The sequence below is a fragment of the Zeugodacus cucurbitae genome, chromosome 5 (genome assembly GCF_028554725.1).
Source record: "Zeugodacus cucurbitae isolate PBARC_wt_2022May chromosome 5, idZeuCucr1.2, whole genome shotgun sequence".
Classification (NCBI taxonomy): Eukaryota; Metazoa; Arthropoda; class Insecta; order Diptera; family Tephritidae; genus Zeugodacus; species Zeugodacus cucurbitae.
The window spans coordinates 19298364-19441808 of NC_071670.1; the positions used below are offsets into that span (position 1 = coordinate 19298364).

At 35.5% G+C, this 143445-nt stretch overlaps 14 protein-coding genes and 3 non-coding genes across 28 annotated transcripts; 8 read left to right on the forward strand and 9 right to left on the reverse strand.

Annotated features, from left to right (window-relative positions):
* Positions 1-1050: 1050 nt before the first annotated feature.
* On the reverse strand, positions 1051-17958 carry LOC105215185 (uncharacterized). Of its 2 annotated transcripts, none has more exons than XM_029042247.2 (5): positions 17820-17958; positions 15667-16161; positions 9908-10019; positions 6015-9466; positions 1051-5956 (listed from the first exon to the last, which is right to left on the reverse strand). In XM_029042247.2, exons 2-5 carry the CDS (start codon positions 15818-15820, stop codon positions 5415-5417), a joined length of 4260 nt encoding a protein of 1419 aa, XP_028898080.1. In that variant the 5' UTR covers positions 15821-16161; positions 17820-17958; the 3' UTR covers positions 1051-5414. The 2 variants fall into 2 exon arrangements, with proteins under 2 accessions (XP_028898080.1, XP_028898077.1); XM_029042244.2 differs by lacking the exon at positions 17820-17958 and adding an exon at positions 16709-17194.
* LOC105215186 (DNA replication complex GINS protein PSF3) lies at positions 17928-18851 on the forward strand. The gene is made up of 3 exons (XM_011188981.3): positions 17928-18073; positions 18135-18529; positions 18589-18851. Exons 1-3 carry the CDS (start codon positions 17971-17973, stop codon positions 18733-18735), a joined length of 645 nt encoding a protein of 214 aa, XP_011187283.1. The 5' UTR covers positions 17928-17970; the 3' UTR covers positions 18736-18851.
* On the reverse strand, positions 18832-19554 carry LOC105215187 (39S ribosomal protein L14, mitochondrial). The gene has a single exon (XM_011188982.2). The coding sequence runs from the start codon at positions 19426-19428 to the stop codon at positions 18907-18909; it is 522 nt and encodes a 173-aa protein (XP_011187284.1). The 5' UTR covers positions 19429-19554; the 3' UTR covers positions 18832-18906.
* A 235-nt stretch (positions 19555-19789) lies between these two features.
* Positions 19790-23017, forward strand: LOC105215206 (zinc finger protein 569). Of its 2 annotated transcripts, XR_008471204.1 has the most exons (6): positions 19790-20608; positions 20666-20761; positions 20816-21066; positions 21135-21990; positions 22068-22726; positions 22792-23017. XR_008471204.1 is itself a non-coding variant. In XM_029042248.2 (5 exons), the coding sequence occupies exons 1-5, from the start codon at positions 19959-19961 to the stop codon at positions 22534-22536; spliced, it is 2322 nt and encodes a 773-aa protein (XP_028898081.1). In that variant the 5' UTR covers positions 19790-19958; the 3' UTR covers positions 22537-23017. The 2 variants fall into 2 exon arrangements, 1 of the variants encoding a protein (XP_028898081.1); XM_029042248.2 differs by having other exon boundaries at positions 22068-23017.
* A 1370-nt stretch (positions 23018-24387) lies between these two features.
* LOC105215188 (protein regulator of cytokinesis 1-like) lies at positions 24388-27012 on the forward strand. Its single transcript, XM_011188983.3, has 2 exons — positions 24388-24548; positions 24617-27012. Exon 2 carries the CDS (start codon positions 24641-24643, stop codon positions 26711-26713), a length of 2073 nt encoding a protein of 690 aa, XP_011187285.1. The 5' UTR covers positions 24388-24548; positions 24617-24640; the 3' UTR covers positions 26714-27012.
* A 2735-nt stretch (positions 27013-29747) lies between these two features.
* LOC114804345 (DNA-binding protein K10) lies at positions 29748-33203 on the forward strand. The gene is made up of 2 exons (XM_029042242.2): positions 29748-31014; positions 31898-33203. Exons 1-2 carry the CDS (start codon positions 29989-29991, stop codon positions 31970-31972), a joined length of 1101 nt encoding a protein of 366 aa, XP_028898075.1. The 5' UTR covers positions 29748-29988; the 3' UTR covers positions 31973-33203.
* Positions 32032-35946, reverse strand: LOC105215189 (protein crooked neck). Its single transcript, XM_011188985.3, has 3 exons — positions 35790-35946; positions 34762-35734; positions 32032-34669 (listed from the first exon to the last, which is right to left on the reverse strand). Exons 1-3 carry the CDS (start codon positions 35823-35825, stop codon positions 33585-33587), a joined length of 2094 nt encoding a protein of 697 aa, XP_011187287.2. The 5' UTR covers positions 35826-35946; the 3' UTR covers positions 32032-33584.
* A 309-nt stretch (positions 35947-36255) lies between these two features.
* LOC105215190 (fumarate hydratase, mitochondrial) lies at positions 36256-41370 on the forward strand. 4 transcript variants are annotated; one of them, XM_011188986.3, is made up of 5 exons: positions 36256-36461; positions 39624-39755; positions 39815-40015; positions 40107-40911; positions 40974-41370. In XM_011188986.3, exons 1-5 carry the CDS (start codon positions 36360-36362, stop codon positions 41234-41236), a joined length of 1503 nt encoding a protein of 500 aa, XP_011187288.1. In that variant the 5' UTR covers positions 36256-36359; the 3' UTR covers positions 41237-41370. The 4 variants fall into 4 exon arrangements, with proteins under 4 accessions (XP_011187288.1, XP_011187289.1, XP_054088221.1 ...); XM_011188987.3 differs by lacking the exon at positions 36256-36461 and adding an exon at positions 36889-37089; XM_054232246.1 differs by lacking the exon at positions 36256-36461 and adding an exon at positions 39011-39029.
* Positions 36260-38259, reverse strand: LOC105215191 (uncharacterized). Its single transcript, XM_011188989.3, has 2 exons — positions 38108-38259; positions 36260-38027 (listed from the first exon to the last, which is right to left on the reverse strand). The coding sequence occupies exons 1-2, from the start codon at positions 38133-38135 to the stop codon at positions 37507-37509; spliced, it is 549 nt and encodes a 182-aa protein (XP_011187291.1). The 5' UTR covers positions 38136-38259; the 3' UTR covers positions 36260-37506.
* LOC105215192 (zinc finger MYND domain-containing protein 11) lies at positions 41152-48603 on the reverse strand. 2 transcript variants are annotated; one of them, XM_054232245.1, is made up of 8 exons: positions 48467-48603; positions 44755-44879; positions 43996-44697; positions 43718-43922; positions 43003-43666; positions 42862-42943; positions 42663-42806; positions 41152-42594 (listed from the first exon to the last, which is right to left on the reverse strand). In XM_054232245.1, the coding sequence occupies exons 1-8, from the start codon at positions 48585-48587 to the stop codon at positions 42445-42447; spliced, it is 2193 nt and encodes a 730-aa protein (XP_054088220.1). In that variant the 5' UTR covers positions 48588-48603; the 3' UTR covers positions 41152-42444. The 2 variants fall into 2 exon arrangements, with proteins under 2 accessions (XP_054088220.1, XP_011187292.1); XM_011188990.3 differs by lacking the exon at positions 48467-48603 and adding an exon at positions 44942-45297.
* Positions 48136-67222, reverse strand: LOC105215193 (insulin). Of its 2 annotated transcripts, none has more exons than XM_029042225.2 (3): positions 67081-67222; positions 50294-50522; positions 48136-49125 (listed from the first exon to the last, which is right to left on the reverse strand). In XM_029042225.2, exons 2-3 carry the CDS (start codon positions 50520-50522, stop codon positions 48971-48973), a joined length of 384 nt encoding a protein of 127 aa, XP_028898058.1. In that variant the 5' UTR covers positions 67081-67222; the 3' UTR covers positions 48136-48970. The 2 variants fall into 2 exon arrangements, with proteins under 2 accessions (XP_028898058.1, XP_011187293.1); XM_011188991.3 differs by lacking the exon at positions 67081-67222 and adding an exon at positions 57008-58721.
* Positions 67223-67445: 223 nt separating this feature from the next.
* Positions 67446-79736, forward strand: LOC105215195 (uncharacterized). Of its 2 annotated transcripts, none has more exons than XM_011188993.3 (4): positions 67446-67763; positions 79003-79057; positions 79163-79314; positions 79379-79736. In XM_011188993.3, the coding sequence occupies exons 3-4, from the start codon at positions 79163-79165 to the stop codon at positions 79620-79622; spliced, it is 396 nt and encodes a 131-aa protein (XP_011187295.1). In that variant the 5' UTR covers positions 67446-67763; positions 79003-79057; the 3' UTR covers positions 79623-79736. The 2 variants fall into 2 exon arrangements, with proteins under 2 accessions (XP_011187295.1, XP_054088222.1); XM_054232247.1 differs by lacking the exon at positions 67446-67763 and adding an exon at positions 67809-67963.
* Trnam-cau (transfer RNA methionine (anticodon CAU)) lies at positions 77786-77857 on the reverse strand. The gene has a single exon. It is a non-coding gene; the product is annotated as a tRNA-Met (tRNA).
* A 10977-nt stretch (positions 79737-90713) lies between the features above and the next one.
* LOC105215196 (uncharacterized) lies at positions 90714-95578 on the forward strand. The gene is made up of 3 exons (XM_011188995.3): positions 90714-91273; positions 94310-94469; positions 94530-95578. Exons 1-3 carry the CDS (start codon positions 91015-91017, stop codon positions 95203-95205), a joined length of 1095 nt encoding a protein of 364 aa, XP_011187297.1. The 5' UTR covers positions 90714-91014; the 3' UTR covers positions 95206-95578.
* A 9992-nt stretch (positions 95579-105570) lies between these two features.
* Positions 105571-109475, forward strand: LOC105215197 (uncharacterized). 4 transcript variants are annotated; one of them, XR_003752552.2, is made up of 4 exons: positions 105571-106069; positions 107258-107739; positions 108779-108984; positions 109331-109475. XR_003752552.2 is itself a non-coding variant. In XM_029042228.2 (3 exons), the coding sequence occupies exons 1-3, from the start codon at positions 105943-105945 to the stop codon at positions 108842-108844; spliced, it is 675 nt and encodes a 224-aa protein (XP_028898061.1). In that variant the 5' UTR covers positions 105571-105942; the 3' UTR covers positions 108845-109458. The 4 variants fall into 4 exon arrangements, 2 of the variants coding, with proteins under 2 accessions (XP_028898061.1, XP_011187298.1); XR_003752551.2 differs by having other exon boundaries at positions 108779-109032; positions 109331-109468; XM_029042228.2 differs by having other exon boundaries at positions 108779-109458.
* A 16072-nt stretch (positions 109476-125547) lies between these two features.
* Positions 125548-125621, reverse strand: Trnai-aau (transfer RNA isoleucine (anticodon AAU)). The gene has a single exon. It is a non-coding gene; the product is annotated as a tRNA-Ile (tRNA).
* Positions 125622-130974: 5353 nt separating this feature from the next.
* On the reverse strand, positions 130975-131048 carry Trnai-aau (transfer RNA isoleucine (anticodon AAU)). Its single transcript has one exon. It is a non-coding gene; the product is annotated as a tRNA-Ile (tRNA).
* Between the last annotated feature and the right edge of the window lie 12397 nt (positions 131049-143445).

Consider the following 143445-nt stretch of genomic DNA (forward strand, 5'->3'; position numbering starts at 1 on the left):
CACAACACACTATCTGTGTCTGACGCCTGTTCTCAGTAATATGCATTGTTTTAACCAACACGATTTGAGACCATACACATTCGAATTTGACTTTAGCTCGAACATTCTAAACGCTTTGGTGTAACATATTTTCTTCCATAAAGTAACATATTTTTGTTTCAATATTTTCTAATGCATACACATTGAAAATATGTATATTTATTTTTTTATATTTCATGCTAGGTATGATCTTCAAAATTATTATACTTCAATAAAAGTTTAGTTAATTGTAGAATACATATATATGTATGTATGTACGAAGTGTGTTCAAAATATAACGGGACATTTCGATTTTTCAAAAATAAATATTTATTAATTCGTCTACATTAATATTGTCACCTTTATAATGGTATTCATTCGATATTAAGCACTTATGGCAACGCTTCTCAAACTCGATTTTTTGGGATAACCTTTGGCTCTTTCAGCGATTTCTCATATTGTTGTAAAACGAAGTCCCTTTAAGGTGCAACTTTATTTTTGGAAATAGAAAAAAGTCACACCGAACTAAGAATGCAAGTCAACAATTGGACTATCCAAGCCCGTGAAATTTTAAATTTTACAATTCCCGTTATTTTTTGAACACACCACGTATGTAGATTTGCTTTTTTTACAGACCATCGCAATTTGATTGATTGGATTTATTTATGAATATATTTAATATGCTATAATTTATGATCCACAATGCATTCCAGCATTGCAATGCGTATAAAGCTCCAAAGTACACACTTAAATACAATTTAAAATAACGTTATAGTCTAAATTAAATTATCAAGTGCAGCACAAATAAGGCAAGGAAAGTTTAGCTTTATGAGTTACGTTTTCTAATTTCTAATATACATACATACTTATGATAATTGTTGTACATATACAGTTCAAATGAAGACATATTGCGACTCAAGATTTTACACATACATACATTATTTGAAATATCACATTTTTAAGCAACTCGCATAACTATACATATATACTTATATAAAATTAAGGAAACAACGATTTAAAGGACGGTAAATAATTGCTTTACATGTGCACACATGGATATAATACAGTATACTCGTTGTTTTTGAACAGTTTGTAGAAGTACATATTAGCGAAAACACATAATAATAATAAATAACAAAAAACAAAAATACCCTCACAAATATTTGAATGAGATGAGAAAAATCAATAGATATATAAGTAGAATATAAATTACTGAACGAATAAAATAATCAAATTTCATTCGACATTATAAGGGTTAAAATAATGTTTGAACTTAATATAAACTAGAGAGCAAGAATCATCTCCCAACTCCTCGGTTCCTCCAAACTCTATAGCTCTGTAAAATTTGAAATTTACATTTGAATAACTTGCTCAGAGAAGATGTTGATAATTTTTGAAACCTCGATTAGTTATTAGATAAATGAGCTTAGAGTAGTTATTAAAGAAAGTGTGCTTAAGAGAAGTATTTTCAAATAATTATAACCTCTATTTGTTCAGTATTACTTTGTATTACAAGGACTTTCTATAATGATATGGGAATCAAATAAATATAAAGTTATGAAATTCGGTTCTTGGTTTCTAAAAATACTAGTATAGCGAAAGTGTATAATAGTAGAAGGCAATCGCAATTGTAACTAAATATTTAGAGAACTAAGAAATAAATATTTAATAAAGGAAAGTTGGATATGTCATTTCCGGACTTGATTTTAGAAACAAAACTGATTGATATTGTAGCCAATACTCTATAAATAAAATACGATAATAAAATATATTTGAAAAAAATCCTGTGATTTATGCTCTATATCATTTAAAATCTACGACAATGAGTGTAATGTTAGAGACAAATTGACGAGACAACAAGTTATGAACGAAACGAACCATGGAAGTTCCTCAGTAAGTGTAAGCGAAGCTTTCACTCTGCATAAGGATATTTTTATATATGTAATTTAAGACGATTGTTTCTAAACTCAACAGAATTTATGTATTTATATGGAATAATCTAAATAATTATAATTTTGGTCTGAGCAAGTTACTAAATATATGCCTGCAATTCTTAAGGCATTGTACAATATTAATTTTAATTTTAAAATTAAAAAGCGTTAAACATGTAACTAACCTAACTTAAATAAAATATATAAGCATTTAAATGCATTTATATGTATGTGCATATATTAAGTATTTATCGCTGTTAAACATGAGGTAATTAAATACGGTTACTAAAAGCTTTAGTATTTTTCATACACTATATGTTAATTAATTTAATAAAAAAATATTTTTATAATTCATTTAATGACAATATTTTAAATTATATTAAACATAGTAATCATAAATTTCAGCTTCTTCGAAGTTATCTTTCTTTTAATAAAATTTTGAATAAATATAATTATTGTATTGAAGCTATATTTTAGGGGTTTCTAATCGTAAAAAGTTATAAGTATGAAGTCTTACAATTTATATTTGTTGCTGGTATGTTATAATATTTAAGTTGGATATCATGCCATACACTATGGCTTCTCACAAAGTTTTATCAAACTTTTGCTTCTTTTAATTTTTCACTTTTAATAATTTTAAATATTATATTTTTTTAGTTTTTTAACATGAACTCACACCTATAACTAATTAATTTACTATTTATTTATGTATTTTTAATATAACTCCACAAATCAACAATAAATTTGTGCTTTTCTCTTATAAAGCGATCTTCGTTGCTTCACAGCTTTTCAATTTTACTACGCTTCTTTGTTTTGGAACAATTTATTTTGGTATGTTTCGTAGAATTTGAAATTAATGTTTAAAGATTTATTGATTTTCTTTAAGTTTATTAGAAATATTCAGGCTACAAAGGTTTTATGGAGACTATGTGTACTTTTGTATGTCGGTATGTTTATACATATACAACGTATAAATTCTAGTTGTAGTTACTAAAAGGGAGTACAAAGAAATACTTAGCACTAATCAGACATGCATACAAATATGCAAGTTAAGACATACTATAGTTTCTTTGGATTCTGTGTTTTTTAAGTTAAGTGCTTGAAAATATTGAAGTATTAAATATGAGTACATGAATTTCACGCGTTCAGTCTAACCGGTACCAGTTCATGGGGATTCAATACATACATAATTAGCTTGAAACCATTATCTTTAAAATTATTATATAGGTTTGGTTAAAAAGTAGTTTTCAAATAAAAAATAAAAATTTCAATAAAAAATCATTCAATACTCTCTACTAATGAATAAATTACTTTGCACTCGTACAATGTATTCCCAGACAGCATTTTTTATTCCAACTTAAACCTTCTTATATGCACATAACACTGGTCCTTAAATATAGAAACTATATTTTTGTTCGAAAATTTCAGAGTCTCGGTACTACTTTAGTCAAAAAAATATATTCACTGTGTAGATATATAACATTGGGTTGATTCATTGATGTAAAATTGTAAAAAGTTAAAGCTATGTATACAATTCTTTAGTTATTTCATTAAGGTGTTAGGTGGATTTCAAAAATTGAAAATAATTTTTTTTGTTGTATTAAATGAATACATAGTGTCTTTTTAAATGGGGGATATTTACATTTTTATTTTTTTAACTAAGAATGCAGCCTTGTCCTTAGTGCTATACAAAATGTCGTCATTTGGATTATGATCTGAACGAGATAATTTCCATGTAAAAAAATATTTAAATGTGAACGTACGTTTCAAAAAGGGCTATTTTGTTATTATTATAGAGCATTATGATATTTTCAAGTAATATGATGAATTAAAAATACTGGGAGAAGACTGGATTCTAAAGAATAAAAAAAGCTTGGAAGAACTGTCAAATTGAAGGCCTATGAAAACTATAGATTTGAATCTGGTAGAGAATAACCAATGTCATTATTGAAAAGGAGCAGACGTCGTCATTTGACTTTAGATATTTTGGATGTAGTACAACGTCCGCTGAAAGAATGCAAGAAGAAAGATATTTCCAATTCACTCAAGAAACACAAGAATGATACAATTTAGATGTACCGAAGTGGTATAAAAAATTAATAATTGAGAATTTAAACTGCAGCTAAGAAGAACAGAATACTAAAATGGAACATATTTTGCCAAAGAGGGGATATTTACTACATAGTACAAAACTAAAGCGGATATTTAGAAAAAAGTACAACAAATAGGGATATTATTTAAATTTCGTGTCAAAAGAAGATATATTTTTATTTTTTTGGAGTACTGTAGCTCTAAATTGCAATGCCCTATTTTTGTTAAATTGTATAGTTATTGACATAGTTCGAAATATTTTTGGTTTATTGATTTAAGATGAACCAATAATGAGTTATGCTGTCCACGGCAAAACCTTTTTCTGTTATGTTATGTTATGGGAGAAGTGATACAATTGGCAGAGTTTGTAAATAAAAATTTCACAAAATACTGTTGAAATGAAATACATATATGATTGTACATATTAAAAAAATGGTAAACATATTCTTGTTTTCAACCTAACCCCTTAAGTGAAATTTAGTACGTTTAAACATGTAAATACTGCACAAAGTATCATACAGTATGATAAGAATACCAATTGAAGGCTGGATGGTTATCAATTTTGATATTAGTTCATAAAAAAATCACGTTTTGAGTATTCGCATATTTTAAGTAAGAACTGTCTCCGATATTTAAAAACATAATGCCGTTGAAGTATAAAATATTGTTAGTTTCATTTTAAGAACCACTTTACATATGTGGGATTTTCCTTTGGAACAATACTGAATACAAGTACTCTGAGTATTACATACAAATTTTAAGATTGCTTCTTCAAATAAATTACATTTTAATTTGCAAAGAAATTATTGGTTAAATTGAAAGAAAGGAACATAACTCGTCTATATTTAATATTTGATATAAATATTTAGTTAATGTGGTGAAATATTTTTTTCCAATTTAGAATTTCGCTTGTATTTGCTTGTATTCACTTAAAAACTTGAGTTTCGGCCAAATTTCTCTAACTTTAACTATTTGTCTTACTACATATTTCTCTTTCCTATCACAAGCAAATACATTTCTTTGGCATCAGAACTTTACTTTTATATAACTTCGGTACGTTTTTATTACAAATACAACTATTATATTCAATCTTTTAGTTTCAACAACGATTATCTTTGGTTTTGAATAGGGATCTGATAAAACTTTATGTAGACACTTTCGCTACAAAATGCCTTAAGTTTTTGTAATAAGTAGTTTGATCATTGCAATTAGACTTTCTTTATACTCTCAGCAGAGACTAGAGCATGCTATTCATATTCATAGAAATGCTCGTATTTAGCACACTTAACGCACTACTTGCTTATGACCACGCATATTTTCGTCTTAAGCCTTAGGTTCCTGACTGCGCCAGCAGCAGAAAACATTGTATCCTAATTATAGATTAGTCTGCGTAGCCGTGCCGCCGCCTCCACCAGTTGTGGCTGTTGCTCCAGCACCAGCAACGGCACCGGCAGCGCCAGCAACACTGCCAACGCATTCCCTAGGATTAAGAATGCTCACTGTATTCACACCCAAGGCACAGCTTGCCAAGCCTAAACCACCATGTTGCATAGGTATACCAATGTTGCCGCCACCAGTTAGTAATTCATGTTCGGTTTTGGCTTGCCGCAGCCAATTGCGCAGATCTCTGGTACGCTCCACAAGACTGGTGGTATAGTTAACGGCGCGTGGACTTTGCGAAACTATGGTATTTGCGGCGAGTATAGCGCCGCCCATAGAATTTTGCATGCGTCCACTGGCCAATTGACGATATGTCTCCAAGCGATCAGCCAGTGTTGGTATCGATTGCGGTGCATGCATAAGTGTAGCGGTTGTTCCAGCATTTTGCAGATTTGCTGTTGGTGTTGGAGCTGAGCTGATACCGGCAGAGAGCATGTGTGACCAATTCAACTCGGAGGGTGAGATCATGGGTATGCCTGTAAGCAAAAAAGAAAATGTTCACACCCAATTGTAAAATTCATTGAAGTTCATTACCTCCGTGTTGTTGACTTTTTCCAAGTATATCGAGAATCTCCCGAATTTCCGCATTGAGAATTTCTAAATTTTGTATACATTCTGTTGATTCCTGATGGTAGTTCTCCTTCCGTTTGTGCAAATTGTGAGTGTCGGCGCCACTGGCGAAATCTGTGCTGCTAAAACCTGAACTTGAATGTGATGAAAGATCACTAAGCGTGGCATCATCTTTCTGTTCTATACCCAGCAAATCCATAGTTGGTTTCTCCTTTTCGTAAATTCTTAAAAGGCTTTGTTCTAAGTGACGTAAGCGTATTACCTTTTCACCGAGTAACGCACGTGTGCGATGCAAATTCACTTCCATTTCCGTCAATTCCTTTTCCTCTTGTATAAGCTGATCCAGTGTGTGACGTGTGGTGGAAGCCTTATGACGCTGTTTGATCTCACGTTGTCGTGCGCGAAAATTAGTACGTTGCGTACGTAATGATTCCTTGGCGCGTCGCACACTATCACGTTCCAAATGTATGCGGTGTTTAAAGAACTCAAGCTCTGAACTGTTGCCAGCACCGGCACGATCGTTGGATATATCTGAGAATGGATAGCGTAGATGATAAGTGGTGTCGAGTGTATTTTCTGGGAATTGATCTTCTAAATCTTCCAGCTTTTGTAGTTGGTGGCGCAAATTTTCGACCGGTGTGCAAGGTCGATCGTTTTTGTAGTTGTCCGAATTTAAACGTGATGTTGAAGCAGACTTCAAGCGTGAGAAGATTTTCTTTCGTTGGCTATTACCACGACCGTTATTATTGTTCTCTTGATTGCATTGGAAAGCTGCCTCTGAATCGGAGTTTCCATTGTCGCTTAATATTGGTGCGGGCAGATAACGTCCCTTGCTATAGTTGTTCGATATGGTCGTATCTGACTGACTAATCGAAGTGGTTGTGTCATCTTGAACTTGCAAGTGCTTAATATATTTTGAGGCGATACCCGGTTTCCGTGTCATCGGTAGTTGCGCACGATCATTTGAACGTTCGCGTACAGAATTTCCATGCTCCGCACTGCCGGGCACAGACGTTAGATGGGTTTTAGGTGGTAATGGTGGTTTGGCGCCCTTACCACCCAATAGTGCATGGGGAACTGCACCGATACTACCAGCACCACCATGTTCTTGACAAGAATTCGACAAGGAAAGAGAACGATTTTCGTTGGTTCCAATAGATGGCTTGTTTGATATAGACCTTTCTGTCTCTGAGCCCGTTGTGGTAGTATTTGTGTGTAGACTTTGTTGGTGTAGTGCTTGCGCTTCGCGTCGTCGATTCCGACGCTCCAATGAGAGTTTAACGTCAGTTTTTAGGCGCACATACTTCTCCTTTAAACAGCGATACTTATCTTCTAATAAGCGCTTTTCGCAACGCACTTTTTCATACAGTCTATCTTCCCCTGTTTCACGCATACGCTGACGTTCCAACTCTAATTCGTGCGCCAATTTATCACGCATCTCAGCGTGTTTACGTGCATGCTCTTTCTTGATGATTTCCTCTTCGCTTTTTAAGTCTCTCTCTAGATCTTGTAAAATTTCGGTGTGATTCTTTTGTACTGTGGACATATGAGCTTTATGCTCATCTACAACAGCCTTTCGCTTTGTGTTCAACTCTTCCTCCAGCTGAACCCGATATTCATTCAAGCGTGCTTGGAATGCTAGTTCTATCTCCTGTCGGTGTGATGTCAAGCGGGAATCGTACTCTTGTCGAATACTTTTTAATTTGTGTTCATGCTCAATCTTGATGGCATCTATTTCTCTTTGAAGCTGGTCCTCTAAACGTTCGCGTTCCTCTTTAAGTAGCGCCTCTTTCTCAGCCTTATGTTTTTGAATTTCGTAGTCTTTGTCATTTTCTCGGTCATAAGTTTCTCGCTCAACTTTATCAGTATCTTTTTTTAGAAAACTAACAAGTTTAGACGCCACCTTTAAGGTACGCAAAACTGGTTTCTCCACTCCCTGTTTGATCTCAGTTTGCTCTAGCTCACAATTATTTTTAGTAACATTCTCATCGGTTTCAAATGGATTAACTGCAGGTACAATTGAATTCACAGAATCCTGTTCGGATTTGTTTATAATGAAACTACGTACGGAACTACCTTTTGATTCTGAATCAGTGTCTTCGTACATTGGTTTAATCGTCGTAGAATTGTCCTTCAATTTTTCGAGGTAGCTTACAACAGAAACTGGTTGTGGTATGCTGCCGGATTCAGTACTTTGTGACCGAGCCAACTCTGAGAGTTTGGCACGATCACGTTCAGGCAAATCCATGGAAAAACTTTGTGCCTTTAGCATTTGTATAGTTTGTGCCTTAGGTACAGATATAACTTGTATCTCCTTTCTTTTGGCTTCATCATTAATGAGGAAGGGATTAAGACTACGCGGAATACCACCTTCTGCGCCAAGTACATCGTAGCCAACGCAGCCGCCAATCTCGTCGTCATTGTCATCATCCCAAGGATCGTCATCTTCTACATCGTCGTCATCTGAATATACTGATGCTTCTGGGCTTTGGGTTAGCTTGCGCGAACTGCTCGGCTCTTCCTCCGGCGATCCTCGTATTTTAGTTTCGTCTAAATTAAAACGTACACTTTTCTTATCTTCCAACCCGTGATTTTCTGGATCGTCCCTTTCAAATCTGCGACGCATATCCGTTAAGCTTGAATCGCGCAATATACCCTTAACACCCGGTGGTGTGCCTGCCGTGCCCTCAACAATGATATTACCCGAATTCGAATTCATTAACATAGTGGCAGTAGCTTGATTCAGTCCAGCTTCCATTTGCTTGCGCGATTTTAGAAACATCGCACCAGTACCGGACAGTACAAAAGCGCGTTTATCTGCACCACCTGCCGCCCCAAAATCCGTTTCCACTTTATTCGCAGCCGGTAACTTTGAAGGAAAACCTTCGCCACCGCCACCGAATTTCATTGCTAAAGTTATTTGAGGATTTGTTTTCGATACCTCGAAACGAGAACCTTTCACCGGCTGAAAGTTCAGACCAAAATTCTTACTTCTGGATTCCAGAAAACGACTAACACCACCACTAAATCCACTAGTGTTTGTGCTATTCGAAGTCGAGCCAGAATTGTTGGCTAATCCGACGCCCAAACCGTTCACTCCTACACCAATTGCAGCAGCTACTGCATTATTCACGGACCTTGCAGTGCAATTTGTATTTACATTGCTTACTGGTGACGACATTTCATTTGTGTTGTTTGTATTGTCGCATTCATCATTGCCTTGTAGGCTACGTATACCTGAGTCCAGTTGCGACGCATCGTCTGAGTTGTCGATGATAGGTGTGGCCGCTATTGCTGTGTGCTTTTGCCGCGCCTGTTCTACTAATTCGCGGTACACCGCGTCTAGTGGATGGTCCCATTGTGACTGCTTCGTTTTGAGATTGTAATAATAGTGTCCACATTTCTCCTCGGAATAACTGCAAAAAAATATTCAAATGAGCCAGAGTGTTTTAAAAACAAATATGGAAGCATAGTATTATACAGGGGATCAAAATCGTACATTTGTACCATAAATATGGTTAATTATATATCTATATATTATACATATGTATATGAAACACAATGTATCCAGTAGTGAAACATTGAAGTTGGCAGAAAAAATACCATTTCACAACAGTAATTATAACTGAGTAGAATTGAATTAGTTAGAGAAGCATACATTACAAATTTAATTATGTCATTTAATATATGTATACGGAGGATCTCCAACTCAACTAGTTCTGATCGATTGACGGACAAAATATTTACATGTGCGTAAACTGCGGTTATAAATTGTTCAGAACTAGTTGATTTTACTGCTGGGTATGTGTATATATTACATGAATTTTATTCAAGGGAGCGTGTACATACAAACATACCATATTTTCCAATCGGTTGGCAGCGCCTGCATCAACCCCTCTTTGGCCAAATAAAGTAAGTGAGGTTCTTTAACTGGATCAATGCCAACCATCATAGCATAATCATGTATTTCTAGAAAGAAAAAATAGTTTTTTTTTATATTAAAAAAATGTATATAACATAGAATATTGATATGAATAAAAGCATATATAATGTATGAGTGTCAAAAGCTTGTCCGAGCATTTCATATTAAATATTATATAATATTTAATGAGCAAAGATAAAGATAATAAAGACTTGTCAAACTTATCGGAGGACCGTCCGATAAGTACTTAATCTGCAAAAGAAGAATTAAAATATAAATAGATATAAATCTCGATAAATTTGGCTTTTAGCTCCATTGCTAGGTTCCCGAATTTTTAAAGAAAAAACCACAGAAAATTAAAATTTAATCAGGAATCTTTTTTATCATTCGAAATAACATTCTTTGGCATTTATTTTTTAAAGATTATCTCGTTCGAGCATTTCGATTGGTAACTAGCGAATAAAACGTGTGATGTTTTGCTCCAAGACCGGAATCGAAGCGGAATTGTCCGCATAAACTTTAGATTTTACATATTCCCACAGGGAAAAGTCTAATATTGTGATATCACACGATCTTGGTGGCCGATCGACCGGTCTAAAACGTGAAATTATCTGCTCACCTTATCTCTCAATAAATCCATTGATGCGATGTGTGGGAAGTGACACCGTCTTTTTGAAACCAAATGTCGTCGAGATCACGAATTTAAATTTCAGGCATTAAATAGACGGTTATCATGGCGCGATAATGGATCAATAATTTCCACCGGCCCACAAACCCAACCAAGCCGTTGTTTTTGCTTGTTTACATACCCACTGAGCCAGAAATCATCGCTGAACAGAATTTGGCTCGAAAACTTTGGATCTTCTTGGACAAGCTGTATTTTGTACGCTTTCAATTTAAGATCTGGACGCAAAATGCGCCAAGTCGTTCCATACGTCAGTCCGAGTTGCTGCGAACGGCACCGAATCGACTCTCCACGGTCTTCGTGTACACTCTCAGCTACGACTGCTATATTTTCTACACTGGGTCTCAAGATGGATGATGGTATGGCGAATACTACACTCAGTAAGCCTATTATGTTGACCATAAGTTGAGCGCAGATTCTTTAAAGAACGTGAATTCTCGGAATTAAATTGAACAATTTGTAAACGTTGTTCAGGCGTAAGTATTTCCATGATAAAATGCCAAACAACGGTGAACAAAAATAGCATGACAACTTTACACGAATCACTCGTGATCTGTCAAAAAAAGTTATTAAAAAAAGTTCCTCTACTTGGATCACCCGATATTATTGTAAAAATTGTACAAAAATATAAATATTTTAGATACCCAACAATACTAGAAGTACATATGTGTACATATACATATATATGTAATTATGTAAATGTTGAATCGTGTCAACTACCAATTAAAGCTTGAAATTCATAATTACTAAAAAAGCGAAACTCACTCAGGAAGGGAACTGGGAGAGTTATTTAATAACGATTTTTAACGTTCTTAGAAGCGCTAAAGTGAAAATAATAATCGAAAGGAAGTCTAAAATTTGCTTAGAACAAATACCAGTGGCATTATTTATCCTCTATCGCTTCAATTTGGTAAAACAGTTGACAGGCTTTTGCCAGAATTAAAAATATAATCCAAATTATTTTAATTAACAAGAAACCATGAAAACTTCTGTAGAATTTTTATAAGAAGTGTTCCGTATATTATTGGAATTTGAAAGAAATTACAGTTTTATATTTTGTTGATTAACCATAGTTAAGCCAGGCACCCATGGCATAGTTGTAGCAAACTAAAGATTCCACTTGAACAGATAAAAACAATGGTAAAGTGCGATTATGACAGCACGCTGACGCTTGCATTTTTAAAAACAAACCAGGGAAAAGTGTGAAAGTAAAACAAAGTATAAAGTATCATAAAATAGTAAAGAGATGCGAACAAAAGCACTCTAAGATACAAAATTCTTGCTGGTATGTACTGACAGTCAACAACTTTGCGTTTCTCTAAACGTAAGTGTGCTAGTTTTCATTATCCTACCAGTGTGTAGTGTTTACAAACTTATTGTGTAATGATGTTTCTTTCATTACGCTTCGCAAGTTGTTTACACTGCAGATAGAATTCTTAATATCATGTCTACCTACAAATCTACGGAAGTAAAAATCTTCACAGAAATTCATACTTTTCAAATCCACTGTCACTTTGCATTTGTCACTAAGCCTAGAGAAATCAATTAAAATTAAAGAGTATTTATAACATATGAAATTGGGATTATAGCAATTGTAAAATTAGGTTAACTGTATTCATAGGTTAAAGAGTAAAATTGAGAATTAAATTCTTTAGCAATCTGAATAAAAAATACGACAGTTTAAAATTAATGAGTCGACGAAAATCAGCATATAAGCTACATCGGGTGAGTCGACACTCGAGTTATTTACAAAATATACACCCCTAATTTTTTATCGTTTTAAAGAAAAACTCAAAATGCTAATGTTACTAAATTTCTTTGCAGCGTGTCTTCAAGTAGGATAAAGTCAGCGGGGACCACAATACATCAAAATCCGGCTTCGTTTAGTTAATGATGCAGTCCATTGTCTTGATGAAACCTCTTCGTCAAAAAAATTAGTTATTTCAAAAGAGTTCTCAGTTAACTTGCTCCTTTATTATAACGGCTGATCCAAGTAGAGGTACTTTTCGTGAGTCATGTCAAGCTGTCATGTTATTTTTGTTCAGTATTGTTTCGAGAGAAAGGTTTTGCGTAAGGTTCATGGTCCTCTGAACATTGGCAACGGCGAATACCGCAGACGATAGAACGATGAGCTGTACGATTTATTCGACGACATTGGCATAGTTCAGCGAATAAAAAGACAGCGGCTACGCTGGCTAGGTCATGTTGTACGAATGGATGAAAACACTCCAGCACTCTGAAAGTGTTCGATGCAGTACCCGCTGGAGGAAGCCGCGGAAGAGGACGACCTCCACTCCGGTGGAAAGACCAAATGAAAAGTGACCTGGCTTCACTTGGTGTTTCCAGTTGGCGCCAAAAAGCAAAAAGGAGGAACGAGTGGCGCGCTCTGGTGGATTCGGCTATAATCGCTTAAGCGGTTTCTACGCCAAATATATACATATATATATATTGTTTCGCATTTCATCATGGAAAGACTTACGCCTGAACAACAATTACAAATTGTTCAATTTTATTTCGAGAAATCACGTTCTTTAAAGCATGTGTTCCACGCGCTTTGCTCAACTTATGGTCAGCATAAGTGGCCCATTTCCGACTCAATGAGTATGTAAACAAGAAAATGTATGCATTTCGGACAAAAAGCAACCCGAAGAGATTCAAGAACTGCCATTTCATTCAAAAAACAACAGTTTGGTGTAATTTGTGGGCCGGTGGAATCATTGGTCCATATTTCTTCAAAAATGATGTCGGTGAGAAGATAACAGTTAATTGCGACCTTTATCGCGCCATGATAACCGACTATTTAATGCCTGAATTTGAATCTCGCGATCTCGACGACATTTGATTTCAACAAGATGACTCTACTTTCCACACATTGCATCAATCAATGGATTTAATGTAAAATCTAAAGTCTAGGCGGACAATCCCACTTTGATTCAGGTCTTGGACCAAAACATCACACGTGTCGCTAGTAGCCGCGGACAACTTTTGAAAGAGATAACCTTTAAAAAATAAATGTCGAAGAATGTTCTTTCGAATGATAATAAACATGCCCCATTAAATTTTATTTTTCTGCGTTGTTTATTTGAAAAAGTAGGGAACCTCGAAATGGATCACCCTTTATATTGATATACCAGCTGGTAAAATACTCATAGCTCATAGCCAAATACTTTTCTCCTTTAACATTAAATACCATGTGAAAACAATACTTTGTCCGTTTACTAGTTAACACCTGAACATACACTTGACACGTCTATCGATCCACTTAAGACACGTATGTAGAAACGAAGGTCTGGACGCTGTTACACAAAGCCGCCTTGCCTCAGTTGTCAAGTAGTACACGATACAGCAGAGGCTAAAGTTAAAAGCGAGAAGTTCAAAATTGCCAGTGAATAGTTAATAATAAAATTAAATATACTAAAAAATATAATATTTATAATCTTGTTTTCGCCCAAGTACTTGTAAGTGTATGTGTATGTAAGGCACACACATAACTGGGCCTTGTTACTGACCTGCAAGTAAGCAACCTAGGCATATTGGTAGCTGTGAATATACATACATACATATAATTTTACAGCCATCAACGCATAAGGGTGCCACGGCAACGACCAGCACTTTGCTTGTACAGAGATCCAAACAAATTTTTACCGCTTGGGCAGTTTAGGCAAGTAAATCTAATACATATATAAAATAACTACTGTGTTATTGTAACATCCATAGAAACGAGTTGGTATCCCACCACCCACATAATGCCTGATTGGTAAATTAAGTAATTGGAGTATGTATATTGTACAAGAAAACCATATATGTACATGCATATCATAAATACGAATATTTTATAAATATCTTTATGAAATAGTCAATACTCTGAGTTAAAATACTAGAAAAATATAGAAGAGCCACTTCTGAAGCGTTATTTTCAAATCATGCGATCGGACTCTAGACAAAATATAAACAAATAAACTCAATGGTCAATTTTGTATTTTTTCAATATGGATGGAGGACATAGTGTATAAGATAGGCATCATTGGAAACCAAAGGCAGTTCAGATCGGCTTTGTAGTTTCATTAATTGCTTAAATGAAGTTCTCTTTTGACAGATTCTGTAAGAGAAATGTCAAACACGGTAGGGGTTGAACAACGACCAGTACCTATCGCAGGAGAGTTATTTAGTCTTAGTAAGGTTCAGCTCGCCGTAATGATAGAGTTCATTACAGGACACTGCACGATGGAATTACATGCCGTTAGGCTAAATATCCTGTGGAGGAAGGGGAGATTAACACATCGAGACACTTTCTCCTTCATTGTCCAGCTTTCACCAGACTGTGGCTCAAAAATCTTGACAGGACAAACTTTGGAGAACCAGTTGAACTGTCCCGATTTAAAATTAGTTGCCAAATTCGTGAAAGGCTCAAAGCATTTTGTCGTCACTTGAATGTCTTGGGCATCCATTTTGAAAAGTTTGCGGCATCCCAAAAGACTGACTTTCCTGTCCTAGTGGGATCTGTAGTGCCCCAAAACTCTCATTTCATCATCTGAAGGTATCTCAATCTTCCAATCTCAAGCTGATAGTAGATCATTCCCTATTTGTGTGTATGGTTTACCAGAACTATTCAATGCGATAGATGCCTAGTAGAAAATCACGTACATATATGACAGACTATTGAAACATCACTTCCCACATTTTTTCATTCATTCTTTTGGTGGAACTCTTCATTTTTACCTTTCACCAATGATGAAGAATTACTCAAAATTCTTACAATGGAATTGTCTTTGATACAGCAAAATCCGATAAATCATCAAAGTCCAGAGCTGCTGAAAATATACTGCCATTGATGATTGTACATTCTTTCTAATGGGTATGGAAGAGATAGATTGCACGGAGTCAGAAAATTCGTTTATAACTTTTTAAACTTAAATCCATCGAAAAATGTTTCAGACCGTTATGATTTATAGAAAACAACTTATTACATAGGTATGTATACTACAAATATAAATTATTCTTAGACATACCTTCAGCACTTGGTTCGGTCTCATCAAAGACCTCTTCACATATAACCGATGTAGAGGGCGAGCCATTACCCGTATTTCCAGAGCTCGATGTCGATGTGGATGCCGAGCCTGACGCCGACACCGATGTAGATGCCGCCGATGTTGACATAGCCATTGCGTTCGATTGACCGTCTTTAAATTTTCGAATTTCCACGTACTACAATCCAAAATCGATTTTCACTTTATTTCAGCACTATAACTTCAATTATGCACGCTTCCAGATTACACTGACTTTGAGGCTGACTGCAGCTCAAGTGCATGTGCACGTACAAGTGCTCAAGCGTTGCGAAGGTTTCAAGAATAGATTTTCTGCGACTTTTCGCATGCACTCACATTTATTCCTGCTTTGCCATTATCTTCGCCAATGTATGTAAAGTTGTGTTCGTACGTACATACGGATGTGTATTGGAATTTTGAAGACGAGCGACGTACAAGGAAGAATAATGCACCGCTGACCTAAAAAGGGGGGCACAATGGGTGGTTACGAAATATCGATGCTACAATATGTATGTATGTAGGCATTTATGCGTGTATGCATTATTGTTTTTTTGTTTGTATGCGAGTGTGCACTATGGTTTGCTTTGTTATTGTTACTGTCACCGTTGTTGCTCGGAGTACTCTACCGAAATTGTGTTGTGATTGGAAGTACTGGGGTAGCTGATGTGCACCCTCAGAAAAACAAGCACATCGCACTCTCAATGCATATATGAGATACAGAATTTCGCCCACGCTTGGCAATAATTTCGGTAAATGTGCCCTAAATTTTTTATAATTTTTAAATTATTTAATCTTGCAATTTTTTCTATCTATTTTCCTAAATCTTTGTATGCAGAAATTTTCATATGTTTGAAATAATTACTGCAATATTTGAAAATGTGTGTAACTGACCACAAATATGGGCTAAAAATGATTATTGATTTTCCGTATAACCAAAACTTAACTGTTTACTTTTTAACACAAAATTAAAATTATTAATCACACTCAATTATTTTTGTATACGCACTTTTTTTAGTAAATTTTAAAATTTCCAATACTTTTTACTTTGAAGCTCAGTATTACTTCATGGACTGATGCCAATTGGAATTTTCATTCTTAGAGAAATTTTCACCGTTTTTCCTAGAAATAACGTTTATTCTTCGGAAACTTCTTAAGCTATACTGATTTTTCGAAAATGTGCAATCATCGTTCGAGCCGCTTTCACTCTTCTATTTAAAAGCACTGTGTGTACAAAAGTACATGTGAGCATTTGTATGTATGTAACGATTTTCGAAAATATCCTTTCGTCGAAAGCTTTGCGCATGTCTCGTGGGGGTTGTATTCGGTTGCAGTCATATGGTTTTCCTTTCTTTACATTTGCCTTTATTTTTGTTTTCATTCAGTTTTCATTCACATCGCTGTTATCTGGTGATTTAGTTAAATTTAAAGTATATGAATGTATTGTATGTATGTACGTATGTTTGAAAGCGCCCATACATGTGTGTTTATTTTATTTTATTTTATTTTATTTCATTTCATTTCATTTCATTTCATTTCATTTCATTTTATTTTATTTCATTTCATTTTATTTTATTTTATTTTATTTTATTTTATTTTATTTTATATTATTTTATTTTATTTTATTTTATTTTATTTTATTTTATTTTATTTTATTTTATTTTATTTTATTTTATATTATTTTATTTTGTTTTATTTTATTTTATTTTATATTATTTTATTTTATTTTGTTTTATTTTATTTTATTTTATATCATTTTATTTTATCTTATATTTTATTTTATATTATTTTATATTATTTTATTTTATATTATTTTATTTTATTTTATTTTATTTTATTTTATTTTATTTTATTTTATTTTATTTTATTTTATTTTATTTCATTTCACTTTCATTTCATTTCATTTTATTTTGTTTTATATTAAATATTAACATATTACCCATTTGTTCCCCAGAGTATATATTTCAGTAATGGTCTAGGGAATATCAAAATAGAGAGCTTATCTCATTATACAGTAGTTGCAAATTCACTAAATTCTCTAAATATTCAAATGATTGAATTCAAATTGAAAAACACAACTAATCGATAACCTAGTAAATATGTTCCAATACGATACATACCTTATTACATATGTCTGTACATATTTCGTCAAAACATCTGTTTCAGTTCCACAAACACAATTGGAAATTACTCATTATTATGATTTAAGTTAAAGCGCGCCAAGTGTACACAATTTGGAAAGTAATTAAATGAATGTAAATACTAAGCAAAATGGACAATCAAAGTTATTTTCCAAATTACTATGCCGTTGAAGATATCTTTGTTACACAGGAGAAGGTCGAATGTAAAGTGAACACGAAACTATTGAAGATGGGTAAATTCGTGCAAAGTAGACTGCATTGAAAATTTGTAATAATTTGATTTTTGTTGCATAGGCTTCCTTGATCCAGGCGCTGAGACAGATGATTTAAATCCTGGTCGCACAGTGAATCTGCCATTATGGTACATAAAAGAATTAAAGGTCAATAATCCCTACTTTACAGTGAACGTTCCAGACATCTATAAAAATGTGCATAAGGCGGTATGTGAAGCCGAAACAACACATATTGAGCTTGGTAAATTGCATCCATATTTTTATGAATATGGTCGTTACTTGACGCCGTACGACCGCAATCATATTGTTGGTCGTATTGTGTTTGAAACAATGCGTCAACGTGTTCGCCATTTGCTTGACATTTCTAAAAACACTACAGAAGATGGAAAACCAGAGCATCGCTTAGACGACATCGAACAAAAGCTATATGAATCTGGTTTGAAAACAAATGCATTGGTAACTTTACGAATAAGAATTTAAAACCAAATTTAACTTACTATGTTTTTATATTGTAGTTCACGAACTGGCTTCAAATGAAATCTAATAAAATACGCGTCAGTGAATTAGTACATGAGCATAGCAAGAAAAGAAAACGTAATCAAATGGATTGTGATGGGAGTAGTACATCACCAGAACAACCGAAAAAACGACCTACTATTTAATTTCTAATTAAATAAATATTTAAGGATAAAACAATTGACTTTAGAGCTTAACTGTATTGCTGAAAATCACGTGAATAATGTTAAGACAGATATAAATACATATTCATATTATTTTATTTAACGAAACAAAATGTTTTTGTTCATTTACAAGTAAATTTTATTAACATATTTTTAAACAAATCTGCTTGCTATAGCTAGCACCTTTGTGTAATCCGCCCCTTTAGCTTGGGTTTTTTCTTTGAGTATGGTGCGAAGTATCGTTGGTACGGGTACGTGAATGCGAGTTCCTAGTGGGCTGCCATTGTCGTCGATTAGTACAATATTGTTGCTATCAAATTTCGGTATCTTTAATTTTTGGTTTTGCTTTAATCCAACCAAGATACCTTTCTTCATTTGACCCTTAATGGCTACAAGCACTTTGTCACCAATAAATCCCACAGAGCGCTTATTATATACATGAATGCATCTAGGTGGTTTTCCCTCTGCCATGGCACGTTTTCCAATTTCACTATTGTCTACAACACGCAGCCGTGCCAATTTTCGTATTTCATTGCATGTTGACGTAAGATGAATCTGTTGCCGGCGCTCCACATGATGCAGGACTGGCAGAATAGGTGGTGTATTTGTACTTAACGGAGAAAGTAAATGTGTGACCGAACCAGGTTTCAAATTCGTCAGTAAGAATCGCGACATTGTGAAATAACTTAGTATTATTAGTAACCAAAGTAATTCACAAATATGTTATAATTATTATAAAATAAGGTATTGCCTAAATTGAAAAGCACGAAACAGCTGATTTTGTTCCACAAAACATATCCATCAACAGGGTGGTCATAGTTTTTGAAAATTGAACTTCGAATATGTCGACGATTTTATGGTGAATAATTTATGGTAATGAAAGAACAATAAAATAAAACTGATAGATTGTGAACTGTAAATAATTATATACAGTTTTGACGATAGTTTGCCACAGATGTCCCTTCGTGTGTTTTGTGTTTTTCTTATTTCAGTCAATTTCGATTAATAAACAAATAATAATAATAATTACACATCCCTTGCAAATAGTTATCGATAAAGATTAAATTCGTTAATTTACACCTGAGGGCATAATTGGTCGTAATAAAACTAAAATATAGTTTTACATTATGAAGATTTCAAGATAAAAATAGTTAAAAGAAATAATATGATCCCACCCCTTGTGATTTAAATAGTAATAAAATATAATGGAAACTGTGAATAAAGTACATGTTGTTGTGAACCCAAACCACATTTGTCGGATATGTTTACAAGAAAATGTTGAATTGTATTCTATTTACCAAGAAACGCATAAAAGTGGTGTAAGTATAGCGCATATAATATCCGAGTGTTCGCGATTTCCAGTCATATCAACTGATAACATATTACCACAACAAATCTGTTCGTGCTGTATGGGCAACGCACGGGATGCTTATGACTTTAAACAACGAGTGGAAAATGCCTATATATCATTAAAAGGCCTAGAAAATGATGTATTTCTAACTATTAACAAAAAAGAACACCGAAATATTTCGTTCAGTGAACGAAGGGATTATGGTACACAGACTGATAAGCTGAGCTTACATCCATGTGAAATGTGCGAAATGAAATTTTTTGATTTGATGGAATTGCGACAGCATCGAAAACAAGTGCATCACAATAGTAATTTGCAATGTCGTATATGTGGTATACGCTTCGAACGTATTAGCCAATTGCGAAGTCATTTAGTTCACAAGCATCCCAGTGTAGGTATTGTATTGGATACACAATGTACAATATGTCGAAAGCGTTTTTCACGCAGAGAACATTTAAATCGTCATATGCGTAATGTCCACCACCAACCTGAAGAAGCTGCAAGGTAATATTTTTATTAAGACACTTTTTCAGTAAGCAGTTAACAGTATACCTTAAACAGTCCTAGGGTGTCGCTAAAGGAACCGGAAATTGAGCTTTCAACTCATATATCCCAAAATAATGAAGAAAATGAATTAAAATATATGGAAACGAAAAGGTATTTTAATTATTTTTTTATAATATTCTGTTGTCAATAAAATTCCATATTCAGTTCGACAATAGATACACAGAAACCGGAAATTTTCCTTAAGTCTGAGAAAATGTTTAATGCCATCGATAAAGATAGCTTTGTGGGTTCTTCTCATTTTCTTGAATGTGGGCAAGACGTAGCAGATGAAGTCGAGAGCGCTATTAATATGGATACCAACCCCATTTCTATTGATGACGAAGAGCACAATGGGGTGGAATTTCCGGAAGATATATTACCTCAATTGAAATTAGAGAGTGAAACTGATATCAAAGGTTGGAAAGTATATAGTTTTATTTTATAAATGATTTATATATATTTTATAATCTAAAATTTTTCATAGTGAAATGTGAACTGGACGGATCAGTGGATGATTTCGACAACATGCGTATGTCGCCCGATTGGGATCAATGCAGTTCACCAGTATCAAATATTGGCATAAAGAAAGAAGCTGGATTAATAAATGACCGAGATATAGAAAATTCAAGTGTCGTGAGACGAAAGTCAAGCAAAACTGAAGACCGGGAAGATGACGCTGCCGAACGACGCCGAATCACAGAAGTTGTTGATGAATTTCTTGCACAAAATTCTGCTGTGGATCAAACTGCAAATTCTGAAAATAGATGCACAAAGTGCCAGCGTACCTTTTCGCGTCATTGTCATCTACGTCGTCATATGTTAACCCACGTCGAGGAGAAAGCGCACGCATGTAGCTTTTGTCCAAAGCGATTTGCGCGAAGTGATCACTTAAAGAAACATATTATAAACTTGCATCAAACGAAAGAATTTAAATGTGATCAATGTAATAGCGCATTCGCACGTTCTGTAGATCTGACAAAGCATATAGAAACGCGTCATGGTAGTGATCCTCAGGCTCATAAGGTTCACAATTGTGAATATTGTGGGAAAAAGTTTACAAGTCGAACGTACCTTCGTAAACATGTACTGATGCATACCGATCGCGTATTTGCTTGCAAATTTTGTGAAGACACTTTTAAGGAACGCAAAGCTTTGCGTGAACATGAGAAGGGTCATCATAGTGATCGTCGAAATTTTCTTTGTTCAGTATGTGGTGAAAGTTTCGTACGCAATGATTATCTGCGTGTACATATGCGGCGTCATAATGGTGAGAAACCATACAAATGTCAATACTGTGGAAAGGGCTTTCCACGTGCCACCGATGTTAAGATACATGAAAGGTATTTTTTTATATTTTTCTCCAACTTCAAAAATGTAGTAATATTTTCGTATATCTATCCCTTTAAATATATTTCAGATATCATACGGGTACTAAACCTAACTTGTGTAATCTATGTGGCAAAGGATTCCATCGTGTTTACAATCTTACCATTCACATGCGAACACATACCGGAGAACGGCCTTTCAAATGCGAGGAATGTGGCCGTGGATTTGCTCAAAGCAATGATTTAAAAGCTCATATTCGACGACACACAGGTGAGCGCTTCAAATGTTCTGAATGCGATGCAGGATTTCTGCAAATGTATGCACTACGGCAACATGCACATGCAGTTCATGGTATATACATGGAGCCTGCAACGGGTCGTTTACAGAGATTCGCCCCTGGTGAAACGTCGGCACCAGTTGTGGGATCAATTGACACCAATGATATGGTACAACCGCTAGGAGATCATATAGAAATAATGCAACAACAGCAACACCAGCAAATAGCGCAAGCAGAAATGACAAGTAGTTCTGTTATACCACCTGCGTCTTCTTCAGTGTAAGATCAAATTTTAGTTACCCACGAAGTCAGTTGATGTGACAAGAATTGTCGATCTCATGAAGGCTGGTTCTACCGTAAACAGATCGACTCGCTGAACAGTCATTTTAGCAATTTCCTTACTGTAAAAGGAAGAAAAGAAAAGAAAAAAGATTATAAGATAATTACTGCTTTAAATATAATTTTTAGTGCACGTGAGTTAAAAAGTGAGTTAGTTATAAACATTCTAACTTATATTTTATTTCCAATTTAATTGTAGTGATTAAACAAATTTCTGACTACCTAAGTATATTGTAAATATAAAATTCGTCAGTACATTTTTATAACGGCAGTTATCTATCAATATCACCAACTTGTGCACAGCCTTAACATTAGAAGAATATCGCTACTACCACAGGGAAAAACTGAAACTTTCTCTCTTTGAAGACAATTTCAAAATAAAAGATTGTTCACTGTCACAAATACTGAACTGTTCATATTAAAAACTAACTAATTATTTGTATTCATGCAGGCCAATTATGTTTATGTACCTTACATAATTATTATGTATGTATGTATCTCTTTAAATCTTAGTATATCATATACATATATGTATAAATATATGCTTTTATGTAAATAAAACACAATAAATTGTATTTATTATTTAAAAATATGTATACACATTAACGTTTTAAAACGAGGAACCAATTTGATATAATTTATGTTTTGTATATTGTTTTTGGGATTTTTGAAGTGGGTAAAAATCGAGAATTGTGACTTATTTTAGATGTATGGATATACATATAGTATACAAGATTATCAAATATTAGTAACTACAACGCCAAAGTTTAAATTTATCAAATTATTGACTGAAAATTTTCATGAAGATTAACAACAAGTTATCGAGTTGAATTTGATTATTAAAGTGATATAACTGCTATTTTCAAAGTTACCAAGTGTAATTTTACACATTGGGAATACATAATTAAAATGACAAAAATTTTAAAATAATTATTATTGATTTTAACAAGAAGCATCTTTTTAATATCTGAAATTGTTTATTCGATTGGCAACTCTCCAACGCTTTCCGATTGGAAGTAACTTATTGCGGCCAACGTTTCATACCTTTCAACTCGCTAACTTTGTTTGTTGAAGATTTTTGGCAAGAAATCAGCTCCTAGAGAAAACGAGCAAAGAAAGGGCAAATCAATAGATTATTGAAGTAGCTGAATTATAAAAAACACGAGTTAACACTTGATAAGATAATTTTTTACCGCCTTTATAACAGGTAAAGGCGTTAAACAACAGATAGAAGCCAACACACTATCCAGGCGATCAAACAAACGTGCCTGTGGTGCAACCCTGCTATAAAATTTCTTTTTAGGCATGCGCAGTTGTGTTATGTTTTCTTTGGTGGAGAAATACTTAAATCTGCGCAATAATTTTTGTTTAATCAATCATAAAGTAAAACAACAGAAATATACATTTGCATTAGTCCTTTTATCACTAATTTACCCTTTGAGTTATTTTTATCATTGTGAATAGCACAAATGTGGAAAACAAAATTCGCACTAACGCAAGCGGCGATAGAAGTTTTTGTGAGATATCCGCCTGCTCTCTTCTACGAATTTAACTGGATAACTTTTTTGTTGCTTTCACATGTAAAGAGTACAGATCGCCAAGCGTTCAACTAAACGAGCAGCACTTGAATGCAATTCTGCACTTACATGTCTTCTGCGCCATACAATTTTATTTTACCCCTTCGTTTCCACGGCGAAGAAAAGTCGTGAGTGCGAACATAAGGTTAGCTTTAAATTCGATACAATGGGGATATACTTCTAGGAAAACTCAAATACAACCCTGTTTATTAGCAAATGTGTATCGATATTTTTAGTGACATCAACATGTTTGAAATCAAATTTACAACTGAAAAGTCATAAAACGCGCTGAATATTTTAAGTTGTGAATTTTTGTTTGTAGTAATTTTATGTATACAAGTGTTCTTATTATTAAGTTTCTATATATTGCTAGTAAAGGGTACGTTTCAACGTTTATTCATTGAAAAATAAATTTTAGCGATATAAATAAATATATTAATATTTCAGAACTAACGGGAGAAAATTAGTAAGATGGCTGACTTTGAAAAGGAAAATTTGGAACTACAAAGGCTAATGGCAGAAAATGTTAATGATCTCGCTTCAATATGGACAGAGATGTTTGATGAAGAAATGTGCTTATTTAATTTTAAGAAACTAAAGGAACATGTGAAGACATTTTTTACAGAATTGAAAGAAGAGTCTTTACAAAGACGTGGACTCATAGAAAATGAAATAGAAGAGTTAAACAAAGAAGCCGATATGCTTTGTCGCTTATTAAAAACAAATGTGGAGTTACCAAGAATTGAAGATCGAAATGTACCATTGCTCGTTCTTCAGTCCAAAATGGATAAAAGTTTAACCGATTTGCGAGAACAGTTACGGCGGCGCCGTGAGGAAATTTGCGAGCTTTTACTTGAGCAGGAAGGCCTATGTGAGGAGTTGGGCGAAGCTCCTCGCCCTCTTTTAGCTGATCCTTTACCTTCAGAAGAGGAAATTTTAGAATTTCGTAGTCACTTAGACCAACTAAAGATGGAGCGAATGGAACGCTTAAACGAGATGTCAGTATTACGACGGGAGATAAAAAATTATTTAAATATATTAGAGACACAAGTAAATACAGACACGGAAGACAGACTATTGAATCACAGACAAATTAAACTGAATGAAGAGACTTTTAAAGCACTTAGGCGTATGCAAGAATTATATGGAGCGCGTGTACAAGCTTTGTCAGATCGCATAGATAGTATGCGTAAGAAATTAGATTCACTGTGGGGGCGATTAAAAACGTCTCCTAATACGCGCAATAAATTTAAACGTCATACAGAATATAACCACCAAACATATAATACACTTAAAGAAGAACTACATCGATGCGAATCTTTACAAAGTCAGAATATAAAAGAATGTCTCCAACAAATACGTACAGAAATAGTAGAATGGTGGGATAAAACTCTAAAATCTGAAACGGAGAGAAATCGTTTTTCCAACTTTCACAATAATTGCTATACAGAAGATCTATTAGTATTACATGAAATTGAGTTGGAGGATTTAAAAAGATTTTATGAAAATAACCATCAGATATTTGAACTTTACAATAATAGAAGATTATTATGGGACCGAATGATTGCTCTCGAGGTTAAAGCTTCAGATCCCGGACGTTATAACAACCGTGGGGGCCAATTACTCAAAGAAGAAAAAGAACGGAAAACAATTGCTACAAAGTTACCGAAAATTGAGCAACAAATTCGAGAATTAGTTGTTGCTTTCGAAGAAAAAGAGCATCAGGAATTTCGTGTTTATGGTGAAAATATTTTAGAGTTGATGGAAAAGGAATGGGAGAAAAAACGTCAAGAAAAAGAGAAAATGAGCAGTGCACGGAAAATAGCTCAAACTCCTCATCCAATTACTGGTCGAACACCCATGTCAGGAAAAAACGGTTCAATGGTTTCAATGCGTAAAGCTACCTCTAATACTAACTTATCGACATTACCGTCTGCGTCTGCCAACTCAGCGAAGAAACGAAAGCTGCTTCAAAATGAAAGAAATACACCATTGGCTAAAAGAAGTTTGGTTTTTCCTCTTAACAGCCCAATGGTTTTTTCTAAACCAACCGTAAATGCACGAAATACAGCTTTATCTGCGGGAGTTAAGTTACCGACAAAACCTTCCTTCAAATCACCATTAAAGAAATCGCGAGTTATTGCAACCACAATTCGTCGTAGATCGGGACGTCAAAGTACTGGAAGCAAAAAACGTTCCTCCTTGAATAAGAGTGTTAAAAAAAAGACTGTTGCGACACCGAAAATTCGTATCAATGATGGGTCAGATTGGAATACGGATGAAGCTACAGATGATGCTTATGAATCCTTCCAGAAAAGCATTGATCCTGATTCACGTTCATCCATAATACACACGGCATTTTCGCGTGCTGCATCGACATCGACTATGTCGACTCGGTCCAAACGAATGCATCCAAGTGACAGTCCTGTTGTGCACTTGCCTAATCCTCGCGCTGGATTTCACCATCCACTTACACCATCAAAAAGATCACCCGCAGCAAGCAGCCGAAAACTTACCACAAAAAATTTGCCTATTATTATTTAAAATATAAGAACTAATTTTGTTAGACGTTAGAGATTTAAGTTTCTTATATATTTTATTAATTTTCGATGTTAATTCCCAGACAATTTTGTATTTTTTTTATATTTAAGATTTTTATGAAATCATCAATATTTCGATTCTTGGACACTTGTTATTGTAATGAAGTTTTTGTCATAAGGCTTTCGGTGATTGGACATAAAAGGGGCTACACAATAAAAATATATATTTTTGATTTTCAAATAAAAGTTTACGCAATCAATGTTAAATATATGAATTTATACGAATGTATATTTAAAAATAAACACCTTTTTTATTATTTAACTTGGCCGACATATATGTTCATATATATGAAATTTAATAGTAAATGCTAGACGATATTGGCTGTCATCGATTTCCTATTCCTTATAGAAAAGATAATAGAACGCACTATCCAGTAATTCAAACAAACAGGTAGCAATGTCCTCTTAATCATGCGCAATAATGCTCCACCATTTTCTTAGGTGGAGAAATACTTAAATCTGCACAAAAATATTTTTCTATGACTTTGTTTCGAGCTGCGTCTATGCTTTATGTGTTATTTAATAAATTAAAATAAATTTCAAATTAAAAACAACAAACATATATTTGTATTGTCATTTTTGTCTACAAGTAGATAATCGCCCCTATTCCCGTTGTCGTTATCGTTTTAAAACGACTTCAGAACGCCTATTTGGCATTCCTGTTGGCGTTAACGACATTTATCGAAAATAAATTGAGATTCCCCAATTTGAAACGACTATAGAAACGACATAGAAACAGACGTTTTTTGTCGTTGCTATAATTGTGAGCGACATAGAAACGACGGGGTTGTTTGAAGGAATATTTAAAGTGAAGATGAAAATTCCAAATCGGAAACAGTTTGAAAATTTAATTTCTGAAATACCGTATCCTGCATATGCCAAGGACTTTAGAAAAGGGATAAATCCTTTAAATTTCGATTTTTTGGGAGGGATATTTTTTTTTTCTAAAAAAAAACCTAAATCCATTCCACCGACATCTCGCGTCGGAAATTGTTGGCATTAATAAAATTGCATTTTTATACTAAGAGTATATTTAAGAAATGAAAGGTCTTAAAATTCAAAACGAAGAAAAAAATAGTACTCCAACAAGACGCGGAGTTAATAAACAGATACCCATGTCTCCTTTGGCTGTGTTCGGTAGAGTAGTCGGATTAGCCAGAAGCAAGGAGCATGAGACGATGGAAGTATAACATATTTTAGAAGAAAGATTGGAGGACGCAGATGTCACCACTAATTCTTTTAAAAAATCAAATAAAGATGGAAGACTAACATTGTTGTACGTAAGTACAATAATTACAGTGATAACGTTGTTTAGAGTCAATAGAGAATAGCATAAAATCCATTAAGGACTGCTTTAAAAATGTGTCTCGTTAGATAAGAAAGAAATTTTTATATGGGAAAAGAGCTCCTTAAAGTATACTATATAAAATATGTAGACAAATTTCGATAACTTTTCTTAGGCGTTACGATATTCTTCAAGAATACCAATTTAGGAACGAAACGACGATAAGAACTACGACGACTTAGAAACGACTATTAAAACGACAACGACAACGGGAATAGGGCCGAATCTAAAATACATATTGTCTCTAAAATACATAGAATAGCATATACAATCGGCCCTATTCCCGTTGTCGTTGTCGTTTTAAAAGTCGTTTTTAAGTCGTTGTCGTTCTTATCGTCGTTTCGTTCCTAAATTGGTATTCTTGAAGTATATCGTAACGCCTAAGAAAAGTTATCGAAATTTGTCTACATATTTTATATAGTATACTTTAGGGAGCTCTTTTCCCATATAAAAATTTCTTTCTTATGCAACGAGACACATTTTTAAAGCAGACCTTAATGGATTTTATGCTATTCTATATTGTCTCTAAACAACGATATCACTGTAATTATTGTACTTACGTACGACAATGTTAGTCTTACATATTTATTTGATTTTTTAAAAGAAGTAGTGGTGTTATCTGCGTCCTCCAAACTTTCTTCTAAAATATGTTATACTTCCAGCGTCTCATGCTCCTTGCTTCTGGCTAATCCGACTACTCTAACTATTGGTCCAGCCAAAGGAGACATGGGTATCTGTTTATTAACTCCTCTTTTTGTTGGAGTACCATTTTTTTCTTCATTTTGAATTTTAAGATCTTTCATATCTTAAATATAAAAATGCAATTTTAATAATGCCAACAATTTCTGACGCGAGATGGCGGTGGAATGGATTTATTTATTTTTTTGAGAAAAAAATATCCCTCCCAAAAATCGAAATTTAAAGGATTTATCCCTTTTCTAAAGTCCTTGGCATATGTAGGATATTTTTCCATTTCAGAAATTAAAATTTCAAACTGTTTCCGATTTGGAATTTTCATCTTCACTTCAAATATTCCTTCAAACAACCGCGTCGTTTCTATGTCGCTCACAATTATAGCAACGACAAAAAACGACTGTTTCTATGTCGTTTCTATAGTCGTTTCAAATTAGGGAATCTCAATTTATTTTCGATAAATGTCGTTAACGACAACTGGAATGCCAAATACGGGAATAGGGGCGAATGATTTATATTTTGAGTCGTTTTTATCAATCAACTATAGAATTTTTAATGAGGTATTCACATACTCTCCTGCACGAACTCAACTAGATAACTTTGTTGTTGCTTTCACATGTAAAATTTTTGACAGGTCGATGGTTAATTGTTAAAAAGTACCAAAATTCATTGGCAAACACTACTTGAAAATTTGATAATAAATATAATTAACTGAAGAGAAGTTAGATTTTCATATTGCGATTCTTAATTTTATTACTGTAACCTTTGTTTTCAATACATTTAGAAATTTTAAATTCAAATAGCATATAATTAAATATAATTTACACAATGTATTGTTTTATTTAAAAAATATTTTATTCCAGCCCGTTTCCAAGAAACTTTTTCATATAAAACTCTCTGTGTTGTTCCATTTACTTTGTTTCGGAATAACCTTAACTTCAACCCTACTTTTCTGTCTACATTCTCTGCATTTGATAAGTGAGAAAACGTAACGTTACAAAATAATTTTATAGTGCTTTAGAAACCATTTAAAACTGTATTTTGTAGAATAAATTCGTTTCTATTTATCAAGAAATATATTAATTATACATTGTGGTCCAGGAAGTTATAGATAGTATATATTTATTGAAAAACATTGCTGAAACGCGAATTGTATTTTTTCAAAGATCTAGTAGTAGAGAATGGCGAAGAATTTTCAAAATGGCAGACCCATGCACAGAGCTGCTGCTATACCATATAAAAAACCTTTTAAGAACCTGGGGAATGGCGGTGGGGGCCTTGGGCATCCAGGCAGAGTCAATCCGATGATGTTTAATGGCAGTCAAATTCCCGATAATCCTGGTTACTTAGATTTCAATAATCCGTCGCCACCGGTAGGTATTAGCGGTGGAAATGGGCTTGGTCAAATGCAACAAAAGAAGAAAAATAACAAGAATAGGCCAAAGGGAAAACCACAAGGACAATTTCAACAACCATCGGTAAACCCACAAGCACAGCAAAATGGTAGTGGAAATTGGAATAAAAATAAAGGAGTTCAATTTCAAGGTCCCAATACTATAACAAACAACAGATTCAATGGCAGAAATATAGGTGGCCCAAGAAATTTTAATAATGGTGCTCCAATTCAGCCAAATGGTCCTAACCGACCACGTCGTATGGGTCCCCCTGGCCCAGTGCCAAGAGGAAATGCTGCAATGCCGCCCATGCCACCACCGCACGGATTCCAGCCACCGATGATCCCACCGATGCCACCAATGGGTCGAGGTCCAATGCCTCCGCCAATGGGTATACAACCACCACCATTTCTCAGACGTAGTGGACGTCTCGGACCGATACCACCAATCCCCCCTCCAATGCCGCCAATGATCCCACCGCGTATGCCTCGTGCTATGCCGCCAGCACCATTTAATAATGCCGGCAAAATTAAAAAACCAAACACGAAATTGGTTAAAAAGGTTATAAAAGGAAAGAGTACCATAAAGACACTGAAAAACTTAGTGAACCAATATCCCATTGAAAAGCCTTGGGTTACGGATGAAATACGAGCTGAGCATGACAAAAAAGTTGATATTGAAAACAGGCTCAAAGGCAATAAAAACGATGATTTATTCGCACAATTTAAGGTGCAACGTGACAAGTTTGTATCTATGTACGAAACGGCACGGGAGGAATATTTGAAAAAGGAGGCCGAGGCCGTTAAGGCAAAGGTAAAGTCTTGAAAAGGTTCAATGGTATAAGATTGAACAGAAAAATAATTATTGTTTATTCCTAACGTTATCGCTGTTTGCATAAAATATTTGTGATGGATTGGATTTAAAAGGACTCACTATAGTAAAAAAAAACCGTGAAAGTGTGCTCAAATTACATAAAAAACACAAGGAGATGTGTCACTTTGCATGCACGGTAACAACCAATCCATAACAATGTTTCGGCACACGCACAAATGCAAGTCATATTGAAACTTTTCATTAGGCACTTCCATGAACTAATGAATGGTTTCTTTTTGATTTAAAAAATAACTACATATTTGTATAACAATATCGAAGTGAATCAATGATGCTTAGTCTTAAAGTAATGTTCTTGTAGCGTTCCAATACTGTTAAATTGTCATCAACATTGCAAACGTTTTGTTCGTTTAATAAAAATAATTTTGTGGCTCTTGTAAATTTACATTGCTTCGCTTCAATATTGTATATATTATTTACATATGGTTTATATAACTATATGATCCTAAACGCCTACAATAATTAATATCCGTCTGTCACACGTACGTTGAACGGTTGCTTAGTATAAATTGCCAACTTATCGCGCAAAAATGTATTTTTGGCGCCCTTACTATCACATCATATCGATGTCATGTTATTAAAAGTGTTTGTATTACTTTAAAGAATTATACTTAAGCTATATTTATAAAGATATAACTTTTTTTAGCACTTTGCTAATATATACTTTGTAACAGTGTACATACAAACACTTCACATGGCTAATATGCTGTTCTAGTATAAACTTGTCTCTTGAAATAATGAGAATGTTTAATATGGAAATTTTTATTGTTTTCTTAAACTATGCTTTGGGCGCATTTATTTACAGGATGCTAAAGACAAACAAACAATTAACAAGACCGCCACAAAGGAAGAAAACAAGAATGATGCAAATGCAAAGTAAAATATTTCACATCAAAGTTGATTTATTAAAAACTAAAAACTAGTAAATATTTGAATGAGTTTCATTCAAAAATTTGCAAATGAAACAAATTAAATTTATCTTTAAATAGCAATCTGATTATTTAACATTGGTAGAATGCAATTAAAAGGTCGCACACTTAAATCAAAAAATAAAAATCAAACAAAATGGTTTATGTGAACTGTCCAGACCTAGTGTGTAACTAGAATTTGTTAAGAGAAAATATTAAAAATAATAAAAACTTGTAAGCACGTTTATGCTGTTTAAATTAATATACAAAATTAGAGTCTAACCAAATGTTTAAATGATTTCTATATCAAGCAACTTTGCTAAACACAAGTTATGTAACTGTTAATAATTTTGAAAATATTTAAAGTTGATTAAAACAAAACTACCAAATTAAGCTAAACCAAAATAATTTATGAATCCAATTTGTGCACACGATAATTAGATGACTATTATTTGTTGTCTACTTTGCGTTAAACTCCTAAAAATAAAATTCATGCTTACCATATTAGTGTGTGCAATTGTATTTAGTAACACAATATTTAAAATCATTTTTCACCATTCTCAAAAAATTGTATTTTTCAAACTTTTAAAGTTCATTCTTATAGTCTATATAATATAAGTTCAGCATATCAGTAGATTGTCGAAATAACAATTATATTGTATCTATGAGTAACTAAAATAAAACATTTCATGTATTTGCTTTACAATTAATTTCTGTATATACAATTGTATATGAAAATCATTACTTTAGAGCAATTTTGATAAATAATAAAAAATTTTGTAGAAATGTATTTGAAAAGAAAAAATTAACACGATTAATTGGCATAATCGTCATAAATTTAACAATACTTCATTATGAATAAAAAGAATGTGCGTTGAACTTATCCGAGCAGATGCGGACGTGTGTAAACGGCGATATTTGTTTGTCTTGTATTAAATTGCAGTTTGTGGTATATGACGTTTGAACGATCGACCGTTTGTTTTTTGTTGTAACAACAATAAACAGCCGGTTACCTGTTTGAGAGTCGCTCACGCGTCATTACCACAGACATCTGTAGAATAGGATAATTCAACAATGATAACCCAATGAAGTTTCAACAGAAACCGAATGACACATAATATATATATTTATAATTATTTACGTATGTAGTTGTAATAAATGTCTATTTCAGCATAAACACTTAAATAAAATCATAAAACTGAATTATACATTTCATTTATCTAATTAGTCTGGCTATAGGTAAGTATATATTTTAAACAAGTCGACTGCTTATTACAGATAAGTTACTTTTGTCTCTAAAAATATTAGGCCAAGTTCACTTTGAAGGTACAATCACACAGTATAATACTATTGACCTCACTGCTATAAGTAAAATTTATATAAAAGGACACAAACTTGTATGTTCTTTCTAGAGGCCTTCGGCGTATAAAAACCGATGCAAATCCGTCAATAAAGTGGCAGCTATTTAGGTATTTAGAAAATAGTGAAACGCATTTAATTTCTCTTAAAAAATATTAGCAAAGCAATCATATCTTTTGTTTATTTAACGTCGCAATCTACAAGTACATTTATTTATTTCTTTAGTTATGTCAAACTCTCAGATCTATCTTTTTCTGCGTTTATATCATCACTCAAATCACTTGCGGATAGTTCGGTATTAATAGATTCCTTTTGTTTCTTCCACATTTTGGCGGCAGCAAGCAGTTTCAAATTAGGACGCGCCATTTCATCTTCAGGAAAGATGTAGTCAAACACTTCTTCCCAACCTTCTTCCACACCACTCTCTGACACAATCTTCTGTCGTTTCTTAACACGACGTGGCATTTTCTCCATCACCTTGTTTAATGTGTGATTGTCGCCCGATTCTCGTTCAAAATCGCGCCATGCTTCCAGCAACAACACGCGGGACTCCTTGTCACTGGCATTACGTAGCGTATCGTTAGCACGTTCATAAACGCGTCTCGATAATTTTATATTTATTTCAGGATCATCTGCGAGTTCGGAATCATGTTGTAATAATTCGAATTTTGCGTATGACATCCAAACTTTAACGTGATGGGTACGTTCTAACAGTCGTTCGTAGAGTTGACGTGCCAATTCCGTTTCACCCTGTGACACTTCGAAGTCTATGTAAGCTTTCCATAACAGTTCTGGCATGTCAAGACGCGGTTGCTGAACTGCAAGTTCGAAAATTGCACGTGCTCGTTCGGTATCACCAAGCAAGTTTTCAAGCTCAGCAAACTTCATCCATGTCACACAATTTTCGGGGCCAAACTCCAGAAATTTTTCATAAAGCAATCGACAACGGTCAAATTCACGCAACTGTATTTCTATTTCTATGTATCCACGGAACAGTTTATCGCGCGGACATATGCCGATCGCCATTCCCAAAGTCTTCCGCGCCTTTTGTAACTCTTTACAACGAATTTCAAATTGTGCATACATTAGCCATATTTTACTAAATGTAAATTTTTTGTGAGGTATAAGTTCCAGACATGTCTTATATATTTGTCGGGTGCGTTCCAAATCTTCCGCTTCAAGTTCTTCGTAGAGTGCATAATTTATCCATAAGTAAATGTAACGACGCCAATAATTTTTCTCATTAGCAGGTGGAACGTTGGAAATAGCACGTTCGTATGTTTCGCGTATAAGATCGACATCGCCATCACCTACCCAAAAAAAAAAAATTAGAGAATATAATTTTTAATGAATACTATCAGAAAGAAAATGTGTAGCTTCTTTTTAAATTATATATCGTCACCTTCAATTAGTCGCAAGTAGTCAAACCAAGCATCATAATTTTGTGGATTCGCTGCTACCTCTTGTTCATATTGGAATTTGCGCTTTGAGACAATAACATCTTCAATACCAGCCCTGTCGCCGTATTTTTTCTCATGAATTGTATAAGCTTTATAAAGTTCCTGTGTTCGATCTTTCGATAGATGATCCAATGCATATTTGTAAATCACACGCGCCCTATCATGTTCTTTTTGACCTTCTTCAAAACGTGCAAATGCAATGAATAGCCGTTCATCAATATAATCATCGCCAAAGAATTCAACCGCTCGTTCGAAAACACGACGTGCACCATGTACAAATCCATGGGATTCTTCGAAACGCGCAAATTTAATCCAGTTCTTAACATCGGGATGAACATACACGAATCGTTCGTAGATTTCTCGCGCACGATCGATTTCTTTGTAACGCAACTCAAAGTTAACATAGGTTTGCCATGCTTGTTCTTCGGGCTGCCACTCCATCCAACGCTCGAACACTTGACGTGCCCCCGCGACATTATCCAACATTTCTTCCATATACGTATACTTATACCAAAATTGATTAACACGCGGCATGATTGTAACAGCCCGATCCCATAAATTGCGCGCATGATTTACTTGTTTATTCTTCATCTCCATTTCGGCATACTTTAGCCATATAGTAATATTCCGGTGTTCATTATCCAGTGCTCTTTCCCATATTGAACGTGCCCGCTGTATTTCCTTTTGTGACTCCTCCCATTGTGCATATTTAATCCAGTGACTTACTACCATGCGATTTTTACGAAGATTATCCTCAAACACTTTACGTTTGCGTTGCTGGTAGTCTGCTAATTCTGCTGGATCAGATATCTTTTGTTTGGGAGGTGGTGGTAGAATTTCCAGATCACGTTCTTTAGCTTCACGGAGCAATTGCTCAGCAGTAATCTGGATCTCTGCTGGGGCTTTATTTTTCACCTGAAAAAAACGGTATAAGTACGATATTTATATATAATATCAAATATTAACTTACCTTGGCTACTTTGGGCATTTTTTGTGGCCTTTCCATTTTGATAAATGTGTTTTAACGCAATTAAGAAATATAATTTGCAATAGACAAAGTAGTCTGTAAACAAATTCTACGATTATCTTGACAAATGTAAAGTTAGCAGCAAACAGCTGCGACAACAGGGTTGCATTAATATGGAACCAAATCCTACTACATTAAAGTATTATATTTGGAATGAAAATAACCTGAACATTTCATTCAAAAATAACTTCGTGTAAAGTATTCATAGCTTCTATTAAAAAATTTGTTTATCCTAAATGTCAATAACATGTACTATATTATTTTTTAGGTATGCGTAATTTTGCGAGTTTTTTATTTAGAACCGTTTTTGCAAGGTTTACTGTTGTCAACTTTCTACATTTTATGTTCCCAATTCGCTATTTTCTGTTTTCTCTCGTTCTTAAATTCATCAGCTGACGATTCGATAACAAAACAAATAATTTCACATCTGTAGTCGTTTTAAGTAGTGGATTTGTGCTGCTACTAGCGTGAAATTAATTAAAAAAAACACTTGTGTATTCATTCTTAGGTAAAATGGTGCTTCAAGTTCTGAGACGTTCTGCAACTCTAGCGCGCAGTCTGCAGCAACTGAGTCGACGCAATTGGGTGATTTCACCCCTAGTCACTAGGGGATTGGTAAGTAATTTACCTATTGCCACCAAGTATGCAACCAACAACCGGACAAATTTAGCAGAGAGATGGTTATGTAATGTTAATTATAATAATAACTTTGCCCAAATTATTTTTGAGACTACAACTATTGTGCTTTGTCAATAAGCGTTTAATAAGATACATATTTGATTATTCCAATGGTATTTAATTAAATTATTTCTAAAGGATAATACATAAATATGTGAGGTTAGATTTAATAATGTACTGTCACAACAACCTTCACTAGTTTCGGTGTATATTTATATATATATATATATATGCAACTTATATACAAATTATGATATATTAAACTCAATGTTTTGCGATTTGAGATTGCGCTCACATTACTTAATAAACTACACTAAGTCACCGCATCGATGCCGGTTTAATTACCAGACCACATAACATACCCCTCAGTCTTGTTTGGCTAGCATTAGCTGTCGGTTGTGTTAAAAGTACTTTAACGTATACATAAGTAGTGTCACCTCATACATATAACGTTTTGTGAAAGTAGTTTTCAGCAGACTAGTTGCCTTTGTATGAACCAAAAAAAAACAATAATAGTAGTAATAACCAAACTGTGAAAACCTTAAAAATAAGAAAACGTATAATGGTGAGTGGATTACATACATATGTCCATTTGATTGTACGTCGTATTGATTATATTAATTCGACATCTTTGAATTAGGAGACACTAAGATTCATACATACATTCAATGAAAAAAATTTGGTTGTCCAAAAAAATGATAATGTGCATATAGTACATTACATACATATGTATATACATTACACAATAAATATAATATTTGAACTACAGTAATGAAACAATATAGATAATTAATGTCCACAACTTTTTTTCATAAAAACATTTAAAATAATACAAGTGTAAAAACAAATTAGTTTAGTGTGTTGTTAATGTATGTACGTATATATCATTTCGTTCATTATTCAATATTAATTGGAATAGCTGACACTGTTTTAGGACAAATTTATAAAACAAATTCTTCATATTATTTAAACCACATTCAAATTAATACATATTACCCGCCATTTCAACGGCTTTAAGTAATTTCGCGAGGTGTTCAGGATTTCTAATGCCTAGGTACTCTAAATCCTTGCAAGTTAATTTTTTGAACTTGTTAAAATCTATGCCGTAGCGCTTTAAATAATCCCAATATTTCAACATTCCAACTTGCTCTAAGGCAAAGTGCATCCTTGAGATTGTTTTCAAAATAGCCGAATATTCCTCACGATGTCCCAAAGACGGGGGGTGTATATTTAAGAATAAAGCCTTACTTTGTGGTAACGGAGAATCTATATGTGTCGCCGCTACGCATGCACAAACTTGACGTTTTGTTCTAATTGGATTGGGATTTCGGTATACTTCAGGTGGGCAGCACGGCTGTCCTTGATGTGGTTGCTGTAATTGAAGCTTTGGTTTGACTTCCAGTTTACCACGATGAGGCGTCAAGGAACCATCACCGCCCATTTGAAAGCTGAAATCTGCATTAACCGAAAGCGGTGTTAGAGGCTGTAAGGGCGAATTGTTATCTGTTTGAACAATAAAGCGCAATTTAGTTTAACTTTTATATAAGAATTATACTTCAATTGCCTATTAGCAAACTGAATACCTCTGTAAACTCTTTGATTGCCACTCATCCTTAAAAAATAGTATAAATCAAACACTCCGCTTGTCAAGTTATTTGTTGTCAATTACATGTGCTTAATAACGGATAAATATAAGTGCATTTGTTTATGTTTATATACAATGTATGTAGCTACCTGAAGACTATTGGAAATGTACAGCAATTTTTTAATGCACTTTGAATAAAATAGTACCCTGTACATATGTGTGCAGTATGGTAAAAAGTAAAGTGCTTACGTAAAAATACGTATTTAGTATTTTTAAATGGTAATCGGAACGAATTTATTTGTCTACATACTTATCTACATATATAAAAAAGTTGTATAGTCTAAAAGGGCTTACCAAAGTTGGCTACTATGTTTGAATTTTGTGTTTCGATTTTTTTTAATTTTTTGTTGCACAAAGCATTTAAGTAATATAAATCCATAACAGCATATTGGAGTACAACTTTCAAGGTTACTCCGTTATTCGGTTCCAGGTCCTTTTTGCTAGTGGGAAATTTTTAAAATAAATTTAGAAATGAATGAGCTATGATTTATGGTTACTTATGGATTCAATGTTAAAATTACATAGCTACGTAGTTAGTACTGCTTTCTCAAAACTATTCGAAACAATGTTAAGCTATCCTTATATCGAAGTCTCTCTAACTCAAAGTTTTTCTTGTGGATTATGGTGATTCGAGTTAGAGAAGTTCCACTGTATGTAAATGTTCTGCATACTATGACATAACATACCTTTAATCCATGCTAACGCTTTTGACGTGCTAATTGAATCTATTTATTGCCGTTCTCACCGTAAATGCATGTATAATGATTTACGATGTATGTATATGTATCTATGGCAGATTGACTGCTAGTGAAAATTTAAAAGCCGTTTAAATTATAGCTTTTATAGTCAAAACGTTTATGGTAATTGAAATTCGTAATACAGTTTGAAATCTCAATATAACGCGTTTTGCTTTCCGTTTATTTAAATTTTGTGATTTAAACTGCAAAAAAATATACAAACACACATACAATGTGTTGTTGCAGATCCTGTACTGTCTATACATACATAAATAGGAATATACATTTAATTGAAATCGAGTAGTTGTATAAATTGAAATTTTATTTCAATTATCATATTCTTGTGCTTTTGTCAAGCCTCCAAAGCTTCAAAACGTCGAAGTTGTAAAAAAAACAAATATTTTATTTAATCATACATATGTACATATGTACATATAAGTATTTACATATATAACAGGGAACTAGCGTTCATACATATTTATGAGTCTTTCTGATGATAACAAGTTTTGCTCAAAACACGAAAATTATTTATTTGCTTATCTGTGTACATGTGCACGTCGAAAAGCCCGTCAAATTTATTGTCCCGATGTGTTATAGTTTCAGTAGGTGAGCGACAGCGCTAAATAGCACACATTCAAAATGGTATTGTGTATTTTTTTCTTGAGACATTTTAGCTTATGTAAGCGTATATGAATCAATAATATAATTGTTTTGCAGGCCTCTGAAGCTTATCGTGTAGAATCGGACACATTTGGCGAACTAAAAGTGCCAGCTGACAAGTATTATGGCGCTCAGACAATGCGTTCCAAATTGAATTTTCCCATTGGTGGATCTTCCGAGCGCATGCCGGTAAGCTGTCACATATATTAAACGTTGTAAAAGCGCTAATTGTTTGCATTTGTATCTAGCAACCGGTTATTCAAGCGATGGGAATTTTAAAGAAAGCTGCCGCAGAGGTCAACAAGGAGTTCGGTCTTGACGCCAAGGTTAGCGACGCTATTTCCAAAGCTGCTGACGATGTCATATCCGGTAAATTGTATGAGGATCATTTCCCCTTGGTGATTTGGCAAACAGGTTCAGGCACACAAACTAACATGAACGTCAATGAGGTGTGCATATAACCGTTTGAAATTAAAAGTCATTTGTTGATTGATTGTTATAATTGTTTAGTTAATTGCATATTTTTTATTTACTTTTTAGGTGATCAGCAACCGTGCCATTGAATTGTTGGGCGGTGAATTAGGTTCAAAGACCCCCGTACATCCCAACGATCATGTGAATAAGTCGCAGAGCTCTAATGACACATTCCCTACAGCTATACACATTTCGGTTGCATTGGAACTCAACAATAACCTGAAACCTGCCATAAAAATTTTACATGATGCGCTCAAAGCTAAATCCGAAGAATTCAAGGATATCATCAAGATTGGACGTACACATACCATGGATGCGGTGCCACTGACGCTGGGTCAAGAGTTCAGTGCTTATGCACAGCAAATGGCTTATGCACTCGATCGCATCGATGCCGCACTGCCGCGCGTCTACGAATTGGCTTTGGGCGGTACAGCTGTTGGCACTGGTCTTAATACCCGCATTGGTTTTGCGGAAAAATGTGCCACACGCATTGCTCAACTTACCAAATTGCCATTTGTATCAGCGCCGAACAAATTTGAAGCCTTGGCAGCACGCGATGCCATGGTGGAGGTGCATGGTGTTTTAAATACGATCGCCGTTAGCTTAATGAAAATTGGTAACGATATTCGTTTCCTCGGTTCTGGTCCACGTTGCGGGTTGGGTGAACTGATGCTGCCCGAAAACGAGCCAGGCAGTTCTATTATGCCAGGAAAGGTGAATCCAACTCAGTGCGAATCGTTAACCATGTTAGCGGCGCAAGTTATGGGCAATCATGTCGCGGTGACTGTTGGTGGTGCCAATGGACATTTCGAATTGAATGTTTTCAAACCCTTAATCGTCTCCAATGTTCTGCGTTCCATACGCTTGTTATGTAAGTGAAAATGAACACATTAAGTGCATACTTGCTTATTTATAATTAAATTGTTCTAATAGCTGATGGCTCACGCACATTCACTTCCAACTGCGTCAACGGTATACAGGCGAATCGCGATCGCATTGGCAAGATCATGGCTGAATCTTTGATGTTGGTGACTGCATTGAATCCCCATATTGGTTACGACAAAGCTGCCAAAATTGCCAAGACTGCCCACAAAAACGGTACCACTTTGAAGGAAGAAGCCATTAACTTGGGCTACCTGACTGCCGAGCAGTTTGAGCAATGGGTTAAACCAGCTGAGATGTTGGGACCCAAATAAACATACCGACTTTAATTTTGATATTAAAAGTTTGTATAAAACGAATTGAATTCGAACGATACTCTATATGATAGTCATGTTGTGAAACACTATTTAAATCTAAAAGAATGAAATACACAAGATATATAAGACGATATTGGCGTAAGCTTCTTTTTGTGATTTAAATTGTCTATAATGAGTATACATCTGTACATTTTATCTAAAAACGTATAAATTTCAACTGCTTAAATAATTATGAGGCTCTAATTTAATAACAGGACACACAAAAAAAAGTTAACTATGTAATAAACCTCTCAATAATAAACTAAGAATCCTGGTGGGACTGTATACAGGTCACTGTAAGCTCAGGAAGCACCTATACAATCTCCCCTACGCCTGCTATTAGAATGTGTGGCCTTTCACAGAAGCAGGAGTACAATTTGGGTATTTAGCAACCCAACTGGCTAACGCATTGAATCTCTCACTCCCAGCACCTTTCTAGAATTTATAAGAGTGCTGGGACTGATGGAGTTGATATAGACATAGAGAGGGCACAATAGACCATAGGTCGCAGTGCATTCCTCTAAAACTTCTATTCTATTCTATTAATAACAGGGTTTATTAGCATCACATATTTCTTGTTTACTCAGTTAAAAATTTGCAATTATCCGTTGTTTGCAAGCTAAACTTCTACCAAATCTATCTCTATTCCACCTCTTCACCCCAGAAAAATAAATGTTTTTGTCGTATACGGTTCAGTTTCTTCATTTATTATTCTTAACATTAGTCAATTGTTTTTTCACTCGTCTAATTCACGTTCTATATGTACATTGCAAAAATATGTATTTATTTCCCTTGCTAATTTTTAATATCAATATTGGTAGATATTGCGACATAATTTAACTTTATGTAGTTAGTGAACTACTAACATTTTACTTCAAGTTTAGTGATGCATTTGTTTTAGATCTAAGCATAAGCGATTCGTGTAGGTAATATAAATAGTGTCATTAAGTAAAACAAAAACGTAAAGAAAAGCAATTTCAAAGAACTAATCAAAACAAACTCCCATTTTAGGAGGAGCAGTAATGAAATTTCACTGTGTAACTATTTAAATCGTTCAAAAGTGATCAAAAACGATTTGTTAAACATAATCAGAGCACAACTAATACCAATGCGTTTATATAAATATGTTTAAAAACTTAACAATGTAGCTTAAAAACATTGCAACTTTATGTTGTAGAGCTTGCTTGGCGTTGATCAGTTTGATTTCGACAAACTTTACTGTGACCGTCCTTCCAGTGACGTGATTGACAAACTTGCGAACAATACGCAGCACGAAAGCAACATAAGTAAATAGCTTCGTTGAGGCACCAATAGCACTACAAAAATATAAAATACATTAGCAATGTATAAAATAAAAACTTTCTAGTGTGTGTCATGCACCCACCCATTGTTTTCGTTTGAGGATTTTCTTCTCATGTTCGTGTTTTTTTATGGATGCCTTTAGCTTTTCTACATTTGCGAGCAATTTTTCATTTTTCTTTTGAGTAGCTGCTACCACTTTTAAGGTGTCATCAAGTTGATCTTGAACCTAAATTTATAAAACTTTCATATTGCAGATCTGTTGAATATCTCATTTCGCATACCTGCTTCAAATCTGTCACACTTACTATTGTATTGGCTGAACGTGTTAGCCGTTTTGGTGATATTGTATTGTCATATTGAGACCTAAAAATGATCATGAAAATGAACCGTTAAAGAATAGTACATATAATGAAAATATTAACCTTCTCATTCTAGATCTGGTTTCAGTATCATTTAGGAATCCGCTGTCACTCAAAACTGGCGGTTCGACGTTCGGCAAAGACACAATATCATCCGTGATTTCCAAACGAGCATCCCTGCCAATTGGTGGACCGACGTTACAAATGGTTTGACGACGTGTGAGTGGTTTTCTTGGCTTATTGGTATTCTCCAAGAATTGGTTTGCCGTTCGTTGTAAAGCATTTCTGATAATTTCTTCCATTTCCGTTTTGTTTGCATGAAAGGAAAATATACTAGGTTGATATGCGGATAAAACTTGATGTATACGCAGTTCTTCCAGTGCCTTTTTAATGGCTGGTTTATTGCCGATCTTTAAAGACTTTATATCTGTATCGATCGGTCGAATTAAACGTGATTCGATGAGTGCACGCGAATGATTGCCGCCGAAGAAACGAACATCATATTTTTTGTTTGGTAGTAGTCGTATCACTTTGGCCGGCCAATATGTGAAGCCACTGTGCTTTGCAAACACCAATTCATGGCGTTGAATGCATGGTTTTGCAAACCAAACGTTAGAATGCTTTTCATGTGAATGCCGAAAACAATCGGGACACCGACGAATCTCAGCCATATCGTAACCAATATCACGTACCATCCATTTTGTAGCTTCCATTTCCATACTATTGGCTATAAGGTACAACGTTAATTTTTTTTTAATTGGTTTATCTGATTACTTACGACCAAAAAATACACCAATATTATGCTGCAGGTCAAGAATATCAACAAAGAATTCAGTCAATAGATTATATTGCATATCTTTCAATTTAGCTGCTATGGATTCCAAATTTGTCTCTGGAAACTTAAATAGTAATTTTGAAACGACCGTTCTCATGCGTACTGGTAACTTTATTGACTCTAAGTAGCTCTGTACATCATTTTCGACCTTTTTATGAATAAAAGTGGTAAATTTTTAAATCAATTAAAAAATAAATACAAAAATAATTTTATTTACTCACCCACGTGCGATTACGCTCAAAAGTAAAATTAATTAAGTAACTTAATTCGTCCGGCTGCATATTGGGAGGATGTCGCAGCTCAGCTGTTTTTAATAGTCTACAACACGTACAAAGGTCCAAATCGGATTCCAGTTCTTCATTTAAGCATATTTCACTTTTATACGACACATTTGACGTGAGCGTGCGAGGGCGCTTCCGTGTTGGGGGACGTATTTCACCCATGCATACAACTTCCACTTTAGTTTTTGACTCTGTTTCAAAATCTTCTCGGTAGATTTTCTGATTTCCAATTTTTATTGCATTTGACGTATTTGCCACTTCATCTTCAATGTTGCACAAGTCTGCTTGAATAGGTGAGGATGTGCTGTCAACCGTAATTTCTTCGGTAAATCGCTGCTGACCACCGCTGTTAGTAGATCCAGTATCTATTTGCAACAAAGATGATGATACCCTTACGTCACTCTCATAATCAAAAGATGTATTTTCCTGTAATGTTTCATCGGCATCCGAGTCAGCATCTGTGTCTGAACTGAAGGCTGGTGGACGATTCTTTTGGAATTTCCCTGAAGGTACCGTGTAGTTGGGTCGTTCTGAATCTTTGCGATAACAGAGACGGTGAAACGAACGTGGGCACTGCCGGCAGTGCGTTAAGGCGCCCGGTAAATGACACTCAAAGCAGTAGAAGTCATGTGAACTATGCTCCTGTCAAAGTAGCTAAGCCTTAGTTTTTGATATTTGTAGAATGTAATATAACATTACCATGATTTCTGCAGGCTTTGGCAAACGCAATAATCGCGGCACTCTCGATGATCCCGCATTGTAGTGCAACACCGGTTTGAGTAGACCATCCTTCAAAGCATTTTGTACCGTTTCGGAAGCTAGCGCTATTAAACAGATTTATATTATTTTAAAAATTTATTGATACTTGACATATTTGATTGAATACATTTCTCATAATTGCCCATATCTACAAGCAAACGAGTAAGTTCCTCAACTTGGCCAGAGTTCGAACTCTCTGAACTTAGTTTAGACAGAAAGTAGCGAAGGCAATCCGGTTGTGCTTTTCGAGACATTTTATCACTATTTGATTTTGCAACACATTCAACGTTTATATTTTCTTTAATTTCGCATCGTATGTTCTGTTTTAATGAATAATAACAAATAATTTTGCAATATTCTAAATTTTGAGGCTGTAACAAACAAAAATAATGTAATGAAGAGTTGCATTGGATACATTAAAAGTGTTCACACTACGCTTTTATCGCAAGAATTGTTAATTGTTGTCTTGATAAATATTGTAGAGCCCATCCGAAAGGAAATAATAATTTCTAAAATTTAAAATTGTAAATGTTAAGAAATAATAATTAATTATGACAAATTCAAGGGATCACTGATTATCGGATATTCATTTTATTGTAGCTTTTGTAGTATCAGAAAACATTCCTGAAATATTTTTTATAAACGCTGTCGAGTCCTTATATATATATATATATATTTGGCGTAGGAACCGCTTTAAGCGATTATAGCCGAATCCACCAGAACGCCCCACTCATTCCTCCTTTTTGCTTTTTGGCGCCAACTGGAAACACCAAGTGAAGCCAGGTCACTTTGCACTTGGTCTTTCCACCGGAGTGGAGGTCGTCCTCTTTCGCGGCTTCCTCCAGCGGGTACTGCATCGAATACTTTCAGAGCTGGAGTGTTTTCTTCCATCCGTATAACATGACCTAGCCAGCGTAGCCGCTGTCTTTTTATTCGCTGAACTATGTCAATGTCGTCGTATAAATCGTACAGCTCATCGTTCCATCGCCTGCGGTATTCGCCGTTGCCAATGTTTAGAGGACCATAAATCTTGCGCAAAACCTTTCTCTCGAAAACCCCAAGAGTCGTCTCATCGGATGTTGTCATCGTCCACGCTTCAGCGCCATACATCAGGACGGGAATAATGAGCGACTTATAGAGTTTGATTTTGGTTCGACGAGAGAGGACTTTATCAGTCCTTAGTCAGCTAAACATACGCATATTTGACCTCTTGAGCTTAACCGGACGTTACACGGGAAAGAAATTGTTATCAAGTTGCCACAAACTCACACTCTTTTACTACCATACTCTCACTTTCCGAACTTGAAAGCCACCTTGATTTCAATTTTTGCGAGCAAGAAGTGTTTCAAGTTGATGATCAGCTGAGTGCAGAGTTCTCCAATTTTTAAATTACAAGTATGACAATTTTAAAATCAATTACGAATAAATTTGAAATAACTGAATTATTCCCTTTTACGAAATTGTACACAAACACTGCATTTTATGGAACTTGCATCTTCCGACGTATCTACAGATTAATTTAAAAATAAATATTTATAAATCCATTTTAGCGATAAATGGAAGCAGTTTCCTTGACGACGGCATCTCTGTAACAATAATTGAATATCAAATTGCCTGCAGCCTACGTCTTTCAATTTATGTCAATTTTGACAATTAGTTCGACTTGAAAGCAAGTTCTTTCCCGTGTAACGGCAGCGTTACGCATGTTATGTAGTTTTAGCTTAATATATGAACTATGCCTTAAACTAAGGTACATATAAACAATTGTTCACCATATTTTTAACATGTAATCGGATTTCCACATGAAATTACTATATAAAACTGAATACTTTTGTTTAACAAAAGTAAAGATAAGCTTTTTCTTACATAAACTCGAAACAATTAAATAATCTTGCTTGCATATTTCTTGACTGTTTGCCCGAAATTGAATTCGGTGCGTAAGCTTAAATATTCTTATAATTTAAAAATTGTTTAATCAGTTCAGATGACTTTGCTTATACATAGATACATATGTACATACTTACATTTGCTAGGTAAAGCAACAACAGTACAAATACGGTTTTTGTTTATTAGTAGCGGAGATAATCATGTATTTCGAATGATTACAGTTTTTGTTTTAGTCTCTATGATAAGGAAACAAATCGGAGTCCCAACAGATAGAACCCCTGGAGGACTTTCACCCAAAATAGTAGAGTAACAATAAAAAAACGCATATTATCTTTTCAAATACATTGAATGGGATAAAATCTTTCAACTCTCAAACTCAAACAAATAATCAACTCTCTTTTACAACTCTCAAAACAACTCCACCTTATTTGCATTATGTATAAAATTTCATTGAAAAAACGTATGATTTAAATACATAGGTTCCGCAATCCAAAGCATCAGGAACCCAATTTTTGCCATAAAGAGTGAAGTAGGGATAAAGGGATGTTCAACTTATTCCAGGGACAGAAAAATATTAATGTTTAGACATTTATGGCGGTTAAAAATTATTATATACTGAATGTTTAATATAAAAAGTACTTATTTAAATTTCATTTAAATACATTGTCTGTATTGTAATATTTTTAACAACATTTTAATCTGGCCGTTCCAGCCTTCCCAATTACGAAACGTCAAAACATCCTCCAACTGTCTAAGTCGAGGAGGCTTTGGCGTTTGATATAGCGCTCGCACTTCCAGGGGCATCTGAGAATAAATGGGTCTTAACTACTAATAGTTGCTAGCTATCAAGAGGAAGAAAAATTCGAAAATTGCGATGTTACTCTCATAAAGAGCGAAAAAGACACGTAAACTGTCATTGGTTTTTGTTGTTGTAACGATTACCCAAACCTGCCTGAATCGGCAAGCACAAGTCAATTGTCATCGAATTCATCTAACGATAGGCCTAGGAAACTAGCTGTTTCGACGGGGACGGACCATAGGGAAAAGGGTGTTAGATGGGTGGGGTTAATTGGGTATGGAATGAGGTTGTTATTGTATCCAGTATCCAGAACGAAGTTGCGCGAGGCAACTCGATCTCGATGTCTGCATTTGGTGGTGATTTGACTCCAAGTATCGCATTCACGGGGAGGGAGTCAAGGAAGGTGTTAACAACTCCTCTGTGTTCTGCATTCAGTGTTTGTCCGATCGGTATAGTTCTGTAAATCGTCGACGTAAGTGACAGCAGTGATGGTTTCAGCAAAAAGTTGTATAACCGTGAATAGCTCCAATGACATATTATTGCAAAAAATGAAAACACTACTGTTACTCTCCAACGCTTGGCGAATCGTTCGTGGATAGTGTTTGGCAGATCGGTTAAAACAATAATAATTTGAATTTGAATTACATAATTTTTCTTTTTATTAGTCATTAGTACTATTTTGTATTTATGTACATAAATTAGATATTTGCAAAAATTACATACTATGTTTTATAGCGAGCAATTTAAAATATGTTAAATTGTAAAAGATAAATGATTTCACTAACTATAAATTCCGTTGTTTCGTACGTTATTTTTTGTTTATCAATTCGACTAAATTCAATTTAACTAGAAATAATGCGTTTTAGTAGCAATAAAACAAAACAAATAATTTATTCATTAATTTCAACAAATACTCGTAATATAAAATTTGTAAACAGCACAAGCCACGTTTTTCAATATACTTACAAATACAAAACAAAGCACAGCAAATTAGCAGCTTTACTGGAATCATGAAGTGATCTATTAGTGATTTCGAAAAGCTACATGAGCTATCACTTAACCAGTTAAGCTTTGTTGTTGTCCTCATGGTTTTATAAAAATAATTTAACTTCACGTACTTATATCACATGGGTCGCATTATCAACCTATAAATTCTCCCGGTTTCACTATACATAACTACCGCACAAAACACTTATATATACATATATGTATGTACATGTCTATAGCAATATATGCAAGTGTACAAATAATATCCGAGACATTTAATTCTTAAACTAAGCTAATATGGTTTTAATTAAATTATTATAAAATCGTTAAGAGAAATTCGTGCGATGCAAATGAGTGAGGTTATGGCTAATACATATGTATGTACTGATGTATATATGTAAATGAAATTTCGCGTGCGCGTAAATCAGTTGATTTATTATATTACTGAACTTCTCGCATATGACGTTAGCACATCATTGAAGATCAGTAATCGGGATCACAATATGATTTGAGTTCCGGATAACCGCACGGCCGACGACAGCACTCGTGTATGGCACCTTGAAATGGTTGCCGATACTCGCCTTCTTCACCGGCTAACCGTTTCAGACTGGACACGTGCCCCATGCCCACACTATCGGCTGCATAAAAAAACAATATAAAACATAAGATGAACATTAAATTATTTTAACAAATGTATTTATGTACAGTGTCGGACAAAACTCATTGGACTAAATCGAGTCTCAGACATATTCCGTCATAACTTTTTACATGGATGCATTAGAAGAATAATTTCGATCGAATATTCTATATTAAGAAACAATTCAATTTTATTTTTCAACTTTTATGTACAATTTATAACTTATAACATAAGGGAAAAAAGTAAAAAATTCTCGCGACATAACTCATTGGACTTTAGCTGAATATGAAAATAAATTCGTTTTAAATTAATATTTTATTGGGTAGCCATTATTTTTAATACATATCACATGCAGAACTCAGATGGAATGACACGTGTAGAAAGACCAACAGGAAAGCGTTTAGACCGTCGATACTTGCAGGGTACCGTAAGGCAGGGTGGGGGTAACATAATGGTGTGGGGATGCTTCTCTGGCAGGGAGTGGGACCTATTTTCAAAATAGAAGGGAAAATGATAGGTTCCAATATAAAAATTTACTGCAAACCCAAATGTTACCCCACGCTATCCAAAAAATGCCGCCTGATTTGCAGTTCCAACATGATAATGACCCCAAATACACGTCAAAAGTTGTGAAGGATTGGCTTTTGGAAGAACAAGTTTGTGTTATGAGATGGCCCGCCCAGTCTCCTGATATAAACCCGGTTGAAAACTTATGGGAAACAGTCAACAGGCAGATTAATAAGGAACAGGTCCGCGGTAATAAAAACAAGCTATTTGATGCCCTGAAACAAGCCTGGAATGGAATAATTGATGCATATATTACTAATTTAATTTCATCTATGCCCAAAATATGTGCTGCAATCATTAAAAGTAATGGCTACCCAATAAAATATTAATTTAAAACGAATTTATTTTCATATTCAGCTAAAGTCCAATGAGTTATGTCGCGAGAATTTTTTACTTTTTTCCCTTCTGTTATAGGTTATAAATTATACATAAAAGTTGAAAAATAAAATTGAATTGTTTCTTAATATAGAATATGCGATCTATCTTTTGCAAAAAAATATTCTTCTAATGCATCCATGTAAAAAGTTATGACAGAATATGTCTGAGACTCGATTTAGTCCAATGAGTTTTGTCCGACACTGTATGTGTGTCTGTATACTTACGAAACTTTCGAGACAGTGAGTAGTAGCGACCGCCGCAAATGAGACGAATGGCATCTGAGAGATTAGTACTACAGTAGCGTTTGAACTCGACATCATTACTGCCACCGGCAAGCAGGGGTATAGCTTCTGTACAGTGCGGCGTTAGTGTCACACAAAGTACAAAACTGATAACGACCAAACTAAAGCATATCAGGTTAGGAAAATTTACGGTGTGTTGAGGAAACATCATCTGTAAGAAAATAACATAAGCATGAACTTATTGCAATATTTTTTTGTTTGAGTCTCAAAACATAACTAGTCTGAGATAAAGCGGAATATACATAGGCTATATATGTATATTATGTAAGCATAATAACCAAAAAATGTTTTCCTCAAAAGAAACATTATAATCAATTTAATGGAAGGTATATATTCATACATATTCCGAACTCGGGGTGATCAAGGCTGGAAAAGCGTATATATATCCTCTGCCATCCGAATGTCAACCTCAACTACGCTCGGTGTCCCCTATTTTGTTAGCAAACGACCTCTGTAGCTCTGGCGACCGATATCTCGATTCGGATGCTGATAACAATTCGATCTTAAATCCTTCTTATCAACGAAACTACATATGGCCCTTTGCTTTCCCGCCGGAGCCATAGATTATACATATACATACATACATATTTATTTATTGCTCGAGAAAACAGTAAATGAAAACAAGTAAGGAAAGGCTAATTTCTATCTATATTGGTTCCTTATGAATATATTATAAAGTGAAGAATAAGATGTAATTCAAAATTGAGTTATATGGGAAGTTTTCGTTGTTGTGAACCGATTTCATCCATTTTCACGTGTCATCATGGTGTCAAGAAAACATTATATACCGAATTTATACCCATAAGTGGGCGATGCTACGGCCATTTCTCATTTTGTAAAAAAATCTGAGTGCAGCTTCTTTCTGATATTTCTTTTGTAAAATTTAGTGTTTCTGACGTCTTTCGTTAGTGAGTTAACGCACTTTTAGTAATTTTCAACCTAACCTTTGCATGGGAGGAGGGCGTGGTTATTATCCGATTTAAACTATTATCATGGTGTATGGTGGGGTATGCAAGGGAACAGACTTCAGAAAGTTTGGTTTATATAGCTTTATTGGTTTGCGAGATATATACAAACAACCTATTTAGGGGCGGGGGCACGCCCAGTTCCCCCAAAAAATTACATCAAAATATGGCCCTTATTAGGACGATCCTTTGTACCTTTAAGAACTTTATTTATGGCTAAGTTATGACACTTTATGTGTTTTCGGTTTTCGCCATTTTGTGGGCGTGGCATTGGTCCGTTTGACTCCTCTCACGGTTCCAAGGAACATGTGTCCCAAGTTTCGTCAAGATATCTCAATTTTTACTACAAGCTATCCGTTGCACGGACGGACGGACAGACAGACAAACATTCGAATTTTGACTCTTCTCGTCACCCTGATATATAACCCTAAATCTAAACCGTTTAGTTTTATGACTTACAAACAACAGTTATGTGAACAAAACTATAATACTTTCAGCAACTTTTGGTGCGAGAGTATAAAAAAAATTATAAATATATGGTTAAGCCCGAGATCTTGAAGTATGTGTATATTATGTTTCCTATGGCGGACTGCAATCAGGTCGAGACCATTTGTTGGCTGTGGAATCGACCACGTAGCAAAGATATTTGATTTTTTATTCCTTTTACTTTGTCAAAATTGCCGCAACTGGCAAATGAGATGCAATGCACAGTTGAAAAATTTTAAGAACAAAAAAATTTTATTGGATGACTTCAATGAAAATATCCATTTGCTTTTTTAACGGGATTATAACTTAAGACAGTGATAAACTGTAATTTTGATAGTAATTGTATACAAATTAACAACACCAATAATGTCAGCCTAGAAATCCAACTACTTTGGACTGAGGCAATTGAAATGTAAATTGCTCTCTCGGCGAACTAAAACCAAACTCTTCACGTCGCTCATCATTCCCGTATTGCTTTAAGAATAAGGAGAATACCGCAGACGATGGAACGATTAGCAGTATAAAGTTATAGACGATATAGACATATTTGACATATTTAGTTCAGCGCATAAAAAGACAGCGGCAATGCTGGCTAGGACATGTTGTCCGAATGGGCGAAAGCACTCCAGCTTTGAAAGTGTTCGATGCAGTATCCGCTGGAGGAAGCCGAGGAGAAGACCACAACTCTACATAAGTATAGGCAACATTGTACATACCGGCTTCTAATTCTTGTTATTTAAATTTTTTTGACCAGCGATTTTTTTCAATTATGTAGACTTATGTGTTGTGCAAGTTTACAGGTTTCGCGAAAAAAGTTATACTAAAGTGGCTATACAAAAAGTGTTCAAAAACATAAAAATAATTGTTTTATTTTAAAACAAAGTGAACTATATAAATGAATATAGATAAGAGAGTTTAAAAAAAATAGTCATGATAAAAGCGTTTAGGTTATTTATAATAATTTAATTGTCGCCTATAGGCAACACCCTGTAACTAATAAACCAGGATACAAAGGACTTTGAAATTTTTATCACTTCATATTTGACTTAAGACTAATATATATCTGTACTAAAAAAGTGTTAGCTCCGCCCATTTTAATTCGGGCATGAGAGGGTTACGTGTCTCTTAATAATTTTTTACATTGCTGAGTATTGTCAAAAGGAAAACATATACCTATTTTTATAATGCTTTTTCCCATATTTATTGTTATTAATAAGTATTTTTATTATTCATAAGAAATAAATGTGACTTTCATTCAAAAAGAAAAAAATTAGAACGAAGTACTTGAGAAAAAGTTTGATAAGTACATCGAGGCACTTAAGCGGAATTCATTTAAGTGCTTTTACCGCTTAAGTGTCTCAAAAGTCTTGCATGTTAAGAAGGAGCACATAAGCGGGGATTACTGTATTTTGCTCTCAAACGCGCTTTATAAGATAAAGAGACAAAACTGCCGTAATCTATATTTCCTAGTACAACTTAAGACACATTCAAATTTATAGAACAGATAAGATATATAGATAATTCCGACAGCCAAATTACTAAAGATATCCAGAAGATAGATGTGACCTATAAGTATATGGATATTCAAAATCTAAACAGATTTTTGGTGTTTACCTTTAATATGGACGATCTGTACTGTAGACAAATTTGAGACTACGCTCGCTCTCTTCGTTGAAGGACAAATCTTGTATACAAGTTCATATGTGTATTATATTGCATCAGCGGGTACTTGGGTTTCACACATAATGCTTGTTGTTCTCAATGCCGTCAACAATAAAACGCCTACATTGGTACACATAAATTGGCACAGGAGGTAGATAACCTCTTGATTCCTTGTAGAATGCATTTTTTAATTGTCAGATATGTTACATATGAATACTACGAGCACTCAATATATCGATATACAAATTTAAATACTCATATGTGTATGTACGTATGTATATCGTTTCAACGCGGTAGACGATAATTTATTGAAAATAAATATAAGCAATTTCATATAATTGTTTTTAATTCCATGCATGTGTATTAAAATAAATTTCAATGTTTAAAAATAAACATTTATGTGTATATTTCCATATATACACACATACAAATGTTTACAAATAACTTTGTTGGAGCTGACTCAATGCATTTCTTATCATTTGGGACATGGATTTGTTGTTGTCGCCGCTACTCTTGGCTTTGTAATTAAACTTATTGTTGTTTACATTTCATTGGTTGACTTCAAAGGCGTTGGCGTAGCGTTCTCACTTGAGTTAAGTTTTTTGCTTAAAAAAAGTAACTAATCTATTTTAATAAAGCCACGAGCACTTACAACAAACAAAAAAACACTACAACAATATAAAATATAAAAAACAAGAGACTATGGCCGCCCAATGGGGAAATCGGAACCCAACAGCAGCAAACAAATGTATGAGTAAATAAGTAATTATTGCCTGCAAAAATTTGCGAATTTGACGACGCAAGCCCACAAGCATGTATACTAAGCACAATAATACAATAACCGAGAGGACGCCAGTGTGCGCCTTGCTTGCGCTTTCGTAGAAATCCGTACTTAGTACATACATATAAGAATGCAATTAAGCACTTAAGAGAATAAAATACAAACTATAATAAATAATACTGACTGCATACCAAGCAATTACTACAAGTATACGGGTATATATGTATGTACATATATATAGCATAGCTCGTATTTAGAATTTATATTTGGATCGGTGGTATTGCATTACCCCACATGTGCTTGAGCTTCTAAACAGAGATAAGCTTGACTTAATTCATTCATTTAAATTGAAATAGTGATCCGAATAGATTAAAATCTTTATATTCAAAGTGTGTTTGTGTCAAAAATTATGATTGACAGTTATTATGAAGGCGCCTTCTTATATCATTAACTCTAGGCGGGTTATAGTACTATATTGTATGTATATTTGTACACAGTTATGTTCACAAGAACAGTAGTTTCAGTCGGTACGTGCTATAATAATAGACATTGATCTATTTTCAAAATACGTGATTTCTGATCATGTATTTCAGCTTAATATAACGGTATAAGATATTAAGATGTTTTCGGATTTATTTGTGGTAACTGTAATATCTCATGACAGCCCGAAACTTGATCAGCTGGTCGAACAATGTGGCCGATTTGATAACGCCTTTACTTTATTGCAAGCATAATGACATTTTCTTTAAATTTTTTTTTTCATTCTCCTTCGGCGTCCAACTGAAGTCTATATTTTATTAAATAAAATGTTGACGACGCATCATATACTACATATATGTATATGTGTGTTCATTGTTTTTAAGAAAGTAGTCGATTTGTTACTCTAAACTTGTAAAGTAAAAATTCCGTACAACTACCAAAAACCTAAAGGTCACAGGTCAGGAGAGTATTGTCAAAAATACGATAACACACTTCGGGTAAAAGCAGTCGCAAAAGTCGCAGTCAAATGTTATATGTTCCAGATTTCTTTACATATTGCTTTGTTAGATTGATGGAGATCATATAGAATGAGAATTATCTGATTGAGATCATATAGAATGAGAATTATCATTTGTGTTCTTACCTGCCAGACCATTATCCAGGAAAATATTTTCGGGTATATTGCAAGAAATTTGCAAAATTTAACGAGTCGGGGCATAAGTAGTGCTGATTAGACTATTTTAATTTTAGTGTAAAGTCAGTTATGGGTTTAAGACAGATGATGAATGCAATACAAGATTTATAAATTAAACCATAATTGTGTAGGTCTACTGAAATATAGTCTCCACTGTAATGGTTTTGGCTACTGAATCATGATTTCATATTACGATAGGCTATTTAACCTGTTTGAAATATTTGACAGCATTGCTCAAATTTATGCAAGAATTCAAGAAACGAAACATAAGGACAATGAAGAATTACGTTCATTGAAATTTAAAATCGTGATATTTGGTAAATTTGAATCAATTAATTTGTACGCTTGTCGAGAAATTACTGATTTTCTGTGTCTTAATGTATCTATTGCTCAAGTTGATTGTTATTGGCAATTTTAAAGAATCCAAATAATTATGTTCTATCAACTTACAAGTAAGCGCCGTTTAACACAATTATTAGAAATACAAATAACAGTTTAATAATATGTATACATCAATACAAATTTTAAAGTCTGTAAAAAAAGTATTTCGTACCAAAAATCATGAAGCGAAGCAAAAAATTCGTTTGAAAAATACTATTTCATCAAGTTTTTAAAGAACAACGATTTTTTGGACATTAATTTACGTAAATTATTCTATTGGAAACATTCGTAACATAATTTAATATATTATAGATCGAATCTAGAAAGCTCACAATATACAGTTCGCACTTGGTCTTGGGCAGTAGCCTGATTTTGACATTTTTGGATACTATAATAATGGTTGAAAGTAATAGATAATATGCAACAAAGGCCACAGTCGACTGAGTAGACTTACGTAATGTATTTGTTTTTTCAATTTATTACTCAAGAATGTTAAAGTAAAATTGCACACAGTTATAATTATTATTTCATTGTAATCGAGCAACTTAGATTTTTTTAACTGTTTACTTTTGGCCGATTGCGACTGTGGGAATTAAATATTACTCATACGTCACGTTGAACTCAAATAGTAAAAGAGTGCCTTTCTTCATGACTTTAATAATACGTTGGAGATGTAATCAATACATTTAATGAAAAAATTAAAATCTTATTATATCCCTGACTTTTTATTTTCGGAAATGAACCGCCGAAAGTACTAAGCGGTTGGACATTTTTAATAAAATCTTAAATAAACAAACAAGAAGCTTAGCAGTAAGCAACTCTGCATTCTTTTAAATTCAAAGTAATTTGTGTTTTCTTCCAGCAGCATTATTAAACCTAATTTGTATTTAAAGTGGACATATTAGATTTCATAAACCCAACTAAATAACCAATTATCTAGTTCTTTCAACTCATGGCATTGGCCGTAAAGTGAATGCGCGAAAAGACATTGACATTAATTTAAACGAGGTCGTCAATGTACCACAAAAAAAGAAATTTGCCCAATTTTTTGTTTGATTTTTTGACTTTCACTAAAATGTCAATGCGTTTTCAAGAACAACCAAATAAAGCACTTCAATTCGAAATAAAAAAGGGCCTGCCATAAATGTTTTAGAAATACCTAATGTCTTATATACATTTATACTTACTTTGTATGTTTGTTGTTGTCTGTCCGCTACGTATATGAGTACTTAAGCGATTTCTAAACATTATATGCTTATAGACACAAATAAACAAACTGACCGCTTCCGCGTCGACTACACCAGACTTTGCCGAAATTTGCTGCAGTTGGGTTATCTATGTTTTCTAGATGATCACGTAAGTGGCAGTTCCGTTTCAACGCTTAAATGTTAAGTTTCGCTTCTTTTCAGCGAAATAACCTTTTCAGGAACTTTTACTGTTTGAGATAACTGTGTTACGATATTAGCCGAATTTATATTTTAGTTAAACGCGTAATTGAAGATCACAAGTTGCACATCACTAGCAATTTAAATTATGTATAAAATTTATTTTTTACGTTTTTGCAGATAACTTTTTAAAGAATTTTTTTGTTATTATTTTTTTTTTTTGACGATTACTTATTTGACTAATAATAACAGCACCGTACAATCCAATGCTTTATTTATGTTTATTTATTGGCGTTTGCGGTGTTGTGGTGCGCGCTTCGCACTGTTTCGGTGTGAGCTCAACATCGCTCTGGTCCAAGCGTTCGTGCGCGAGGTGCTTTGGAGTCTTCTAGTCGTCCGCAGTGTTGACTATTTTTTCATTGCACTGCTACCGCTGTTTGTTATTAAGCTTGTTGTTTTTGTTGTCTTGAAACTGTGTCCACTTACAATTGAATCTATGCTCAATTGCAGGGAATATTGTTGTTTGCTGCTGTTGCTGTTGATTTTTTTCACCTTTTTTGTTTGTTAGTCAGTTAGTTGTGCGCTGTGTGTTGGTGTCAGTGTTTAACACGCGAGTGACTATTTTTGGACCTGTTTTGCCAACCACACAGTCCAAAATAATAGCCGTGCCACCTATCTTCAGCAAGCGTCCAGCAACCGCTAGCCACAAAGCGCGAATGAGCGTCGCTTCCAGTGCAATGCAATGCTTGTAGCTTGGAGTCCCACTGCCCGCCTATTCTGCTTGCCCAACCGTGTCAGTGCGCGACTTTGTCTTTCAATACCTTCTATGTACGTAGTGATAAATGTAAGTGCAAGACAGCGGATTCCTTGGCGTATCTTGGAGCTGCTGTCAATGTTTGGGCTATTTTTAGCCTGATCTGTGCTATAGTTAGACGCGATGTTTGAGCATTCACTTGCACCGCAGGTGGGTTTGACAACTCGATAACAAACACTACGGCTCGACAGAGAGTATCTGCTGTTGTTTATTTATTGTTGTTGTGTTATTACTGTGGTTTCCTATGTTATGTAGTTTTCACATTTGTTGCATTACCTACTTTGTGTACGAAGGCTAAACACTTGCTTATCTTTTTATATACAATGATAGATGTTTGACGCGAGTTACTAGATTAAATTTGCTTGTGGTTTGTTAGACAATTATTTTTTTGTTTTGTTTATGAGATAATTTATGCTGTTAAAATTGTATTACCATTTATTATAAATTTATTGTCACTTGAAAAGCACTAAATTTCTTAAGTATTTCACCAGCTTTAACCAAATAAATATTAGTTTCGATTTTTATATTTGTTAATTAAATTTTTGTTTTTTGAAAAATAAAACTTGTTTATATAATCCTTTTATTAATTAATAATGATTTTTCTTGTATTTCTCAATTATTTCTTAATATATGTTGCGCAGCGCGTGTTGTTCGTCGTTTCACAGCCAATTTGCAAAAGAGCCTCCTAAGAACTGAGTACCCGGGCACAGCGTCGTCGCTGTTAACGTTTCGTCGTGCTGCTGACTAATTATCATTTTAAAATATAATACAATAAACAGTGGACCGCAAACACGATAAGAATCAATCGGCTAATGCGGCGGCGTTACTGTTAGTTTTGCTCGGTGTTTCTTGTGCACTATCAATAAAGCGCTTATTATTGTTTGGACGCTTTGATCGGCGTGGAATTTCGGCTTTGCGTGTGCTACAATAGATAATGTAATCAAGTTTTGTTTGTCCACACTGTACGCATAATAGAAATTTTGAAAATATAATACCAATAACACGGATGTGTTCACAAAATTACGGAAATTTTCGTTTTGTTTTTAATAAATACTCATTCCCACGTCTATGTCAATGCCAGCGCTTCTTGCAATCATCAAAACACTTCTCAAACTCGATGTTTGGGATTGCTTTTGGCTCTTTCAGCGATTGCATATTCTTTATTTTTGGAAAAATATTCGCACGGAGTCATGCCTGGAGATTATGGAGGAGCATGGTTACAATGGTTTTTTTTTGGCTTAGAACTCGGATTTTTGACTTGAAATTCGATGAGTGGTCAAGACTTGAATTACTAAATAAATTGAAAGCGTTGTTATGTGATCGAAATACTGAGAAATAATATTTCACAAACCAGATTGTATATATACCAATTCTTCTGAAGTTATAATTAATTTTCACGAGAATTACAATGTGGTTTATAAAACAGGATTGTTTATTGCCTATGGCTTAGCAACAAACATTTAAAGCATAACGAAATCAACCCACGAACTTGTCTAATATTTGTAAGTCTTATATGTGAACATAGTCAATTGAAGTAAAGTTGTGTGTAATAAAGCTATATTAAAAGCAACAGAAAAATGCTATAACATTTGTAACCCATTTGGGTTGATAAGCGGCACGTTTTGGCTGTAAACGGCAGCATGGTATTCTATAATTTTTTTTAAATTGTTTTCTTCTATCTCCGACTAATACCATACAAAATACTTAATCAGTAGTCTATCGCCATAGAGAAAGCAACTGTAGACATTTGAAACATAACAAGTAAGGAAAGGCTAAGTTCGGGTGCAACCGAACATTTTATACTCTCGCAATTTATTGAAGAAATTTATTAAGATAACGCACACATTTACCTATAAATTCGGCATAAAGTTTAATAGAATTACGAAAATCGTCATATATAGTGTATTAGGGCTGAGGTAATTCCTGAACCGAATTCATTCATTTTAACCAGCAAGGTACACTATATCTAAGACTATACACTCACTTAATTTGGCTAAGATATCTCACATATTAACCAATACATATATGCAGATTAAAGCCCACCGTATTTTTGAAAAACCTATAATTAGGTATATGGGAGCTAGGAGATGTTATTACCCGATTTTAATAATTTTTGGAACAGAGACTCACTATTAGAAGAAAATAATTTCCTCTGAATTACATTATTTTCGGTTAAAATTTACCCTTAGGCGCGGAGTTCAATATGTTCGATAACAGGGGCCTTGAAAAGTTATAGTCCGTTTTCGACAATTTTTTCACAAGTGAATTCAGAGATGATATGTACTATTTGTGTAAAGTTTTATTCAGCTATCTTCATTGGTTCCTTATGTATATATTATAAAGTTAAGGAATAAGATGGAATTCAAAATTGAGTTATAAGGAAAGTAGTTGAGGTTGTAAACCGATTTCATCCATTTTGTCCGTGTTATCAGAGTGCTAAGAAAATATTATATACCGAATTTCATTGAAATCTGTCGAGTAGTTCCTGAGATATGGTTTTTGACCCAAAAGTGGGAGATGCTACGCCCATTTTCCATTTTGTAAAAAAAATCTGAGTGCAGCTTCCTTCTGCTGCCACGCCACTTCCTCAAAAAAATTACATCCCAATATGCCCCTTCCTAGTGCGATCCTTTATTCCAAATTTTACTGTTATAACTTTATTTATGGCTTAGTTATGACACTTTATGTGTATTTGGTTTTCGCCATTTTGTGGGCGTGGCAGTGGACCGATTTTGCTCATTTTCGAAAGCAGCCCTCTCACGGTCCCAAGGAACATGTGTTCCAAGTTAAGATATCTCATTTTTCACTCAAGTTATTGCTTGCACGGACGGACGGACGAACAGACGGACGGACAGACATCCAAATTTCAACTCCACTCGTCATCCTGATCATTTATATGTATATAACCCCATATCTAACTCTTTTATTTCTTGGTGACGCAAACAACCGTTATGTGAACAAAACTATAATACTCTGTGCAACATGTTGCGAGAGTATAAAAACACACTACATGCAAACAAAATCTGTGCGAAACCAACAAAACTTTTAAAACTCACTCTATCCCTCTTGGGATTCAAATATCATGTATTCACAATCTCTAAATTTTTGTCGAAATCACACTACAAGGACAGCGTCCCAATGCAAAACTAGCGGCGAAGACGATCTTAAAAGTTCTCAGTCTAAAAATGAACATTTTGGAAAAACTATGGTTTCTTTCTCAATATACTTAACGCTCAAACTTGTTCAATCCATCTTTAAAATACATTTCTGGAGGTAGGAGTAAGAGACATTCGACTGCCGGCGAGTACCTTTTCTAAGTTTGGAAACATAAAGAGGACAAACGGTGCCAGATCTGGAGAATACGTCAGTTAGGGACCAAATCGTAGAATAGTTTGATCACTTTGGCATGGCGACTGCGAGGGTGGGAGCCGATGGGTTTTCAGGTGGTGGAGGTAAACTCCGCGTTGAATCGGCTCTCTAATTATTAGTAGAAATCTGAGACTGTTTTACACTTTTCCAAGAAACACAGGAAGCGGTAGCATTCACTCTTCCGGTAAATAGAACAGCATTCGCAATATTTGGAGCAGGGTCGCAGCAGGGGCGGTTTCGACTGTTATGTGGTCTCTGATGTGTATCAATGAAATAGTGCCAAACCCTGCGAGGACGGTAGCGCTTCTTGTCCTCATATTCAAGTAAAGTTTTCTTTTTGTTACGCTTACTTGCGTACACATATACATTTTTTTCTTTCTCCCGCTTTGAACGTTATGTTAAACCTTCGAGGATCCCACTTTCGCATAACTTGTAGACAAGTACGAATGAATATAGTCAGATTTATGTAATCAGCAATATTATTTTTCGCGCGTACCACAAATCAGCATTTTAATTTATCTATGTACATACCAAATTGGTGAAGTGTGGAATGTGGCATTTTTCAAGTCATGCTTTGAGGTCAAGCTTATCTCCGAAATGTAGCATTCTAAGACGAACGACAAATAATTTGGTTGACGTTTGTTATTATTATAAATTTAACCATACATTTTTGAAAGTCGAAATAATTGTATTATCTCCAAATAGTTGGAGCCTTTGTTTTTACTCGAGCTCAACACGATGCTTAAAGGTATTTTAATATTTTTTAAATAAACTTGGTGAAATATTAGTATGATAAATATATTTCGCATTCTAGCAGGCGTCAGAAGAGTAAGATTCAATAATATTACATGACGGAACCTACTAAAATCGTCTCTCATTACCTTCCTACAGTTCGTGCCTAATTTGATTACTGTTGTCACATAATAAATTCTACAGAAAGAAGTCATGTTAGTTAGAGAAAAAATATAAAAACCTAAATGCTCATTATAATTTTCTAATTTATAGTGGCTCAAGGCATTCGGTTGCGCTCGTACCCTGCCCTTCCTTGTTTCTCATATTTGCGAGCCAACTTTCGCCAGTGTTTTTATCTGCTAATGCAGCACATGTTGTTCACATGCTAAGTAATGTACGTGTATATATGTGCATAAATAAGTGCGAACAAAAATATGTAAGTATGTATGCCAATATAAAATAAATAACATTTGAAAACAACAACATCTATATATGTATAAAATACACTGATTAACAATAATTTCGTTACATAAATAAATACTTATTTAAACTATGCAATTCATATCAATTAGCATTAGGAAATTAATTTGAACAAAAAGAGTCACTCGTAGTGTTCATAACGAATAAGTCCATATTCTCATATGCTTTTAATTTCGAAGGAAGTCTTGTTAGTTAGTTAGTTAGTTCGGTAGTATTATACCTTGAAACACAGAGCTTCGTTTATGGACTATGCATTTAAGCCGCCATATCTGCATTGTGGACGTGGCTTAAAGTTTCTTCCTCGAATTGAAACAGACTCCAAACCCGGTCCTACTTTCACATAACTTGAAGTTGCAAATTATGTGCCCTCTGATTGCCCAGAAGCGTTCACGATGTCAACATACGATGAGACGACGCTAGGAGTTTTCGAGAGGAATGTTTTGCGTAAGACGATGGAACGATGAGTTGTACGAGTATGCGATGACATTGATTTAGTTCAGCAAATAAAAAGACAGCGGTTACGCTGGCTAGGCCATGCTTTCCGAATCGACGAAAACGCTCCAGCTTTGAAAGTGTTGGATGCAGTACCCACCGGTGGAAGCAGAGGAAGGCATCCACTCCGTTGGAAATATCTGGTTTACATATTTCGTTTTGGACTTAGCTTGAGTTGCTAATAGATAGTTTTAAGTCTACTAAGAGATGAATTTTCTATAATGCAGGACTGTTGTGTTTAGCATACTGAATTTAATATTCTGTTCTATGTATAAAGATCTTAAAAACCTAATTCTGTGGACTTATCGTTTATTGTGAACAGTCTAGTTGTCTCGCTGCTGTTATTTTTCTCTTTCGATGACTACTTATTCTAATACCTATCTGTCTTCAATAATTTGCTGTTGACGAGTGTCAATTTAATAGACATACATACATTTTTTTAATAGATGAACACGAGTTCCTTAATCCAAAACAAAAATGACATTTCGTAGTAGATTTGTATTTGTTTTTGTTTTGTATGCATAATCGTGTAATATTTTCATTGAGTAATTTTATATATGTACATAAGTATATTAATTAATTAATGACCATCGAAAATAATAAAATTAGTAAATAAGCGCAAAAAGATTTTCTTGTACCCCGATGCACCTTACTACCATCGGACGCTGGTTATAACTATATACATATATGCACTACTCCTTAAAATGCACTTACATATGTATGTATATGTATATAAATATTTATATAAAGGTTCAAATTTACGCAAAATAAGAACAAATGGTATTTTTAGACCACAGTATGAACAACGCATCAATTTGACTGGGTCAAAGTACCACTGATAGCTTCATATGTATAAAATGTATAAAAATATTTGCTTACGAGTATTAGTATTAGCTCAAATTAGAGACTAAAATATGGGTCAATGATCGGTTACTTACTTACATATGTATGTAGACTCACTCGTGTATTGTATATATTTTGTTGACAACAATGAAATCAAATAAGAGCTGTGTATATAGAAATTGCGTTTGCTAAGCAAATAATAAAGTCCTTGAGTAGCAATCTAAGACGTTTGTCTTTATTTTGTATTCAAGTCAATACACTGGCATACATACACATGTACTCGTATATATATTTCGTATGCATACTTCGGCATGTATACATTTTATTTTTATTATAGAAGTATAAATAAGTAAAATAACATCTCAGTGCAGGACTATAACCCTGTTTCTAACGATTTAATCCATCGAATTTGATATATTGTTAAGAAACCGTCGGAAGCTGCTCTATCGTATGACTGCTGCCGTCAATTAATTTATTTCTTTCGTTATATAGTCTTTGGGTTCTAGCATTTCTCACTGCATTTTTTCATTTATCGCATAAAGATAAAAATTCATAGACTATGATTTCAGTGCGCCACGTGCGTTTTATGTGTGGCTTCGGTTCTAACTTCGGTGAAACGTGGTTCTGCTCCGCAATTTCGATCGCCTCTTTTAGAAGGCTTGATCTCTTGTTCACCCCTTTGGCCACGCTCCTGCGTCTTAATATACACCACAGCAAGCAGGCTTAATAATTTTCTGAAACTTTGGATTGAGTAGGCAATTGAAAAGTAAAGTCCTCTCTCAACGAACAAAGACCAAAAACAACAAGTCCCTAAACATTCCCGTCCCGAAACAATAGCTACGATAGGTCATGTGGTCAGGATGGATGAGAACACTCCAGTTCTGAGAGTAAACGATGCAGTACTCGCCGTGGAAAGCAGAGGAAGAGGAAGACCTCCACTCCGTTTTAAAAATCAAGTGGAGAAGGTCCTTGCTGCACTTGGTATCATCAATTGGCGCCAACAGCGAAGAGAAAAAACGAATAGCGCTAATATCAAATAAGCGGTGTCTACATCAGTAAAGAAAAGAAAAAGAATCATAAAATTTAAAATTGTAGCCAATTATCTACAAACTAAATTTATCAAAGTTCATTCTTAGTACTAGAGTACTGAAGTAAGTTCGAGCGATTAAAAAATAATAATGTGTCCGTATTGTCAATTAAGCGCTCTTAAGTTTGTTATTTACTTATTTAAGAATATGACATCGATCAATTAAAAGTGACCTTCCTGCCAAAGTATCAACAACATCAATAAACCAGATTAATCACGGTTCGATAGAGCAAAATATAAATAATGAGGAATGCATATTTATGAGAAGGCGATAATTATAGATTCTTATTTATATGTATGGGTAATGGTTTTCACAGGAAATTCAGAAATAAAGTCACGGGCATTATAACTTGTGCGAGTTATACAAATCGAGAAATTAATTAATCTATATCATAATAAAGTAAGGTATTACAAATAACGAATTTAAAAACACTTCTAAAAAATCCGAAAAAACGCGGATACCTGTGTACCAGGGTTATACAATTAATGAACTTTATCTGAGCGCACGAATAGTACTGGACAGCCAGCACTGGGCACTTGTATTGAGAAGTGTCTAGTTTGACAGTGGGTTTTAGGAGGTTGGAAATTGTTTGACTTTTTTTTTAACTTTACTAGATATAACTGAAGGGTTTGTAAATGTCAGGCGGTATACTTTGTACCACACAGAGTGGAAATTCCAGTTCCGGTGCAGTCACTATAGGCCTCATAAAGGCCTAGGTGCGTATGGTATTTCGAAGGCCTTCCGAACAAAGCTGGATAGTATTAGAATAAATGAGTTTCCACAATATTTATATCGCCGCTGTCAGATACTGCCTCTAGAGGACAAACTCTTTTTTTTACTTTGGCGTGGGGTTTAAAGGAATTTAAAGGGACATTTTGTTTAAGTTGGTTGGACTTGAGACCCAAAGTGCGCTTAATGGCAGCGCAAATAGACCATATCCAGAAAAAAATCTTAATTTAGTACATCACACTGTCCCTTAACCTTTGACCCTAAATGGCACGGCAGTAGTGCGATGAACTCGGCATGTGCCGCATACATTTCTAATGCACGATTCCATTCCATCAATGATGACATGATCGTACCAGTATTTCATTCAAATGAAGTGTAGTAATTCAATTCAATAATCTGTGGTTTCATAACAAGCAACCACAACCCTTAGGCATCATTGATCATTGGCGCCATTGCGCAAAGTGCTAGGTGCGGAAGTGTGCGGTGGGTGCGAATTCACCATGCAGGCACGCGCCGCATTTATAATGGATCAGCATAAGAAGTCACAAATATAACTGTGTATGCATGTGGGTATTCGCCACGCAGTCAGCATTAAAACTGTCTGCGAGCGAGTCTATGTTGTTGGCGCCGTTGGTTACGTATGCGCCCGCGTGCATGAAGGCTCCGTACAAAGTCCGCAAAATTTCAATAGGACACAGTTGTTGTTGTTTATGTGTAAAACCTGGTATGCTCTTAATAATATGAATATCTAGAAATGCTGATAACTTTAGCGTTTGCAAAGATTAATGCATTCCACTGCATTGGCGGAGCTGATTGTTTATATGTATGAAGGTGTGTATATTTGTATATGTATGCGCTTTAAAAAGCTGCTGAAGGATGCGGTGCGAAGTTGTTTACTCATGTGGCGTCGTCTAAAATTAGCATACCACGCTGTGGTCAGCCCGGCTTGTAGGCGCCATTCGTTAAGCAATTCATGTTGCTCGTCCATCTAAGACAAGTGCAACGTCTTGAGTTTGTACTCTGCTCCGCGTGTCTATAAATATTTTGATTTCAAACAAGCAAACACATACCTAAATATGTATATATGGATTTATGTAGGTATTTGTGAATATGCAGAAATATTTTGATGTGCACTGCATGGGTTATACGAGTGTGTTCGTCAGTTGTTGTGGTATTTTTGCAGTCTTACTCTCCACTTAGTAGATAAGTATAAATATATGTATATAAATATGGGAATATATGTATATATCGCTGCGTTATCGCCTACGCGCGTATTTATGGAAACTTTACCGCGCTGCATTAATTATCGCACATTTCAGCGCACTTACCGAACGTGCCTAGGAGCTACACTCGGCTGGCAGCCAGTGATTCAGGTCAATCGCATTGTTGCTCCTCGATGTCGTTTGTTATCAGCTGCAGTCTGCGCCGAGACTTTGTTTACCAACAGATCGCAACTGAGCTTTTCGCAATGAGTTGTCGATTAATCACTGCAGCGCGTACTGTTTATAATTTTCGCGCGTTTTATTTTTGAGCTATTAAATACGCCTGCCTTCTGACGGCTGCTGCTGCCTACTAGTTTTGTGTCCGTCAGGGTTTCCCTCTATTCTTATTTTATTTTTTTCCTCACTATACATATACGACGAGTTACGTTCGCTCGCTTTTGGTGTGGATTGAAAATAGTAAAATGCGGTTATTACTATAATACGGTTTTGAGTGCGGTTACTAGCGGTCTAAATAAAGCAAATCCATGTAAATGCATACATAAATATACTCGTGTATTGTAGTATATTATGGCCGGCGCCTGGCAGTTTGTCTACAAAATTGCATACAGTATTACAATATCACGCAGCTGAGCAGTGATTGTATTGTTTGTTGAATTGCTGCTCTGCATCCGTATCCGCGCCTGCGTTACGCTCCGCCCATTGGTGTGTGTTTTTTTGAGCTGACCCGCAAACCAGCCAACAGATTGGTGGCAGTCGGCGCTGAGTTCAATTGGTGCGAGACGAATGTGGTAAACAAAATTGCGGTTTTGACTGATTTGTTTTGACATTTGCAGTGAATTCCTAAGAAATTTGTTGTTGAGTATGTTTATTTTTAGCAATTAAGGTTTGCCGTAATTGATAAGATCACCATAGTAAGAGACTATTTAAAATTAGAATATACTTACGCTATGGTACATAATGTCACATTGGAATGAGCGCTGGAAAAAATGTATGTACATCCAATTGCTGAATATCTTTTTTCCCTATGATAGATTCCGTCAAATAAGTACCCGGAAATTCTAAAATTAGTTAGTAATTAACAAATTTAGTTTGCGTGAAATTTTGTGTTTCAAACGAAATTTCTTGTGTCAAAACGTTGGAAATGTTGAAAAAAAACATTTTTTGATTCAACCATGTCTAAAACTCAAGTTTACGTTTGGTATAAATCGCACACAAAAGGTTGACTTGTTCCTAATGACGCCGGAAACAAACTAAACACACAGCAATACAAATTGATTAAGTAGAGGCTGACAGTTATGCCAACCTGGGAAAATTTTTTCTAAATATTCTCAACCGGAAAATTTAAAATAAGAATTTTCGGTTACTTATTTGACTAAATGTATACCGTATGAATTGAGCCATTTTCTATTAGAGTTTGCAAGGAGAATGGATGGATGCCTTACGAAACTTAGTCAAGTTTAAGTTAATATCAAGCATTAAAAAATCGGTGTATAAACTGAAAATCCTAAAAGTAGACGGCGAAATTACCGTTCAAATTAGGAAATTACATTAGAAATATTATGGATTCACGAATAAAGATGAGTGTTGATGGAAGGAAGAAATCAGAATTTCAAATCAGACATTTGTATGAAATATGCGAAAATTGCGACCAACTTTTCTCGAAAGAAATAAATATGGTTGGGCAACTTTTTTATTGCAAACATAATTATTCTACTTCTCATAGAAAATACTTCGAAAGTGTTTAATCGAGAACGCAAGTTTTTGAGTGTCTTAAAGGTGCTGGGATCATAGGATCGCCTCTGTTATAGTGATAATGAATAAATTACGTGAAGAAAATTATTTTGAGTATGCAATATGATGCCGGCAGATGTTAACCCAAAAACTGATTCTTTACGAAAATAATGGAAAACAAACTGACGCAAATACTTAAACTCAAATATTGTCTCCAAACGACTTGCCATGTATTGATTGAGATGAGATGAAAATTCCGATAATACCTTTTCGATCCAAATGTGGTTAGAATGCTGAAGTAACAGCACTTCCCGAGATAAAATCTGAGATACTTTAGATAACCTATAATTGACTGTTGTAGGAATTGTGGGACTGCTCTCCGTCACTCTACACACGTCTGCGAGTATGACACGATTATCATTTAAGTAGCATCGATATGGTCACCTGGATGTAGCATAACGCAGCAGAAAAATATTCAGATCTGTGTCAGGGTGCCACCTGTATGTGGGTGGACATACAGAATTACCCACAAGTAACTAAGTTTAATACTGTAGCATGTTGAACTCTAATTTATTGAGACTAGAACCGACAATCAATGAAACCATTACAACAATAACAGCATGACTATTACTAACTCGTTTGGGATATACTGGACTCAGGAGGATAATAAGTATTATAAATGCTGATCCAAGTAGAGGTACTTTTTTCAATTGCCTTTCTTGATAGTTCAAGCGTGATTAGTGTGAAGCTGTTATGTTATTTTTGTTCTATATTGTCTGGCATTTACAAATTGTTCAACTTAGTTACGCTAAACTTATGGTCAACCATTTCAGGCTCAATGGGTATGAAAACAAGCAAAATTGCCACATTTGGGAGGAAGAGCAACCTGAAGATATTCAAGAGTTGTCATTTCATCCAGAAGGACAACGGTTTGGTGTGGTCCATATTTCTTCAACGTAACCGTCAATGTCGACCGTTATCACGTCATGATGACCAACTATTTGGCGCCTGAAATTGAAGGTCGTAATTTTGGCGACATTTGGTTTCAATATCAATCAATGGATTTATTGAGATACTACTAGATAATTTCACATTTTGGACCGTCGATTGACCACCAAGATTGTGTGGTATTACACCATTAGATTTTTTCCTATGTAAATTCTAAAGTATATGCGGACAATCCCGCATCGATTCAGGCCTTGGAGCAAAACATCACGCGTATCATTCGCCAGTTACCAGTCGAAATGCTCGAACGATTCATCGAAAGTTGTACTCTACGAATGTATTATTTGAGACGTAGCCGTGAAAATGCCAAAGAATGTTCTATTGAATGATACTAAACATTCCCCATTAAATTTTAATTTTCTGTGTTTTTTTCTTTAAAAAAGTAGGTACAGTATAAACACGGTAACCGCAACCCTCGATTCATGCAACACTATAAAACATAGCATTGTAACCTTTATAAGTGCAACTACTCAAAAATATTGACCTCAATAACTGCAACTTTACATCTAAATATGTTTTGCATCAGTTCTTTTTTGTCGGTTTCTTCTTATGGCATTTTATTGTTATGTATTCACAAACTGATCGTTGTTTTACCGTTGCTCTGTCGACTTTGCTGTTTTTTGTGTGCGTTAAGAGCAATTGTCAACAAATGACTTTCATTATCAGTTTATTTTGCAACACGCCAGTAGTGTTTTATGTGTAAAAGTCATGGTGGTCACAAAAAAATTAATAAAACTAACAATTAAAGAAAAAACTGAAATTTTGGATAAACTAGAAAGTGGTGTATCGACAAAAGCTCTTTGTATTGATTATAAAGTTCACAAGTCGACAAGAACGATAATAAAGAAGAAAAAAGCTTATATACTTAAATATGCCACAAATATGGAAGCTGGGCCAGGAAAACGGCAAACCTTAAAATCTTGTGAATACCCAAGAATGGAAAAGGCTCTCTACAAGTGGTTTTTGAAACAAAGGAGTGAAAATGTGCCTATATCCGTCGGTATCGTCAAAGCAAAAGCTCGCAAGCTCCATGAGAAAATAAGAAAAAAGGATGTTTTCATGCAAGTAATGGTTGGAGATCTAATTTCAAAAAGCGATATGGCCTCCGCCACTTGAAAATTTGTGGAGAGAAGCTTTCCAATAAGACAGCGTCCGTCGGCCCATTTGTAATACGTTTTAGAAATAAAATCAAGGAGATTGATCTTTCTGCAGAACAAATTTACAATGCCGACGAGTCCGGATTGTTTTTCACGCAGATACCAGATAAAACGTTGGTGAGCTTCAAGGAATCATCTGCTCCTGGTCGGAAAGTTAGTAAGGAAAGAATAACATTTCTCGCATGCACAAATGCTTCGGGTACGCACAAAGTTAAGCTCTTTGTCATTGGAAAAGCAAAAAACCCTAGAGCATTCAAAAATTTGCCCGTTGCCTACAAGGCTAACAAGAACTCGTGGATGACTTATTTGTTTTTCGAAGACTGGTTTCATCATACGTTTGTTCCTGAGGTGAGAAATACGAAATGTATTGAATTTTTGTTTAAAATTTATTTGTATTTTTTTGGATTGTTATAGGTACGCGAATTTCTAGAATCCAAGGGACTTCCAAAAAAGCCCTATTGGTCTTGGATAACGCCCCGTGTCATCCTAAAGACAATGAGATGAAAAGTGATGATGGAATGATAACCGTTATGTGTCTTCCACCTAACTGTACCGCGATCCTCCAACCAATGGACCAAAACGTTATTAACTTAACAAAAGTCTATTACAAAAAAAGTCTTTTGGAGCATTTAATAGGGAATAAAACCACTCATCTGGAGGAAAAATAAAGGAATTCAACTTAAGACATGCTATCTGTCTTCTTGCAAATTCATGGGAAAAAGGGTCAGCAAGCTCCATTCGTAAGTGCTGGAACATTTTAATGAAACCAGATGTTGAGTGGAGTGATGAGGACTATATTCCTCTCAGCATTCTAAAAAGAGAAATTGAAAATGAACGCGCAATCCTTGTATCAATGCTCCAAGAACTTGCACCAAATGATTCGTTCACAAATGAAGAGCTAAATGAATGGATGCACGAAAGTGTTGCTTATCAAGAAGTGGATAAAGAAGCCGTAGAAATTGAAAATTCTGATGATAGCGAAGCGGATGTTATTCCACCTCCTAAAATAAAAGGATCAGTTGCTATGCAATCTTTTAACACATGCATTCAGTGGGCTGAGGAAAACGATATTCCAATAAAAGACATTATATTTCTGAAAGAGCTTTGTGAAAGAGCTATAATAAAAACACTTAATAAGAAGAAAGTGCAGACAACAATACCCGATATGTTTAAAAAATAAAATTTTTAATAAAAAAATAAGCTTTCTATATCATAAAACGATTTTCATTTGTCATATTTCTTGCTATATATTTTTCCTCGTTGGGTGCAACAAACTCAATAAGTGCAACTACCTAGATTTCTATTAGTTGCGATTACCGAGTTCGCACTGTAACTTCGAAATGGATCACACTTTACATGGTATATGGGGCCTGGACCGTTTTCAGTCATTTTCACCACCAAGCGTTATAATATCCAATAGTATACGATCACTTAATTGTTATATGATATTTCACACATCTCCTCTGAATTTCTTTAGAATATCTGAGTGATTAACATATTTTTATACTTGATGAAACTTGGTACACTTATTTCTTGGCACCATAGGAATGTTGCTTTCGAAGGTTGAGCAAAATCGGACGACTGCCACGCCCACAAAATGGCGAAAACCGAAAACACATAAAGTGCCATAACTAAGCCATAAATAAAGCTATTGGTAAGAAATTGAATTTGGTATGAAGGATCGCACTATGAAGGGGCATATTTGGATGAATTTGGAGAAGTGGGCGTGGCCCCGCCCCCAAATAGGTTTTTTCTACATATCTCGCAAACCAATAGAGCTATATAAACCAAACTTTCTGCAGTCGTTTTTTTAGCCACTTCTTAATACAATTCAAAAATGAAAATTACTAAAAGTGGGTTAACTCACTAACGAAAAATGTTAGAAACACTAAATTTCACATAAGAAATGACAGATTTTTTTTACAAAATGGAAAATGGGCGTGGTATCGCCCACTTTTGGGTCAAAAACCATATCTCAGGAACTGCTCGACAGATTTCAATGAATGTTTCCTTACCTCCCAATAATATGTTGTGAAAAATGGCCAAATCGCTTCACAACCACGCCTCCTTCCTATATACCAGAACTTTTAAGACGATCTGAATCGTTTATTTTACAATATATAAAGTGAGCACTAGTGAAGATATCGGTGCAGAACTTTGCACAAATACTATGTTAATAGTGTGGCAGCCCCATTCTAAAAATCGCCAAAATCGGACCATAGGTTTTCAAGGTCCCATACATATATCGAACATGAAGACCTCGTGGCTTCTAAGCTAATATTAGGGTTTCCAACTTTCAATGGACTTTATTCAATATATAGGACGAATATGTGGACAACTACACAAATCGTCAGATAAAACTAACCCAAATTTCCTAAAATGCACGAGTGTTTCTCCGAAATTTATTAAAACTAAGGCACCGTTACCTTAGTTCGGCTATAACCGCGTAAGCGGTTTCTACGCCAGTTAAGAAGAAGAAGAAGGCACCGTTACCAAAAACTATAATATAACAATTGAATGTCGCAAGTACTGCGTACATAATGTAAAATATTTCTTTGTTGCAAGAATCGAGGTACCACTGTAGTAAAATAGGTTTTATTAAGGGATGAATCAATGATGTTCTTGACATATATATAACAGATCAATACCAGTAGTGTAAACCATCATTATACTCTCGCAACATGTTGCACAAAGTATTATAGTTTTGTTCACATAACGGTTGTTTGTGTCACCAAGAAATAAAAGGGTTAGATATGGGGTTATACATATCTAAATGAATGATCAGGATGACGAGTGGAGTTGAAATCCGGATGTCTGTCCGTCCGTCCATCCGTCCATGCAAGCGATAACTTGAGTAAAAATTGAGATATCTTAATGAAACTTGGAACATATGTTCCTTGGGACTGTGAGAGGGTTGCTTTTGAAAATGGGCAAAATCGGTCGACTGCCACGTCCACAAAATGGCGAAAACCAAAAACACATAAAGTGTCATAACTAAGCCATAAATAAAGTTATAACAGTAAAATTTGGAATAAAGGATGGCACTAGGAAGGGGCATATTCGGAAGTGGGCGTGGCCCCGCCCCCCAATCGGTTATTTGTATATATTTCGCAAACCAATGAAGCTATATAAACCAAACTTTCTGCAGTCGATTCTCTTACGTACCCCACCACACACCATGAAAATAGTTGAAATCGGATAATGACCACGCCCACCTCCCATACAAATTTTAGGTTGAAAATTTCTAAAAGTGGGCTAACTCACTAACGAAAAACGTCAGAAACACTACATTTTACAGAAGAAATATCAAAAAGAAGCTGCACTGCGATTTTTTTAGAAAATGGAAAATGGGCGTGGCGTCGCCCACTTATGGGTCAAAAACTCATCTCAGGAACTACTGGACCGATTTCAATGAAATTTTGAATTCCATATTATTCCTTAACTTTATAATATATACATAAGGAACCAATGAAGATGCCAAAACATGCAAATACAAATAAAAAACAAGTAAGGAAAATTTAGTGTTTCTGTCGTTTTGAGTTAACGCACTTTTAGTCATTTTCAACCTAACCTTTGTATGGGAGGTGGGCGTGGTTATTATCCGATTCCTCTCTTTTTTGGACTGTATAAGGAAGTAACTAAAAGAACCGATTGCAGAAAGTTTGGTTTATATAGCTTTATTAGTTTGCGAGTTATATACAAAAAAACCTATTTGAGGGCGGGGACACGCCTACTTTTACAAAAAAATTACATCCAAACGTGCCCCTCCCTAATGTGATGCTATGTTCAAAATTTTATTTTCATAACTTTATTTATGGGTTAGTTATGACTCTGTATAGGTTTTGGGTTTTCGCCATTTTGTGGGCGTGGCAGTGGACGGATTTTGACCATCTTCGAAAGCGACCTCTTCATGGTGCCAAGGAATATGTGTTAAAGGTTTCATTAAGATATCTTAATTTTTACTCAAGTTGTCGCTTGCACGGACAGACGGACAGACAGACATCCGGATTTCAATTCCACTCGTCATTTTGATCATTTATATATATATAACCCCATATCTAACTCTTCTATTTCTTGTTGACACAAACAACCGTTATGTGAACAAAACTATAATACTCTCTGAATTTATTCAAAATATCTGAAAGATTCACCTATATTTTCGTTAAAAAATTTATTCGAAGCTCTAAGGTCCTCATATTCGATGTATGAGGCGATGCCACACTATAAATGCAGTATTTGTGCAAAGTTCTATTCCGATATCTGCACTGGTGCTTCCTTTATATGTATATTGTAAAGTAAACGATTCAGATTAGCTTCAAAGTTCTGGTATATCGGAAGTAGGCGTGGTTGTGAACCGATTTTGCTAATTTTCACAACATATAATTGGGATGCAAGGATCCATTGAAATCGGTCGCGTAGTTTCGGAGATATGGTTTTTGACCCATAAGTGGGCGAAACCACGCCCATTTAAAATTTGGTTTACAATTTTGAATGCAGCTCTTCTGTGCCTTCTTTATAATGAAATTTAAGGGTTCTGTTGGTTTTCCTTACTGAATTAAAGCATTTTTAGTAGTTTTCAACATAACCTTTGTATGGGAGGTGGGCGTGGTTATAATCCCATTTTTGGACTATATAAGGAAATACCTGAGAAAAGCGACTCCTGAAAGTTTCGTTGATATAGCTTTAGTAGTTTACGAGATATGAACAAAAAACTTAGTATGGGGCGGGGCCACGCCCACTTTCCCAAAAAATTACATCCAAATATGCCCCTTCCTAGAACAATCGTTTGTACCAAATTTTAAGTTCATAGCTTAAATTATGGCTTAGTTATAGCTCTTTATGTGTTTTCGGTTATCGCCATTTTGTGGAGGTGGCAGTGGTCCGATTCCGCCCATCTTCGAACTTAACTTATGGTGCCATGGAACACGTGTTCCAAATTTCATTAAGATATCTCAATTTTTAGTCAAGTTACAGCTTGCTCGGACGGACAGACGGAAGGACAGACAGACATCCGGATTTGAACTTTACTCGTCACCCTGACCACTTTGGTATATATAACTTTATATCTAACTCGTTTAGTTTTAGGACTTACACACAACCGTTATGTGAACAAAACTATAATACTCTCTTAGCAACTTTTGTTGCGAGAGTATAACAAGTAAGGTAGGACTAAGTTCGGTTGTAACCGAACATTTTATACTCTCGCAATTTATTTATTTAATTTTATTAATATAATACACAATTTAACCCACATATTCGTCACATATATGGGATAGAAGAAAAATATTCCCTACAAATTTCTTCAGAATATCTGAAAGACTTACCTATAAATTTTTGGTAAAAAAAGATTAGAAGTTCTGAGTTCCTCATGTTCGATATATGGGGTCTATAAACCTATGGTCCGATTTCGACGATTTTTAGAAAGGGGTACCACACTATAAATTCAGTATTTATGCAAACTTCTGTTCCAATATCTTCACTAGTGCTTACTGTATATATTGTAAAATAAATGATTCAGATCGACTTCAATGTTCTAGTATATAGGAAGTAGATCTGGTTGTGAACCGATTTGGCCTATTTTCACAACATATCATTGGGATGCAAGGAAAATAGTACAAATTTCACTGAAATTGGCCAAATAGTTTCTGAGATATGGTTTTTGACCCATAAGTGGGTGGGGCCACGCCCATTTAAAATGTTGTATATTAATTTGGACGCAGCCCTTCTCTACCATATTTATAATGAAATTTAAGGTTTCTGGTGTTTTTCCTTACTTAATTAAAGCAATTTTAATAGTTTTCAATATAACCTTTGTATGGGATATAGACGTGGTTATCCGATTTCCCACATTTTTTGTATTGTATAAGGGTGTGCCTTAAGAAAACGACTGCTAAGAGTTTGGTTGATACAGCTCTAGTAGTTTACGAGATACGTACAAAAAACTTAGTGGGGGGCTTCAAATATGCCTCTTCATAGTGCGATCCTTTGTACCAAATTTTACTTTCATAGCTTTATTTATGGATTATGTATGCCACTTTATGTGTTTTCGGTTTTCGCCATTTTGTGTGCGTGGCAGTGGTCCGATTTTGCTCATTTTCGAAAGCAACCTTTCTATGGTGTCAAGAAGTAAGTGTGCCAAGTTTCATCAAGATATTTTAATTTTTACTCAAGTTACAGCTTGCACAGACGGACGGACGGAGGGCGGACAGACATTCGGATTTGAACTCCACTCTTCACCCTGATCACTTTGGTATATATAACCCTATATCTAGCTCGTTTAGTTTTGGGTGTTACAAACAACCATTATGTGAACAAAACTATAATACTCTCTAGCAACTTTGTTGCGAGAGTATAATAATGAAGTTCTTTATACTAGACTTAATATTAACATCGTGAGGAATGATTGGTTCAGACAAATATGAATCAATCTGTGTTTTATAAGGTGAACAGAAGACTTAATATTTTAGGGTCTAAAAGTAAAAAAATAATAATATAAGTGTAATCCAAAAGAAATAGAATGAATTGGCCGACACTGGCCGATGCCGATGCCAAGGCCGATTAATCGGTCGGACTCTAATCAGCTCTTTTAAATATAAATTTGGAGTTCAGTACTTATGTTTTTTTAACGGAGACATTTAACAAATATTAGAATAAATATTATGTTGCGAAACAGTGTTCTAAATATCAGACACTGAAAGTTCTCAGTATTCTACAGTTTCTTCTAACTTGTATCTTTCGATTATTCAATTACAGATATGTATGTATGTATGTCAGTTCGACTTGTTTTTAAATTACTCGTAGGTCAAAACCTATTTAAAAAAATCACTGAACGCACAATTTGAAACATGTTTACATAAAAGTTATCATAAATAAAATTAAAACTGAATTGAATAAAAAAAATAACCACAACCACTATATAGCAGAGCAAGGTTTCGATCCTCGGACCTCTGGGTTATGGGCCCAGCACGCTTCCACTGCGCCACTCTGCTTCACAAATAAAATTTGTCAAATGGCTAACACAAGTCAAGTGAGCTCTTAATATGTCAATTGAGAGAAAACTGCTGTCTCACAATCAACGTTAATCGTCGCTAAGCATAGGTGCTATGCATTTGTGTGGAAATACCCGACAACAATACGAATAGGTAGCGACTAACTTTAGCACGTAAATGCTTAGTTCGGCATATAAATATATGTATGTATGCTTGTAGCTCGCTAAAACAATGAGGCACTTAAATGAAGGTGTGAACATCATCTGCATGATATGAAAATATGGTACAAGCATTACACCTGTTTACATATTTTTTTGAACCAAACGACCGTAATCAGGTAAAGTAGTGTTTTTGTGATATTAGTTTAAATAAAACATCTTAAACCTCTTTGTTTGATTTGAGTTGGGTTTCCGCTTCCAGTTCACAAGACCTGCCATCCTAACAGTTTAATCCCTCGAGTTTAGTGTTTTTTAGTAAAATGCGAATTCGCCTTGAATCGTGAGATACATGTTATCGGTATTTGAGACACGATACCTGGTTTCCTAACAATTGGATCGTTATGAGAAATTTTTTCATGAAATATTTCAATAAACCTCTTCCAATCTGGCTGATGGACCAGTAGGGATCTCCGGTTGCCGGGATATGTCTATTTACAGAAATGATAATTTTAATTCTCATGATTAACTGAGATTTAATTTAACACCTCACAATGAATTTCAGCAACACAAAGAACCTTAAACTATGTTCCTCGAATAGCGAATCGTTAAAATGGTTTGACAGTGTATATTGGGTAAAACCCGAAAAGTGTTCACACGCACAACCGTATAAGTTAATAAACTTAATAGTTTATAATAAGATGATTGATTATCCGGTGTATGACTAATAAGAGTTTAATAAAACAAAAACCAACGAAACGCTCTAACTACAAATGAAGCGACCTGTGAACCTTAATGGATGAAACCCAACTAAAATTTTATCATATCATTATTTATTAATAATCTCCGCATTCTTCTAGAGTCTAGTATGGTATTCACGTGATATGTATGTTTTGTTTGTATGTATGCATATAATTTACATTAGTTTCTTATACATAATAAAGCAAGTTTTATTTGAGCTTGGCTGAAAAGAACCAGTGTCTTTCGCAGCATCAGACAGTCCGGACTGCCACAAAACTTCCGGAAAGTACACGACTAACTTAAGGTAAAGATAAACATTAAATATACATAAATATTTATGTATGTACATATGCAAATATAAACTTGTCTATAAATTAAATATATTTGCTAATGTGAAACAATATTTTAGATGAAACTTTTGACAATTGGAATTTGTGTGATTTTTGGCACGCTTGCTGCTGCTGATGTCTTACGAGTTACTCCAAAACTTGCGAATTTGGTGCCAACCATCGATCAAGAAAATTATAAGCTAATGCCAATTGAAGACAAATTCAATCTGTCGTATGTAACGAATGCATTTCAATTAATAATGTTGAGACTAAACTTAATTTCTTGTAAACAATAGATTAGATTTTCCTGAAGGCGGTAATCGCGAGGAAGAAACAAAGCTACTTATAGATGAAAATGGAAGAGAAGTACTTGCAGTGAAAGGTCGTCTCAATTTGATCTATAACGATGCTCCATTTTATGTAACAATCATATACGAGGCTGATGGAAATGGCTATAGAGCGAAGTATATGTATGTCCCAAGACAAGCCAGTAATCAATTGTTTGCTAGTGCCAGTTTCTTAAAGACCGCTGCTGGTTAAAAGTTAGAAAAATTATGAGAGAAAATTACAATAAAAATCTAATTATTTGTATTCCTATAACATATTTATAATTAAAGTATATTTTAGAATAAAATTTATCAAATGTCAAAACAATTTTAACGGACTCGTGATTATAGAGCGCGCCACTCCTCTCTTTCCTTCGCAGTTCGGCACCAGTTGGAGATTCCAAGTGTAACCAGGTCGCTCTCCACCTGGTCCTTCCATCGGAGTGGAGGTCTCCCTCTTCCTCGGCTTCCACCAGCGGGTACTGCATCAAACACTTTCAGAGCTGGAGTGTTTTCGTCCATTCGGACAACATGACCTAGCCAGCGTAGCCGCTGTCTTTTTATTCGCTGAACTACGTCGAGAGAGGACTTTACTGTTCAATTGCCTATTCAGTCCAAAGTAGCACCTGTTGGCAAGAGTGATTCTGCGCTGGATTTCGAGGCTGACATTGTTGGTGTTGTTGATACTGGTTCCCAGGTATACGAAATTATCTACAACTCCAAAGTTATGACTGCCAACAGTGACGTGGGAGCCAAGACGCGAGTGCGTCGACTGTTTGCTTGATGACAGGAGATATTTCGTCTTGTCCTCATTCACCTCCAGACCCATTCGCTTCGTCTCCTTATCCATGCGGGAAAAAGCAGAACAAACGGCGCGGTTGTTGCTTCCGATGATATCAATATCGATATTTAGGAGGCTTATCCCACGGTAATTGGCACAGTTTGTGGGATCTCCCTTTTTATGAATTGGGCAGAGCACAAGGAGATTCCAATCGTTAGGCATACTTTCTTCCGACCATATTTTGCAAAGAAGCTGATGCATGGACCTTATCAGTTCTTCGCCGCCGTATTTGAATAGCTCAGCCGGTAATCTATCGGCCCCTGCCGCTTTGTTGTTCTTCAGGCGGGTAATTGCTATTGGAATTTCTTCATGGTCGGGTAATGGAACATCTGTTCCATCGTCATCGATTGGGGAATCGGGTTCGCCAACTCCTGGTGTTGTACTTTCACTGCCATTCAGCAGGTCGGCGAAGTGTTCCCTCCATAATCCCAGTATGCCCTGGACATCGGTTACCAGATTACCACCTTGGTCTCTACATGAGGATGCTCCGGTCTTGAAACCTTCGTTAAGGCGCTTCATTTTTTCATAAAATTTTCGAGCATTCCCTCTGTCTGCCAGCTTCTCAAGCTCTTCGTACTCACGCATTTCGGCCTCTTTCTTTTTTTGTCTGCAGATGCGTCTCGCTTCCCTCTTCAGCTCACGGTATCTATCCCATCCCGTACGTGTTGTGGTCGTTTGCAACGTTGCAAGGTAGGCAGTCTGTTTTCTCTCCGCTGCGAGACGGCATTCCTCATCGTACCAGCTGTTTTTTTTTTACTTTTCCGAAAGCCAGAGAGTTTGAGATGACGTCCCACAGTTCCCTTATACCGAGATGCTGATGAGTGCTCTCAGCGAGCAGGAGTGCAAGTCGAGTAGAGTATTTCGTGGCTGTCTGTTGTGTTTGCAGCTTTTCGACGTCGAACCTTCCTTGTGTTTGTTGACGGGCGTTCTTTGCTGCACAGAGGCGGGTGCCGATAATGGTCCGAGTCTACATATCTGATGTATTTTTTTATTTTGGAAACTGGTACTACAGACGACCATATTCGGGCCCCAGCAAAGTCGATCAGCCTCAGGCCGTTTGGCGATGTTTCGTCATGGAGGTTGAATTTTCCGACTTTTGTGCCAAAGACACCTTCTTTACCCACCCTTGCGTTGAAATCGCCAAGCACGATTTTGACATCGTGGCGGGGGCAGCGCTCATAGGTGCGTTCCAGGCGCTCATAGAAAGCATCTTTGGTCACATCGTCATTCTCTTCCGTTGGGGCGTGGGCGCAAATAAGCGATATGTTAAAGAACCTCGCTTTTATGCGGATTGTGGCTAGACGTTCATCCACCGGGATGAATGCCAGGACTCGGCGACGGAGTCTCTCTCCCACCACAAATCCAACACCAAATTTGCGCTCCTTTATATGGCCGCTGTAGTAGATGTCACAAGGACCCACCTTCTTCCGTCCTTGTTTCGTGTTTCGTACATTAGGTCTGGTTAAATTGAATGAAGCAGCGTGTAAACTAACAGTACATAAAACAAGTAAGGAAGGGCTAAGTTCAGTTGTTTTATACTCTCGCAATTTATTTATTTAATATTATATAATAGACAATTTGACCCACATATTCGTCATATATATGGTATAAAGCCCAATGAAAGTTGGAAACCCTAATATTAGGTTACGATATATTCACTAGTGCTAACTTTATATCTTATAAAGTAAACTATTCAGTTCTGGTATATAGGAAGTAGGAGAGGTTGAGAACCGATTTGGCCTATTTTCACAACATATCATTGGGATGCAAGGAAAATCTTACAAACCAGTTTACAGAGGTACAGTTTTAGAGGTGTGACTCACTACAAAAGACAAACTAATTGACGTATGCTCTTACTAATTGCCAATAATAAACAATTTTAATTTTCGTTGACAAATGAATATTGTTAGATTGTATAATATGTCAATATCATTAAAATGTATTCCATATGAAAGACTCCTTCAAGGAATAATAGATATTTAAATTAGTTCCCAAGTATTTGAATTATGTTAGCGCTGCTAATGTTATAGAAAGAGTTCACTGTGTGACGCCAATTGGTGATACCAAGTGCAGGCATCCATTCGGACAACATGACCTAGGTAGCATAGTCGTTTTTTTCATTCGCTGAACTATGTCAATGTCGTCGTATAACTTATACAGCTCGTCGTTCCATCGCCTGCGATATTCGCTGTTGCCATTGTTCAAATGACCATATATCTTCCCCAAAACATTTCTCTCGAAATTTGAATTGATGAGTGACATCGTATAGAGTTTGGTTTCAGTTCGTTGAAACTTTCATTTTCAATTGCCTACTCCGTCCCAAGTTGACAAGAATGGATTTCATTTTTAGTCGCCGTGCAAGATCACTTATAAGAATTTAAAACAATAAATATAAATGGAAACGCGAATGCACAATCGAAGCAATAATATGCAATAGTTACGTTTTTTTTTTTTTGGAACCGGTAATTTTAGTTGATGAGTCGGATTTTTGCCTCAAATAGACTCACAAACATATGTTTGTATTATGATTCTGAACTTCAGAAATGTAACAGGCCAATTACTCTAAAGTATCGTAAAGTTTGGGGGAACTGCCAGGATTCCAACCCAAAACACAAGTATTTTAAAGCTGGATGCACCAAAGCGGTGCACTTCTTTGCTTTCTAAGCAAGACTCTTCAGTCGTCTTCTTAAGGTGAATGTAGCATAGATGCAGTAGAATTTGTTTGTTTATATATTTCACAGTCCAGTCAGTCATTATACATGTGTATGTATGTATCTATTTATGAAGTCAAATGACAATTTTAATGATGCGCTTAATTCGCTACGTCACATTTGATTTCAGCAAAGAATATTAAAATATAGAGGTAGATGAGCGAATCATTTAAATGGTTGTAGAGTGCATATTAGGTAAAACTCGAAAGGTGTTCACACGCACTACCATACAAGTTAATAAACTTAATAGTTTATAATAAGATGGGTGTTTATCCGGTTTATGACAAAAAAACTGACTATAATATATAGTAGATAGTATATAGCGACCTGTGAACCTTAAATGATAAAAAATAAATAAAATTTTATCATATTATTATTTATTCTAGAGTCTAAATATGGTACTCACGAGGAATGCATATTTCGCATTTGGTTTTGTATGCATATTATTATACAATAGCTTCGTATACATTATAAAGCCAGTTTTGCAATTAATTGGAGAACTGTTCAAAAATACCAGTGTCTTTCGCAGCATCAGACGGTCCGGACTGCAACTAAACTGTCGGAAACTATATGACTAGCTTAAGGTAAAGATACAATTTTACATACATATGTAAATATATATGAAATATATACCCGTATATGAATTAAATACATTTGCTAATGTGAAACAATATTTTAGATGAAACTTTTGACAATTGGAATTTGTGTGATTTTTGGCACGCTTGCAGATGCTGAGGTCTTAAGAGTTACCCCAAAACTTGCCAATTTGGTGCCCACCATCATTCAAGAAAATTATAAGCTAATGCCAATTGAAGACACATTCAATCTATCGTATGTTGGGAATATGTTTTATTAATAAGCGGAGAATAAACACATTTTCTTCTTAACAATAGATTAGATTTTCCTGAAGACGGTAACCGAGAGGAAGAAACAAAGCTAATTGTAGATGAAAATGGAAAAGAAGTACTTGCAGTGAAAGGTCGTCTCCGCTTAGTCTACAGCGAGACTCCGTTATATGTAACAATTATATACGAGGCTGATGGAAATGGCTACAGAGCGAAGTATATGTATTTTCCAAATCGCCCTGATATGACATACTTCACCAGTGCCAGTTTTTTAAAGACCGCTGCTGGTTAAAAATAATGAAGGCAAATTACAATAAAAACTAATTATTTGAATTACAATACAGTAATCCCCGCTTAAGTGCCCGTTCTTAACTTGCGAAACTTTTGAGACACTTAAGCGGGGATCACTGTATGTAAAATAAAATTTACGTTTACCCTTAACAGCCGGTTTCGCGAAACAAATTTAAGTAAAATAATTAAATTCCGTTTCACCATTTGACTTAATTTGCCATTTAAATATTAATGGCTATCAGCTGAATTCCCATTTGTTTACCATTTTGACAGAGAAATACAATTTATTTGTTTACATAAATCAGCTGTTATTCTTACTAAAATCCCTGTCTTTTAATTTTTTGCATACCAAATTTCAATAATATTAAAAGGAAAGTTTCTGATTGCCATTCACTTGGGAGTGGCCAGGAACGATTCTTTTACATGTGGCTCAAGCAGCTCAAAACTTCCGGTCTTAGACCAAGTAGGCGAGCTAAAGTGAGAAGGCGAAACCCGCTTATGCGGTTGTGCGTAGGGTTTGGGACCCACCACATAAAAACACCCCCCAATGAAAAGGAAGAAACAGCCTCGGATGAGAGACCCCAATTTTGATGACGACCATTGCAAACGTTTAAAGGACTACGAATTAAGGGCATGCACCTGGAATGTCCGGACCCTTAATTGGGAAGGTGCCTCTGCCCAGCTGGTTGATATCCTCGTAAAAGTATAGGCTGACATCACCGCAATCCAAGAAATGCGATGGACGGGACAAGGACGGAAGAAGGTGGGTCCTTGTGACATCTACTACAGCGGCCATATAAAGGAGCGCAAATTCGGTGTGGGATTCGTGGTGGGAGAGAGACTCCGTCGTCGAGTCCTGGCATTGACTCCGGTGGATGAACGTCTAGCCACAATCCGCATAAAAGCGAGGTTCTTTAACATATCGCTGATTTGCGCCAACGCCCCGACGGAAGAGAAGGACGAAGTGATCAAAGATACCTTCTATGAGCGCCTAGAACGTACCTATGAGCGCTGCCCCCGCCACGATGTCAAAATCGTCCTTGGCGATTTCAACGCTAGGGTGGGTAAAGAAGGTGTCTTTGGCAAAACAGTCGGAAAATTCAGCCTCCATGACGACACATCACCAAACGGTCTGAGGCTGATCGACTTCGCCGGGGCCCGAAATATGGTCGTCTGTAGTACTAGATTCCAGCATAAGAAAATCCATCAAGCTACTTCGCTGTCCCCGGATCGAATCACTCGCAACCAGATCGATCATGTTGTGATAGATGGACGGCATGTCTCCAGTGTTTTTGATGTGCGTACGCTTCGTGGTCCCAACATCGACTCGGACCACTATCTTGTAGCAGCTAAGATACGCACCCGCCTCTGTGTAGAAAAGCGCACACGTCAACAAACACAAGGAAGGTTCGACATCGAGAAGCTGCAATCACAACCGACAGCCGAACGGTTGCTCGACTCGACTTGCACTTCTGCTCTCTGAGAGCACTCATCAGCTTCTCGGTATAAGGGAGCTGTGGGACGGCTTATCAAATTCCTTACGTACAGCTGCAACCGAAACCATTGGTTTTCGGAAAAGTCAAAAAACAGCTGGTATGATGAGGATTGTCGTCTCGCAGTGGAGAGAAAACAGACTGCCTACCTCGCAATGTTGCGATCGACCGGATGGGAAAGATACCGAGAGGTGAAGAGGGAAGCGAGACGCATTTGTAGACAAAAAAAGAAAGAGGCCGAAATGCGTGAGTATGAAGAGCTAGACAAGCTGGCCGACAGGGGTAATGCTCGAAAACTTTACGAAAAGATCCGGCGACTAACTGAAGGTTTCAAGACCGGAGCACACTCCTGTCCTGTAGGACCCCCAGAGGTGATCTAGTTATTGATGACCAGAGTATACTGAGTTTGTGGAGGGAACACTTCTCCAGCCTGCTGAATGGCAGTGAAAGTACAACACCAGGAGATGGCGAAACCGATTCCCCAATCGACGACGATGGAGCAGATGTTCCATTGTCCGACCATGAAGAAATTCGAATAGCAATTACCCGCTTGAAGAACAATAAGGCGGCGGGGGCCGATGGATTACCGGCCGAGCTATTCAAATACGGCGGCGAAGAGCTGATAAGGTGCTTGCATCAGCTTCTTTGCAGAATATGGTCGGAAGAAACCATGCCTGACGATTGGAATCTCAGTGTACTCTGCCCAATACACAAAAAGGTAGACCCCACAATTTGCGCCAATTTCCGTGGGATAAGCCTCCTCAACATCGCGTATAAGGTTCTGTCGAGCGTATTGTGTAAACGACTAAAGCCCACCGTCAACAAACTGATTGGACCTTATCAGTGTGGCTTTAGACCTGGAAAATCAACAACAGACCAGATATTCACCATGGGCTTTCGACAGCACGAAAAGGAGCTGCCTTTATGCCGCGATGTCTGAATTTGCTATCCCCGCAAAACGAATACGGTTGTGTAAGCTGACACCAAAAGCTCAGTCAGGATCGGGAAGGACCTCTCTGAGCCGTTCGATACCAGACGAGGTTTCAGACAAGGTGACTCACTCTCGTGTGAAGAAAAAAATACGAGCTGCAGAGCTAAATAGAGAAGGTACAATCTTCTATAAGAGTGTACAGCTACTGGCGTACGCCGATGATATCGATATCATTGGAAACAACACCCGCGCCGTTAGTTCTGCTTTTTCCAGACTGGATAAGGAAGCGAAGCGTACGGGTCTGGTGGTGAACGAGGACAAGACGAAATATCTCCTGTCATCAAACAAACAGTCAGAGCATTCGCGTCTTGGCTCCCACGTCACTGTTGACAGTCATAACTTTGAAGTTGTAGATAATTTCGTCTACCTAGGAACCAGCATTAAGAGCAATAACAATGTCAGCCTGGAAATCCAACGCAGAATCACTCTTGCCAACAGGTGCTACTATGGACTAACAAAAACCAACTCTACAAGTCTCTCATCATTCCCGTCCTACTTTACGGTGCAGAAGCGTGGACGATGTCAACATCTGATGAGACGGCACTAAGAGTTTTCGAGAGAAAGGTTTTGCGGAAGATTTATGGTCCCTTAAACATTGGGAACGGCGAATACCGCAGACGATGGAACGATGAGCTGTATGTGTTATTCGACGACATAGACATGGTCCAGCGAATAAAAAAACAGCGGCTACGCTGGCTAGGTCATGTTGTTCGAATGGATGAAAGTACTCCAGCTCTGAAAGTATGCGATGCAGTACCCGCTGGTGGAAGCCGAGGAAGAGGGAGACCTCCACTCCGATGGAAGGACCAGGTGGAGAGGGACCTGGCTTCGCTTGGTATAACCAATTGGCGCCATACTGCCAGAAGGAGGGATATCTGCGGTGTAAGCGGTGTCTACGCCAGTCAACAACAACAACAACAACAAATGTCAATAATGGTGAAACGCAGGAAACTTAAGTGCAAAGTTATATAAAAATTAAAATAATAATAATAATGGCTGCCGTTTATATTTCAACAGTCTTTACAAGCAATATGATGATAATGATGATGTAAGAGTTGTTGAAATTATGGATGAGAATTGATAAATTTTGTATTTACTATTTACTAATATTTACTCATTTAAATAAAACCACTTCCTTCGAATATAGTTTCTATATTATTATACTTCATGTCCATTCAAAAAGTGAACACATTGCTTTGATTTGCTTGATTTTTTATGTACAATTACTCATGTCGCGAACGCACCTAAAAATGCTCACCCAAAAAAGTGCCCAACGCGCCATAAAATCAAGTTTTCACTTCTGCCTGAGTGCAACCCCATTCTAGTTATTTCTTTGTCAAAATGGTAAACAAATGTGAATTCAGCTGATAGAAAAGCGTAACCATGGTTACATATGACAGTATTTAAATAATATTTAAAAGGCAAAGCGTGACCATTTAAATAAAAATGAAGTCAAATGGTGAAACTGAAATTAATTACTTTTTACTTAAATTTATTTCGTGAAACCGGCTGTTAATTTCCTTCCGCTATTGGAATATATCTTTGAATCATCCCTATAAGAAACCTATTAGTTAAATCATACATTAATTATAAGAGATTTCTATTAGTTTTATAAGACCAAATTGTCCGAATTTAACAGAAACTCTTGTGTTAATATTTGCATACTGCAGCAGGAGTCAAGCTCATTGTAGAAAACTACAAGTAACAAATCTACAATACAATGAAAGAAATTGCGATAAGAATGCAATAGAATTAAGGAAAACGCTAGACAGTTCACGCGGGTTTACTACTTATTTAATAATTTCATTTTAAAATATACTACTAACACGACACTACTCGACTTGCACTCCTACTATCTGAGTACACTCATCATCATCTCGTTTGAGGGAACTGTGGAACAAAAGACACTGCGTACCGCTGCATCCGAAACAATTGGATTTCGGCAACGAAACGAGCTGATACAATGAGAACTGCCGGCGGAGAGAAAGCAGACTCCCTACCTCGCAACGTTGCGAAAGACCACAGAACATGGGGAATGTTTCCGAGATATGAAGAGGCAAGCGAGAGAAATTTGCAGACATAAAAAGAAAGATGCCGAAATGAGAGAGTATGAAGAGCTTGAGAAGCTGACAGACATGGGTAATGCTCGAAAATTTTATGAAAAATGAAGAGATTTACAGAAGTTCATGTAGGGACCAAGGTGGAAATCTGATCACTGATGTCCAGAGCATACTGGGTTTATGGAGGGAACACTTTTCCGAACTGCTGAATGACAGTAAATGTTCAACAACAGGAGATGGCGAACACGATTCCCCAATCGATGGCGATAGAACAGATGTTCAATTGCCCGACCATGAAGAAATTCGCATAGCAATTATCAGTTTGAAGAACAACAAAGTTACATTGACCGATGAATTGACGAGCCGTTCAAATACGACGGCGAATTTATAAGATGCATATATTAGGTTCTTTGCAGAATATGGTCGGATGAAAGCATGCCCGACGATTAGAACCTAAGTGTACTCTGCCCAATCCATAAAAGCGAGACCCCACAATCTGCGCCAATTACCGTGGGATAAGTCTCCTCAATATCGCATATAAGGTCCAATGGAGCGTACTGTGTGAAAGACTAAAGCTCACCGTCAACGAACTGATTGGTACTTATAAGGTCCTTTGATCAGGAAAATCCACCATGGATCAGATATTCACCATGGGCCCGAGACAGAATGCACACCACCTTTTCATCGATTTTAAAGCTGCCTTCGATAGCACGAAAAGGAGCTGAACTAATACGACTATGTAAACTGACGTCGAGCGACACCAAAAGCTCCGTCAGGATCGGAAAGGACCTTTCCGAGCCGTTCGATATCAAGCGAGGTTTCAGATAAGGTGACTCACTATCGTGTGACTTCTTTAACCTGATGCTAGAAAAAACAATTCGAGCCGCAGAGCTAAATAGAGGGGTATAATCTTCTATAAGAGTGTACAGTTGCTGGCGTACGCCGATGATATCATTATCATTGGAAGCAACAATCGCGCCATTAGATCTGCTTTATCCAGACTGGATAAGGAAGCGAAGCGAAAGCGTCTGGTGGTGAACGAGGACAAGACAAAATATCTCCTGTCATCAAACAAACAGTCAGCGCATTCGCGCTGAAGTTGTAGATAATTTCATCTACCTGGGAACCAGCATTAACAGCAATAACAATGTCAGCCTCGAAATCCAGCGCAGAATAACTCTTGCCAACAGGTGCTACTTTGGACTGAGTAGGCAATTGTACAGTAAAGTCCTCTCTCGACGAACAAAAACCAAACTCTACAAGTCTCTCATCATTCCCGTGCAGAAGCGTGGACGATGTCAACATCCGATGAGACGGCACTAGGAGTTTTCGAGAGAAAGGTTTTACGGAAGATTTATGGTCTCTTAAACATTGGCAGCGGCGAATACCGCAGACGATGGAACGATGAGCTCTGTGAGTTTTACGACTACATTGACATAGTATAGCGAATAATAAAACAGCGGCTACGCTGGCTAGATCATGTTGTTCGAATGGATGAAAGTACTCCAGCTTTGAAAGTGTTCTATGCAGTACCCGTCGAATTTGTGTTTGATGAAAAGCAAGAAAATCCATGAAGATAATAAAACGAACTATGACTGGAAACAACGTAACCAAATCATTATATTTAAAAACGACTTTTATATTTTCACTAAACATTGTACTGCTGCTTTCTATAAATCTGCACTGAGAGCCTTCGACCGCACTTTAAAAAAATAACCTTGGTTGATTTCATTTTTTTTTAATTTATTTTGTTAAATAAAAGAAGAGTAATTTTGGCAAAAAAAGAGGAATTTTCACAAAAAGAGGAATTATTTGCAAAATTCCTAATATATGGTATCTACAATGTGGGTGCGCTCGTTTTCGCATAATTGTAAACACAAAAATTTTGTGAAATGTAGAAATTGAAAAGTAGAGGGAAAAGTGATTTTTATAATAGTAATTGTTGATTAAAAAACCTTAACTAAATTTAAAATTTGAATTTAATTGAATGTTAACAGTGTAATATCAAATATTTGAATATTTTCGTTTGCACAGTGACATCGGATTACAAAACGAGTTCGTTTGTGTTACCCTGTTTTGTTTCCTAACTAGTATATAAACTGGGGATTTGATACTTGCAGCTAATTGACATATGCTGCTCGATGTCACTGCCGCAGCGCCTAGCGGCATTGCTGTACGCGGGTAGTTCACCAGAAACATGCATATGTGCGTTTGAAATGTTGCTTCGGTAGCGATTGTTTCTTCGTCTTCTATCACGGCAAGTGCAAACGAGATAGCTGTATTCATGGTGGCGTATTGGTTACGCCGCTAACAGCTGCGCCGCGTATTAATTCAGTTTATAAATTTGTTTGTTGTGTGTTGGTGCGTTGCGAAAATGGAGCCATCTGAAACTGTTCAAGAAAGTTCTAGTGATCAAGGACAAATGTATTATACTAAGCCGTCAGATAATGGTGTAATAGTGAAAATAAATTCAATGAAGTTGATACGATTGGTCCGTTGCAATGACGTATTGTACAACAGTTTTGCGGATGGCTATAATGACAAAACTTACAAAGAGATAATTTGGGAGCGCATTTACCGAGCATTATTCCCTTTTTACGATACATACAAACCCCAACATCAAGATTGTATACGTAAGTAAATACCTAAACGAAGCACAGCTTATTTACATATTTGTGTTTTGGTTTGCTGCACACTGCGTTCCGATATTTTTGCACTTTCTACGCAGGTAAAACACCTATCCTTTTTTCAATGTGTGAATGTAGAACGTAAACAAGGTTTGCTATCAAAGCTAATATCCTATGGACGCTTATTTCGGTGTTGCTCATCGTGTTACAAAAATATATCATGAGTTCTTTATCAGCTGAAGTGTAATAATAGCGATCACACGATAACTCTACACTCGATAATCATATTGTAATCCAACATAATTATTTGCGTTTAGCAATTGGTACGGCGCAATTGTATAATTGTTGATATAAACATAAGGAGCCGCATTCTTCTCGTTTGTTATCGATATTGAAAACTTGATATGTGTAAGAGCCGATATTTAACCGATAAGAATACTTATATTGAGTTCTCACGTAACATTCGAATTAAATTATGTCATGGCAATTATCTACGATTGGTCACTGCTCTGCTCGTTATCTTTGGGCGCAGCTCGCTTGTCAAAAGTGCTGCCCGTTTGTTTGAATTACTGGATTGTGTGTTCTATTGTCTTCTCTATAACGCTTAGCCAATAGATAACAGCTATTATTACAATCACTATGGAGGGATACTCTTGCTCTTGCAGGACAAAAAACAGAAACGGGTTGGAATATCTATGAAATTCTTTATTCCTGTGAGAGTACATTTGATGCCATTATGTATGGACTTCCTTTTGCTTGGTCACCACGGGCACGCTTGCAGAAGTCCAGACGCTGAACCCCAATTTTTGACGCTTTTCAAGCATAAATCGTCCGAAAGTGCTGCAACTTCACGTTCGATATTCGTACGAAGTTGGAATAATAATTTTGGCTTCTTGAAACGTACTATATATATTTCTCTGATGAAATGTTGAAAACTACTAAAACTGCTTTAATACAGTAAAAAAAAGCACTTGAGATCCAAATGCTATAGTTTGTATAGTTTGAAAATGGCGTGTGAGGGTATATAATGTTCAGTTACACCAGACGGCGTTAATTCGGATTAACTGCTTTAATCGCGGTTAATTCGAGAGTTATCTCAGTTAATCCTCAAAGTTTTAGAGAGTTAGTGGCATTTTCATTGGCAACATTGTTAAAAATGGCCGCTTTTGATCTAATACTGACAGCTGTTTTTCAAAGCTCTGCTACATCAATATTTGTAGTTATCATATAAGGTCGGTTGGGAACTAGAATTAATTCGTATGGTAAGCCGCCGGTCTCGTCCGGTTTCATTTTGTGTAACTTTTTTCTAACATAAGCTTCTTGGTCGGCATTATGATAGCCAATGAAAACAGCCGATGCCAATGAAATAATTTTATTTTGATAACTATTCAAAATTTTATTGTTGTATCCGTTGACAGCTTGTCTGTTCCTTCCGGACATACATATTGCGCATATTCTTTAGTAACAAATCTAGATTCAATCACGTTCAATTCTTCTTGTGTTAAAATAGTTCCATCTCCGTGATGACGAGCAGCAGTTGTAATAATGTATACAAAATATAGTAACACTAAAGTATACAAAAGCATTACAACAATGTTTTTATTAATTCTATTAACACTTTAGATTTGTTTTTTTTTTAACACAAAACTTTATCCATATTTATTTTGACCATCCCGGATCTAATAATGATTGTAGATTCCTTAAAAGTTCAGAATATTATAGAAAAAGCGGTAAACAATAGGAAATTTTATTTATAAGTTCAACCTTCTTTTTAACCCGCATTGACAACACAATTCATTTTTAAGCGAAGATTTTAAATAAGCTAAATGCGTTTTATTTGTTCATGATTTAGCTACTAGCTTGTGGTGGTCAAATAAAACACTCCTATTAACTCAATAACTCAACAATCTCATTCCAACACTGCAATAACACTTATGCCCGGTTTCACAGTTCGTACTTAAGTTGTGCCCAAATAAAATCTTAGCTAAGCATTGTTGTTGACTGAGTAGTCATTTGCGTTTCACAGTCGATGCTTATTTTCTATAAAATTCTATTATGATATATGGCAGCACAATGAAAAACATTTGTTTACAAATACCATCTGACAAATTGAAATTATTGTTGATGAAAAATAACTTTGCCACGAATAAATTTAGAATCTGGGAAATGGATGGAAACAATTAAAGGACACCGAATTTCACCGCAAGCGAGTGGTGCACCTATTGCAACTAGCAGGAAAGCATATAACCGTCATTGAATGCAAGAAATTCCAAAAAATTTTTTCAGCAAATAATTTTTATTTTATTTTTTTGACAAAAAAGTCAATATTCAAAACAAAAATCAGCTGTTACTTAAGCACTGCTTAAGTCTCCCATTTTCAGTACTTAAGCAGACCTGAAGTATGAACTGTAAAACCCAATATTTCTGTTTTATCTTAAGCACATCCTAAACAGTGACTGTGAAACCGGGCATTAGTCTAGCATACATAGGTACTATGTTGTAGACCAACTTTTGCCCGACCAACTTTTGGATACGACCAACATCAAACAAGCGTTAACGCTATTCACAGTAGAGCTTTCAATACACTCCTTCTCGTTGAAAATCGTTCCTGCAGTCAAACTACCAAACATAGCAGAATCACAGTTCGATGTGACCTTGTCAAACCAGAGTAATATTCGCGCTACGGCGTTCTGGATACTGGAGTCAGTTACACTCTTACTTATACGGAATAGGGTATTTACGCATTAACGTCACCCCACCTATTCTAACTTACTCATTAAATATGGTTAATTGCAACACACACTTATGCTACCCCTATTCCTAGTAACAGCTTATTTCCTGGACATTCTATCCATTCCAAATTGGCATAAGCCCTATTTTTTAACTTTCTGTTGACGTTCCATAAGTGCGAGAAATAACTTGACTCTCAAAACTATTGTTCCAACACATGTTCATAGTATTTTCTCTACATCATCTTTTTTATTGCGAATTACATATATACAACTTTATAAACAACAAATAAATTGAATTCTTATCTTATAGGTGCAAATGTACGTCGTCGTTGGAAAACCCTTCGTGACTCAATTTCACGCGAGGTCAAAAAGAATGCTACACTTGAAAATTATTTAAGGAAAAAAGAGAGTCCGATTATTTCTGAGCTCGAGTTCTTAATACCACACATTAAAAGTGCACATTGTGCGAGGTAATAACTATTTTTTTAATTGAATGTTTTACTTGAAATACATATTACTTTTAATTCTAGATTAGCTGATGAGATGGGATTACGGGAATGTTACACCAGCACAATGGTGGTTGAGCAGGAGCCACAAGATGAGGATAGTCTTAACGACTTGATTGACTTGACCGAAGAATGTGATATTAAGCCATTTATTAAACAAGATGGCTTTCAGTATGATGATATGGATACATGTGATGGTTCACTTCAGCATGAAACATTATCCCCGACTGCAAATATCGACGTAGGGAGTCAATTTATAAATGGCATTGAAGTGGTACCAGCAACAGAGAATGATGAATCGATTCAATCATCATGGAACAAAGAGTTTTGTACGCTTGCACAGTTTAAGGGTGGTGAGTTTATCAATCCTGTTGACGTCTGTACGGAACAGGAGCATGGAGAGAATTCAGAGGCTACTGATAAAGAGGCTAGAGAAATGAATGACACAGCTGCAACTGAACCTATTAGTAAGCGAGCACGGAACGAATCGGAAGATACTCCCAAAGAATTACAAGCCAAAATACTGCAATTGTTGAGTAGTTTAGAGCATCGTGAACGCAGCGACTGTGAAACCCAAGACGAGGATCGTATGTTTTTATTGTCACTGGTTTCTGACTTAAAACGCGTACCAGCGGCGAAAAAAATGATGGTGAAAATGGAAATTGTAACGGCAATCGCAAGAGCCAATCAAAGCCCATGAGATATGTGAGCCTACCATTTATTCAACATAGAGTGGGTTCATCCTTCTTTTATAAGCCGATATTAATTAGTTTTATTGTATAGTTGTAGTGTTAATATCGTTTTATAAAATCTAGTTTTAGGTATAAGTGCGTTAGCTTTTCGATAAATTCGTAAACATCGTTACACCAAACATTTAGACATAAATGAAGTATTCACATAGCCATTAGTTCACTTAGGAAAGTATAAACCAGTACTGCCTTTATAAAACTTTAGAAATTATGTTAATTTCATTGAAATAAATTTGTTATGTTAATATTTATAGTACGCGTGTTTTTTGTACATTATTTAGAAATTATATTAATTTCTTTTAAATTAATTTGTTTGCATATTAATACATATGTGCTTGTTTAGTATATTTTGACAGGTGAATAAAATTTCAAAATTTAAATTTGCCAAATTATGCCATTTTAATTTAAAGGCATACGTAATAACTGCTAACTTACAGTAGTGACGAACGAGCAAAATTAATGCGCCGTTAGAAATGCTAATGCGCATTGAAATTTTATGGTGACAGACGGACAAAAGTGCATTTAGTCAGCTTTTGGAGTAATCTGCCTATTCATTAAAAAAATAAACAAATCTATCAGTACATTTCGTCGCTGGTTGTCGTTGTTGTTGTTGAAACTGCTCGCTGTTTGCTTCCTGTCATCTAAAAACATTAAAATTAGTTATTGTTAATATATTTGCACATAATTTACTTTGTAAAATATAAATATAAATCATGTGTTTAAGTTTTTTCTTCGTGGATGTCTACATTAATAGTTAGCATATTCATAAATTTCAGCGAATTGATAGTCCAGAGTTGAAGATACAGTTGAACTTCCATAACTATAACATCTATAACTCGAAGTGCTCCATAACTCGAACCATTGGATTGGTAATAGACGTGGTATTTAATACAAATTACCTTCCGTATCTCGGAAGTCTCTCCAATTCGAAGTTTTTTTTGTGGATTATGGTGATACGAGTTTGGGAAGTTCAACTGTAATTGACAATTATGTGTATTTAATGCTCCGTTAAGTTTTCAAACTTTTATGTAATGAATTAGCCCGTTATAAATTGCAGTGCTTTCTTGTGAGCTGTGTAAAAAGTAAATGCATAATTAAAAAAAAACAAAATTAAATAACAAAATGTAGGCATATTTTATTAATTAACTTTAAGCTAACCAAATTTGTAGTAATATAAATAAGTCTGTAAAATTTTTTCTATGTAACATGCTGGTTTATGAGCTATATTTTTAATAGTAGTTTCAGTTGCCACTTTAATTCAGTCTTAGCTTGTCTTCTTTCTAAATTGTCTCAATTAAGCAACTAACGCATTAGATATGTATATAATATATGCTCATCACACACGAGCTCGTATTTTTGTAAGATAGTGGAAGGTAGTAGGAGTTAAACTGAAAGTTGTTTAAGAAAAGAAAATAAATAAATAAAATATTAAGATGTCTCAATAAAGTTATCGCTGAAATGATCAGAGTTATATTTTCTACAGAACAAAACATTTATAATCTCCAATCAAGCACTATGTAGCCGCACAAACAAAACTCACTGCGCTTCGAAAATCTTAAGAGTGAGATGGTGTGGATTGGACACACCTTACGCAAACCTGCAAACGACAAAGCAAGAAATGTTATTGACTAGAGAGAGACCAGTCGGCTGACCCGATCATACCTGGAGAAGGCAGTTGTATGCTGAGCACAGACCAACAGGCAAAAGGTGGGGCGTGTGGCGCATGTGACAGAAGTGGTTGGAACTACCCAGTTCTCAGACATTATAGTCTTGTAAAAAACATATTTGGAGTCGGTACTCGGTCCGTACTTATGAATAATAAATGGAACCAGGCTTTCCAAGTGTTCCCGATTTCTATGAAAGGTCCAATGAAAAAAAACTTTGACCCAAGGCTCATTTGTAGGAATCGGAACCTATAAGCATCAAAAAGAACTTACAATAATTAGCGTTCAAATCAATTTGGGCAGAAGACAATAGTCTAATTTAAAATTTAGACATAATGAAGTACGTGAATTAATTATAATAAACCGGAATCCCCAATTGAAGACTGTCGAATTGATATCCCGCACAAGAGCAATATTTAATCGATCTCATGGTCCATGACCGTGGACGAAGATAACATTTCTATAGGGTTTATCAAGAGAAATATTTGGTGAAGGCAAAACAACTCAACAATCTCTTCGTTCAAAAACTGCTTGATAGTGCACTACTGTGATGGTACTCAAAGTAATGAACAGCAATTGCTGTAGTGAAATATCGCTTACTTACCGTGATTGCCTCAAATTTAGTTACTAGCTCAAGGTGATCTTTGGATTTATCTAAAATTAGTGGGTATTCATGGTCACATTCAACTGATACCAGTTTAGGAGTCCTTAATAATAAGTTTATATACCGAACGAATTATACTCGGTTGTAAAAGAAAGGGATATCTAATGGAACATAGAAATAATGAACTATTTAGTTTGGAGTGGTGATGTGATAAAAAGTGAAATACTTTTTGTTAATAATGGTATTACTTTGCGCTTTTCTGTATCACCGGTATATCAGTGGGCTCACGGTGCACCTGATTATTGCAGTTACAGCTTGCATGAATCGTCCGGCAGCTTGAATAGGGAAGACTCTGTTCTGATTAATGAGAGATGTATGAATCGTCCGGCAGCTTGAATAGGGAAGACTCTGTTCTGATTAATGAGAGATTTGTGTCATTTGGAATTTGTTGGATGCTTCATTTGTATTCGTTCTTTTCAGTGGTTTCAAAGCATTTTGATTGAGATAGAACGGCAACGGGTTGGGTTAGCAGGGAATTATAGTCTCCTGTGTATGTTAAGCTGAGACTCTAGAAAAACAAGAATGGGGTTGCACTCCGGGAGTGCAGGCAGAAGTGAAAACTTGAACTTATGGCGTGTTGGGCACTTTTTTGGGTGAGCATTTTTAGGTGCGCTGGCGACATGAGAAATTGTACATAATCAAGTAAGGAAAGGCTAAGTTCGGGTGTAACCGAACATTTTATACTCTCGCAATTTATTTATTTAACTTTATTTATATTATATAATACACAATTTAACCACATATTCGTCATATATATTGTATAAAGTCCATTGAAAGTTGGAAACCATAATATTAGGTTAGAAGCACCGAGGTCCTCGTGTTCGATATATGGGGCCTTAAAAACCTATGGTCCGATTTCGGCGATTTTTAGAATGGGGCTGCCACGCTATAAACATAGTATTTGTGCAAAGTTCTGCACCGATATCTTCACTAGTGCTTACTTTATATGTATATTGTAAAGTAAACGATTCAGATCGTCTTCAAAGTTCTGGTATATAGGAAGTAGGCGTGGTTGTGATGCGATTTGGCCTATTTTCACAACATATCATACATTTTCCATTTTGTAAAAAAATCTGAGTGCAGCTCTCATCTGCCATTTCTTATGTGAAATTTAGTGTTTCTAACGTTTTTCGTTAGTGAGTTAACCCACTTTTAGTCATTTTCAACCTAACCTTTGTATGCGAGGTGGGCGTGGTTATCATCCGATTTCTTTCATTTTTGAACTGTATTAAGAAGTGGCAAATTGTCAAAATCGGACCATGACTTTTCAAGGCCCCTGATATCGAACATGAAGAACTCAGTGCCTAAGGGTAATTTAACACCGAAAATATCTCAGATATTTTAATGTAATTCATTCCCTCTGAATTTTTTTCTTATAACAGTTACTCTCTGTACCTGAAATGGTAAAAATCGGGTCATAACTTCCCCCAGATCCCATATACCTAATTATAAGTAATATTAATTTAAGTGAGCGTATAGTCTTCGATACATTGTATCTTGGTGGTGAAAACGAGTGAAATCGGTTTAGGAATTACCTCAGTCCCCATATACTATTTACGGTAATATTCGTTATTCTATTGAACTTTATGCTGAATATATGGGTCGAATTGTGTTGTCTTTATAAAATTACATCAATAAATTGCGAGAGTATAAAATGTTCGGTTACATCCGAACTTAGCCCTTCCTTACTGGTTTTGTGTAACTTTTGTCTAACATAAGCTTCTTGGTCGGCATTATGACAGCCAACGAAAACATCCGATGCCAATGAAATAATTTTATTTTGATAACTATTCAAAATTGTATTGTTGTATTCGTTGACAGCAATATTTGTAAACATAAGTCTTGTCCCTTACGGACATACAGATTGCGCATATTCTTTAGTAACAAATCTAGATTCAATCACGTTCAATTCTTCTTGTATTAAAATGGTTCCATATCCGTGATGACGAGCAGCAGTTGTAATAATGTATACAAAATATAGTAACACTAAAGTATACAAAAGCATTACAACAATGTTTTACTAATTCTATTAACACTTTAGATTTGTTTTTTTTTACACAATACCATAGCAGCAACACAAGTCAAATGAAATATTTAAATAAATAAATCTTCCGTTTAATATTAATTTATAAAATAAATATAAAAAACTCTCAATCTCGTCTGTCGCGAGGGCACGAACGAATGCCCATGCAAAGACTACGTATAGCATGCAGCGCTCTCGCATACTTATACACTCTGAGTATACATATATGTAGGTATGTAATCACGTCTGTCGCGAGAGCACGAACGAATGTCCATGCAAAGAGCGCGTATAGTATACATATATTATAAGAATACACGCGGAGTATATCTGTGTAAAATCTCATCTGTCGCGAGAACGGCTGAAAATGCTCACCCACAAAAGTGTTTTCACTTCAAAAATTGAATATAAGGAGAGTTTTCCCTAAATGAGTAACGGAGGCAATTAAATATCTTTCCAAACAGTCTTCACAAGTTGCTTCATTTAGGGTCCTCGGAACTATTTAAGGACATGGAATGTAAAACTTACCTACGCAAAAAAGTTTATATCATATAGCCAAATTACAATGCAGAAGTGGCAGTGACAGGGACAGCAGCAGTGATCAACTATTAAGTGCTGAACACATAGACGACGACAAGCGACGGGCGACATCTGTCAAATATTAAAATACACGCGTTCTTATGGGCACAGTTTTTTAGACAACAGCACGACTTGAAAAGGGTTGAAGTCTTCACTGTCGCCAAATTAGAAATGTTTCTAATTTTTCCGACGCTGTAGAGCTGCCACTAATATGCGAAATGTAAATTTATTCAAAGTTCTCAACAAGTATGACGTTATTTTGCCAGCAAAAGCGTAAAATATCTTTTATATATGATTTATAATAACAATCGATTATTTAAAACAAATAAATCGACATATTTTTACATTTTTTGCAGAAAAAATTTCACTTTAAACTAAATATGTAAATTTTATTGAAGTGGAAGGTGAAAGGGTACGACAACAATGAAATTGCTTTTGATATGTCGCTGCCGTCTTCAAAAGAGACATTTGTAATCAGCCGTCTCTACGTCGTGCCGCGTCGTCGTCTTTGTGTTCAGACCTTTAAGCAGAGATAAAGAGATGTACAACTCTCATATCACTGGAAGTGAGAGCGCAATATTAAACGTCAAAACCACCTAAACTTTGACAGTTTGTCGAGATGAGGAGGTTTTGACGTTTCGCAATTTGGAAACTGGAAAGGCCAGATTGAAATGTTGCCAAAAAAATAATGCGACGGAGACATTTTTAGCCGCCTTGCAAGATTACTAATAAGAACTTAAAACAATAAATATAAATGAAAACGCGTAATTTAAAAGTGGTTTAAGAATATTTTTGTAAATTGCAGCATCGAGAAACTAATTTTTCATGGAAAATTGTAAAAGAAATTGATTTATTTTCAGTTGACACTTAATAATTAAACTTATTTATTACTGAAACTTCGAAAAGCGGCTATTTTAATATACCATTTTATCGCTAAATGAAATTGAAATAAGTTATTTTATATTAAACATTCAGTATATAATAATTTTTAACCATAATAAATGTTGGGTATTTTAATTTAAATGACCAAAAATTAGTATTTTGTCTGATCTGGTAATAATGCAAAATGTTATAAAAAACGCAAATTTTGAGGCGCTCTCACACTGGAATAAGTTGGACATCCCTTTATCCCTGCCTTTAAGTGTGTTAAAATGTCCTCTAAGCATACGCAACAGTGTTGCAACATTTTCTTAGCTGGACAAATACTCAAATCCTCAATTTTTTATCCCTTTGTTTCGAGCTATGCATTACGTCTTATTAAATCAATTAATTAATTTTGAAAGTAAAAACAACAAAAATATATACAGTGCAACTTCCACAACTCGAACTTCTATAAGTCGAAGATCGCCATAACTCGAACTTTTGAATTGGCAATAGCGCTTAGAAATCAAATTTCTACAAATTTCCTTCCATAACTCGAACTGCTTTAACTCGACGTTCTCTATAACCCGAAATCTTAAATTGGCAATAGAAGTAAAATTTCATACAAATATAATACAAATATTACAATCCTACTATCAAGGAACAATTTTAAAGGAGTCCCTATATTCGTATGGAGGCGAACAAAAAATATGATATTACACTTATAGATTTCATAAATCGTGTAACAAAGGCATGATATACAGACGTCAAGAGCCAAACAATAGCAAAGTACAACAAACAAAATTACAGAATACACGTTTTAATGTATTTATATAAAACTTGTTGCGAAGTAAATAACTTAAACTGTGGGTAAATCTATATTTTACAGCTTTTTGAAAAATTTATCCTTTAATGAAAATTCTATAAGTTGAAGTTTTTTTGTGGATTATGGTGATTCGAGTTAGAGAAGAACCACTGTATTTGTGTTGTTCTTTTTGTCAATAATTTGTCCTTTGAGTTGCTTTCACCATTGAGAACTGCCTAAATTTGCGAAACAAACTTGGTAGCACTAACTCGCGATAGAATTTTTAATGAGGTATCCGCATAATCTCTTGCACGGATTCTACTGGATAACTTTGTTTTTGCTGAGCAGCGCCCAAAGCCGGCGAGTAGAGAAGTTACCAATCGATTACAGCTAATGATGCAGTAAGCAGTAAACAGTAAATGTAACGAAAATATATTCATGAACTCCAAAAAATTAGTAAAATTTGACCTCAGGTTGATGCCTACTGCCAGTGCGTCTAGGTGAGAGCTACCACTAAAATACATTAATTCTAAAATAACAGCTGATAACTGGCACTGCCACTGCTGCATAGTAATTTGGCTGTTTTCTATCGGAAAATGTGGAATTTTTATCGCTACAGCTCTATTAGGTCGGCTTAGGCAGCCTCACTCCACATATTTTTTTCAAACTTTCTGCAATTTTTTACTTATTTCAGTTTTATTTGTGTGTTAGGTTTTTTCAATCTGACATTTTGTAGTGAAAAGCAGAGGATTCGAATAGATTATATACACCTCCGTGACGAGATTAATAAGTGTCATATTTGGCGAAATCTTGCTAAACATGGTATTAGTTTACAATGTTCTACGTTGTAACGTTGGTTATTGGTCCACATTTTTATTAAACTTTATTTTATAAATATAAAAAAACAAAGATTAGTAGTTTAAAAAATGATGCAATATCAATCTACTAGTATTTTCATTGCAAGCATTCGGGTAGTGATGTATTAGCTGTCATCGATTGGCTAACTGCTATAGACAAGCCAATCGAACAAACTTTCCAAATTTTCATACGAACTGGCAGCACTGAAATCGAATTGTCTATACTTGGTCGCACTGAACTCTTCTACCACCGTCCATGTCTTACCTTTTCTGCAACAAATTTAATTTATATTAAAGTTTTTTATTCAATACAAAAATACTACGATTTATCTTCGCCTGCCAAGTTCAATTTCGAATTTGTGTATAACAATTTTAATTACTTTGACAGTAATTTGCCCTTTGAGCCGTCCACAATAGTAAAATGGTTCTAAAATGTGTAAAAAAAAACTTGGTAGCACCCAGCAATCGGCGATAGAATTTTTAATGAGGTATTCGCATACTCCCCTGCACGGATTCAACTAGATAACTTTGTTGTTGCTTTCACATGCAAAATTTTTCATAGGCAAGCAGCGCCCAAAGATAGCGAGCAGAGAAGTGAACAATCGATGGCAGCTATTATAAATCTTCGCAAACTATGAATCAATAATACATTTCCGGATACTTATACTATGTTTACATTTAACGTGATTATCTCCATTTACGAGCTTAACTCGATAATCTGTAATTAAGAAACGAGATTTCTCATACGAAATTCCTCTCTTGATAATCCGAGATTATAAAACTATCTCGTTTTATACAACAAGCAAGAATGATAGAAGACAAGATTACGACAGGCTGAGCGTTCACGACCAACGAATGGGAATAGGCAACAGAAGAATTGTCAAATTGAAAACGGAAATGTGAAACATAGTGAACCAAATTGAATAATGTGCAGATAAAATATCACAATGAACGTAATTCTTAAAATCTTCATTTATAAAATGATCTAATATCATGCATATTTATAATTAAAATTTAAATTTTTGGTTACAAAAAGTTCGCCATTTTGCCAACTTTTTTGTTGGTTGGAAAAGTGAGAAAAAAATCTTTATAAACGACTTTTGTACTTTTGTTGTTTAATTCAGCCATTGCGGACTTCTTTTTCAAATTAATACATTTTTCACTTAAAATTTTAAATAATAATTAAGCACAAGCCTTGACTTCAGCTCTTTGTTTTGGTTTTATTGTTTTGTACCACCGTGCAATTTTGTTTTGCTCGCGTGTTCGTGGTCGTGAAACTTGTCACTCAATAGGAACTCAAAACTCAAAATAACTAACTTTAAACGCCTGTCGTAATCTTGTCTTCTATCATTCTTGTACAACTAGATTGTCGGTGTTATTCCTAGCTTTATCGATAATATTGCGAAGAAGAGGAGAAATGTCAAATGAAAATGTAAACAACAAGTAAGGAAGGGCTAAGTTCGGGTGTAACCGAACATTTTATACTCTCGCAATTTATTTATATTATTATATATATATTCGTCATATATATTGTATAAAGTCCATTGAAAGTTGGAAACCATAATATTAGGGTAGAAGCACCGAGGTCCTCGTGTTTGATATATGGGGCCTTAAACACCTATGGTCCGATTTCGGCGATTTTTAGAATGGGGCTGCCACACTATTAACATAGTATTTATGCAAAGTTCTGCACCGATATCTTCACTAGTGCTTACTTTATTTATTGTAAAGTAAACGATTTAGATCGTCTTCAAAGTTCTGGTATATAGGAAGTAGGCGTGGCTGTGAAGCGATTTGTCCTATTTTCACCACATATCATTGGGATGTAAGGAAACTATTACAAACCAAGTTTCATTGAATTCGGTCGAGTAGTTCTTGAGATATGGTTTTTGCCCATTTTCCATTTTGTAAAAAAATCTGAGTGCAGCTCTCATCTGCCATTTCTTATGTGAAATTTAGTGTTTCTGACGTTTTTCATTAGTGAGATAACCCACTTTTAGTAATTTTCAACCTAACCTTTGTATGGGAGGTGGGCGTAGTTATTATCCGATTTCAACTATTTTCATGATGTATGGTGACGTACATAATAGAACCAACTGCAGAAAGATTGGTTTATATACCTTAATTGGTTTGCGAGATATATACAAATAACCGATTTGGGGGCGGGGCCACACCCACTTCCCCAAAAAAGTTACATCCAAATATGCCCCTTCCAAATGCGATCCTTCATACTAAATTTTATTTCAATAGCTTTATTTATGGCTTAGTTATGACACTTTATGTGTTTTCGGTTTTCGCCATTTTGTGGGCGTGGTAGTGGTCCGATTACGCCCATTTTCGAACTTAACCTTCTTATGGTGCCAAGAAATACGTGTTCCAAGTTTCATTAAGATATCTCAATTTTTACTTAAGTTACAGCTTGCACGGACGGACAGACGGACATCCGTTTTGTGGACAAAACTATAATAATCTCGTAGCAACTTTGTTGCGAGAGTATAAAAATGGCCGACAGCGAGAGAAAGATGTGTAATACAACAACAAATACAACACATTTGACAATTAATAATCTCATTTGGCTATATGTAAACGGTTAGATTATTGAACGAGATTATTTTCATATATAAACATACTACTAGATCTTGTGCAAACCTCAAACAACCTAAACAGTCAGAAATCGATTATTGACAGATTGTAAGTTGCTCGTTTGAACGAAATGAGTAATACCTAAGTTGCCGATACGAACAACAAAATGCCCATATATGAACTCAGCCATACCTAAGATTGTAACCCACACATGAGTTCCACAATTTGTGAATCAATGGTTGCCACATCACAACTGGTAAAAAATGAAAAAGCTTGTGCTTACAGCGCGACATTATTCATGTCTTAATATATATAATGTTAATATTTTAATTATTCTCTCAATTGGTATTATTCTACATAATGTTAATAAAGGTTTTGAATAAATATATTTAATAAAGCAAAAGTTTGCTAGTTTTATGCAACCCTGCTCCATGTTCAAATGTTCATCGTTTTTGTGTGGAACACATTATGGTTAACGTCGTTTCTAGCGTAGGCACGACAAATGCAGTTCGTGTGGTGCGGTGCGTTAAATGCGGGTAGATCACAAATCCAAACATTTGTTTGCGAATGTTGATGCCAGAATGTAAGCACGATATTGCGATAAGGCGTGTATTTCGACGTCATCGCATCGCACGAAAACTCGTTTGATTTGAAAATGGAAATTCTAATTTCGGAAATTAAAAAGAGAGGTGTTCTGTGGAATAGAAGCCATTGTGGTTACAAAGACAGGCGAAGTGCTGAAAAAGAATGGAGCGAAGTTGCAAAAAAAGTTGGAATTCCAAGTAAGTAAAAATCCTGAATTATTTTATATTATTTATTGTAAGCAATGTTTGTTTATAATTAAACAATGTTGCATATTTATATTTTAGTAACTGAATTTATTTAAAAATTAAAATTTGAAGCACAGGTTTTTTAAGTCCCCTTGTTGGGAATGGCTTTATTAGGCATGTTCTTTTTCTTTTGGAGCGATATCCAAAGGGCAGTGCACTATACTCCAGAGCAGGAATATATAAAAATACTATTGATCGGAATTATAGTTTTTAAAATATTCGTCTTTAAAAGTTCAATTTTTTCTATAAGTAAGACATGGTATTTCACACATTTTAACGCAATTTTTTCAAATTTTTCACTTCACATATTGAAAATTACACTATTCACATTCAATTTAATTCAAATTCTAAATTTTTTAAGCAAAAATCACTTAGCACACTAATAGCTGAAACGGTTTCTGTGTTTACAATTATGTGGAAACCGAACGTTGCCACATGGTAGAAACCACAGATAATGGATTTTTCAATGACTGCGTTTTATTTACTTGCATATCATAATTTTTTGTCGTAGAACTTTCTTCTGCATCAAGTATGTATATAAAAAAGCTTTGCAGGGATGTCTGAATTTTTTTTTTCGCGTAGAACTCTTTACATCATTGGGAGCCTTCGGCCGCACTTTAAAAAAATAACCCTGGTCGAGCCAAAACCAAGGGTGTCCGAAGTTTTTTCGCGTAGAATTCCTTTCTACACTGGCGGCCTTCGGCTGCGCTTCAAAAAAATTACCCTGGTCGAGCAAAAACCAGGAGTGTCCGAAGTTTTTTCGCGTAGAATTCCTTTCTGCACTGGCGGACTTCGGCCGCGCTTCAAAAAAATTAGGCTCGTCGAACCAAAACAGGGGGTGTCCGAAGTTTGTTTTGTGTAGAACTCCTTTCTCCACAGGGGGCCTTCGGCCGTGTTAAATAAAATAAGAGGAGTTTTGACAAAAAAGAGGAATTTTCGCAAAAAGAGGAATTTATGGATGAATTTATATAGGGTATCTACAATGTGGCAGCGCCCGTTTTCCGTATAAGCCGAATATATCGAAAACTAGGCGTCTGCGGTAGTAATCGGAATTGTGCCCTATACTCATTGAAGCAACAGATGACTTCGATATCCTAACTGAAAAAATGTATGTATACTTTTGTTTTTCCATATTTTCAGAAGAGGATGCTAAAAAGAAGTGGCGAAATTTGCGAGACCAGTTCAGTAAAGAATTGAAGAAGGTTCCCAAATTGAAATCAGAGGCTTCACAAAACCAATCAGCAATATATACTGGAAAATGGCGGTATTTCAAAAGCCTGCTTTTTCTTAAAGATGCCCTGACCCCAAGAGAAACATATGGAAATTTGTCGATGTTGTTGGAAGATTCAACTACTGCAACTGAAGCAGATAAAGAAGTGTCAAATGACGAAGCAAACGATATCGGACTAACCATCGCTGAAATACAATCTTGCACCAAGTTTTCGCCTGTTCGTCCAAAGAGAAAAAGAATTCACCAAGATGTAAATGACGTGGAGGCTAAACTTCTAGATATTAAAACCAAAAAGCATGCTTTGTTCGAAGCAGTAGAAGACGAAAATTCACTTTTTTTGAGGTCACTGCATCCATTTATGAAAAAATTAGATCCGATTCGACAGCTTCGGGTAAGGACTAAATTTCAAGACATATTATTAGAGGAAATGGAAGCAGCTCAAAGTCAACAAATCTACGCATCTTCCGCGACTATGTCAGCAATTTATTAGCAAAAATTAAATAAATGTTTTAAAAACTGAAATATTTTTTTTTTTTAATAACCTAAAAATAAGAAAAAGCATCTCTGAAAGGTTGTTGAAAAAGTTAGAAAAAGAAAGTTTGGAATTCGTCAAAAATTAACCTATATTTATATATCGCACATCTTTTTATGCTGTAACGTTTCTATTTACGATTTCTCAATATTCTTTATTTTAATAAACTGTTTTTTTTTTTGTGCTGACTGCCCAAAATCGTGACCGTGTCTATGTTGGACATGGTGTAACAGTTCGTTTTGAGGGCATTGATTATTGCTTATTTTTATTTTGTATTTTTGGAAGCATAAGAATATTTTATAGTCTTACAATCTGGGGGAATGAAAGGCCAATAAGTATTTTTATGTATTGGCAGACTTTATATGAAACAACCAGATCACAGAAGATTTCTTTAAATATACAGTGGAACTTCCATAACTCGGAGTTCTCCATAACTCGAACTTTTGAAGTGGCAATAGAAATTTCCTTCCATAAATCGAACTTTTTGGTCAGGGCATAATACAAAATTTAAAATTTTTCTATCGAGGTAGAATTTTAGAAGAATCCCTCTATATTTTATGGAGGCGAACAAAAAGGATGATATAACACTTATGAATTGCATAAATCATGTAACAAAGGCATGGAATACAAACGTTAAGAGCCAAACTATTGCAAACTGCAACAAACAAAATTCAGAATACATGTTTTAAAAAAATTTACATAAAATTTTAGGCGAAGTAAATAAATAAAACTGGGTATAAATCTATATTTACCAGCTTTTTGAAAAATTATATTTTTTAATAAAAATTCTGGTGATTCGAGTTAGAGAACTTCCACTGTATTTAAATTTCTGCTTTTTCTATTGTTGCATTAAATTTTATTTTGTGATTTTAACAGGATTTCAATCTGTATGTTTCAGTTGCATAAAATCACCTACCAACAATCCATGAAGATGTTTCTCCATTTGGTATTGTCGTTCGTTTGAAAGGTTCCAAACCTGTATAAAAACCCGTAATGTAAACAAATAACCACAGCATTGACGCTATGTTCAAAAAAAAGATGTTCCATTTTTTACTGGTCTCACCATCTGGATTTGAGTTCCATCAACAGCACCTATTATTCCTAGTAATCGAAATTTTGAATACAAATAATTTTTAACATCACTCTTTTCTTGTGAGTTCTTTCAATTCTTTTGAATTTCGGACACAATATTTTTTCAATAGCATTCAACACTTCTGCAATACATTTGAAATTGAGTATTCTTGAATATATTTACTATACAATGACCTCCGAATTTTTCGATTGGTTGAAAATTGTCCATTTGGCATTAAAAAAACGACAATTTTTTACCTATAAAAACACATTTTTTCAGAACAACGCCATTTTGAATTTTTGATATTTTTCCAAAATTGTTGGTCATTGTATAGAAAATCCCATAAACTTTAATAACGTTTTTATTTTTTTGCTTCAGCTACTCATTCGGCCAGAATCATATCAGCATTTGGGGAACTTTTTTTTTGACACCCTCGAAGGCAGCACATACTCCGTTATTTTTCAATAATTGTATAAAAAACCTTAAAATATAGCTGAAAATATACCTTATTATGTCCAAAAAACTTTGAAACATTCGATCGAGTACTTTCTTCACGAAAATAGTTTAATTATTCAGGGGTTACACTGATATAGCCCCTTAAAGTTAGTTTTACAGCTGGGTTTACTGCCCCGGTTCTTATAAGCAGGGTTAGTTCCTGAGTTATGCTTTTTAAGACATAATCAAAGCTTCCTAGGAAAGTCTAAAATTTTGTATGAAACTATAATCACAAATGCAACAAGTAATTAAATGGTAAGTTCGGGTGCAACCGAACATTTTATACTCTCGCAATTTATTGATTTATTGTAATTCATGAACCGATTTCACTCATTATCACCACCAACATGCATTATATCCAAAATATATTCTCACTTAATTTGGTTAAGATATTTCACATATTAACCGATTTAAAAGCTATTAAGCCCATCGCATTTTTGATAAACCTGTAATTAGGTATATGGGAACTAGGTGGAGTTAGGGCCCGATTTTAATTTTTGGTACAGAGCCACACTATTAGAAGAAAAATATTCTCTCCGAATTAAATTAAGATATCTGAGAGAATTACCGATATTACCCTAAGGCACTGAGTTCTTCATATTCGATATCCGGAGCATTGAAAAGTTATAGTCCGATTTCGATAATTTCTTCACAAGTGATGCCACAGATCATATACAGTATTTGTTCCTTATGTAGTATATATTATAAAGTGAAGGAATTCGATGGAATTAAAAATTGAGTTATATGGTAAGTAGCCGTGGTTGTGAACCGATTTAATTTTCCATACGTGTCATCAGGGTGTCAAGAAAATATTATATACCGTATTTCATTTAATCGGTTGAGTAGTTCCTGGGGTATGTAAAAAAATCTGAGTTCACAGTCTGTTAGCAGAAGAAAGGCTATTTCTTCTGCAAAATTTTGTGTTTCTGATGCTTTTTGGTAAGTGAGTTAACGCAGTTTAAGTAATTTTCAACCTAACCCTTGTATGAGAGGTGGGCGTGGTTATTATCCGATTTCAACTATTCTCATGGTGTGTGGTGGGGTACGTAAGAGAACCGACTGCAGAAAGTTTGGTTTATATAGCTTTATTGGTTTGCGAAATATATACAAAAACCCTATTTGGAGGCCTCGCCGTCTTCGCCAAAAAAATTACATCCAAATATGGCCCTTACTACGACTATCCTTTGTACCAAATTTTACTTTTATAACATTATTTATGGGTCAAAAACCATATCTCAGGAAGTACTCGACCGATTTCAATGAAATTCGGAATATAATATTTTCTTGACACCCAAATTATTAAAAACGGGTCATAACATATCCTAACTCCCATATATCTAATTATAGGTTTTTCAAAAATACGGTTGGCTTTATTCCGCATATATGTATTGGTAAATATGTGAGATATCTTAGCAAAATTAAGTGAGCGTATATTCTTGGATATAGTGTACCTTGCTGGTGAAAATGAATGAAATCAGTTCAGAAATTACCTTACCATTATCATGTATGACGATTTTCGTTATTCTATTAAACTTTATGCCGAATTTATGGGTAAATTTGTGTGTTCGTTGCTATTTGACGAAAAGGTTATTCTTGTTTTTGTAAACTAACTCAATTTATTTTCAAAGGCACAAGCGTATCTTTTATAGAAGCACTGTAATTGTCAATTTCCTTAATTAGCTACAAATAATGCAAACGCTGCATGTTTCAATTTAATCGTAATAAATGGGGCTATGTACATATGGTAAATGTATGATATTCGCAAAATAGGCGTTTGCTGGAAATCCTTTATCGACTACACGTAACGCCTGTGCGAGCTCCTTTTGAATGTCAACTCATCAGACAAATTAAGGTCGAAATTCTTTATGTGTGCAAATGTTTCCCGCCACTGTTGAAAGTGTTGGATATCAACAACAGCAACAACAACACAACAAGTCGATGACTTTAAAGAACCAATACACACAAATAAATTCAGGAAAATATAAAACGTCAGTTGCTTTGGTCGACTGACTCGCAGACAATTTTGCTGCTGACGTTTTCTTCTGCAAGTACACATTTCGCCTCCCGCCAACAGCACAGCAATCAACATGTGAAATATTGTATTTAAAAAGGACTAGTGTTGGCACAATTCACCATGTAAGGGTGCGGGATTTCACACGTACATACATATGTATGCATGTATAATATAAATACGTGTGTATGTGCGTAGGAGTTTGTCTTTACATCCTTTGGCTTGTGTCTTGTTTACTGCGCAATTTGCTGCGTAAAGTTGACTGTTTCTATGAGATTTTAGTTATTTTTTTCTCACTTTGGTCTTGAGCATTTCAATGTTCGATTTCATTTGGCGTTTGGGACTTAATACGAGAAACTATGAGAAGTGAAGCAGCAAAAAACGATGATATAGAAAATCTTTCGTGTCATGTTGCGATTATATTCAGTTTCTTTTTTGTTTTTATACATACACATGTAAATCTTAACAAATGTATGTATGCATACCTACATACAATAGAACTTCTTAAAAGTGATTGGCGAAGTAGGAAGTAAATTTCTTTCAAATTAGCAGATCATATATGTACATGCATATCGAGTATATTCATATTTTATTGATAAAATTCATAAAACCTCTAAACTCTATAATAAGGATGTTAACCATTATTTTAACTATTTCTTTCATGCTCATTTAGCCATACTGAGTATATTATTATATTGCAAGTATATTAGGAGGGTTTTATCTTGGGATGAAGTATTTACAATCGCTTTTATTAGCTCATATCAAAGAGTTTCGACCGAACCTTTTCCCTCGAAACTCATCAGATCTTCCAGAGTAATGGTTTTTATCCGACAACCTCCTCAAGTGTTTTTTTTTTTTAATTTGAAATTCGAAGATTGGAGCGTAAGTAGCTTGCATGTATCCAATAGAACCGGAATTGGTGGGCGCTTGGATAGCGTTACAATAAAATTGTCTATCTCTGATGTGGATTTTCCAGGCTCTAACAGAGTTTCAACGACGTATTTGGTTTTAGGACATTTGTAAAAAAGTTTAGAGACCTTATCATTGATGCAGAATTACAAGGAAATTTGTATGAAAGTTGACTTCTATTGCTTATTCGTGAGTTCGAGTTATAGAGATCTTCGACTTATAGAAGTTCGAGTTTTGGAAGTTCACTGTATACACTATACAATGTGTCAAATACCTTCCGAAACCAAATTCACCAATTAGAATTTGACTTGGTTAGACCGAAAATCAGGTCAGTTCATGCTGATAATCCGTTAGGAACGACAAGAAAATAAAATTCGGTTTCTTAATTGGGGAAAAAGGGTACGCTGAAAATTAGCTGTAAGAGCAAATACAAAGTTCTTCTTCTTCTTAACTGGCGTAGAAACCGCTTACGCGGTTATAGCCGAGTCCACAACAGTGCGCCACGCATCTCTCTTTTTGGCGGTTTGGCGCCAATTGGTAATACCAAGTGAAGACAGGTCCTTCTCCACCTGGTCCTTCCACCGGAGTGGAGGTCTCCCTCTTCCTCGGCTTCCACCAGCGGGTACTGCATCGAAAACTTTCAGAGCTGGGGCACTTTCATCCATTCGAACAACATGACTGTCTTTTTATTCGCTGGACTATGTCTATGTCGTCGAACAACACATACAGCTCATCATTCCATCTTCTGCGGTATTCGCCGTTGACAATGTTTAAGGGACCGTAAATCTTCCGCAAAACCTTTCTCTCGAAAACTCCTAGTGCCGTCTCATCGGATGTTGACACCGTCCACGCTTCTGCACCATAAAGTAGGACGGGAATGATGAGGGACTTGTAGACAAAGTTAATTTACATAGATGTCATTCCCAATGTACATATCTCACGTGGTCACTCAAAATAGTTCGTTTTTTTTTTACATATCGCGCGTGTACATTTTTTGTTCAACAAAACAATCAATTTGAAATAAAAGTAATATGATAATTATTAATACAAATAATCATTTCAATAAATGTACGTATATACAATTCATCTGTTTTAAGTGTACCTAATAAACACAAGAAATTCGCCACTAATTGTACGAATGTGTGTGCATGAATAGTATTATACACGAAGTTCTATAATTTATTGAAGCACAAAGCAAGGCGCATTAACATACGAGCAGGCCATCTATTTACATACATATATATACATACATACACATGTATGAGTATAGTCTAGACATACCGACAATGCTATTGCTGTAAGCTTGTTGATTTTACTGTTGCTATTACTGTTGTTGCACAACGAACGAACTCGAACTCTTCGTTGGTTCGTGTCTGACATTAACACACCACGCATACAGACATATGTATATATATATATGTACATAGATATTATGAAAAAGGGTTGTACACTTAAATATTCACAGTATTTCACAAAGGAAATGAGCGCTGAAGAGTCTGTCCCAAAGTGGGTGGATGGACGGCTCGCAGTATACTTGAATGGCCACAAAGCCAGCTCAAATTTCTGCACGAACGGCTTATTGGTATGAGTTGGAAGCTTCATATTTTATTTAATATTTTCGGTTGTAATGTTTGTGTGGATGTAAAACGCTGTTGCGCTCTCGTACTCTTGGTTAAATAAATATATATATATATGTATGTATGTGTGTGTGTTTAATTCGAGTATTTGTAGATTCGTTCGGCTATATTACTAAATGCCATAAAGATGTGCATTTATATCATCATTTGAATCGTTGTTGGTAATTGTGTGGTTTATACCGTTATTTTTGTTTTGACAACGCTGCTAGTTCTACTTACCCACCGACTTTTGCCTATTTCATTCGATTGCCACTGTCTGCTCGGCACTATGCGGTGACTTTGTTAAGTATTATAATTATGCGTGACCACAGGCTTAACGTTCGTTCGCCGGTTTGTTCGTTCGCTCGTTCGTCGCTTCGGCAGTTCGTTTGTGCTTACGGTAAATATTGGCATTAGCAAACATCATAAATAACAATTGTGAAATCAAATTAACAAAATGCGTAGGATATTTGTTGTTGCCTACATAATACATATTATATATGTATGTATATGTTGGATATATGCGTGGCATAGACGAGTAAATTTTTGGCTATTTGTTCGACATGTTAGTTTGTATATAGCTCATTAATGAACATGGCGTAGGACTCATGGCATTATGACAAAGTGATTATTACTTTAATTATTTTGGGAATTACACTATGAAGTGAGCCAAGGAATTGCGTTGAAAATAACTGGTCATTTGCGCAAACTTGTGTGTTCGTGTTTGTGGATGAATCTTTAAGCAGATATGATTGTATAGAAATTGCAGGGGTTTACATACTTAACCACTTGAATTTAATTTAAAATAGAAATGCAACATGATGATTTTAATGTTATAAATGTATGTATATATATAGTTTATTCATATATTTGTAAATTTGTTTAACGAATATTATATTATTATGGGATTAACTTCAGTATTTGTATCGAGAGGTAGACAGATACAGTTTGAGCGCTTGGAAAATTCGAAAAATATTGTATGATGTGAATATGATTTTACAAACCGGTATGTTATATGTACTATATGCATATTTCTAGCATTACAAAGATTGTACCGATATTTTTGATTTCTAAGATACTCTACTCGAAGACAAATTGTAGAAAATATCGATATAATAATGGAAAAGTTCAATTTGTCAAGTAAGCAGTTTCGATTGCTTAGAAGCTAAATATTGCTCTGAGAGCATTTGGAAGCATTTAAATATGGCTGGATGTAAAAATAAGCTCGATGTATGGCTGCTACACGAGTTAACACTAAACGACCTCATAGACCAAATTTACATCTGCGAGTTGCTGCTGGATCGCTGAAATTATCTAATATTAGCTGCTAACCTACGATCAAACTCTTTATTCGAATCTGTACTGACAACAATTAGACTATCTGAAGGAAGCAATCGCCCAGACGCAGTCAGCTTTGTTCAATGTGATAGGAGACTCGCTAATTAAGCGGCTTGGTTTGCGAGTGAGTTCAACCTGTTCCTGTCTATGGCGCATTATGTTGCTTGTGAAATTTCCGCCTCAAGAGAAACTTTTAAAAATCCACTGTTCCAGTTTTTGCCAATAAGGACCAGATTTGACTGGTTCAATGAGATTGGCGTTATGAATATACATATCGCTCATTTACTTGAATAGTGTCACAACTCAAAAAACACGATTTTTTAGTTGAGTATACAGAAATGTGCACAATTTCAGCGTCCATATTGTAAAAAATTTCATTCCGATGCGTAGAAAAATAAACCGTGAAATAAGAATGTGCCGTTATTAAACTTGTTATGTTGGATTATTTTTTAACTTCAATAACGACACATCTCAGTTGTGCCAGAATTAGGCATGGATTTTTATCTGAAAGAGAGACATATTTTGTGTTACAACACATATTGTCATAGAATGAATTTGGTTTTCTTTTCAGAGAAAACGACATATTTTGTATTACAACGATATTGGTGAAAAGTAATTAAATTTTTCGTATTGATTTTTTTCAACAAAAACGACACATTTGACTTATGACGGCGAAATTTAATTATTTTTTTCACAAATAATGACACAATTCAAAATGGGTCACGTTTATGCCCAAGAAAATGCATTAGTACACTCTATTTGGTCCATTTATGCTCAACATTGTATTTAATATATTATAGGCCACTAGATTTGTCAATAAACAGTTGGAATTTTTCTATATTTGCTAAATAAGAGACAATTAAACACTTTAAATCGCTCTCCTGAAAAATCGTCTTTTTTGAGTTGTGACACTATTCAAGTAAATGAGCGATATGTAAAAATCTCAACAAATCAACTGAACAAAACGTTGTATATTTGAAATCGGATCATTCTAACAATGTTAAATAAACCCTTAATAAAAACACCTTATGCAAAAACAATGGAATTATTTTTACTTGACCTAATACACTCGTATGTATACAGTGCAGAAATCTAACATAATTTTCTTTTAGTGAACCCTCATGTATGTGTCATAACTCACTTAACTAACCTAAAGAATTTCGTTAGTCGAAGAATACTTCCCAAAATTCCGTCGACATGTTTAATTGATCATTTGCGACTAAAAGTCACTTTGTTTCGTCCACCCTAATAATGACAGGTTTTCTTCGACAAAATCGGATATTGTAACCAGCACTATTTAGCACTCTACGAACAGTGCGAGAGTGAACAACTGTATTTGTGTCTTCGTTGAGGATTGCATCTACATATATCTGGCGATAGAGTTTTGGGATATTTTTTCTTTTACCCCCTTTTCCCGTTCTGAAAGTGTAGGTGATTACCCATTTCTTGGCTTATATTCACAATATGGGTTTCTTTTGGAGCGATTCATCATACCAATTATTGCGGTGCGGGGCCGTTGAGCTTTTCCCAATATTTCTCGTATTATATTATGGTGTTTATACTGATCAGGATAATTTTATACTCGTTATACTCGTTTTTTTCCTGATTTTTACTAATTTTTAATAATACACGGAGATTCAAAGATTCATACAAATAACTGTACTTAATTGTAACAGATTATTTTAAAAGTAAAAATATTACTTGAAATCGAGTATAAAAGTAGTTAGAATGCCCAACTCATTTTTATTCATCTTATATTTTTAGTAAAGATAAGTACAAGTGAATGACGGTGACTTTTGTCCATAAGAAATATAAACTTAAAAGAGAGTATGATTGTTTTTGGTGATAAAATACAATCAATTTGGTTATAGATTGTAGGAATAAAAAAAATTTGTGTTGCATATATTTTCTGGTTTCACTTGCTCTTTAAGCCTCATAGAGGCCATATGACGTTTTCATTTGTCCATCAGTGTACTTAGTGTGTACTTAGGAAGGTAGGCAATCCGAACAAACAAATAAAATTTTCTATCTTCATTGTAAATGTAAGTATTTTATAAATATTAAGTAATTGAAAAATACAATTCGGCTACTGCAAAATATTTGCTTCCGTGCCACGTTCCATATTCCATATATGTACATACATATGTATGTACGTATTAACCTGCACCCCTTACCGATTGGCATCTACAATTGTTGACGGCTTAAGGCGACCTTTAATCGATGGTGTTAAATGTTCGTACATGCCAACAAAGCAATCAGATTGCATACCTGTGTACGAACATATAAACATTTGTATATATTTATATATGTATGTGTGTACGTTAGTACATATAAATCGGCATTAAGTGGTGTACGATTACTCGATTAGGTGACAAAAACTCGCAATGATCCCAGCGGTTTCTACACATACCCGTTTTCAACAAGACACTCACTCGGAAAAGCAAGCGATACAAAACGTTTAACAGTGTTACAAGAGCGCATTGCTAAAGTAAGAGCTTAATTATTTGGAACGCGCGCTCTTTGCAGCTCTCACACAACTGCAATTTCACAATTTGCATGTGTGTTAGTGAGAGATTTACTGTTTTTGACGCAAAAGAGTGCAGTACTTGTATGTATGCTTGTCAAAAGTGACAGCTGTTATTTCGAATAAATCGCAAAGTGACTTAATAAGGCATTACACGATAAATGAAATTTTCATTGCAAAGCGAATACTTTATTATTGTTATTGTAATTGCTTTGTTATTGTTGTTGTCGCGTTGGTGTAAACAGGTACTTACATATATGAAGACCAATAATGAAAGTGACTTCGGCGAGTAGTATCATATGGAGTGCTTTAGTTGGCAGTGCAGAAATGGATTATGAGGCCAGCAAAAACTTAATATTTTTGTTATGTATTGGAAATTTATGAATTAATTAAGATATATTTGAGGTCAGCTACAACAGAGTTTCAATTAACATTATTTAATTTTTTAGCAGACATGTATTTTTTTGTATAATAAAAAAAAATAGTATGCCTTTGTAGTTAAGTTTTGGCGCGCTAAAGGCAAAAGCAAAAACTAAATGCATTTCCAAATTTTTTCTTTTCTTTTCTTTTTGTTTAATTCTTAATTCTTGGTACCATACCCTCACTTTTTTATTATTGTTTTTGCATCTCTGGGATTCAATAATTGACCTTTACAACAGTATTTTTTCTATCAGATCTATTAGTTTGTATATCATGGATTCATAGCACATTTTTCCACAAATTATGGTCCTAGTCCTTATGTCGCCTCTCGAAGTGTAGTCGATTTTGGATATGCCTTTTTGACAGGTGTCGTTTTCTTCAACTCATAAACATACAAGGTGACAGCGACCTAACTGTAGAGTTTACCTTTGATTTGTTTAAGCAATTAATATGTCAAAATAGAGGAAGTGGTCCTTTTGTGCTGTTATAAATACTAATTGACTCCATTAAGTCTTTCAACCTCTAAGCATATAAGGTATTCCCACGTTGTCAAATCAACAATGGTCAAAAGTGAGAAAATTCAGGTTCTCAAATCATTTCATTGCTTAAAAAGTGCATTTAATATCTTTTGTAAATAAATTCCGTTTTCTGCTACTGTTGTTGTCATATATGTATATGCTTTTCACCGATTAGAGTTGAGTTTAAGAAAGCGACTAAGAGCAGTAAATGAAATAATACTAAGAAATGTGCCAACATACTTACATACATACATATCTTTAGATGTGCGATATATCCACCGACGCGTGCTATTGCACCTACACATACCCATGTGTAGCCTTACATTTTGTTTTGCTGTAATACACAAAATACTCGACCTACAAAAAACCTTCCCATAACAGCTGAGTTAACAGCGCACTGTTAACACGCCGACTACTTAATTGGGGCCTTTGCGTAATGTTCTCACTTCTCACGTAACCTCACTGCGTCAGCGCAACATAATAGCAGCTGGCATAATACGAGTGTTGTATTACGATGAGAACGCATTGCTCTCAGCGTCTTTTTAACGCCGCCAACATCCCCCATATGGAGTGCTTTTGCGTTGCACCGCTAAATTTCTCAATTTGTGTGTGGTCTATTGTTCCTGACACGGCTTCCATGCCAGCGTAGTAATTTAGTGCCGTTAACAGCGGTATTATAAAATTACCTTTATTCAGTCGGTCGCTCGTCGGCCAATTGACATGGCATTGTGACGGAGCGGCACAAAATGGTGGCGCAATCGTCTCTGTGCCACTCACCGCTGGCGGAGTATAAGCACGCGGCTTGCAACGCCGTAGAATACAACGTTAAAGACGAGTCATGCAAATTTTATTTTTATTTTTATTTTTTCGTTTTGGTTTTTGTTTTGTTTGGGGTATGCAGAGGCGTGAACGGTGGGAAGTGTTGTGCGTAATGCCGCTGAGATGCATGAAAATCTCCGACACTTGTGGGTTCTAACGTACATACATATTACATTTACATATGTATACATATTTGTTCTTACGTACAAGCGATAGATTTGATGACGTTGATACCCACTTTGCTGTAGTAATTTTGGTTCTATTTGTATTATGTTCTGCTTTCGTTTGTAAGCTTTTTGTTTAGTTTTCGATATGGTGTATCTTTACTTCGTTTATTTTGTGGGTTTCTTTTATTTCTTGGTTGCTGCTTGTTGTATCTTAAATCAATTGACTGCTGCTTACTTGGCTACTTGACTGTTTGAGCGACTGTGAGCATATAATTCGCTCACTTATGTATCGTATGTTATTGTTGTTGGTGCTTATTTTTTTGTTGGTCAGTTAGTTTGGGGAGCAAACCTTGTTTTCCATTGGATAACTAAACGTTCTAACGGCAATTGCTTTTGTTATAATACAGTTAACCCGAAATAGCTGTTGTTTATGTTGATTGTAATACTACATTATTATCGCTTTTGCGTTATTATTAGTATTACTTAGATAGGACACTTGATTTTTGATTTTTGATAAGAGTAAGAGTATTTCTCTAACAAAGAAAGTGATGCAACAGTATTTCGCATGCGTAGGAAGACATTTTTTGCAGGGTTGCGCCACAAGTTCTGCTCGTTTGCTTGAACACCTGGATAGTTTGTTCGATTAGCTTCTCTCCAACGCTTTGCCAATCGAAGAGAGCTGGTACTTAGTTGGTATTCAATGTATTGCATTATATAAGCCGTTAATTTTAGAGTTGTAAATTATGCTGCTATCCGCATTATTCAGTGTTTTCTAGTTGGACCTGAGAACAGTTTGAAACTCTTACTCAAGATCACTATAAAGAGCTCCTAATGGACCGCCTATGTACCCATGTGGCTATACAAATAAAGGAACAGGCCAAAAAAACCGCCGAGATACAAATCGCAAATAAAAAGTATTGAATCTGCTACGTTCATCATTGATAGACATATGTATACAGTCTTTGAAATATTTTAGAATAATGATAGCTGCAAAGCTTAACTAGTATATGACCCACATTAACAAAGCCTTTGGAAAAGCAGCAGTGGTTACGGCGGTATTAGCAACCCAACAACGGTGGACCCAGCCAGAATAGGTGGCCCTAATAGAATAGCCAAAGTGTGTTAATCAGCATTAATGTAGGGCACACCCATATGGGGAACGACACAGAAAACCAGGCCGAAAAGGGTGCTGTGCTTTCTGGACAACCGAGGCGGTTGGTGTTATTGCAGGTCCTATCCCATCAGACATATTGGACATGGAGCTAAAACGATTGTTTGAAAAAACACAACCGAAAAAACCGCGCGGCCTCGAAAGGTAGATGGAGGCACTCGCTAATCAGAAGTGTTCAAGAGTGAGTAGAGCGGAAGCATGGCGAAACTGATTACTAACTGAAGCAGTTCTGGAGTGACCACGGCTGTTTTAGAGAAATTTCTACACATATGTAGAAATGACAATTAAACTTACTTTAATCGCCACAACTTACTTATATCGTCGGCTTAACGTGCAAAGGTGCTAAGTGCCATTTTTGAATTATTAAATAAAACAAAAAAAAAACTGAATAAAAATTGAAGTCCAAATTTTTTTTTTATTTTTCTAACGCAGTTTTGTCAACTGTGATATTTCATTTAAGTACAAAAAAAAAAAATATAATAAAAAAATTTAATGAGCGCCTCTATATAGGCCTGTTTTGGACTTAGCACATTTTCTGGAGTTATTTGCACTTGGATGTATTGGACTTAGCACATTTTCGAAAAAGAAATATTGCAGTTTTTTTGAAAATGGCGTATTTTATTATCACAAAAAAATATTATACAGTCTTACTTCGTTGCTGTCGTTTAAAGGAATACATAAGTACTTAAATGGAAAATCTTTGTTTAAGCCTTAAACTTTAAGGTATCACAAAAAGTTAATATTTCAGTTCAGCCTTAATTCATTGCTGTTTGGAAATTATAAATTAAGCAAAACAAAAAAAATATATTAAAACATAAGAAGATATCCCTCATGTGGAGGGTCGTCATAATATTGATGGTAGTCTCTTGGCAAAGAAGTTTTTAAATACTGCAAATCTGCGTATTTTCTTGCTGTTAATTTTCTTCTTTCTTGGTGAAGCTGTGGCAAATTAGACGAATCCGTTGGCACAACACTTTTGTCCACTCTTTGTTGTAAATAGCTCCATGGCTCGGGAAAACGCAATTTATAAAATATTTCCCTTTCCGGTGTGTATTTAATCGCACGAATATCGGTGACTTTTGATTCACCCTTTCAGCGACCAGGACGAATTGTTTTTAAAAATTGTATACTCTTGAAACATTTGAAGAAATTATGATCCAAATACACTACCATATAAGGTGTAGGTTTCTTTCGAGCATTCTGACATATTTGAATATACTCTGCTGGTACATTAACAATTCGGTGTTTAATAACACGCTCGATAGCTGAATGTACGCTGTCAGCTTCCATTTGGGTGTGCCCCGTTTCTAGTATTTTTTACTCAATTATTACGCCATGTTTAATAGATGTATTGAGCAAAGCGTAACTCATAGAAACATTCCTATTCTGGTACGTACATCCATCACTATAAAGAATAATTTTCGTAGCAGCTGCATTCTCGGTAAGATTTGGAATTATTTTATTCTCGATGAAGTACACCCAAATGCTAGCAAATTCTTCGGCAGATAATCCACCTTCTACTTCGTTCCATATGAAGCAATAACCATCATGATTTATCAAATTGTAAAACACCAAATTGTTGACTTGCAACTTCGTGCGGTAATAAAGGCTGCTTACTTGGGATTTTGGTGCCATTAAGACCGCTTGCAGATCAATAGTAAACACGAAGGTTTCTTCGATTTTGTCCTTTTGTTTCTCTTCCCTAGCTTCATGCTTTTTTGTCTGGTGAAGATTGTAGACGTCATCCAAAATATCTCCCACAGTATGTCGCGCACAGATTTCACACTGATCTTTTTTAGGGAAGAATAGACCAAGCTTTTGATCCGCAAAGGCTTTACAAAATGCTGAAATAGAGAGTGGGGGTTTTCCATGTGCATTACACCAATCCTCTACGTAAAATTCGAAGAGTTGTTTTTTTGACGACCATTCTGGCAAAAGATATTTTTTTTGAGTTGTTGCACGACAGTAATGTGATTCCATGGTTGGCAGAGAATTGAAAAACGAATTTAGAGATTCACGTGCAATGCTACAATTTTGTTGTGGTGCGTTCTGTGTAGTGTTTCTTGAAATCATAGGCTGCTTAACCCAATTTAGCACCGTACGTCTGCCAATGCTAAGAGTGTTCAAGAAGAATTTTCTGCAAACTTTAACACTTTTTTGCTCGACTCTTACATGGTATTGAAATGTTCGACTCCTTCTGCTCTTGATTGATTGCCGCTTCGTCAACCCCAAGTATCACAAAAAAACATCTAAGCGAAGTGTCGAATAACACAGCAGCTATGCCGTGTTACCTAGCAAAAAAGACAAAGCACACTTTAGGTAGCAATCACATTGTCATGTGGACTTAGCCTGCGCGATTTGACAGTTGCGGACTTAGCACTTTTGCACACCACTGCCCAAAATAGCTTTAAAATAAAGTAAACCATTTTTTTTTTTTAGCTGATGTGTTTTATATTTATCTATCGAATCTCTTCAAAATTTCAATTTTGACCATAAGTGGACTTAGCACCTTTGCACGTTAAGCCGACGATATGGCAATGAAAATACTACATTTTTTATCGCATATGATTCGATCTCAGCAAATATAGGACATGGTAAGAGAATGCACTGTAAGATCAATGAGAGGCATACGTTGCGACTGTAAGATCCGAAAGGGAGGTATGAAGAGACAATTGCATAAAGCCTGTCCTTATTATGAAATGTCTACCAAGGTCTCGGAATGAATTACTAAGGGCTATAGGCGACGGAGTTAAGTAGGCGTCCTATCTCCCTAATCTTGCATAGTAAGAAAACTAGATGGACATGATCCCGAACGAGTCCTTAGTGAATAGGATGAATCAATCATTCCGTATGTAATATTAGGGTATATTTTAGAAAATTTTCTCTCCGAAAACAAAAAAAAAATAATGTTCTTGTAATTAGTTACTAGCCTTTTAAGTGTTTAAAATTTATGCACCCTTTTGCGACCACAAACATTCGGCTTTGTTTGTCGACAACTTGAAAGAATATAGAATATGATTTTCATTCAGGATGCGTTTTTGTTGCAAATATTTCCACAATTGGATTCAATACTGCTTTCGAGTTCTCATGGCTCCGAAATACCTTAACACGATCTTAATTACATGCCGCCGGCAAACATATTATATCTACTATATTACCGGTGTATTTGGTGACTTTCTTCATAAGATCATGCTTTACAAGTGAAACTTTATACGAGACTCTACCACTAGCTTGAATAGAATATCAACCGTCATTTCGCAAACTCGGAAGTAAGTACAATTTTTACATACATACATAACTACTCACAAACACACAATAATTTGTCTACACCAAGGATTTGCCATGGAACCTGCCATGCACGAACTTCCGTACGCGCCGCGCTTATTTGCCCGCACATTGGCGACTACGTATGACCCGCCGCCGCCTTTGCACGCCACTTCAGTTAAGTTACTCACGTTACAGCAGTGCAAAGCGAGCGAGGGGCGAACAACTGTGAATGGTGAAAAAAGCATAAACGAAGCAGTCGACGGACGCACATAAGCGCACAAATTGTATACAATTTCAGTGCCATTTTAATTTCCCGCCGGCATTAGGGTTCGACTGGAATAGTCACAAAAAAATTAAACAAAATGAAATAAACGAAAAAGTACAATAAGATAGAGGCAACTGTTGTTGTTGTTTGCACAGTGCCTTCTTCAGCTTCATTTGCTCGGGATTTAACGTTGGCCAGAGCGCTGCTACCGACAAGTCACGTACACCGCAAGCTAACATACGCCAGCGAGCAACAACTACAAAACACTCCAGCTGGCAAGCAAGCAGAAGAAAAAGGATACCGGAGTAAAGGAAAAATACATGCAAGCCATAGATATACATATGTATGTATATATGGTATATGTAAAAAATAGAACGCATAGTAAAAAACGTAGCGTGTTGGAAAATAAAAAAGACATAAATTTATGTAAGTGCAGAATGAAAGCGTCAGCAAATAGTTTGGGAATTGGGCGCGCAGTATTCTACATACATATTTATATATATGTATGTATGAATATGTGTATTTACATGCACTTGTTAACTTCTGTGTGTGCGCTCTCAAACGGATCTTCATAACGCTGTTGCACACAGCGTAGCAACATTTTGAAAAATTCTGTATTTATGTGTACACTTGTAGGTATGTATGTAAATATGTATCTGCTTATTGCAGCTGCTCTTGTGGTTACACTGAAATCCGTACTTGGGGTCCGTTTTGTGTGCACTTGAGTGGCTCGCTAGTGAATCCCACTGCGCGGCTTACAAGCCAAGCACACGCCATACGAACTTAGGCAAACAAATGCACACTTTTATACATATATAAGTATGTTTGTGTGCAGGTAAGAGGCAAATGACTCTGAAATTTGCCCTCATTTTCACTCTCATCCATTCATGCGTCCCAACGGACTTTCTTCAGTGAAAGTGTGGAGGCCTGTTATTCTAAACACCACAACTAATTGCAAAACAGTTCCACAACAGATAGAGTTTTAATTTTGAATTAGATTGTAAAAATATTGCTTTTATTTTAAATGTGAACAACTAGAAGGAAGGAAGTCGAGAATGATCAAAATAATTCAATGTGGCCCATGAGGGGATCGAACCCGCGACCTTCGCGTTATTAGCACGACGCTCTAACCAACTGAGCTAATGGGCCGATATCCACCGCTGTGTTCGGAGACGTATACATATATATGTAATAGATGTAGTCACTGCCAATTGTCACATAAGTTTAAAAATAATTTGTATAATGTGATCGCATTTATTATGCTAATGATAAGTTTATAAGAGGAAACATACGTACCATATCTACATTTAAATATATACAAATTAATATCATTAAATATTACTGTAATATAAAAAGGTTGGACAAAATTGTTATTACTTATTTACTTATATTATATTATGATATTTTGACAAATACAGATTTTTCTGAATTTAAGAGATTTGGCACACTGACCAATTACAGCGACGACGGGATAACAACAGTACTCTGTCTTCGTGTACTCTGTCAACCTTTTAGATTGGAGTAATAGGCTGGCAAAAACTCGATGATACAGGGTCTACCAACAAGAAGATCGTTATGCTAAAATTAAATAAAACTCTCAACTTTGCTCAAAAAAGGTTATTTTTTGATATGTTGATACCTTTATGTCATTTAATGATGACCTGGTGCTGCATTTCAGCTATCATGCGGTGAATGTTATTTTCGAGATGTTCCAGCATTGCTGGTTGATTCGCGTAAATCTTTGATATAACATTACCCATAGAAAATAGATGTTTTGGTTTTGGCTCTGCATCCGAATAAGATTGTGTTGGCACAATAACTGAAGCATTTGAAGCGCCGTAGCTTTGCCTATTTGGATTTGGAAATTTTGGAAGCTTAAACACATGTTCTCAGAAGAGTTCCATTTCTGGCTTCGTCAACAAACAAAATTTTCGCTATTGAGACATGGTATGGTCCAAGAACACGCAACTGCATCCCCAAAAATTGATCGATGTGGTACAGATTGTGGTATGGCGGCATCATTGGGCCTTATTTCTTTCGATATAAGACAGGAAATATTATCATCAATAGCAATCGTTATAACATATATATACATACATATCGCTCATTTACTTGAATAGTGTTATAACTCAAAAAACACGATTTTTGAGTTGAGTATGTAGAAATGTGCGCAATTTCATCATCCATATTGTATAAGATTTCATTCCGATGCGTAGGAAAATAAACCGTGATATAAGAATGTGCCGTTCTTAAACTTGTTATGTTGCATTAGTTTTTAACCACAATAACGACACATTTCAGTTGTGCCAGAATTAGTTATAATTATACTCTCGCAACAAAAGTTGATAAGAGAGTATTATAGTTTTGTTCACATAACGGTTGTTTGTAAGTCATAAAACTAAACGAGTTAGATATAGGGTTATATACTTATATCAAAAAGATTAGGGTGACAAGACGAGTCAAAATCCGAATGTCTGTCTGTCCGTCCGTAGGTCCGTCCGTCCGTGCAACGGATAACTTGAGTAAAAATTGAGATATCTTGATGAAACTTGGAACACATGTTCCTTGGGACCGTGAGAGGGTTGCTTCGATGGGCACAATCGGACCACTGTCACGCCCACAAAATGGCGAAAACCGAAACACATAAAGTAATTTTTTTGGGGAAGTGGGGTGGGCCCCGCCCCCAAATCTGTTATTTGTATATATCTGGCAAACCAATAACGCTATATAAACCAAACTTTCTGCAGTCAGATCTCTTACGTACCCCACCACACACCATGAAATCGGATAATAACCACGCCCACCTCCCATACAAAGGTTAGATTGAAAATTACTAAAAGTGGGTTATCTCACTAACGAAAAACGTGAGAAATACTAAATTTTACAGAAAAAATTGCAGAAAGAAGCTGCACTCAGATTTTTTTACAATATGTAAAAGGGGCGTGGTATCGCCCACCTATTGGTTCAAAACCATATCTCAGGAACTACACGACCGATTCAAATGAAATTCGGTATATAATATTTTCTTGACACCCTGATGACACGTGTGGAAAATGGATTAAATCGGTTCACAACCACGACAACTTCCCATGTAACTCAATTTTGAACTCTATCTTATTCCTTCACTTTATAATTTATACATAAGGAACCAATGAAGATAGCGAAATAAAACTTTACACAAATACTGTATATGATATGTGGCATCACTTGTGAAAAAATTGTCGAAATCGGACTATAACTTTTCAAAGCCCCGAATATCGAATATGAAGAATTCATTGCCCCATAGTAATTTTTTCACCGATAATTTCTGTAAATCTCTAAGGTATCTTATTTAAGTTAGAGGAAATATTTTTCTTCTAATAGTGTAACTTCCACTAGCTCTTATATACCTAATTATAGGATTTTCAAATTAGGTCAAATTGTTTGTTATCTTAATAAAAATATATCAATAAATTACGAGAGTATAAAATGTTCGGTTGCACCCGAACTTAGCCTTTCCTTACTTGTTGTTTTTTACGGAATAACGACATATTTTGTGTTCCAACACATATTGTGAAAAGTTGAGTTTCTTTTCAGAAAGAACGACACATTTTGTATTACAACGATATTGGTGAAAAATTAATTAAATTTTTCATATTGCCTTTTTCAGCAAAAAAGGCACATTTGACTTATTACAGCGAAATTTATTTATTCTTTTCACAAATAACGACATAATTCAAAGTGGGTCACGTTTATGCCCAAGAAAAGTATTAGTACACTCTATTTGGTCCATTTATGCTCAACATTGTATTTAATATATTACAAGCCACTAGATTTGTCAATAAGCTGATGGCATATTTCTATATTTGCTAAATAAGAGAATTGAAAACTTTAAATCGCTCTTCTGAAAAATCTACTTTTTTTGTAAGGTCGATGAGGAGCATCGAAGCTAAAAACAATGCACACAACCACATTTTAGGGTCTGCCCACAGTTTAGTGTTAGTTTTTCAAAAATACCCGATTACTGAATCAACGAACAAAGTGAAAAAGACGAAAAATTCGAATACCACGTTAACGACCATTCGAGAAACGACCCAGTCAAATGGCTGTCAATATGATGTAGATTAACTAACGAGCCTTTACTCAATGAGCAGTCATGCGCTGTCACAATTGTTTGGAAGCAGGCAGACATAGTTAATATTATATCGGATCTTAAATTCAGGAAGTCAAGTAAACTAGGTGGAATTGTTGTGATTTCGTGAGGAATAATTTACCCGAAAAGAAGTCAAAATTACTTATTATAGGAAGTTTGGGGCGGGTATTTTGTTAAGAATTTGGGTACGTTATTTGGTGTTTAGTTTCGTTTTCGGAATCACAAAATATATATTTAAGATACAATGACCTCTGAGATCCTAGAAAGTATCGCTTCATAATACAATACAGTAGTCGATATGACCATGTAAGTCTAAGGCGATAAAATAATTTTATTGTATTTAAACACATTTTTATGAAATCTTGCTAGAGTAAACATTTTTTTCTTATTTCCATTAAAAATGGTGGCTCCAAAAAGTTTTTTATTTGCTGCTTTCGACGCGATATCCCAATCAACTCTACTACTCATCAACCATTGATTTAAAATAAACAAATTAAAGTGTATTTTAGAACATATTTACGGAAATAATAATCCATTATATAAAATAATCAATTGTAAAAAAATAGAATTTAGACCTATTTTTTTTATTATTTACCCCACAAAATTATTTTATGAACGCGAAATATCAGAAATCTTACGAAATTCCTATAGTAGATGTAGTGAAAGGCCTCACTTAATCTCAGACAAATATCGATCAATAACTTTACAGCAAGAGCAGATTTTTAAAGACAGTTTCAAGATTATTGCGTTAAAAAGTTTAGTACTTTATCGTACAATAGGCAATCTGACTTGTTCCATTATATTAGCTATAGTTTCGTCATTATTCGAAATTTTATTCTACACGCACAACATACTATATTTTCAGTTTTTTTTTTAATATATATAGACCTCTCCCTAAATCCCGGATGGGTGCATGCTGCAAAATACAAACAAAACTATGTCCTGTGTACGAAATATTCAGTTCTATTAGAGGATGATACATATTTTTTGTCATGTATATCAACGCATAAAAAACTACAAAATATTATTAACCACATACATACATAAATACATATATACATACATATAAAAGGAATAAAGTGTCGAAATTGGCATTTTATTTGATTGTCTAATCGAAACACTTTCTGGTAAGCGTTAACACTGACTATCGCTTTTTAGAAAGGGTTAAATCGAGTATTCATATTATATAATACATTGTACATATATACATGTCATAAAATGTATTTCGGTGTAAAAAAATTAGATACCAACAAAAAGGTCACTACTGAGTAGTTTAATGATGTATACGTGAGGCATTGAAAGATAATAAAATACAGGCAGTTCGATGTTGGAAATTACGGCATGAGGCAGGATTTCTTCCTTTTTGTGTATACACAGTCATTTGATTATGATCAATAATAATAGTACAATGCGGAGTAGAGTTGAAAAAAAATATAATATTTATAATATTTCAATTCATTGATAAATCGAAGTCTTTCTAAGTTAATTAAGGTTAGTGCTAGCAGCCTTTGCAACTGGCAATTTTTCCCAACAATCTAAGCAAATTTATAGTTTGAAGTCCACATTTTATTAATATTTAATTTATTTCATACATTTGTTTAAATCCATCTATATAAAAATTTCATGTCACGTTGTTAGTGCGGAATTGGTGCCGTAACTACTGAACCGATTTTAATGAAATTTTTCACACGTCTGCTGTTTAGTCCAACTTAAAAGATAGGATAGTTTATATTTCAAATTTTAATCGCAATGTCCATCCGCCTGCCTATTCGCCCATTTGGTAATGCGATAATTTGAATTGAAATCTAGATATCTTAATAAAACTTCGTACACGTTACAATTAGCAATTTGAGATTGTATTGTAGATAGGAAAAACCGGACAAATGCAAAAAGAAGTTAAGAAAAAATAAGACTTTTGCAACAGATATTCAAAGCATGGAAGGTTAAGTAGTTAAGTAGACGTGGTCACAGCTCAACATCCGTCTGTCCCGTCGGTAAAGCGATAATTTGATCTGGATATCTATGGTCAAAATCGGACTTTTGCAACAACTAAAAAATAGTAGTTGAACAAAAACAATGGTACTATTTATGTTATAAAATTAATTTCACTTTATCAAATACATAGTTAACCATAATAGAATTTAACATACAAATACCTTATCCACAGCAATGCGTGGCCCGGTCACTAGTTTTAAATTAAAATATTCAAAAAGGCTGAGTTTTTCCTCAAAAGTTATTTGTAACTTAAAGTTTCCTAAAATTCTGATATTTATGTTTTTTTCAGACAAAATTTATTATGTTTATTGAGCAACCATATTAACAAAGAATTAAATAATAGTTTATAGTTCTATATAATTAAAAAACATGTGTTGGCCCATGAGGGGATCGAACCCGCGACCTTCGCGTTATTAGCACGACGCTCTAACCAACTGAGCTAATGGGCCTGTTATTTTCCGTTGGCTCAAGTGCCAGCGCAACGCACAGCTAATAAAACGCCAGCATATGCGCTGCTGATTACAGCAAGCTAAATGTATTTAACTAATCGTTTTGAATTATCTATTCGCAGCACAAATAGAACGTTTCCAAATAGAGGCTTTCGGGTTAATACCAGAAAAAGTGTGCAGATGTTAAGGGGCTTTACCAGTGTGTCATTTTCAAAAAATCGATTTTTTTATGTTTGCTTATTCGATAGTTTATACTTTCAAAAATATTCTGTTAAAGCGGTAAGATTGTATCTTGAATAGTTATTGAATGGCAGCGTTCTAAAAATCGACCGCTCACTGGTATAAGCAGCTATAGTCGAAACTTTAAACTGACATCATAACTCAACGATACATTGACCGATCGACTTCAAATTTAAACTGAGTATTCTTGAATATATTTACCATACAATGACCTACGATCTTTTTGTGTGGTTGAAAATGTCAATTTGCCTTTTTGATTTTTTTGTTTCAGCAACTCATTCGGCCGTAAAATAAACAGATTTGTAGTTTTAACTAAACAAGCGTTTTCAAGACTCGTTGCCCTTCGAGACTACAATCCCGTTTTGAGTGATGCAGGGCTCATTCAGTTTCATTTATTATTCGGAAAGACCAGTGCTTTTATTGCTTCCATTGATTGCAAGATGGGGGACTGTTTTTATGGATTCTTCTCCTCAAATGGGGTTATTCTTCTGCTGATGGGGTCCCTTTTCCAGATAACCGAAACATGAAATGTCATCCTTATTTATTGAAGAGATGCTTTGCGAACTCGCACTGAAAACTTTGCACCGCGGTTTGAGAGACCTTAATATTCAATGCCTAACTCTTTTCTTGATATGTTTAGAGTGGTTCGAACAAAATACTTTTGAATTTTTTATGTTTTTTCATCCTCCTGAGTGACTATATTCATGTAGATGGCTCTGCGGACCAAATAACATGTAACGAACCAGATTTAGCTTAAATATAACAAAAAAGGTTAAACTATTACAGACCAGAATGGTGAGTGCGAAGGTGATATTTCTTTAATATTAACCAATTTTGTTTTATGTGAAAAAAATGCTTTAAAATTTATATTACAAAGTGATACCTGAACCGTGCATAAATCCGTTCAATCGTTAACTGTGGAGCTTCATTTAAATAAGTTGGCAAACATACAAACATGTGTATGTGTGTATGTATTTGTACGTACGGCTGCACAGCAATCAGGTGGCGAACAAAGGGAGTTCAATATTTTTTGCGCTGTCCATCGCAGCATCGGCAGCCAAAGCGACGAACAGTACTCGAACTGTAAAGGTGTAACGACGTATGCTACCATCATACATACATACAAATACGGTTACATACATATGTTTATATGCGTTCGCATCATTCAACATGCCGTTGGGAGACGGATCAATGTGGCGCACAAATGTTTGAGGCCGGCCGCTCGCTCACATTGATAAACGTTCGTGAATAGCGATAGCGAACAAACAAAACGTTGGGAAGTGTGTGGAAACGGATTGGCTGTACACACACTACACACACTTACGAGTATAATTTCATACGTACAGACATAAAAGCATCATAGAACTCTTGTATACAGAGCAGTTAAATATTTGCTTGTTTGAAAAAAAAGAGAGCTTCATGTGCCACATAAACATACTTTTGTCCCTGTATGGAGCACGAAAAGCTACAGTTAAATAGTTAATCCGAAGTCGGACGGACGCGTAGATATGTATGTTTGGAAGCCAAAGACCGGTGAAAAACGGCTCATTTGGGACGTTGAAATGTCTATGTTGTTTTTTATATTGATATACGTACATATATGTACTATGATTTATAAAGGATGCTTCAAGTGGGACATGATTTAGATAGTGTTTAGAGTTGCAAAGAAAAAAATTCTGTACGTAATACCTTTTTGACATCCTGATATTACCCATGGAGAATGGGCGAAATACGTTCACAACCGCGCCTACTTCCCATATATGTAATACAACTTTGATTTGCATCTGATTCGATCAGCTTTACTTTACTTTACACAAATACTGTATTTGAGATTAGTGTGTTTCTGATCCAATGGTTATGGTTAAAATCGGCTCACAACTTCCCCTAGATCGTATATACTTTATTATAGGTTTTTCAAAAATACGGTGGGCTTTATACCTTACAAATCGATTAATATGTGAAATAGCTTAGCCATATTAAGGAGAGAAAATGAATGAAATTGGTTCAATAATTACGTCAGCCCTCATATACTATATATGATGATTTTCGTTATTCTGGTGGCCGAATATATGGGCCAATTTGTGTGTTATATTAAATAAAAAAACAAGTAAGGAAAGGCTAAGTTCAGGTGCAACCAAACATTTTATACTCTCGCAATTGAAACAATTGAAGAAACTTACAAACATACAAAATTTACCCATAAATTCGGCATAAAGTTTAATAGAATAACGAAAACCGCAATATATACTATATGACGGCTGATGTAATTCTTTCATTTTCACCAGCAGGGTACACTATATCCAAGACTATACGCTTACTTATTTTTGCTAAGATATCTCACATATTAACCAATACATATAGGCGGAATAAAGCCTACCGTATTTTTGAAAAACCTATAATTAGGTATATGGGAGCTAGGAGATGTTACGACCCGATTTTAATAATTTTTTTAACAGAACACTATTAGAAGAAAACAATTTCCTCTGAATTACATTAAATTATCTGAGAGATTTACCCACATTTTCGGTTAAAATTTACCCTTAGGCGCTGAATTCAATATGTTCGATATCCGGGACCTTGAAAAGTTATAGTCTGTTTTCGACAATTTTTTCACAAGTGAAGTCAGAGATGATATGTACTATTTGTGTAAAGTTTTATTCCACTATCTTCATTGGTTCCTTGTGTATACATGATAAAGTGAAGGAATCAGATGGAATTCAAATTTGAGTTATAAGGAAAGTAGTCGTGGTTGTGAACCGATTTCGCCCATTTTTTATCCGTGTTATCAGGGTGTAAAGAGTATGTTATATACCGAATTTCATTGAAATATGTCGAGTAGTTCTTGAGATATGGTTTTTGACCCATAAGTGAGCGATGCCACTCCCATTTTTCATTTTGTAAAAAAATATCTGAGTGCAGCTTCCTTCTATATACTATTATTTCTGTGAAATTTAGTGTTTCTGTCGTTTTTCGTTAGTGAGTTAACCCACTTTTAGTAATTTTTAACCTAACATTTCTATGGGAGGTGGGCGTGGTTATTATCCGATTTCAACTATTTTCATGGTTTGTGGTGTGTTACGTAATAGAACCGACTGCAGAAAGTTTGGTTTATATAGCTTTATTGGTTCGCGTGTTATATATAAATAACCGATTTGTGGGCGGGGCCAAGCCCACTTCCCCAAAAAAACTACACCCAAATATGCTACTTCCTAATACGATCCCTTATTCCAAATTTTACTTTTATAACTTAATTTATGGCTTAGTTATGAGACTTTATGTGATTTTCTTTTTCGCCATTTTGTGGGCGTGGCAATGGTATGATTTCGCCCTTCGAAAGCAACTCTCTCACTGCCCCAGGGAACATGTGTTCCAAGTTTCATTAAGATATCTTAATTTTTACTCATGTTACAGCTTGCACAGACGGACGGACGGACAGACATCCGGATTTCAAATCTACTCGTCACCCTGATCACTTTGGTATATATAACTCTATATCTAACTAGTCTAGTTTTAGGTGTTACAAACAACCGATATGTGAACAAAACTATTATACTCTCGTAGCAACTTTGTTGCGAGAGTATAATAAATTGTTTGGTTACAACCGAAATTAGGTCCTTCTGAGCTTGTTCCATTGTAACTGTTAAATTAACAGTCCTGTTATTCGTATAAACGAATGGCGGCAAACATTTCATCGCAAGCTTTAATAGAGTTGGCCTGAAAATAAACAGAATTAATGAATTATAATTTATGTAAAATTATTTTACGGTTACTAAACTGCCAGCTGAAAAATTCATGTTTTTTGATTTATTAATATTTCCTATATATAATTTTTAATAAAAAAAATGAAATATTTAGTTAAAATCCTAAATAAGCTAAATATACATATTTACGAATGCATTTCTGAAATTTTTTGTACAAAAATATTAAAAACTCTACCATTATAACTCTACCAACATAACTCCTTGAAGATCATTTGAAGAAAACAAAAAATACGTGTTTAATTTGGATTTTAGCCTAGAACTGGGACCAACGGTCGTTGAAGTTCTTGCAAATTGTATTTCAAAATTTCATCAAGATCAATTAAAAACACAATTTAAATAAAAACGCGATCAAAGATTTAAGCGACAATAAAGCCTTGATCGTGCATCCTCTTCAGACTGTATTTTCAAAATTATCGCTCGGATTGATCTAGAAATTTCGTTGAATTTAATAAAGCAATAAAAAATCGAGTTTTCGTGATGCCGCGACACCCATGTAACCTATTAAAACATTATGCAAAAGAAATTAAATTATTTCTCACACAGAAATCACACATGTATGTATGTATGTGATTGGCGTTGCAACCGTTTAGCCGGTTATAGCCGAATCGACGATAGTGCGCCACCTGTCTCTCTCCTTCGCAGATCGGCGCCAGTTGGAGATCCCAAGTGTAACTAGGTCGCTCTCCACCTGGTCCCTCCAACGGAGTGGAGGCCTTCCCCTTCCTCGGCTTCCTCCGGCGGGTACTGCATCGAACACTTTCAGGGCTGGAGTGTTTTCGTCCATTCGGACAACATGACCTAGCCAGCGTAGCCGCTGTCTTTTTATTCGCTGAACTATGTCAATGTCGTCGTATAACTCGTACAGCTCATCGTTCCATCGTCTGCGGTATTCGCCGTTGCCAATGTTCTGAGGACCATAAATCTTGCGCAAAATTTTCCTCTCGAAAACTCCTAGTGTCGTCTCATCTGATGTTGACATCGTCCAAGCTTCTGCACCGTAAAGCAGGACGGGAATGATAAGCGACTTGTAGAGCTTGATTTTGGTTCGTCGAGAGAGGACTTTACTGTTCAATTGCCTACTCAGTCCAAAGTAGCACCTGTTGGCAAGAGTTATTCTGCGCTGGATTTCGAGGCTGACATTGTTCGTGTTGTTGATGCTGGTTCCCAGGTATACGAAATTATCTACGACCTCGAAGTTATGACTGTCAACAGTGACGTGGGAGCCAAGATGCGAATGCGCCGACTGTTTGTTTGATGACAGGAGATATTTCGTCTTGTCCTCATTCACCTCCAGACCCATTCGCTTCGCCTCCTTATCCATGCGGGAAAAAGCAGAACAAACGGCGCGGTTGTTGCTTCCGATGATATCAATATCATCGGCGTACGCCAGGAGCTGTACACTCTTGTAGAAGATTGTACCTTCTCGGTTTAGCTCTGCAGCTCTTATAATTTTTTCCAGCATCAGGTTAAAGAAGTCGCACGATAGTGAGTCACCTTGTCTGAAACCTCGTTTGGTATCGAACGGCTCGGAGAGGTCCTTCCCAATCATGACGGAGCTTTTGGTGTTGCTCAACGTCAATTTACACAGCCGTATTAGTTTTGCGGGGATACCAAATTCAGACATCGCGGCGTAAAGGCAGCTCCTTTTCGTGCTGTCGAAAGCAGCTTTAAAATCGACAAAAAGGTGGTGTGTGTCGATCCTCTTTTCTCGGGTCTTTTCCAAGATTTGGCGCATGGTGAATATCTGGTCAGTTGTCGATTTTCCAGGTCTAAAGCCACACTGATAAGGTCCAATCAGTTTGTTGACGGTGGGCTTTAGTCTTTCACACAATACGCTCGATAGAACCTTGTATGCGATATTTAGGAGGCTGATCCCACGGTAATTGGCGCAGATTGTGGGATCTCCCTTTTTATGGATTGGGCAGAGCACACTGAGATTCCAATCGTCAGGCATGCTTTCTTCCGACCATATTCTGCAAAGAAGCTGATGCATGCACCTTATCAGTTCTTCGCCGCCGTATTTGAATAGTTCTGCCGGTAATCTATCGGCCCCCGCTGCTTTGTTGTTCTTCAAGCGGGTAATTGCTATTCGAATTTCTTCATGGTCGGGTAATGGAACATCTGTTCCATCGTCATCGATTGGGGGATCGGGTTCGCCATCTCCTGGTGTTGTACTCTCACTGCCATTTAGCAGGTCGGAGAAGTGTTCCCTCCATAATCCCAGTATGCCCTGGACATCGGTTACCAGATTACCACCTTGGTCTCTACATGAGGATGCTCCGGTCTTGAAACCTTCGTTAAGTCGCTTCATTTTTTCATAAAATTTTCGAGCATTCCCTCTGTCTACCAGCTTCTCAAGCTCTTCGTACTCACGCATTTCGGCCTCTTTCTTTTTTTGTCTGCAAATGCGTCTCGCTTCCCTCTTCAGCTCTCGGTATCTATCCCATCCCGCACGTGTTGTGGTCGTTTGCAATGTTGCGAGGTAGGCAGTCTGTTTTCTCTCCGCTGCGAGACGGCACTCCTCATCGTACCAGCTTGTTTTTTGTCGTTGCCGAAAATCAATTGTTTCGGCTGCAGCGGTACGCAGTGAGTTTGAGATGCCGTTCCACAGTTCCCTTATACCGAGATGCTGATGAGTGCTCTCAGAGAGCAGGAGTGCAAGTCGAGTAGAGTATTTCGTGGCTGTCTGTTGCGATTGCAGCTTTTCGACGTCGAACCTTCCTTGTGTTTGTTGACGGGCATTCTTTGCTGCACAGAGGCGGGTGCGTATCTTCGCTGCGACCAGATAATGGTCCGAGTCTATATTTGGTCCTCGGAGCGTACGCACGTCTAAAACACAGGAGACATGTCTTCCGTCTATCACAACGTGATCGATTTGGTTCCGCGTGTTTCGATCAGGAGACAGCCAAGTAGCTTGATGTATTTTCTTATGCTGGAATCTGGTACTACAGACGACCATATTTCGGGCCCCAGCGAAGTCGATCAGCCTCAGGCCGTTTGGCGATGTTTCGTCATGGAGGCTGAATTTTCCGACTGTTGTGCCAAAGACACCTTCTTTACCCACCCTGGCGTTAAAATCACCATGCACGACTTTTACATCGTGGCGGGGGCAGCGCTCATAGGTGCGTTCTAGGCGCTCATAGAAAGCATCTTTGGTCACATCGTCCTTCTCTTCCGTTGGGGCGTGGGCGCAAATCAGCGATATGTTGAAGAACCTCGCTTTGATGCGGATTGTGGCTAGACGTTCATCCACCGGGGTGAATGCCAGGACTCTGCGACGGAGTCTCTCTCCCACCACAAATCCAACACCAAATTTGCGCTCCTTTATATGGCCGCTGAAGTAGATGTCACAAGGACCCACCTTCTTCCGTCCTTGTCCCGTCCATCGCACTTCTTGGATGGCGGTGATGTCAGCCTTAAGTCGTATGAGGACATCAACCAGCTGGGCAGAGGCACCTTCCCAATTAAGGGTCCGGACATTCCAGGTGCATGCCCTTATATCATTATCCTTAAAACGTTTGCAGGGGACGTCATCAAAAGGGGGGGTGTCTCATCCGAGGCTTTCGTAGATTTTTCATTGGGGGGTGTTTTTATGTGGTGGGTCCCAAACCCTACGCACAACCGCATAAGCGGGCTTCGCCTTCTCACTTTAGCTCGCCTTCAAACGGATGTCTGTTGGCTACCCAGAGGATACTTGGTCTAAAACCGGAAGTCGTGAGCTGCTTGAACCATGTGGAGAAGAATCGTTTTTGGCCACTCCCAAGTGAGTGACAATCAAAAACTTTCCTCACTTGCGTGAACTTCTACACATGATCCCATCCTCCTATACACATGTGTATAGTGAGAAATTTGTAGCCTTATATGTAGGTGTCTTAGAAATTTCTATGTAGAAACTTAAGACCGACCCAGTTGAGATCTATTAAGATATTATGGAATAGTAATTCCTGTCGTGCTTGTATTGAAGTCGACTGTTTCCAAGGCTATCAAAATGTTTTTCAGAAAGCATTAAAAACCCAACCTTTTATTTTTAGGAGCTATAGCTACCGAAACCTAATCTGTCTAACTTATACTGATATTCCGACAAAATCCAATTGCAATACCCGTTTAAGCCGGTGTGTGTGCGCTAACAAGTGAAGTATTAGTAAGGATGATGATGTGCTGAGGTGAGTCAAGTTAATTTCAACTGAATAAACATTAGCACACCGGGTACGAGCTGGAACGCAAGCGCATAGTAATGGGAGAAGCAGGCATGGTACTGCACATAATCATACAGTTGAATGAGCAGAGAAGCATCGTACTCATACAGACAGACGGTCAGACAGATTGAAACAGATTCCCACAATGCCGGCTGGCGAGCGCCTCAATGCGGATGATGGACGTCACATTATGAGCTGGAATGCATGCGTTGCATATCGAGGCAGCCAACAGACTGTACGTCATAATTCGGCTGAGTAGATGAGTTACCGGATTGTGGCGTGTTTGTGTTGCCTGCTGTAGCGATTGCAATGTCAAATGATTATGTTGCATGATTTGTGCCCCAAAACTACGAGTCTGAATGCAATCACTGGCGGTGTGATACTGGTATGTGATATGTCGGTGTGTGTTCTTCAGCTGCTTTGAAAAATAATTGTTTTTGCTTTTAATGCTTATTGAAGTTGATGTTGCCATTGTAGTATATAGCGGTGTAAGCGAGTACTTGTGGCATGTCGCTTCGCTCGCATTGATGGTGATTGAGTTTGATTAATTAGCACTGTACAAATTTGTTAAATGCCGACACAGTTGCCACCGCGCATCGAGCACCGATACCAAAAAATGTTAAGCCAAAAATGCCGACAATTTAAGCTGTTCTATTCAATTGATTGCACGTCAAAGAGTTGTATGCGTATAATAATAAAAATCGGAATAATTTGTGAAGCGATTGATGTAAATGTTTGACTTAATTAATTACTCAAATCTATGTATGTACCTTCGGACAGTATGCGAGTATGAGCATATGCACATGAGTAAAATACTAATGTACACATTATTAATGATTATTAATGTTAATTATTTAACCTAAAAGAAAAGTTAAGGTTTTTAGAAACATGACTAATAATGAAATAGAAAAGCTTGTAAATGAGAAAAGGCAAGCGAGACGTGAATGGCAGTTAAGTCGTTCCCCTTCAACTCTGCGTCAACTGAAATCGGCTGCACGTAAGTTAAAAAAAGCACTTAAACGCGATGAAGAATACAATACTGAAAATTATATAAAGCACCTGTGTCCAAATTCTAGCAAGAAAAACTCCCTTTGGAAAGCCCAAAAGTATTTTAAGCCTCCAGTAGATTCCAAGATGCCTATAAGACAGTCGAATGGTAATTGGGCGCGCAGTAATGAGGAAAAGGCAAATTGCTTTGCAAATCACCTTGAAAAGGTATTTCAACCCAATGTACCAAAAAACAACTTTAAGTTGCCAACTTTGCCCAATATTGCAAACGAGTCAAGCGTGTCTATTAGGACGTCTACTTATGAAATTATCAAGATCCTAAAAGAGCTAAATCCGAAAAAGTCTTCAGGACACGATAATATTACTCCAAAAATGTTAATTGAGTTGCCAAATATTGCTATATCAGTGCTCTCTTTGCTCTTTAATGCAATTCTTGGTTTCGGGTACTATCCAATTTCGTGGAAAAAGTCGCAGATCATCATGATAGATAAACCTGGAAAAGACTTAACACAACCATCTTCCTACAGACCAATAAGTCTCTTACCATGTCTTTCCAAAATATTCGAAAAAGTTTTACTATCAAAAATGTCTCCTTTCCTCCACGAAAATAATATAATACCAACCCATCAATTCGGGTTTCGTGCTAAACATGGCACAGTAGAGCAAGTGAATAGAATTACAAACGAAATCAGGAAAGCATTCGAGCACAGAGAGTACTGTTCAGCTATTTTTCTCGATGTAGCTCAGGCGTTCGATAAGGTCTGGCATGAAGGCCTTTTATGGAAAATCAAAAACGTTTTACCTTACGAATTGCATAAAACATTGGAGTCATATTTAAGAAATAGGAAATTTACGGTTAAAGTAGCAGATTTTATATCAGAAGAACGAGCAATAAGGGCCGGTGTACCTCAGGGCAGTGTATTAGGCCCCACTCTGTACATAATATATACAGCAGACCTTCCAATAGCTAACAACGTATTGACATCCACTTTTGCGGATGACACAGCCATAGTAAGCCGAAACAAATGCCCCATTAGAGCATCAAGAGTATTAGAGGAGCACTTAACTTGTGTCGAAGAATGGCTAGCCAACTGGCGTATAAAAATTAATGAGCAAAAATGCAAGCATGTTACATTTTCTCTAAGGCCAGAAACATGTCGGACAATTAAAATAAACAATGTATTAGTACCCCAAGCGAATGAAGTAACTTATCTTGGGATTCACCTGGATCGAAGGCTTACGTGGCGGAAACATATAGCGAGTAAAGTAACTTGCATGAAGTTAAGAGCAGCAAATTTAAATTGGCTTCTAAACAAAAATTCTAAACTTAGCCTAGACAACAAAGTCCTGTTATACAATGCAATCATAAAACCGATTTGGATGTATGGTATTCAACTGTGGGGTACGACCTGTGCAACCAACATTGATATAATTCAGAGATTCCAATCTAAAATGCTTAGAACAATAACGGGTTCACCATGGTACATGCGTAATGAAAATATCCATAAGGATCTTGATATTCCTATGGTAAAGAAGGAAAAAGAGGACAGCAGAAAGAAATATATTTCTAAACTTCGTGAACATCCAAACCCATTGGCAAACGCCTTGGTACATTCCAATCAAACTCGTTTAAAAAGAAGAGATCTACCTGCCTACTAAAGAGCAACGTTCTGCCAAAAAGCTCAAACACATTCTTGAGCTTACTTAGTTGTAAATAGATTTAAGATTTTAATACTTATTGTTAGGCTTTAAACAAAGCAGATTCAATAAATAAAGAAATATTGAAAAAAAAAAAAAAAAAATTATTTAACAAATGAAAAATTTTAGATGAAAGGATCTGTCCGAACTTCAAGCTCCATTTTTAATTTTAAGGTAAGATGTTGTTGTTGCGGCAATTTAAAAAATTCTTAAATAGTTTTGGAAAATGGTGTTGAGGTGATTCCCCTTGGTCGGATATAAATTGTTTTTGTTTTAGTTATACATAAGTTATGAATAAGTGTATATAAGAAGATTGGATTGTTTTTGAAACGTTTGAACTACTAGAAATTTTGCCGACCTTCTTATTAGTCTTTTCATTTAATTTTGCACAAAGACAACACTAATTGAAATAACACATAATGGATGATATGAAGCCGACATGTACAAATTATCTGAATAATTATGGGTTCTAACAATGAAGACAAGATTGCGACACATAGAAAATTGTCAAATTTGAATAGTAATTTCAACCAAACCTTTGAACTCCTTATTAAGTTTTGTCAAATATTCTTTTGAGGCGACCTTGTTCCTATTTTTACCATTCTTAGTTCTACAAATATAATATTTAGTAGCTGATAAGGAATACTAAGAGCATATTTAAGGACTTTCTATGAATACATTTTTAAAGTTATCCGATAAACTAATTCCGATAAGTATCGAGTAATTTAAATCTATCACATAAGTATGAGAATATAAAACTGCGGCCTTGTAGAAGCAATGTGAGCAGTTAAGGCCTTTATTTGTAAAAGTTTGGTGAACTTTCGTATGACAATGAATAACATAAGGTCTTTAAATATATAAAAACATATTTATAAGGTTGGTATTTATAAGGTTGGTATTGTAGATGGTCGAAATCGGTCCATTCCCACCCCCACAAAATGTCGTTAACCGAAAAGCTATAAACTGCCTACAAGAATATTGCCGAATCTATAAGTGCGTGTCATTCATTTCTCCTTTCTCTCGAGAACTCCTAAGTCAGTTTAAACAGCCATTTTAGTTTTGAAGCGATACCAAATTCAGACATAGCGGCACCGAAGGCAGCTTTAAAATCGATTGAAATGTGGTGTGTATCGATTCTTCTGTCTCGGGTCTTTCCCAAGATTTGACGCCCATAATAAGTTTTTTGTAACACCAAATGTTATATAAACTGAACACTGAATGTGACCAATAAATTTACCTTTAGTAACCCATCATACACTATGATCATGCGGAATCGATGGGTTGATATTATAAAAAATAACTTTTAAGTAAATTATAATTCAGGGATTTTTAAATACACTACTATTTATTATTAAATATTTACACACAAATTTGCATATTCTTAAAAATTCTACTTGTCTATTTAATTGCAACACATTAAATGGAACACCTGCGACTAACTCATAAAATGAAAATAAACCAAAAAGGGTTAAGAGGTGAACATACATACATACA

Coding starts and splice junctions, on each gene's coding strand:
- LOC105215185 (XM_029042247.2), bottom strand. CDS start 15,820: ATGGCTATGTCAACATCGGCGGCATCTACATCGGTGTCGGCGTCAGGC. Junction 10,020..15,666: donor GACCGAACCAAGTGCTGAAG/GTATGTCTAAGA, acceptor TTTTCTTTCTAG/AAATACATGATTATGCTATG. Junction 5,957..6,014: donor AAAAAGTCAACAACACGGAG/GTAATGAACTTC, acceptor TTTTGCTTACAG/GCATACCCATGATCTCACCC.
- LOC105215186 (XM_011188981.3), top strand. CDS start 17,971: ATGGACAATCAAAGTTATTTTCCAAATTACTATGCCGTTGAAGATATC. Junction 18,074..18,134: donor CACGAAACTATTGAAGATGG/GTAAATTCGTGC, acceptor TTTGTTGCATAG/GCTTCCTTGATCCAGGCGCT. Junction 18,530..18,588: donor GTTTGAAAACAAATGCATTG/GTAACTTTACGA, acceptor TTTATATTGTAG/TTCACGAACTGGCTTCAAAT.
- LOC105215187 (XM_011188982.2), bottom strand. CDS start 19,428: ATGTCGCGATTCTTACTGACGAATTTGAAACCTGGTTCGGTCACACAT.
- LOC105215206 (XM_029042248.2), top strand. CDS start 19,959: ATGGAAACTGTGAATAAAGTACATGTTGTTGTGAACCCAAACCACATT. Junction 21,067..21,134: donor GAGTGAAACTGATATCAAAG/GTTGGAAAGTAT, acceptor AATTTTTCATAG/TGAAATGTGAACTGGACGGA. Junction 21,991..22,067: donor GATGTTAAGATACATGAAAG/GTATTTTTTTAT, acceptor AATATATTTCAG/ATATCATACGGGTACTAAAC.
- LOC105215188 (XM_011188983.3), top strand. CDS start 24,641: ATGGCTGACTTTGAAAAGGAAAATTTGGAACTACAAAGGCTAATGGCA.
- LOC114804345 (XM_029042242.2), top strand. CDS start 29,989: ATGGCGAAGAATTTTCAAAATGGCAGACCCATGCACAGAGCTGCTGCT. Junction 31,015..31,897: donor CCGAGGCCGTTAAGGCAAAG/GTAAAGTCTTGA, acceptor ATTTATTTACAG/GATGCTAAAGACAAACAAAC.
- LOC105215189 (XM_011188985.3), bottom strand. CDS start 35,825: ATGGAAAGGCCACAAAAAATGCCCAAAGTAGCCAAG. Junction 35,735..35,789: donor AAATGCCCAAAGTAGCCAAG/GTAAGTTAATAT, acceptor CGTTTTTTTCAG/GTGAAAAATAAAGCCCCAGC. Junction 34,670..34,761: donor CTACTTGCGACTAATTGAAG/GTGACGATATAT, acceptor TTTTTTGGGTAG/GTGATGGCGATGTCGATCTT.
- LOC105215190 (XM_011188986.3), top strand. CDS start 36,360: ATGGTGCTTCAAGTTCTGAGACGTTCTGCAACTCTAGCGCGCAGTCTG. Junction 40,016..40,106: donor CTAACATGAACGTCAATGAG/GTGTGCATATAA, acceptor TTTACTTTTTAG/GTGATCAGCAACCGTGCCAT. Junction 40,912..40,973: donor GCGTTCCATACGCTTGTTAT/GTAAGTGAAAAT, acceptor TTGTTCTAATAG/CTGATGGCTCACGCACATTC.
- LOC105215191 (XM_011188989.3), bottom strand. CDS start 38,135: ATGAGTGGCAATCAAAGAGTTTACAGAG. Junction 38,028..38,107: donor CAATCAAAGAGTTTACAGAG/GTATTCAGTTTG, acceptor TTGTTCAAACAG/ATAACAATTCGCCCTTACAG.
- LOC105215192 (XM_011188990.3), bottom strand. CDS start 45,068: ATGTCTCGAAAAGCACAACCGGATTGCCTTCGCTACTTTCTGTCTAAA. Junction 44,698..44,754: donor CAAAGCCTGCAGAAATCATG/GTAATGTTATAT, acceptor CTACTTTGACAG/GAGCATAGTTCACATGACTT. Junction 42,944..43,002: donor ACCAGATCTAGAATGAGAAG/GTTAATATTTTC, acceptor GATCATTTTTAG/GTCTCAATATGACAATACAA.
- LOC105215193 (XM_029042225.2), bottom strand. CDS start 50,522: ATGATGTTTCCTCAACACACCGTAAATTTTCCTAACCTGATATGCTTT. Junction 49,126..50,293: donor CTCACTGTCTCGAAAGTTTC/GTAAGTATACAG, acceptor TTTTTTATGCAG/CCGATAGTGTGGGCATGGGG.
- LOC105215195 (XM_011188993.3), top strand. CDS start 79,163: ATGAAACTTTTGACAATTGGAATTTGTGTGATTTTTGGCACGCTTGCT. Junction 79,315..79,378: donor GAAGACAAATTCAATCTGTC/GTATGTAACGAA, acceptor TGTAAACAATAG/ATTAGATTTTCCTGAAGGCG.
- LOC105215196 (XM_011188995.3), top strand. CDS start 91,015: ATGGAGCCATCTGAAACTGTTCAAGAAAGTTCTAGTGATCAAGGACAA. Junction 91,274..94,309: donor CCAACATCAAGATTGTATAC/GTAAGTAAATAC, acceptor CTTATCTTATAG/GTGCAAATGTACGTCGTCGT. Junction 94,470..94,529: donor AAAAGTGCACATTGTGCGAG/GTAATAACTATT, acceptor TTTTAATTCTAG/ATTAGCTGATGAGATGGGAT.
- LOC105215197 (XM_011188996.3), top strand. CDS start 105,943: ATGGAAATTCTAATTTCGGAAATTAAAAAGAGAGGTGTTCTGTGGAAT. Junction 106,070..107,257: donor AAAAAAAGTTGGAATTCCAA/GTAAGTAAAAAT, acceptor CCATATTTTCAG/AAGAGGATGCTAAAAAGAAG.